This window comes from Aptenodytes patagonicus, chromosome 4 (genome assembly GCF_965638725.1).
Source record: "Aptenodytes patagonicus chromosome 4, bAptPat1.pri.cur, whole genome shotgun sequence".
Classification (NCBI taxonomy): Eukaryota; Metazoa; Chordata; class Aves; order Sphenisciformes; family Spheniscidae; genus Aptenodytes; species Aptenodytes patagonicus.
Window position 1 is genome coordinate 84,015,308 of NC_134952.1, and position 119,988 is coordinate 84,135,295.

Sequence of the window (119,988 nt, forward strand, 5' to 3'; positions counted from 1 at the left end):
CATTCCTGTAGCTCTCCCTGTTCTCTTTTGAATTTGTTTTCATCTTTCTTAAAGAAGAGTAACAAAACCTGGACACAGATGTCACCCCCAGAGGTGGTCTTACACAGACTGAGGAGTACAGAGGGTTATCTCATAATGAGAAACACCAAAAAAACGCCTTTGTTCTTCGGTGGAAGTTCTGCACGCAACAGAGTAGCAGGGTCACTATACCGTACAGGAATAGACTGAAACAATAATATGACATTATTCTGTCATCTTATTTTGCCAGTGATGGGGAGCAGCAGAGACCCCAAAGCATAAAACATAGTATAATATATTTGTCTAAATTCTGTGAAATGTTAAGTGTCTCAAGCTCGTCTCAGGGTTCACTGAAGTTGTGGTACCCGGTAGCTCTTAGAAATTGAATCAAAAATAAAATGTTCCAGCAAATTCATGCTGCTAGACTCTCATGGTTGTCTAACATCCTAGAGGCATTATGCTTTGACTTCCATCTAGATTCTTTATGCTGTCAGGCCCATAGAAAAATGCAGCATAAAAGACATCCAAATACTTATTTTTAAACAACTTTTTACACAGAAATTTATCAAAGTCCAAAGTCTGAAGAGCGCTGAGAAAACAAACACAAGCTTGAGTTTTGTAATTAAAGAAAAAGGACATCTGTGTTTGTAGCTGAGAGGTATAATCTTCTAAGCTGGAGATAGAAATCAGTTGATTCTAAGAAAATACCAGAAATGCGTTTTTAGCTCCTGGGAAGGAACGGCTTCTGAGAGGACGCTCAGCAGGGAACTGATGTAGAGTGTGGTATCATTTTACAGTCTTTCTTACAGCACGTTACCTGTGTTGGCAAGCTTTACAGGCTGGAGCATCCCATGCGTATTCTCTTAGCCTAGCTGTGATGTTTATTTACTGTGAAATGAAGCTTTTTGTCATAATTGAAGGAGGCTTTAGAGCCATGTCACCAGTGTCATCACCAGGTTCATAGAAATACGGCTTTTACACCGTCTTAAATATTCCCTTGGATTCAGGGCCAGGCATAACAATCTGCCTTTCTAAGAATTTTGTTAAGCTTTGTCTGAAGTTTATCTAAATGAAGTATCACATAAGCCAAGGACACGTAGAGGAGTGGAACAGAAATAAGTCACAGAGGGCTCTAGATGAGCTTGCTCTCTTTTGACGAGCACTTTTCTCACCCCCAGCCTGGCTATATATTCTTTTACACTTCTTCATGTATCATTGAGTGCAAGTATTTCATTCTCAGGAGGTTAAGATACTCTCAATCTTCAGCAGATGACTTAGGCCAAACCTTTACAGAATTTCTGAATATGGGTGTTCATGCCCCCTTTGTTTAGATGACGCTCTCCTGAAAACTGCAAGCAATTAGATCATTTTATACATCACATGATTTAATTCAAAATGAAGCTCCCAGTTCCCTGAATTTGCCTTTTTTTCTGTGTTGCCTGGCTGCCTACCATACGAGGACTCTTTACAACTGTCTTGGGAAAGGATTCTCCCAAGTGGTCTATAAGCTCTGGTGGTAGAGTGTTTATCTTCACAACCCGAACAGGCTTGATTATAGATCTGGTATCACAGAGTTGCATGGGGATATCTTCAGTGATGTTACGTGTTTCTCCTCCCTGAAATAAGAAGCCAGGGATATAAATAAGGCAGCAATAGGAATCTTTCATGTGTCGAAATACAGTTTTGCTGACATCAAATCTGCATGCCCTATTCTGAAACTGTTCCCGCAAGTTCCTCTTTCCTGAGTTAAATGTTTGAAGGAGGATGTCATTGGTCACTTAGTCATGTGCTGCTTTGGTCTGATGACAGGAGAAAGCATAAAGTCCTTTCCCATCTGGTCATGTTAGAGGAAAAGGCAAGACATGAGCCAGTAATTTGTGCTTAACAAGCCAGCACTTGATGCAGTGACTCCATCCTGAGACCCAGGTCACATGCTAGAACCAACCAGGGGTACGAATTTTTTTGCTTCCCCAAAGTATTCCCTGCTTTGCCCTGACTGCAGTGTCAAGGGATACAGCTAACCTATACAAGCTATTGCAGACTGCGCTGAAGGTCTAGCTTAATGGTTCCCATCCTAGGGACCAGCACTGCTTTTGGCCACAAAATATTAAATACTCAAAATTGAGGCTGGCAGGCACAACAAAGTGCGACATTGCACTGGGGCTGGTGCCCAGGGTCTGACAAGGAATGGTGACAGATGAGCTAGATTCTGCAAGATGCATGGGCCTAGAAATAGCAAAAGTGTGCTGGGTTGTTTGCCTTCCTGAGGAAGGTGGAGGTGGACAGGCAGCGCAGTAGGTTCTCGGGCAGCATTCGCCCTCCCCTTCCCCCGCAATGTTTTTTTCTCAGTGCCACTTTTGTGTTGAAAAAATGGTGCGAATAATTGAACGCAGCATTGCCTTCAACAGCTGTGAACAGTTGTACTCCTAGATGGGCGACCTGCCCATCCAAACAGTTGGTGAACTCTGTTTACTGTACTAGAATAAAATCCTGCTAAGCGCAGGTGCTCGTCACATCGTGGTGCCAAAGCTTTGCATTCGGCAGGCGGACTGAGGGGCAGTGATTCTGAGCCACTGACCTTCTGCAGCATGTCTCTGCACCTCCTCAGGTGGGGCTGGGAGATGGACTACATCGACTGGAGGGAACAGTTCCTTCCAGATCTGTGCATGTGCACAGATCCTAAGGAAGGAGATGCCATAGGCTTCCTACCAGGATTAGGCCCCTAGGAGTCCCCTCGTTCGTTTAATTCCCCGGTCTGGGCTCTTTGAACATCATTTCCTCCATCCTTCTCCTGCATTGGTCACTTAAGACCTCTGCTGGCTGGCACATTTCCAGGGAAGCTAATGCCTATCATGCCTTTAGTTAGCGTTGCCCTGCCCGGGGACAGGAGCCGAGGGCTGTCACACACACAGCCTCATTGTGTAAGCTGGTAGACACGAGCTATTTGTATCAAGGCTGACATATAAAGCTTTTGTTTACTAATGGCTGCCACTGACTAGCTGGGAGTGGGGCTGGGGAATAAGAATGACTCATTCTGGCCTTATTTCTGGGCCTACCAAGTGTGCATTTAAGTGCAATAGACATTGGGAATCAGGAAGAGGCTCCGAATGTGAGCCATTTTGGTCTCTTTCCTCATGTGTGCCAGTAAGTTTGGTGCACTTAAGGACTGAGACTGCAGGATTTGTGCATGCTAAGACTTCAGAGAGCTCAGCTGTGCTGCTCTCGCTCCACTGATACTGCCTGCTGAAAGAAACTTACATCTCAGAATTTTCATTAGAGTTAGTTGATCGCCTGAGTAAGTAATAATAATGTAATGCAGGCTAGCAAAATCATCTAATTGCAGCCTTCGATACCTATGTTTATTTCAGGAACAAAGGAAGATATCAGCCTGTGAGATAAGACAGGCTCAAAACAAAGCAGACTCTGATTGTAGGTCTGCAGTCCCGCTCAAATGCACAGGCGCAGTCAACTGCAGTTAGCAGAGACTGTAAAAATCCCTTGCTTATTATGCAAGGGATTTTCCTCAATAAAATAGTACTTTTCCTCAATAAAATAGTACGTAGAGGTAGTGTGCATCTAGGTTTTAATGCAGCAGCATACATTTTAAGCTCCAGAATCTGCTCTTGAATTCTTTCAGATCGATAAGAAGTTGAGCATAGGCTAACAAAAGAAAAAAACCGAGACTCCTAGAGCATTGCAGTGGGATTTGCAAAAGTAATGAGTCACCTGGTCCCTCAGAAGTATATAGAAAGTTTGTCTTTGACTTCAAAAGAAGAATGATGTGGAGCGCTGAGCATGCATGTAGTAACAACACATTTCAAATATGCTTCCTCAGAGTCTGTCCTATCATACTCCAGTGGAGCATCCTTCACCTTTGTAATGTCGGAGTGGCATTCATGTGGAATATGACTCACAGGTCAGGGAAATGTGTCCCATTGGTTTGCTAATTTTAAATGAGCCCTCTGTAGTACAGTTCACTTAAAACTAGGTATGGATTGTTGAAACTGTGCTCAGTCAGGCTGAATCCAAAATGAGGCAAATCAACGTAACAGGTCTCTCTCTCTGTCCCCTCCCTTCACGCCAGCAAATGCCGAAGTAAACAAATCCACTTGGCAGCACAACAGAATAAACTGACTTGTGATTTGCTTTGCACTTTGGCACTGTCTATGTACAAAGCTCCTGTCAAATCAGAGTGCTCGGGTCAGGGGCCAGAGTTTTCATCCACTGCGGTGGGATTTGGGCCCTGGAGTCCCACTGACAGTTGTAGACTGTAATCCTCACATTTTTAGGAGGCGTATGTGTCATAATACATGAAAAAGTGTATTATCACCATTTATTCTGTTTGAATGAGAGATTCTTTACCATTTCTGGCATGTTCACGATTATCACGAGATGTTTTCAAGGCTGGAGGGTAAAGCCTCTGCTCTCCAGTGTCTTACTTTGATGGGAAAGTGTGAGACCGGTTCAGTAACTGACCTGTATGACTAATCTGACCATGTTAGCAAGGTGTTTCAAAAACCTGCCAGCTCCTTATAGCTTTCCCTATAATAAGATCAGAGATATGTTTTTATGGTGATTCAGGCTTTGTCGGCTTCCTGTTTGTAAGGAATAATGAGGGGCAGGGGGTTTATAAGGCAAGCGGGAACACAATCCTGGATTGGTTTTGCATTTCAAGTGCTGGATGGATGCTCACTTCAAGGAAGAGTGGCAACAACTATTTTGTCTTTACCTCTGGAAAGATGCTGTCTTTCAAACAAGAGTGAAATAACTGAGCGTGGTGGCTTAGGTGGTGGTCCACCTCCTCCGTGAAATCCTTCCTGGCTTCCTGCTTTGACCTGAGCTTGCAGTTGGGTTTAGCAGATGTTTTACGTGCCTTTTGTTGAGCCAGGTGGGATCTACTCTGTGACAGGATGGGGGAAAGCCCCTTTGAGCTATGGATGATGATGTTACCACACAGAGGAGGGAAGCCATTTCTGAAATCATCCAGACTGCTTTTTAAGAACCGCCAGCACTGGCCATTAAGTGAATCTGAGAACCTCTGTTTGGTGCTGCGTGCTGGCAAGCATCTTGATGACAGCTTTTCCTTGTACCTGAAACCAAAAACCTCTACTTAGTGCAGGAACTACTGGCTTTATGAAGAAGTGTGTTTTAAGACTTACTTTGCTTGTATTAAGAAAGCAGGAGTAAAAGGCTCACCACATCTGGCCTGTGCTGTGACAGTTTAGCTCCACTGTTTGCCTTGTGTGAAACCAGCACATGGCAGAGGAGTTCACTGGTTGGTGTCAAAGCTGAGGACCAAACATGCAGGACCACTCAGGCTCCAAGGTCTCAGGGTGTGAGAAAGGAGCTGTGCTAGATGCTGACATTCAGAAGCCAAGCGAGGGACTAGGTCACAAGCCAGGGGCTGAGAAAAGTGGTTTGCTTGTTTTGCCTGTTTTCCCACTAACACATTTAAGAGGGAAAAACTCAAGTCCAAACCCCGCTAACTCTGATGGGTGTGGGTCTACTCCAGCTGGAGCTTCAGGAGGGAAGAGTGAACATGCCAGAAAGAGAGGCAGATGAACGAAGGAGCGCAAGGTCCTCACCAGACCTCCCTGGATCCCTTGTTCCCACTCACCACGGGGCTGCACTCATCCTGACAGCTCCACTCCACTAGGCCCTGACTGCCTGGCGTGGGAGGGCAGAGCTTGTGGACTCTGTGTTGCTAGGAGACTGCGTCCAGAACCGCCTGCAGGGCCGAGAGAGGCTCTCGGTCACATAACTCATCCCCGGGCTCTCTCTGTTTTCTCTGCCCTGTCCTTGGGAAACGTGCCCCACACGTTCCTCTTGCCTGTCCCTGTGCTCGCCAGGTCTGCCAGGAGCCCCGCCAGGTGACACACTGCCTTCACTGCTGTTGCAGATAAGAAAGCTGAGCTGTATTATGGCTAGCCTCTTCCTCTGTCAGCACAGCCAGACTCTCTTTTGCTCTACTGCTGTGAACAGCATGGGCAAATCTCATCTGTGCTCTCGGTTCCTCCCTGGGTGCTGCTGCACTTGTGCTTGTCCCTTGGCATGCAGAGGGTGTTCCCAGTAGTCCAGGGCTGTTTGCAGTGCTCATCAGCAACAGAACAAGCAAAGCTGGTTGGTTCTGGAGCTGCTTCAGGACAGTATAGAAAACTGAGGTCTTGGAGAAGTTCTGTCAGTCTCCCTGGGCTCTAGGTGTCTAACCCATAATGGCTCCTCCCATCACCTCAGGTGTCCTCGGGGTAGAAAGTGGGTGGAGAGTAGGACTTAATGCGCAAGAGTATAAGATCAGGCACTTGGTTGTTGACTGTTGCAATCTGCATTGGAGGAATATGCAGTCTAGCAGCTATAACTTGATTTAAGGTAGTAAAACTTGGACAGTAGGAGATTTACTGATTAGATGGGCTCGGCACTGCAAGCCAAGTCCTCAGCAAACTTGTTAACGCTGTTTAGGTTATCCAGACAGTGCTGCATGCCAGTCTCCCATACATTCCAGTGCATGCCCTGCAGCTTCCTCTCCTTCCTTTCCTAGCAAGATCTCCGTTTCACAGCTTAGTGCAAGTCATAGCCTATCTTACACAGCCACTAGTGACATTCTCCCACCCCACAACGTATTTCCTCCATCCCCCATCCCCTAGCGTGGTTCCTTGGCCACGTTCAGCTTGAGAGTGCCCTAGCTCAGCAGGGAGGGCTCTAGCATTGCTCTCTGGCAGTGGTGAAAACGAAATGTGCAACTGAGTAAAGAGGACATAGTGTGGGTCAGTGGTCGAATCGGTGGGGAGAAGAGGATGGGGGCTGATTAGGTTCAAGGTGACGTTTGGAAGAGAGCGGAGTTGAGTGAGGAGAGAAATCTGGGTGAAAAGAACAGTAAGGAAAAGGTGGCCTGAAGCAATGCTTTGTCCTCCTACGCAGGTGGCACAGTTTGCCACCCCTGAGTCATGAGGCTCTATGTGCAGAAGCAGCTGATGAGTCAGGGAAGCAGCAAACCAAACCAGGAGTAGCTGATGAGTGTGAGTCGCTGCAGTTGCTAATTTAGGTATAGCTCAGATTACGAGGAATATGGTTGTGTATGTGTAATTTTAAAAGGTACTACATGATCTTTATCACAATTACGACATGCATGTACAGGTATGTGTGTGTATGTGTGGCTTGCAATTCATGAGGACTGTGGTTATTTAGCTGGAGAGTGTCAAAAACATGAGAGTCAAGGAGGACCAAATTTCAGAAGGAAGAACATTTTTGCTGCTGTTCTCGTAACAGTTAAAAGTATTAATTTCCTCAGGAGCAAAAGCAAGTGCTGTAGACAAATCTCTCGTCTCCTAAAAAGTCATTGTCCCAAATCTAGAAGTCAGTGTTCTAAATGCAAATCCCAGCCTGGCCCATCCGATGCACTTACTTTGTGTGCATCCCTATGCAGCTAAACCAAGAGCAAAGGCTGCTGTTACACAAGCAGCAACTTTGTTCACACACCTTTCCGAGGTCGCTGTTGAACCTAGTAATTGCAGGGTAGCTCTGCCGTGTAGTGAACCACTTTCCTGCCAGCAGTTAATTTGTACTGTGTGGGAAGAATAAATTAAAGCTTGAGTACGGTGAAATTTGATCGCTACCCACTTACAAACCTTTCAGAAATTTCTCAATTCTCAGCTGAAATCAGTATCTTATAATTAGATTATTATTTTATTAATTATGCATACAGTACTAGAAGCATACATAGCATGTGTAAATTCATTGATGACAAGTATGTGTATTAGCTGCGCATGAAAGGCAGAAGAGCAAAGTCTCTGAAAACATTTTCCTTGTATATCACTGATGCACTTGGGTGTTTCCCAAGAGCTGCTCCTCTAAGACTGGGAGTGTACTGCATGTAAAGTTTCTTCTGCTGTCCTCCTTGGCCTGTGCTGTGAAGCATCCAGCCAGCAGAGGCTCTTTGTGGTGAGCTGTCAAGAACCTTGAAATGTTAAGGACCTGCAAGTTACCTGTAATATGTTTTATGTTCTGTTGATGAGCTGGGCTGAGTTAAATGGCAGCCAGGGGTTAAACTCCTGACAGTATGCAAAAAAGAGGGATGACCCACCTTCATAAAAGCACCATTCTTGATAACTAGAAGGTGTCAGTCTGAATTTCTTCTGTTGTATATCCCAGAGGAAAATACAGGTAGGATTCAGCAACATGGTGATGGAGGTGGAAGTAAACAGAGCACCACAGATACATAGATGAAAGCAGACTGCAAACATCATGCAGCAGAACGAGATGAGTGGACAAGTCTACCAAAATTTTAGGTAAGACAGAAACTGCTAGAGTATTTATTAAGTAAAACACTTTTCTAGTTACGATTGCATTCTCACTACACTTGCTTCTGGAAAGGCTGTTTCATGTCTCTGTATGCCTTCAGGTCACAGCTCCTAAAGGAAGCACTGCAAGACTCGGATCCAGTTAGACCTGGTGTGAACAGGTCTGTCAACAGTGACAGATGACTGTAGCACCTAAGTCAGAAGTAAGGACAAGCACGATTCCTATCTTGGGTGGCGAAGACCAGAGATCTATGAAGCGACATGGATGCACACAAAGAGACAATGAGAAGTATCCTACCCCTCCTATCTGCTGTTTCCACCCCTCTTTTGTGGCCAACATAAAACATTCGCTAAAGAAAGGTCTAATACTTACTAAATCACAGGAGTAGGATTAAAGATTTCTGGGATCTGTTCTGTTTGGCTGACACTGTGCTGTATGATTTCCTAATTCCTTCCTTGGCGAGGCTTTTCCTTCCTTACAAAGACCCCAAGGAGCCAAGTAACTGGTGTTACACAAACTGAAGAAGCCACGTTGACAACCTCAGTAAGTAATGACTTTTTATATTTCTTAAAGATTTTCCCAGTGCATGGGACAGGACTATTTCATCCATGGTTTAGTTTTTAAAAAAGGGTTCTCAAATCATTTTACCACACGGAAATCATCAGGAGAGGCCCTGAACTATTCCCCTGGGAGCATGAAGCTTGCCCATTTCATCATGAGACACTGCAAAACCTAGGGTAGCCCAGCAGTATATGTTGGTGATGGGGGCAGAAGAAGAGACAGCAGCTTTCTGTGGCAGACCCCATGACTGCTTGCTTGGTGTGTTCTCCTACAGTTGGGTTTCTCCAGACCCTAACAACTAAATGTTCTCTGATTTACCTGCCCTCCACACCCCTTGCAACTTTACATTTCCAAAGGGATCCTGCTGGCAACATGCATCCATTTTGATGAGCTTCTCTCCTACAGATCCCAACATCGTGCATGCAGGCCTGTGGCGTCTACCATTGAGCGTGTGGAGTGGCACTCAACAGGGAAGGGACAATCTGTCCCAGGTATCAATTTGCCTTTTGTTTTTTCGCTAAGCGATTGTCAGTGAGGCCCCAGCACGGGAGCTGGCACCTGGTGTTTTACACAGTAAGATTTGCTTATTATTTTCACCGTATTTATGGTGTTAGCGCAAGGCGCCCACCACGGCTGGGATCCCAGTTGTGATGCGTTCCATACAATAATAGAAAAAGAAAAAAACTGCGCCAAGAGTTTACAGTGGAGATTAAGACAACGGTGTAGCACATGAGCAGAGTAACTGTCATGAACTTCTGTAAATACTTTCATTTTAAGTGATGGAGATTCTTGGGAATGGCAAATTAAATAGTAAAAAAGGAGTGGGGAGAGGGAAGATTAATGGAAGGGGTTAAGAAAGGAAAAAGAATGAGGACGTGAAGTCTTCTTTGGGTAAGCACATTTACATGTTTTCCTGAATGTGGGCCTTATCTGCCTTTCCCCCTTGTAATATCATCGTGGTTTTGGAATGGGAAGATATGCCTCTGCTTGTTTCAGGGATTTGTAATTATGACACAGTATTGTGCCTTGAGCGAGCAGTGCACCCACTGCATTCCCATGCTGCACTTCAGAGGCGGAGTCACTCTTCACGGGAATGTTTTAAATGTATCATTGCTAGTAAGCAGTTTCTTGATTTCCAAAGGTAAAATAATTTCCCAGAAAAGAAAATAATTCACACTGAGAACCTAGAAAATCTGTATGGAGAAACGATGTGGTTCTGTGCATCACATGGGTAGATGTTTATGAAAAAATCAAAACACTGAATTAAGCAAAACAAATTCTGCAGAAATCATTGCTTGATCTATAAATATTCATGCCAGGGTTCAGCTAAAAGAATTTCAGTGGTCCCGTAGGCTGCAAGAGTCCTTTATCCGTTGCGGTAGCAAACCAAATTTAGCCTTTGAAAGAAAAATTGTATCTCCCATTTAAGATATCTCAGATTGCCGGAATTCCTTAAATATTCCTGCCTTTCTTTTGATTTTCCAGGGTTTCAGCGCTCAGATAAAACAGCATGTTCTTTAACATCTTAATGAGAAATGTTTTGTGGCTGCGAAAAGTAGCTATGATAAAAATGGCTTTGCATAACTAGAGAATTGCTATCTATTCTTGTTCTTCTGTATTTATCTCTGATTTAGAGACAACGGACCTGGTCGGCTTCTTACATTGGAGTGCATGCATCAGGATATCCGCACTAAAAAACAGAAGTCACAGAGCAGTTAAACTACTTTAGGTGAGACGAGAAGGAGGTCTCCATTCCACTGCTTCAGCAGCCATGGAAAATATGTTTAATGTGCTGCAGCAGGAGGCATCTGCTTGTAAAAATTGTCACTACAGCTGGTCCCTACTAAAGGCCAATATTTTACGGTGTAAGGGAAGGATTATGGTTTCAGAGAGACAATTCCCATGGAAGACTTCTTCCAGGGGGAGAATTCTATTGCTGTAGTTAAATTAGCCTTTAAAAACGGATTCTAATTACTTACTCTGTCGCTTGCTTTTTGGAGAGATGATGATGAAACAGAACTAAGAACACCACTTTGGAGTGGGAATCTAAATGAAAACAAGCTGCCAGAACAATCTTTTTTTTTTTTTACTGCATGGGTGGAACCACAAAAATTGTAGTTTTTCAAACAACTGTGAAATATGACCTCATAACCTTTCATAAGCAAAAGAAAAATGCACGTAGTAACATAATACTATCACTGCAATTGCTGTAATTGAATTAATTGAAGTAATATTTATAAAGGAAAATGCTTCAGTCCGTCTTAGCAGGAAATCCACCTGATGGTCTACTTGCTCTCTTCTAGGGAAGGCATTATTTGGATCAGGCTGATGATGGCAAGCTGCCAGCCTCATGATTTGGAAGGGCGAGAGGAGAGGGAACTGACTCATGATTTTCGAAACGCTAGTGCTGCTGGCAGGTTGATTATGGTTATGGGACAGGAGCCCTGTATTGCAGAGGCTTTCCTTCCTTTTGTGCAATATGAAGGCCGGGATGGAAAGCAATTAGCACAACATCCATTGCTGGGAAAGCCCCTGTAGCAAGTATCTTTCCCTCCTGCTAGCATTGCACCAGGAGGTGATTATGGGTGGGAAGGTGGAACAATAGTGCCCACTGTCTTTTAAAGGAGAAATAGGTACATCAATTTATTTCTTCGGAGTGGCTTAACTGTGTTAGTGGAAGCTGAACTGTATTGAATTATGGTAGAATCTGATCCCTGTGAAGCTTAATTCAGTCTAGAGGCAGTTCGTGTTCTGTACAAGTTTTTTCCTAATCATCTTGCTGAAGAATAGCTGGTTTTCTGCTTGTTTTCCAGAAAACCTTTTAAAGATGCCTGCTGCATCAACAGACGCGCACTAGCGGATCCATCCACAGCAGACAGGAAGACTTCGGCCGTGCCAGTGGGAGCTCGTCTTGCAAACAAAACCAAATTATTTTCGGATACATTTTTCTCTTCCCTGGTAAACAGGGTACGGCGACCAGCCTGGTGCATTGAGCAAGGGCCTGCCAGACCTGGCTCACAAAACCTCCCCCTGGGAGAGGTGCCTCCCTCCCCTCGCTGCCACCCCGCCTCCGGCCGCGGAGAAGCGGCTCCCCAGCGCCGGGACCCTCCTCGCCATGCCGGGCGGCAGGCACCGCGGTGACGGCAGCTCCTCCCGGCCCGTCGGCAGGCGGGGCGAGGCGGCCGCCCGCCCCCTGCGCCCGGCCCGGAGCCTGGCGGCGGCTGTGGCAGTGCCGGCGGCGCCTGTGTCCCTCCTCGGCAGCAGCCATGAAGTCGCTGTGCCTCGTCACCGTGGGGGTCATTGCCATGACGCTGCTCATCGCCAGTATCTCCTTGCTGGTAGCACACGTCTTCCAGACAGTGGTGGACCTGCAGGTGAAGCAGGTGAGAGCACGGCCCGATTCCCACCCCAATCCCTCCTGACCGGTTTATTCCCTCTCAGAATAACCCTGGGAGGAGAGGGAGGGAGGGAGGGGGCTGGCGGGTGGCTTTGTCTGGCTCCCTCCTTGCACCAGCTGTTGTTGGGCGAGGGCAGGAGCATCTCTGGGCAGTGAACCCCCCCTGCCCTGCACCACCCCGCTAGGCTGGGGCTCACAATGAAGCTCAGGCTGCACTGGGCCTGGGCTGGGTAAAAATCGAGTAAATACGAGTAAAAATCAGTTCTCTTGAGGCAGCTCTACTGGCTGTGGGGCAGCAGCTGTAGTGCGGAGCCTTCTTCAGAGCAGCAGCTCATGAGGTGAGCAGGGGACACCTAAAGCACCCCTCCCGTTTTCCCGTCCCTACCATAGATTTCTTGCAGCTTTCATACAGTAGCTTGTTCTGCTGCTCCATTTACTGCTGCCTCTGGAGCACAGCCAGAGGTGGTATGGGCTGAAACACGTGGTAGTTTCCCAGGCTGGGTGATGACAGCGAGGCATTTCACCCTGTTGTTAAAGGCTGCTTGTAGCACACCTCGGGGACACCCATCCTGGCATTGTTATGAATGCAGAGCCCTTCACTGTTTGTGGTCTGCCTAAGCTTTTGTTCCTCTCTCATATTGGCTCTGCATTTATCCGGTGGTCCAGTGAGAAGTGTTAACTGTGTTAGCAACTCACTTAAAATACCTGTGAAGCATGTAGATGAATATTATTTACCTACCTAGTCTGAGGAATATCATCCTCTGTTACTCTGATAGAGAAACCTAGAGTGCTAACAAATGAAGGGAATTGACCAGTGCTATTATCTAACTGGTGACCGAAGTCTGCTGATCCCCTGTGATGTCCTAACCAATGTACTGTTCTCTTCTTTGGGGTATTGACAGGGAACATTTCCTAACAAAGAAGCTGTATTGTCTTAACTTAAATCAGTTTGGTTTAGCGAGTGCAATTTTAGGTTAGCAGTCAGCTTAAGGCAAGTTGTAGCTCTTTGAAATGTGCCTGTAAACTTCAGGGGTTAGCAAAAAAAAGGCTACTATAGGGTAAGCTGTCGTGCAGCCTGCCAGTGTGTCAGCTGCTCTTCAGGAACTGCTCATACAGCTACTTCTACAGTGTTCTCAGGTACATGCCTCTGCCGTGCTGGAGTGTAGCATGGGTAATGGATGGTTTATCCTGAAGTCATTTGATCGTTAGCCCATACCTTTTCTAGGCAGTCTGAAAGCCAGGTGTGAAGCGATGTGAGTGTTAATGTATGCAAAGTTGTATGCAAACCAAGCCAAATGAGTACAGCTTTGCATAGGAATGTTCTCCCAGATCTTGGGTCTCTTTGGAAAGGAGTCTGCCATCCTCTGCATCACAGCAGAAGTTCTAGTTTCAAGTCTATTTCATGTTCTTATCAAAAGAGCAGTGGGGTAAAAAAAATGGTTTGGCGGGAGACTGTAGGACTGTCAGGAATTAGGTGTGATCCTCCTTACGCGTATTATCTCTCAGCTACATGCTCCTTACCCTTAATGGTTGATTATGTAAGAGTAAGTTGGTATTCGCACAGCAGGGCTTTCAGTAATGCGGGATAAAGTTTCCAGAGCTCAGTCTTTTCCTGCTTACCGCTCTTCAGCTCATGCTAGCGTACATCTGGATTGCACAGAGTCAAGTGTCCTGCTCCCTGTGCTAACCGCTGACTCCCTCCTGGCCTTCTCCAGGAGCCACACACATAAATTGCAGAAGTACAGCTTTCAGCCCCAAAGCAGTGTGCTCCCAATCACTCTGCTGATTCGGCTGCTTTCCATATGTGCTTTATCCCATGTGAGCTTTTTCTCATTTGTGTGTAGTCTAGAAAGTTGATGTCTCTTGTGTAACCATGTATGCAACTTAGAAAATCTTATGCAAATAGACAAATCTGAATTTGCCTTTGAAATGTGGCAAGACTTGAGCTTTTCCAGTGCTCTGCAGTCCAGGGCATTGGACATGAAATGTCATCTCTGTGCTCTGGCCTTCTTAGCCTCCTCACCCTCTCTGTTACTGGAGGAGTTGCAGAAGGGGCAAGAGGTTGCCCCTATGACAGGTAGTTCATGTTCCTTTGAGCGCTTTCCAGCAGTCCTGAAACAGAGCTGACTTGCAGTGAAGAGCTGTCTTTGCAGTCTCAGCTACAGCTGAAATGGAAGACCGCATTCTGGAGCAGCTGAAGCACCTGTGTGTCCAAACCCAGGACCTGTGAACCACTGCGGATGGGTCAGCTTTCAGTAGGGGGTTTATGTGCTGCATCCTTTCAAGCCGAAGGCAGGGTTCTTGGATACAGAGGGGGTATGGGAAGAGTGGGGAATCCAGCTGGGCGTCAGACTTCACATCCCCTTGAAAATCAGCAGGCAGATGTGTAGTAACAAGGACAATGGGAGCACTTTTCCTGGAAGGCGTTTAAATATTGTCAACTTACTCCCTTATTTGCCAGTCTTACAGGCTTTTTGTGAATTAGAGTGCCATGCCAGATCAGATGTCTAACTTGTCCCATATGTGTTCGTTGTCAGGGGCTAGCACCTGAAACTCCATCGAGTAAGGGCAAAAAAACTGTAATGAACAAGAATAAACTAGCTGCCCACAGGAGAAGGGCCTTCCTAGCTGCTAGCAGTGTTTGCCTTACGCTGTATGTTGGTTATATGGTTACGTATTTTATTGCCATAAGCATACAGTTTATGCATATAGCAACCTTTGATCTTTGCACCTAAGTCCAAACTTGGGCAATCAGTCCTCTACCTCAAGTGTTTTCGTTATGCCCCATACCTTACACTGATAATTTTAGTAAACTTTTAGTCCTCTAACCCCTTGAAATTTCACTGGACTTTTGTTGCCAGCTATCTCTAGAGCTGGATTGTCTGGAGTGTTTAGGACCCAAAAGGACGGGGAAGATACTTTGTCCCTCGATTTAGTTTATGTATTGATCTTTTTTTGTTGTAGTTGTTTAATGTGAAATACTAGAGCTCTCAGCACAGTTTAGTGTGGAGGCTTAGGTGAAGGATCAGTTGAGATGCTCCTTTTGAGCAGACCGTTCCCAAGGTGCAGGGTCAGAGAATTCTGCTCTTGTTGGTCTGAAAGCTTACCCTATCACGTGTCTTAAAAGTCGCAATTAAATTTTGTCATAGGTGAATGCATAAAACTATGTCTTGGAATTAGAATATTTTGCAGTTCCAGGGGAAAAAAAATGAAATTTAATTTTCTGTGTAGGTTCCAGAAATGTTCAGTACCATTTCCCACCTCCACTGTCACTGCCAGTAACAGTTACATTTGGGAGGGGAAGCTCACTTTTTTATTTCCTTTGTGTCAAGCATGGTCAAGACAAGGAAACACCAAAGAATGAGATAGCTGCAAATTCAGGACTGGCATGATAAAGTCAGTGGGAAGGGTGCTTTGGTACACTTGAAATGAGTGTGGACTCCACTTGGAAAGGAGAACCCCTGCTATGCTTCTGAGTGAAGCCAGGAGATCACTTAGGTTGTGATCTTGCAGTGGGTACACCCTTGCACCTCTCTGAGATGGGATCTCTGAGTCTGAGGCCTCTCTAGGCTAGTGCCTGCAGGACTAGTGTCTGTCTTGAGGTTCCTGAATACTTGAAGTTGTGTCTCTTGTTCTTGCATATAAATGTATGAAGAGGAAAAGTCTGATTCTCTGGCCTTACGCAGTACAGCAGCAATAACTACAGTGGAGCCGTACCTTTCACATATTTTAGATTAAAGAGCAGTCCTGTGATCTAATATCTCACAGCCTGCCCAATCTAGTAGTGAACAAAAGCTCTGACAAAAAACCAAGCAATCCAGTCATGAAACATCAGATCCTACTCTGGTGTGGAGCAAAGTCATCGGAGCTAAACTTGAATGCCGTTAGCTGGGGGACGTCAACATATGTTTCGCTCAAAAATATGTGCTCATATTTTTCTCTCGGGTCCAGGCTGTGTAATATCATGTGATAGACCCAAATATCCCTGGTAATATTTGGTGAAAAATAGAAGAAGAGAGCTTACTGTATTTTATTATTTGAGAGTTTCACGGGAGTCTATCTGAATCCAGCTCAGAAGTTTGTGAATCTGGGTTTACAGTTGGGGCTGTCACTGTACAGAGCTATAAATAGACACGTCATTTCTGTGGGAGATCCAAACGGTGTCATGCAGATCGAGGAAAAAAATCACCAGATGACTTACTTTGTTTCACTACCCTTTTGCTCTGTAGCCCATCTCCCAGATGATTCCAAAATCTCAAGAGCCTGTATTTAAACCAAACTGCCAGAGAAAAGCTCCTTCATTTCCTTCTTATTAATGCTCTTTGCGTGTAATCTGGTGCATATGTGTATATATAAAGAACGTGGTAGAAACCCATGTTACATTTAGCAATGCTACATTGAGTTGGGGAGCTTCTTGTTTTCAGTCTAGCTCAGGAGAGGGGGACAGGGGACGTGGCCTCCCTGCACTTCGTAAATGTCATAAAGCATAGACTGGAGCCTAAAACTGGAATGAATATGGCCAGGGTGCACTTGTTTTTTTTAAACATTGCACGTTTAGACTGAGTAATAATCTCTCACTGTAGTTGCTTCATATGAGAGACATTTGAGCAATAGATAGGTGCCCTGAATATGCTTCGTAGTTGTTGGGGAACAGTTCAAATTCCTAGATATGGATGGTTAAGGTCCAGTCAGGCAATAGTTACTCTGTTTATCAGTGTCAAGCTTATACTCATTGTGCTTCATGCACGTGAGAGATGTGAGCTTCATACAACTTAGGAAGGGAGCAGACATCAGTAGTTCGCTACACCACCACCTCTGAAATAATTGACTTTGTAATGTGGTTATTTGCATATGGAGAAAAGCTATCACGGTCATCTGTAGGTGTCTTAAGTGCATTGCTGTCTCGCTCCCAGCCCTTTATGGTGGCATCATGGAAACGGTATGCCTAATTTGTGGAGATTTTCTGTTCCTGATCCTACAAACCAACTTCAGGAGGGCACTGTCTGAATACAGGGGTGAGCCGCCTTGGCATAGATCGCAAGAAAACAGGATCAAAAGCATTGGGCTGTGTAGGAAATGGTACATATGAGGTGCTGGTAGTTCCAAAGAAATGCACAAAGCTCCTGAAGCATGTCTACAATATATTGTTTTTTGCGGTGTGCACAGAATACGTGGTTTTAAATTCTCAGCGGAAAGCAGTCTTCAACTGCGAAGTGCTACCAGCTGGGTTGGCTTTCATTGCTATTCAGTAATACTGCTGCCATTCCAAGCTCCTGCCAATAAGTTTTGCTTTGAAACAGTCTTCTCTTTATCTAATCATTCAAAATTAAATCGACATGGAGAGAAAACAGCTCCTTAAGTGGGAAGGCCAAGAATGAGTCCTGAGGCAACTGTGGCTGATAAAGTTAAGACCCCATAAACAGTAACCAAGAAATGGCAGCTGTCCAGTCTTCCCTGCTTTTGAGCTTGCACTTACAATATTTGACTTGTTTTCTCAGAAGAATAAAAAGAGCGAGTGTTGATGAGACCCATTTAATTGCAAATTATTCTCCCCCTTCTTCCGCCTACAGGTGATGTGGTTTTCAAAGATATAGTTTTCTTTGTGCTTATTCCTGAAAATTCCACTCTGCAAGCCAAATTTCTCTTTACTACCACAGTAGCAGTATCAGTATCAGTGTTACAACTATATGAAAAGCCTTGATTTTGGTGGTGTTGGTGGTGATGCTTTTATAGTTGGGGTGAATTTTATCTAAAATGGAATGGTAATAAAATGAGGGGTTGAGACCTATATTATATGTTTCTAATAGAGCTACGTATAGGTACAGTTGTGACTTTCCTTATAACATGTATATGCTGGTAGGTAAAGGAATTACCTAATTCCTAATGATTCATTACATAAGTGCTTCTGTCATAAAATAATGATGTATAGCTTTTGTTTTGTAGGTCCATGTTTTATTCATTACAAAATAGACTGACAGTCCATGGGTCTGGAGATGCATGTGCTCTCATTGCTGTAGGAAAGTAATTAAAGATAAACTGAAGAATCTTTGCCCTATTCAGAGACCTCAGAAAGTCACGAATCCCAGTATGCCTACACGAAAGAAATTTCTGTCACTTGCAGGTTTTCCTCACAGGCCACTGAAGAACAAATTCTAATTGCTTTTGAGACAGACTCACAGCTGTACTGGAATCTGACATTCTTAGGCAAAGAAATCATAAACACAAGGAATCTAAGGTTCTTTTCTGGCCTTGTTACTCCTAAGGGGTCTCTCTTAGGACCTCTTGGCCTCCCACTGTTGAGTTCCACTTTGATCTCTAATGTTGGCATGTTTCGTGGTATCTTACACCAGGTTTGGGTTTTGCTGATAGAGGAAACGCAACAGGATCATTGTGTGATAGCTGATAAGTCTTCATTCTGAAAAACGACAGGCAGAAGTGTTTGTGGGAAGAAGCGGAACAGCAAACGCAACAAATGTATACTCCTAGCCTGCAAGCCATTGTAGCATGTGTCTTATCTTGTTGATATTTAGTGAGATGCTTCAAAGTAAAACTTTTCTATAAACATTTGTAGAATTGGGTTCTCGAATCCTATTGCCTGTGCTTGTTCCGAGGGCATAGAATTCTTCTCTTTCCTATAAATATCATACAGCGTCTATCATTAACAGCTAATCTGTCTTTCTCTTGTTTCAGGGAACAGTATTGAAAAATGGCACGGAAACCTTTGAAGCCTGGGAAGATCCTCCTCCACCAGTCTACATGCAGTTCTACTTTTTTAATGTGACAAATCCTTTAGAAGTGCTTCAAGGCGATACTCCTCTTGTAGAGGAAATAGGGCCATACACCTACCGGTAGGACCATTTCGCTATTTTCACATTTCACTAAACCTGTTGTGTGTGAGGAAGCCAAAAAGTGGGATCCAGAACGCTTGGGATCCCATTCTAGGAGAAAACCTAGCTGTTAATGTGTGAGTAGAAGTTTATTCGAGGGAGCATGGTCATACACCATCCAGACAGTACAACTAGACTGACACTTGGAGAACCTGCAATCAGTTTCAGATTAAGCCAGTGACTTCTATCAGATTTTGGGCAAGATTTTGCTTGTGTGCTGCTGTTCCTCAGCTGCTGAACACAGAGGAAGTTGTTTGCATCCTGACCTACTGTCTTACGAGAGAAAAGACAGTGACTGGTTGGGTGATGTTTGAGAGTCTGGGGAGAGGAGTGTTGCATAAAAGTGTGATTCATGTGTTCACTCAGAAATTAGTTCCTAGCTGAAGTTGCACAATTCACATCAGTAAAAATGTGGCCAGAAAACCAGTCAGAGAGTGGTGCTACAGGGGATCTTCCTTAGCCAACCCTCACTATAAAACCTGCTTAGATTCAGACGTATCTACCATTTTTATGGACAGACGGACTTATGAAGGCCACGTGCAGTGTTGGAGCTTATCCAGCCTCTTGAACTCTCCTTCTGCGTGGTATGGCTACGCACTGAAATGTCTGAGTCTGCTGCACGTGGAGAGATTTTAAAGTCACCTTACAAATGAGTTTTCCTTTAAAGCTCTTTTCCTTTAGAGCTTCATTCTGCTCTGCTGCGTGCAGCAGTGTAAACCAGGAGCAGTCCTGTGGCAGGAAGCATTATGGTCTTTGAAGTCAGGTGGGAGAACCACGGCAAAAAGGTTGATTTCTCATTGTCAGTCTCGCTTTTTGTCACACACGCTCATTCAGACCGGGCACCGGCTCAGTGCAGGAAAGAGTTGTCTTTACCTAAGCTGCAAAATGATCAGAATCTGGTTGTTAGTATTTGAAAAAAAAACTGTCGAATAAAAGGCAGAGCCTTTGTGGTAGCCTTGGTCTCTGCAGCATGTCTTGCCTTTCTGTTTCTTTCCTCCCACACCTCAGCTTTGCTTCACCCTCTGCCATCAATCTTTTCCCCTACCTCCTCTGTATTTCAGTACTGTGTCTGTTTAGCCTTGGCAAACTACATGTGGTACTTTGGCAAAATAACCTTGTATTAGATAAACCAGTAGAGCTGGAGAAAAGATACATAAGCTTTCAAGTTCCCAATCTTTTCTTCAGGTCTCTGTAGTATAATGCTGATAATTAGTCAGCAGTGCATTCTCTCTGTCAGGAAGATAAATAGGGCCAGCTCTAGGTGTTATAGAGCTATATGAAACCACATAGGCCCACACTTTTCTGCACCCTGGTACTCAGTCCCCTTCGCTAGTTTCTTTTTCTCCCTTTCCTTAGCTCCAAGTGTCTTCTGGGTGTCATGCACAGCCCGGTTTGTGAAGCTGCACCTTACCCGTGAAAGAGTTCAGTGGGATGGACGGGGCTGGTGGTGTAGCTGGCTGGGTTGGTCTGTGCCCGAGGGACGCCCAGCTTGAGCTGCTGGTTTGTGGCTTGCTGGGAGAGCCTTCCCCTTCGACGCGCGCCACAGGCTGGCTGTGAGCGGGTCGGGTGACGCAGGCTCCCTGAACTGTTTATTGCGGTGCGAGGGAGGGAGGCTGCGCGTTCCAGCGCTGCGTGTTTCAGTTACTTCTGGCTTGTTTGGTTAGCCCGATTTTGACATGTCTGAACAGGATTCGATTGTGCTGTGCTCTGTCTGATAGAAGAAAGAGGAAAGTTAGAAAGTGGAGTGCTCTTTTCCAGCAGATTCTTTAATCCTTGCCTAGCTGTCACTGCCAAATGTACAAGACTGTCAGCGGTGTGTGGGGGAAGAGAGGAGGCATGTGGGAGGAGAGGGAGAAGGGAGGGATGTTGCAGACATACTGCGTGCTCAAGCCAGAGAATAAATACCAAGTTTGTCTCACAGGCCCCGTGTAGCAAAGCATTAAAGACTCATTTAGGTTTAGCATGCGGCAGAACACCTAAAATGCCCTAACATGAAGTAAGTGCATGGCTCTGTTTTATAGAAAACAGGATACTGGGGAGAAAGGCTGGAAGTGAACTGGCCCAGACAAGCAGAGGAAATTGAGTGACACAGAGGAGGTGGGATGGCTAAATAGAATCTCTTCCTGCATATTCTTCCTGCAATTCATAGTTTTGATGAACATACATTGTAAACCCAGTTAGCGCAGAGGTAGATTCTGTAACAAAAACGTAGTAGTGCTTGTGTTTTTAAATCCTGGAAGCTGAATTTGCAGCATATAAAACAATTAGTTATAAAGTACAAGCTGCTTATCTGCCCAAGCCTGCTGAGTCCCAAAGAATACTTGAATATTGTCTGGTCTTGCACACATATACAGCTCTTTGTCTTTAACATCTGAGATCCTCCTACTCATATCCCTAATCAGGGAGTATTATTTTCCTCTCCGTCCCTTTTAGAGTTGGAGAGGCTTCTCAGGTTAACTCTGGTCTATTTTAGGGAATGCACTTCACAAATGTCCGTTCCCATCCCCTCGGTTCAAGCCCTAGGGTATAAAATAGATTGCTGTACAAGAGGCTCTTGCCAAATCAAGCTGGAAGTGTTGCCAGACCAAAATGTCCCTAGGTGGTAGGGATGCTGAAAAGTGGTAGATACGCTGTTTGTGTAAGGAAGATGGGAAATGGTTGGTTTCTAACAAGAATAGTTTCACGGGCCTTTCCAGTTTGCTTTAAATTTGAAAGACTGAACCAGAGTAATACAGCCTGTCATGAAGCTGCATTGATGGATCTAGTGCAGCCAGGATAGGATCTAGGACCTGAAATGAACAGAAAACATCATAGCACAGGGTCTTGCAGAATAATTCACCTTCACATCTTAGAACTTAAAAGTTACACAGGAAGCAAAGCAATGTAAAAGTCACCAAACTCTTGAGTGAATGTAGACTGTGAATGTAGAAATACAGTGTGTTTCACTTCATGTGTACGGCAAAAGGATCATGCTGTGAGCAGACAACCTGCCATTTCCCTTTTCGGGTTTGCTGAAGACACATGTATAGTTCATTTTGAGCCTGAGCCAGCCAGTTCTGCGGTATTGTATATTTCTTTGTAAAATGGTAGTGGCAATGGACTGAATTATGGTTATGACATGTGTTGCAGGGTAATTAAGATCTGACTTCCTCATCAGGCCAGCAGGTAGCATTTGATGTTTCTTGCCAATTGCACTTGTTTGTCAGCAATCCTGAGTTTTATGCTGCTTGTCTGAGTGCTTAGACAGTAACAGAAGCAACCTCCCAGGCCATGAGTAGTTCACGGCAAAAATTCAGTTGAATTCTGTCGTATCCAGGATTCCTGCCTGAGAATTAAAGGAGAAGAGCTAAAATGAGGCTTGCTCTGTGGTCGTGTCACATGTAAGCCCAGAAGTCCTACTGCAAAGTACTTTGAAGCCAGCAGAAAGATTCTGGTAGGTTCTTAGGTCAGGTTAGTGAGACTTACATGAAGCCTACATCTTGTTCTGCCTGGGAGTGAATTTTGCCTGCAGCAAAGAGGCAAAAGTTTTGTTTTCAAATTGTACTTCAAGGGCAGTCCCATATATAGTGCCTCTAAATCCTTCTGTACTGTCTGAAATTGTTCTCTTTCCTTGGAGGTTTTTAAAGACGAGGCAAAAACATAAAGTGCAATTAACATGTGGGGTGGCATTTTTGGAAGCACCCTGTGAGGTCTGATTCAGCTTACACTGACACAAAGGGGAGTTTGTTGCTGACAGCAGCAGTAGCAAAAATGAATCTACTCCTAATGAACTGAAAATCCCACCCTTTATGTGCTTAAAGCAGTAGAATAGCCATAAGTTAATTGCAATTAATGTTACGTGTACTTGTTTAACTTGATTAGAGAACAAACTCTCTTGTTTTTCAGAGAATACAGGCCAAGAGTGCACGTTCAGTTTTTGGACAATGGTACCAAAGTATCTGCTCTGAATCCAAAGACGTATGTATTTGAACCTCAGAAGTCAGTTGGAGACCCTGAAGTGGACCTGATTAGAACAGTTAATATTCCTGCAGTGGTGAGCTGTCTTTCATTTCTGCTTGGAAATCATCCTAACACACTTTATAACTAGCAGCGTGTTGCTTCATACTGTCCCTTTGTGGTACATAAACGTGATTGAAGAACGAGAGAGGCAGCTTATGTCTGGGGCAGATACTGCATTCAGTTTTGGTTTGGACTGTTGTGGGGTTTTTTAATTATGTTCTTCCCTCACCATACGCCTCTGTAGTGTTAGTGCCTCACTCTTGCGCTGAGAGCTGACACACACTTCAGAGATGAGCAAAAATCGGGCTTGTTGGGTTTCCATGAGTAAGTGAAACTAGGGAATTAGTGATGTCAAATGCATAGGAGGAACTCTGACTTTTGAATGAGAAAGTTTGGAATGCTTGGGGTTGTTTCTGTCAAAATTGCAAAAATTGCCTCCAAGTCTGCATCTCAAACTGAAAAAAAAAAAAGTATAGCAGTTTCAGATACAGCTGAATGAAAAGGTGCTCTCAGAATAAAATTAAAGTTAAAACATGCACCCCCAAACTGTGTTAGGTCAAAGTACTCTGCAAAGAAAGTCTCATTTTGGTGATCAGAGGCAGACCATTATTTTTGGTCTCATACAGGGATAGTATGAGAACAAGCAGATCTAAAGCTGTCATACCTTCCAAAGGAAATTAGACTGTACTTGTTGGTTGTGTAACTAAGCCTTTACTCCCCATACTAGTTTAATTGACTTCAGCTGCAGGGTACAGTCATTTCTACTTTTCCCCCAGCATTTCCAAAAATGTCTTGTCTGATTTTATGACTGAATACATAAATGCACTGCATATAGTAGTAGATAGGACTCAGCTTACTAAAAGTTGTAAACAGTACAGTCACTGTATTTACAGTTCCTCCCAGGCATTTGAGTGGTGATAAGTATTATCTCTCGTTCAGATTTTTGACTGTGTACTGTAAGAGGCAGTACTAGAAGAACTACAGGTTGGTTCGACCAAGGAATATTCCCTTCTTTCGTTTTTGCCTTTTTAAAGACATGTTGTAGAATCACTTGTCAGCTGGAAAGGAAATAAATTTTGGTATTGTTTGCATTTTGCAGAAATGGCTGTCTTTTAAAAATGTAAACCTTTACTTCCTAAGGGTGAAATTCAAAGCACGTCCCCAGCTGTAATATACTTGTGAAATTCAGGCTGTTTAGAAAGTGGTTTTGCACATTTCACTTCAAATCCATTCTTAAGACTATGGCAGTTAATGGCATGGAACTGAACCGGTTGTGTGCCAGTGCCAGGCTGAACAGGAATCTGCAAGAGCACATCCCTGTGGGAGAAAAGCTGAAGAACCTGTTAGCCAGCACATTACTTGCCACGAGTGGAAATAATGAAACTGAAAATACAGTTGAAATATGTGCAATGCTGAAATGTGTCTGTGTGTCTGTGTTTGTACGCAGCTGGTATTATTTATTCTACAATAAATCTGACCATTGCTCCCTTATTCCAATCCCCTGGCAGACTGCGATGGAGTGGACCAGGTCAACCCCTCTTCAGTTTGCCACAGAGGTGCTGCTGCTTCTGTACCAAGAATCCCTGTTTACAGTTCGCACCGTTCATGAATTACTGTGGGGCTACAAAGACAGGCTCCTGTCAACCATTCACCTTTTGCATCCTGAGATCGATCCAGTATTTGGTTTCTTTAATAAGGTAACTGGTGTGCAAGACTTTCTGATGCTTTAGATGGGTAATGATGTCATTGCTACAGAGTTTGGACTGTCATCGCCAGCCAGTTGAGAAGGTCGTACTTGGACTGAGTCCAGGAGGTAGGCTGCAGGGATAGGAAAAGGGATCTTCCCTCTTCAGTTTGGCTGTATCTAGGCACTGGCTGGTAGCACAGCTGTGAGTGTTTTATCTGACTTCCTTTTATCAGGTATGGATAAGCTTTCCAAGGGTGGCTTTAAACCACTCCACTATTGCCTGTGCTTACTTGAATAACATGGGCTTTGTGGGGCCAGTTGTGCAAACTACTAGAAAAATTCCCTGACCGACTTCCTTAGTACTTGATCGAAATTGCATGTTATTTCTGCGCTGGAGCCTTTACTGGCTTCCACAGCATTTCTGGTTGCACGTCATTTTGGGCTTGTTTCTTGGAGATCATCTGCAGTGCTCAGGTTATTTTCTGTGGGTTTATTTTTTTGCTAAGGGCGTTTTTTTCAGTGGCAAATTTCAGAGGGAAAAAAGACTAATCTTACGTTATATTTCCTTCACTTGGGAGGTGTAAGAATCTAGCCCAGTCACCTACACTTCATTTATATTCAAGGTGGAGTTTAATGAATTGCACTTAACCTCAGGGGGAGTCCATCACTCCTAGGGTGGATTTGAAGTGATGACAGCCTAAACTCCTGCCACCCCGTTGCAGTTACCAGCCAGGTGTTACAGAATGAGCGGAGTGATTAAAAACTCATGTACCTGTTTGCAGATGAATGGAACTGATGATGGAGAATATGTTTTCCTAAGTGGGGAAATGAACTACCTTAACTTCTCAAGGATTGTGGAATGGAAAGGAAAAGAGTAAGTTTTTCAGTGTGGTGTGGCCTCTGTCAAAATCTGCCCCTTTTCACATTTTGGATGAACGTAAGCATTGTTTACAAAAGAAAGGGTCTTTTTATGCTGAGGATGGCGATAGCTCTTAACAGCTGTAGCTTCAGACCAGCCCTCCAGTATTCTGGTGTGTGGCATATAACTATGAAAGGAAGACAGCCCAGGCCCTTAGAGAGCAGACTGCTGTGAATACTCACCTCTGAATGCCTGACTGCCCCTTGGCAGAGGTGACCCTCTCTCCGCTCCCTCCTCTAGGACACCCATCCCAGCCACCTGTGGGGACAGTATTCGTGCATCTACACAGCCAATATTCCCAGACACCACCCTTCCTTGCTGCTCTGTACCCAGAACCAAGGCTGGGACATCTTGTGCCTGGGTTATCTAACACTTCTTCAGCAGGCAATATGTGTTACAGAGAAGCCAAAGATGAACTGCCTGAAGCATCCCTCTCCCATTAAACAAAACATCTGCCAGCAATTACATATACGGGAGGAACTCTTGCAGACGTATTCTTGCTTACCTGGCGCCAGTTTAAAGAGACTATAGATGCAATTTAAACCCGTTTTAATCACCTTTTTTGTTAGTGGAGCTGAGGCAAGAGGACTTAGCATTGTACAGCTCTGATTCTCGTTTGCTTAGACCATGAGCTGGCATCGCCTGACCACCGCTCAAAGATCTTTTAACCCTTACTCTCTTTGCTTCGTTTTCTTCAGGTCATTGAGCTGGTGGACGACAGAGACATGTAACATGATCAATGGAACAGATGGGACATCCTTTCACCCGCTGATTAGCAAAGATGAGAACATTTATATCTTTTCTTCTGATTTCTGCAGGTAAGGAGAAGAAGATGTCACTCAGACTTCAAAGCAGAGCATTTACGTCCATTCCTCTTGAGGTTTCATGTTAGGCTGGTGTTTTTCCTCCCGTGATTTTATTTAGCAGTATATGTTCTGCATTTATTCATGGTGTGAAGGATGAGAGAATTACACCAAAAAAACCCCAATCTGCATCAAGTTAAGGATGTGCTATTTCAAAATAAAGACAAAGTGAAAATTTGTAAAATGACTGGAAAGACAGACTGGACTGCCTTGCAAGACTAGTAATGAGGGGAATGGAAGGATTTATATGAACCTTGCCCAAAGCTGCTTTCCTCCAAAATCTTCCTCTGTGCCCTGCTTTTTTAGAGAATCCAGATTGCCCTTTTCAGAGATTCATGACTTGACATAATGCTATTTGAAATGCAGCAAGACGCAGAAAATCTTGATGTTTCCTTCCTTATGTTCCACCTTGTCTCCTCCCTTGCCCATTTCCCTGTCTGTGAAGAACAAAACCGATCTGAAATTCTCTGTTTAAATCAATACAGATGTGTGTGACACTAAATTCAGGACTCACCAAATTGTTCTGTCTTTCACGACTGTGTTCCTTTCCTTGTCCCTCTCAGTAGCATGTACCAGCACTGTCTCACGCAACACGCAATAGCAACATGGGGACCAGAGTGAGACCCTGAAATGCTGAAGGCAGGCATCAGTGTCCCTGCAGCAGCACAGCTGGCACAGGATCGTCTATTCTGTGCAGCAGCAGAATGACGAGATGTGTATTTGCTAATCAAAAGCCTATTAAATTTAATACAGAAGATGGTTGGAATGGGCTTAAACCAAACCTCTAGCTTACTGTAAACTTAAGTTGATACACAGGCATCAGCAAAGAGACATCTGCAGCAGGTGTCAGTGTGTGCTCAAGACTAACAAATCTGGGTCTGGCTTTTCTTCCTGGCAGATCTTTCTACCTGGTGTATGACAGCTCAGGAACTGTTGCAGGCATCCCAACCTACCGCTTTGTGCCCTCTGCTATGGTGTTTGCCAACATGACGGTTAACCCAGACAATGCTGGATTCTGCGTGCCGCCAGGAAACTGCCCTGGCACTGGTGTCCTCAATGTCAGCATCTGCAAGCAAGGTATGTTACCAGGCGGTGGAAGCAGACTGGAAGGACATCAGTGGGGAACATATTTCTCCCTTCCGTCTGAAATATATGAGGACAGTTTGGTGAGGCCTGTAGGGTTATGACTGTGCTCAGTGAAATCGGCCACCAACAAGTGATCATTTGGTTGTAAAATGCACTAGTGATCTGAGGGGATGTTCCCGTCAGATGCTGTCTGCTCCAGCAATGATTTAAATCAAGCAATCAAAAGGAAGTACCAGGATCCATACTCAACGGCTTGGGCATTTATCCTCTGCTCTTATCCAGGTAGCTGTCACATCGGAGTAGTTGAATGAAAACGGTGCAAAAGACCAGCATGCAAGCTTGAGACATGAAGGCGTGCTGATGCTGCAGAAGGGAAAATTTGCTTGCTCTGAAGATAGGGAGTCAGAGCGTTGATTCTGTAGTTCCAGAATGGACTTCCCGTTTCACTGTAAATGGCACAGTGGGAAGGTCCTCAAAGACTTCCTCGAATCCTGCTCTGCCTTTTTTAGGTGGTGACTTTCTATGTTTTCACGTTCCAGGTGTGCCAATATTTCTATCAGCTCCACATTTTTACCAAGCAGATCAAAAGTTTATAGAGGACATAGAGGGCATGCATCCAAAAAAGGAATATCATGAGACGTTTCTGGACATCAATCCTGTAAGTGCAGCCTTTTTTAAAGGGTTATATAGGTGAATCCAAGCACATGGGTTTAGGTCACCTTCTTGGATGATGTGTATCGACATAGTCCCATTGACCTCAGGGAAGCTGTACTAGTTTATGTGGAACTGATCTATTTGTATTTGCTTGTATAGAGCAAACTTTGCTGGATAGCAAGAATTAAAATACTTTTCCCATTGTGCCTGTGCAATTAGAGATGCCATCAGACTGGTAATGATGAGATGAAGGGGTTAAAATATTTCTTGGAAGCAGATGAGGCTACTTTTCCTGCTCACCCTGCCATCCCAACCATTTGGGTATTATCCTGACTATGTTTTCATCAAGTTGAAGAGGCTAGGTATGTGGACCAAGAGAGCAAATCAGTAAAGATTCGGTGGATGTCGGACTCAATTTAGATAGCATGGAGTCATGAGAGGAGAGATACAGAAGCGTGGTGATGATGTCTTTCATGGAAGTTTACGGAGTTGTTGGTATTCCCACCGTGAAATGTCAGAAATAAAGGGAGCATGCAGCTGATGGTCTGAGGTTTTACACTTGTGGTTTAACCCTGGTAGGCAGCTAAGCACCACACAGCCGCTCACTCACTCCCCCCCAAGCAGGATGGGGGAGATAATCAGAAGGGTAAAAGTGAGAAAACTCAGGTTGAGATAAAGACGCTTTAATAAGTAAAAAAAAAAAAGAAAAAGAAACAAAGAGAAACAAATCCAAGCAAAACGAGTGATGCAAAAAAAATCCCAGTTGGTCACCACCAGCCAATCCTCGAGCAACAGCAGCCCTGGCAAACTTCCCCCCCCAGTTTTTCATCGCTGAGCATAATGTCATACGGTGTTGGATATCCCTTTGGCCAGTTTGGGTCAGCTGTCCTGTCTGTGTCCTCTCCCAGCTTCTTGCCCACCCCCAGCCTACTCGCTGGCAGGGCAGTGTGAGAAACAGAAAAGGCCTTAAGGCTGTGTAACCATTGCTCAGCAATAACTAAAACATCTGTGTGTTATCAACACTGTTTTCATCACAATTCCAAAACATAGCCCGATACCAGTGACTATGAAGAAAATTAATTCTATCCCAGCTAAAACCAGTACAACACTGATCTCTACATCCACACATACGAATGTAGGTTGAAGGAAAGAGCAAAATCATGACCTGCCTAGTTTACAGAAACAGAGTACTCTGACTCATCAAGCTGTTATGTGTGGCTAAAGCAGGAGGCAATAGCATAGTTCCTCTCTTCAGATCTAGTGCAGATGCTGCTTGGTATCTGGTTTGGTGCCAGGTTCTTCCTGTTACTCTGCTCCTACTTATCCAGCTTTTTTGTACTATCATAAAATGAGCTCTGCGCTTCCCTCCTCGCACCCACTCTCCAGACTAAATTTTGCTGCTTGAATGAGGAAAATATTCCTGTGCATCCAATTGCAACTCTTACTGTATTGGTGGCATTACTATGAGAAGTGTTTCACGCTCATTATCTCTGTGGCCATACACTCCCATTGACTGGTCAGTATCTGTTTTTCACCCTTTAGACAGAAAGGTTTGTCTTGTGGCTGAGATTGTAGAGTCTCTGCAACAGTACTCAGAAAGCAGAACAAACAGCTGTAGGCGGTGGCCTTTTCCAAAACTACAGCTGGACCTGGAAGAAAAAAGGGTATTTCTCTGTAGCCCAAGTGTAAGTTTGCACAGCACGATGGCAGCCTTATCTCTGTTGCAGCCTCTTTGCATCTCCTTAATTAAGTGGCAGACTGGAATGTAGGTATATGAGTTACAAGAGTATCTTGGTGAAGGAAAACAAATAACAACACTAAGTGGGTCTTGTCTTGCCTTGTCAAGTCCACACCAGTGTAAATATTAGGTTGCATTCTCCCAGTTCCTATTATTTCACATTTACTCTTTTTTTTTTTTTTTTTTGACACTGATTTCTTTTATTCCCCAGCTGACAGGGCTTGTCCTGCAAGCAGCCAAGCGGATGCAAATCAATGTTCACGTCAGAAAATTACCTGAATTTTTGTAAGTGTTCTCTGCTGCCGGGTGGGTATCTCAGATCTGATTTGATACTCAAAATTAATTTGTCTGCAGTGTTCAGATGGAATATTGGTTGGAGAGTCCAAGTGAGAGAGAGAAAAATCCAGTCAAATCTCAATTACAAGTGGCAGTATCCTCTCTTCTCACAGATCAAGTAGATTTTGCAGTTCCATCTGCAGAGTAAAGACAGTATTCAAGAAAAGCAAGATGTTATGGACAGGTTCCACGTGGTGCTTGTGATGGCATCAGTCATATCACACAGGTTTGTTCGCTCAGTGAGGAGCTCTGCCACAGGGGAGCGCAGGTAGAACTCGGAGAGTGGCTACTCAGTGCAGTGAGGACATGCCATCCTACTCTTCACAGCCTTTAGGAGACAAAAATGTAGTAGTTACCATCGTTTCTCAGCAGCGGTCACATGAAAACCAAATGAGAAGGCATGACCCCAGACAGGACTGCCCGTGCCTTTCCCCGGCAAGCACAAAAAGTAGACCAAGTGGTATGTCTCACAACAGCAGGCAAGTCCTATCTAAAACTCAGGAGGGAGGGCTCATTTGATCAGCTGGAGGGAAGTACCTTGCCTGTGACTGCATTGGTATGATAAAGAGAAGTCTTTGTACTGCAACTTTGGCAGTCAGTACAACCCTGCAAATGGGAACAGTGTACAATCCCAAGTAACGTGTGAGTAAATTGCCCCATTTCTTCTTTGTTGCAAGTGGATTCTGCCTGGTTTTCTGGGTGTTCCAGTTTGAGGGGGATGTCCCCAAACTGCAGCTCAGTTATGCAGAAATACCGTTCCCTTCATCTTGCATCTTTCTGACGTGTTGATTTACTCATCACCAATGCTGTGTGATAGCTATTCTTCCTACTCGGTTTCTGACCTGGTGTTTATTGGCGCAGCTTTGCTGTATACTCTACCTAAAAAAGAAGTACTTTATCTGCCCGATCCTCTTGGGAGAGTCGGTGATGTTTCTTCAGAAAAGCACCACCTTGTTTTCTAGTGCCCAGGAGGTGCTACATTAACACAGCTTACGAGTAAGCTGTTATTTCATGTGTGCCAAATGTTGGGGGTTTTTGCTGCTATGCGCATGTTGCTTGGACAATAGTTTCTGTGTTTTACAAATATGAGTAACCTTCAACATCAGCTTAGCTTAGCATTCCTGCTGACTGGCACAAATCTGTCATTCAGTCGGTTATTAATCAGCCTCTTACGGATCCCTCTCTTTCTCTCTCCACCAAGTCCCAGAATATGCCATTGCTCCCAAAACAGAATTTATTATTCATTTTGGAGACGGAGATTGTTCTATTCCAGTAGGGAGGTGAAAATTGACAATAAAAAGGAACAGCCCAGAGGATTTTTAGGGACAGTTTCCTCATTCATTGTTCTATTATAATCTGTCTTCAAAACCCTCAAGTTGAAGAGTTGCAAAACCATAATTTTTAATTGTTGGTTTTTTTACACAGTGAAACAGGCAACATCCGAACGCTAATTTTCCCAGTGATGTATATAAACGAGGTAAATATTTTTGTCATTTCTTTGCAGCATTGTGGTATGTTTATGCTTGCAAAAATACTGTCTTTGAGCTAACCAGAAAAGAAAATGCTGGTTTTCTTGTTGTTTTATGCAGTGATAGGTAAGAAGCTGTTGCTGTTTATTAACTAACATCCTCCTGCTGCTTGTTGACCATAGCATTAAGTTCAGCCCTGCAAAACACTCTCAGTCAGACAGTCCTTTTAATTTCAAAGGTATTGGCCATGAGGAAAAGGGCTGCTCAGATGAGGAGGCGAGAGTTCACAAGATCACATCTTTTTTTTGAGTAGTCTTTTGTGAATGTTCCTGGGTTGTAGCTGGATCACTGAATTCGTTGGATTCAGGGAGGACTCTTAGGGGACTAGTTTCGATGACATACACCATTATTCCAGGCCTACATTATTCCATTCCTAAACTGAGAGTTAAAGATCACTACTTTCTTTTGAAATGCAGACTAGATGATCCTTCTGTGGCCACATGAGGAGAGCTAAGAATTCTTAGAGGGAAAGTATATCAAGAAGCAATGAAGCAGAGGTGGAGAGTTGTGGGAGTGTTGTTTCCCTACCCTTCACAAAAGTAAAGCAGTCTACTCAGCTCTGGTGAGACTGCCCCTGGAGTGCTGCATCCAGCTCTGGAGCCCTCAGCACAAGAAAGACACAGACCTGTTGGAGCGGGTCCAGAGGAGGGCCACAAAAATGATCAGGGGGATGGAACACCTCTGCTATGAGGAAAGACTGAGAGAGTTGCGGTTGTTCAGCCTGGAGAGGAGAAGGCTTCAGGGAGACCTTATTGCAGCCTTTCAATACTCAAAGGGGGCCTATAAGAAAGATGGGGGCAAACTTTTTAGCAGGGCCTGTTGCGACAGGACGAGGGGGAATGGCTTTAAACTAAAAGAGGGTAGATGTAGACTAGATACAAGGAAGAAATTTTTTACAGTGAGGGTGGTGAAGCACTGGCCCAGGTTGCCCGGAGAGATGGTGGATGCCCCATCCCTGGAAACATTCAAGGTCAGGTTGGACGGGGCTCTGAGCAACCTGATCTAGGTGAAGATGTCCCTGCTCACTGCAGGGGGGTTGGACTAGATGGCCTTTAGAGGTCCCTTCCAACCCAAACCGTTCTAGGATTCTATGATTCTATAATATAAAGGAAGAACAGAAAGAAATCTTTTTTGTCTCTTCACCTCTCTCTGCTCCAGAGTGTTCTGATTGATGAAGTATCTGCCAGCAAACTCAAGCACATCCTGCTGGAAGCCAGTGTTGTAACTGGAATCCCCTTCGTAATCATGGCTCTAGGAATTGTTTTTGGGATTGTTTTTATTGTGCTTGTGTGCAGGTCCCGGGGAATAAGTGAAGAGGTAAGTAGCATTTGAATTTGACCTTGCTTACTGTACATCTGCCTGTATTTGATTTTCTTTTTGTTGATTTTACCTGTTCACTGTCTTTCTGCACACAAACATTTTTATATGTTGTTTTTGTTTAAAATGACCTTTCTAGGGAGGGGAAGTTTTAATAGACTCAGAATAAATGCACCAAAGCAAAGGAATGGAGCTAATAAAAGAAACATGGTAAGGCAGGTCTTATCTTCTGTGCCTAATTCCCTTGCCAACAATAGTAAAAAAAAATCAGCCTGTCTAGAGGACCCTGAAGGATAAGATGCAAAAGTCCACCATATTTGATGGACAGATTTAGTCAGCGACAATCTGACAGTGTTCTCAGTAGAAACAATTGTGTTGTGCCAGTTGATTATTTTTCAGAATCATAATGCAAATGTATGACCAAAGAACAGATGAATTTTACATACAACAGCATGCGGAAGTTTTATCCAGACAGTACTGGTTTCTATGTCTATTTCTGGAAAGTTCTGTCACAAACTGACACGCTGGCATTACGGTTGCTAGTCACGTTGAAAGCTGATGCCAAAATTTCACCCTAATAGGCAAGGCAGTCGGGTTCAGACGAGACAAACTATGGATCCTTTGGTTAGAGAAATAGACTGGGTACTCTAGTAGGCTGTTTTCTCCTTGTAGTTGCTGTGGTCTTAGTGTGGTCTTGCTTGTGTGATGTTTCCTAAATACTTTCTAACAGTGTGAGAAAGTGCCCTCACGCCTACCCCTAGAGCACCCAGCCACACCGTGCGGATGGTTTGTCGTAGTCAGCGGGCCCCACTACCATCGCGTCTCCAGTGGGACTAGAGATGCGATGGTAGTGGCAGCAGTGGCGGCACTTTGGCGGCGAGGTCTGCAGCCTCCTTCCCTCGAGCAGTGGCTGTGAGCAGCTGATCTTTGGCTCTCTTGGCTTCATTCTTGATTTTCTCTCTGGGTACCCAGGAAGCGTTTCACGAGCAGATGCTCTCAGAACTGTGCTTCAGGTTCCTTTACAAGAGAGACTGGTACTTTTTCCTTTGAGCTTTTGAGCCTGCCTGTGTTACTGGCAGGCTCAGCTAGAGAGTCAAAAGTGTCCCATTGCCTGAGGCCCCTGTCCCAGGCATTCCTGCCCCACCCTACATGTATAGCTTCATACCAGCTCTCTTGGATGTTCTTGAGCGCTGCAGAAGGATTAAAATTACAAAGGGGCACCTAAATTCCATGTTTTCTCTACATTGCTTTTGTTGCTTTTCCTGCAAACAAAAGTAGTTCAGCTAGTTCTAGCTCTCCTTGTGATCGCCCTCCCACCAGGGTGGTTATGGCCTTCAATCATCTGTAAGGTGCTACAGTGAGCCTGAGGTCCGTGCCCGAGCTGCCATCCACCCTCTGGTGCTTTTTTAGTGCACTGCTGGTTCTCTTACAGGAAATTGTACTTAGAAGTAGGAGCCAAGAGCTTTTCCCTTTCCTGTTTGGAGTCTCGGCAATCCAGCTTCCCCACCGTGGAAGCTCTCTAATGCGCTACATTTAACTTTCCTGTGTTGCGATTTTTTTTCTTTCAGAGTACTGAAGACGAAAGGTCCCCACTCATCAGGACGTCTTAGTAGATTTTCTTTAACATGTGAGCTTGGAGAATAAACTATTAGAGCTGACCTAATACCAACTACCATTACCCAGCGTTGTCCACTGTGGAGAAACGATGTGTCACGTATAACTTTTTGTGGTATAGAGATGGAGGAGAATCTGCATTGTCGTCAAGGGAGGAGACTTTTCTTACCAGCTAAGTTACAACTTTAAAACTACATTTTAAAACTGCTTGAGATCCTGCTTTTTTCAACCCCGCACTCTCTTTGTACCTGCACTGACAGCCATAGACTACCATAACCACCATATCAGCGAAAATAAAAAGGCCTGATTCATTACAGGAACGACACGGGTAAAATTTGCAAATGGCCTTAGGAGTGTGGGCTGCGAAGTACCCTTCTAGAAACAGAGCAGGCTCCTGTATCGCCCAGGAACAACGGACAATTTTGCTGTAGGCCTAGTATTGTCTTTTCTGTAAAGTGTTGCACGCTACTTATTACCAGTATGCACTGACTGTTTATTATTAATGTCACTGGTCCTGTCACAAAACTGATTTGTACAACTAATCCAAAACACTGAGTGAAACTTTGTTAAGCATCTGTAGTTACCAGGTAAAAAGAAGCCGATGATTTGAAATGCTTTTCCGTACAGAGCTTTTAACTGTTCTAACTCTGCACAGGATCCCGTTGCATGTTAGCGATGGATTTATCCTTAAGTTTTTGGGTTTTTTCTTCAACTTAAAAAACAGAACACAACACAACATTGTTCTTGATGGTGGAGGGTAGAAAAATGGTGTTCTTTTTTCTCTGGTATTTGTGTCACAGTTATCAGCTGTGTGGTTTAATGCAAATGCAGACTTGGCAGTTACATTTACTGTTTAGGACAAAAGCGCACCTCCATATTAAGGTACGTATAGGGCCTTGAGAAGTCATAGCAGTTTTTTTACTTGTCAAGTGGAAACTTGTTTTAAAAAAATCACAAAAGTATTTTTTTCCCCAATTAAAAGTATATTCTCATTGAGAAGTATTTCCATTAGATCTAGACAGTGAAACATATTTTAAAAATGTATTATTGTCTTCTAAATAGAGGCACTGGTTTTTGCCTTGTTTTGGTTTGGGTTTTTTTTTCCTAGCCGGTGATTTGTTCAACAGTTTTGTTCATCTGGAGCCAGTTCCAACCAGGAAGTTTCATGGCGACTGCAATTATTTATTATCTGTATTAGCTAAAAGCAGCTGGCACAGCCCCGGGTCCTCACAGTATTGCAGTTGCAGCTTTGCCTCTTCCACGCATTTGCCTCAGCAGAAGGCCAGAGCTGGTATCCTAAACCTCAGCCGAGGAGCAGGACTCCGGTCGGACATTGCCTTGAGAACTGCAAGTGTACGCCCAGGGAACGAGAAACTCATCACAACTTTCTACAGCGAGTCATCTCAAAGGAGTTGTTCAGGAGAAACCTCTCCACTCGACATGGTGGGCTGAAACTGTCACCTCTTCTCCCCGCCCCCCCAAAATGTTGCTTTCTGGGCAGTTAGGCTGAAAATAACACTCTGTGAAAACACCTTGGGAACTTTCTTTGCTCTGCTTTTACCCAGATGCTGCTCTTCTTGCCACGTTCTGGATGCCAGATATGTTGTTGGAGTTACAGCCACCTCAGCGCTTTCGTGCCGTTCATGTCCTTCCCTGGCCAACTGCTGGAAAGAACCTGTCACGTAGGGAAAGTCTAGTGGATTTTCTTTCCTAGCTGCCTGCCAATTCCTACAGCGGGGAAAGCCTGACCCCAAGTCCATGGGGTGGGGAAGGGGACAAGGGAGAACTGCTGGTGCCATTGTAAGGCAGATCCCCAGTAAGAAAGGGGTCTTTCTCAGCCAGGGACCCTGCAGGTACGGAGAGACCCCAGGCTGTGTGGGTGCACGGTACAGCCGTGTAGCTCTCTTTTTTGAGTCGGTAAACCCTGATTTTTGTTGGGGTTGGTGAGTTACGGGAGCTGCGTTGCTCTCCTGCTAGAGCTCGCTCTGGTGTCCGTCCGCCACGGCTCCCTTGGCACGGGGGTGCCGTGCCCCCTTAGCCATACCTGGGACTTTGCCCTTCAGAGCTGTTCTTTTTCTGAAGCTTTTTGGCTTTTTGAGTCGGTGTTGCTGTTTGTTTATGGTACAGCACTTCAAGCTGCGCTTTTCTTTTCCTTGCTAAATCGCTGCCGTCCCTCCGTTCTTCGACCGGGGAGAATATTTTTCCCCGCGAGATTCTCTTGAGTCTCTGTTAAACCGAAAACAGGACGTTTTCTTCTGCAGGTACAAGGCGAAGATGTTTAGGCTTCTTACCCCTTCTTTTTAACTGTCCCCCGTGGCCGGGGACTCGGGGCTGGGCGTCCTCCCTTTCCCCCCCGCCGCGCGTAGTGGTACAGCCCGCGGCGGTGGCCGGGAGGCCGCGCCACCCGGAAGCGCTTGGCGGCAGCGGCCGGAAGCGGCGGCGGTTTGTTTCTGGCCGGACGCGCTGGGGCTGCGCGCGCCTCCCGCGGCCCCGCCGACGAGCAGCTCATGGCCTTCAACTTCGGGGCGACGGCGGGCGCCGGTGCCGCCAACCCGACCGGTGAGCGCGGAGGGTGCCGGGCGGCGGCAGGAGCCGAGCGTGGGCCGGGGAGGAGCCTTCTTGCCCCCCCGTGACGCGCCCGGCGTGGCGGCTGAGCCCCAACGGTCCTGGGCTCGCGTGCCCGCCGCCCCGCACGTGACACGCCGCGTGTCGGGGCGCGCGTGTCCCCCCCGTCCCGTCCCCCCACCCCACCCCCGGTGCCATCCGCAGCCCCTCGGCGGTGGCGGGGCGCGCGGTCCCCGCCGGTCCCCGTTGAGCCCGGAGCGCGGCGGGCGCGGCCGTGCGGAGCCGGTTTCGGCAAGGCCGGGCGTTAGCCGTCTCCTCTCGCCTCTCCGCGGCGGAGCCGGTGAGATGCGAGCTCCCCCGCTGCTTTCTCCCGCCCGCTCTCGGTCACCCCACCGCACCGGCCGGGTTCTGTTCGGGTCTTTCCCTCCTCCCGCACGAACGGCTCCTGCGCAGCGGCGGCGGGTCCGTCTCGGGAGGCGTCCGGGGCTTGGTCCTGCCGAGTCAGTCGTTCGTAGGGCGCTTGTGACGTGGTGACGGACGGTTAATGCTGCCAGGTCGCTGGGATCAGCGCTCTTGATGGCGGTGGTGCGCCTGTTGGGATGAGATGCTCTTGGAAGTTAACCTTCGAGCAATGTGAAAGGCAGCGTTCGGCTTGTAAAGGAAGATGGGCTTTTCCCCACTTGTTTTGCCGCTGTCAGTTGACTGTCAGGCTTGGTGAAATGTAAGCCAGAGCCTTCCTTACTCTCACTTAGTAAAATAATTCTTCGCTGGCTCTTAGAGTAGACCCTCTGAATCAGTCTTTCGGACAGGGCTCATCTTCACTGCGGTTAGCCTGGGCTCTACCGTGTGGGCTTTCGCTCCGACTCTGGCTGTCTTAGACACAGACTTTCTGGCCCCATCTTAAAGTAAAAGATCATCTTGTACTGCTTGTACGCTGTCACAAGGTTTATTGTGGTCGCAGACCAATATTAGAAGGAATTCTGGGATCGAACCCCAGGACTTCCCGTTGTCTGTCTGTCTGTCTAGCATGAACCTCTCAGCTACTTCTGGGGAGGGAATCGGGGAGCCGCTGTATTAGCCCACTTTTCTTAGCGCTGAAAAACCTGCATGCATTGGGTAAGTCAGCAGCAAGCGCTGGAGCGCACAGGTTTTGCGAATATAACTTGAATAAGTCCGCCCTGGAGTATTTGAGGCACGCACGGTGCCTCAGCTGCCGGAGTTGTATTTTGTGGTTATTCTGCTATCGCTGCTCATATGTGGGTATGGTATTAGCACGAAGATGGTTTATTCTTGCTTTCCTGATGATAGCTTATGAAATAACTATGCCACTATCGGTTACACTAGTACAGACGCAGCTGTATCGAGCCATCTTAGGCAGTTAAAAATTACTCTTAACGGGAATGCTGAATCACATGGATATTCTCATGTATAGCTTTGAAATAAGATGGGGAAAACGTTAGCTCTTTATATGCAATATAGTTGAAAAATAACATGCTTACAGCAGTGACGTAGGGAGAGTGGGTTATACAGAAAGCTTTTAACTGTCCTCCTTGTGTTCAATAAATAATGTTTAATGCCAGTCAATATCGTACTCTTGTTTTTGACTATGCCTGTCTTGTCCGTGGTGATGGAAAAATATTTTAGCTTTTCTTTCCTGAATCTACCTTTTACTTAGAACTAATGTTACCTTGCTCTTTTTCTGCTTCCCGCTTGTCAGGATTTGGTGGGCTTGAGACTACAAACTCCACTGCCAGTGGGTTTAATTTTGGGGGTTTCGGATTAACTGCTAATCCTGCAGTGAATTTTAATATTGGGAATTTCGGTGTTTCTACTACCTCAACTCCACCATTCAATTTTGGTAACAGTCTGGCAAGTGCAGGTAGATAATGCATAAATACTTATTCTGTAATAAATGTTAACAGCAGGGGTCCAAGAATTACATTCCGAACTGAGAATCTGTATTTAGTACTAATCTTAGTATCCAGTGAAGGCTGGAGATAAAAGCTCTGAAAGTGGAACGGGTTTGAGAGCCGTAGGCTTATAGGGTTTTTTGCCTATTAAATTCTCAAGAAATAGCTGTTGAGGAAAAATAACCATGTACCAAATACTCAGTCTCTGAAAAGGAAATGAATTGTGGTAACCTACCAGTCTGACCCGGTCTAAAATTGAGCCTCGATTACCTAGCAAAATTCTCCGTTCAGATCCAGGCAATCACGAACAGTTGCAGAGCTGGTCCCTAACGCCACGTTTCCTGACATGAGATTCTTGGACTACTGCAGTCATGTTTTTCATCTTCCCCTGTGTCTCCTCATTGGCCTTCCGTTGGCTGTCATGAATGCACTACACCTCGATAGTTTCTGTGGAGAAACAAATTTTATACGATCAGCACAAAATGAACAGCCCTCGCTGTGATCTCTGTTTCCTAAAGACCGTTCTGCACCCTGGCATAGCACGCGTCCCAGGCTCTCGTTAAGAGATTCTCTGTGCTTCTGGGAGGGTCTTGTGCGTGATGTGTGCGCTGGGTGTTGATTAAGAAAACGGTTCACGGCCCCATGGAGATCCATCAGTTCTGAGTCATCAGCTGATACAATTGCAAGTTAAATCTCTTCCATTTCATCTAAAAATGCTTAACTGTATGGATTTCTAATGCTTTTAACTCGTGTAGAATTAGCCCGTGGGGTCTCGTTGCCGCTGCTCGTATAGGAATTACATTCATTCCACAGTGTCATTGCTCCCTGTGTTAGCGTACTCTTACCTGTTTTGTGCACTCAAGGGGTCTGATTTTGTTTTTATTTGGTATGAACACTATTGGACTGTACTTCTTTAGCTGAATTTGAACTACTCCAGAAGAGAACTTGCATACTTAATTTTGTTTAGCAGTTTGCGCTCTTGGATCCTTTTTCAAGAAAGGAGGACTAAATTTGCTGTGAGTACAAAACCAGCTAAAAATGGTGTCATCTGATGGTACTCCCACTAGGGTTTCTCACTAGCTGGTAGGACTGAAACTTGAACATTACAAGGAACAACTTATTATATCCACTTGCATTAAGATGTTTGCTGAATGAAAATAAAATGTGATTGCATGTCAACTTTGGTTTAAGCTTTTTATTTTGTATGTATACAAGAGGACAGTAAGTGTAGTAAGTCTAAAAAGACTTTTTTTTTTTTTTTTGCTATTGACCTGTGAGTGGCAGCATCTTTTTGACAAATACTTCGTAGCAGACTGTCTTTCTTCATTTGAATACATGTAAAAACAGCTTGAAACGGGGAGACTTTGCTCTCCAGGGCTAGTCAGATGTCCACAGGCTGCACCTCGGGCCGATGGTGCTTTTGCACCACCGTAGCAAAGAGGTGGTGTGGTGGCATCCAGCACTTGTGCAGTCTCATGCGCTGGGAGGCTGTCCGGGCCGGTAGCACCGGTCTCGGCACAGCCACCCTGTATCGGGGCACCTCTTCTGAGGGGGCAAATGGGAAGATGGGGTTCTTGGGGCTTTCTCTGGCACAGTGGAGCTCAGGCCCTCCCTTAGGTCTCCTCCTGCTAGCCAGTGACTGGTTTTCCTGCAGATCTGTGGAAGGCTGATGGCTTTTGCATCCGTCTTCCTCTGATAGTGGTTGAACCTCAAAGTGAGATTTAATGGGGATGATGACAGGGAAACTAGGCTTAAAAAAAAAAAAAAAAAAAAAAAAGACCTTGTAGAATTTTACCTGTGTGTAGAAAGAAATCGTTGCTGTGACAGCATTCCCATGTCAGCACAGCAATTGTGTGCACCCTAGCCTCAAGCTTTACTTGATTTGTTTCTATTTTTGCTCTGAAGAGGTTAGGAATGTTTAAAAAGCTTACAAAACATCAGATGGTTTATTAAACACTTAGCAACGATATTGACTAGAAGTATTCCTGAGAATGAATCTAAGAAATACTATTACTAGTTGTGTCTGTCACGAAGGAAAGCACATCCTGCTGGTAAAGGAGCAGGATGTTAGTTAACTGCTGCTTTTTTATTTGCTTTCTTGACACACCATAGACGTATTGGCTTTCTGGTTCATGTTTTCTCCCCCATTTCCTCGGACAATGAACTCGATACCCATGATCAATGTGAACTACATGCTTGTAACATAATACATCCATCTGTCAACATCTTTTCTCATAACACCCCTTGAAGCGTGTGGTTTATCGTCATGTTATGCACGGCTGCCACTCACAATGTGCTGTCTGCCTTACTTGCAAACTTTGTTTGTTAGGTGCGTTTGGAGGATTTGGGACAACTACCACCACTGCGGGACCAGCATTTAGTTTCTCTGCTCCCAGCAATACAGGCACCAGCGGTAAGAGAGCACAAATCTGAAAGTATTTGCTTTAGAATGAACAGTAGGGCATCAGCCCTTCACAATAACGTTTTGCATTTCACAGGTACTAGTCTCTTGTTTTTCTCAATAGCGTTTTGCTTATTTCCCCAGGACTCTTTGGTGGTACCCAGAACAAAGGCTTTGGATTTGGTACTAGTTTTGGCACAGGAACTGGAACTGGCTTGGGTAGTGGGTTGGGAACTGGGCTAGGCTTCGGAGGCTTCGGTACGCAGCAGCAACAGACCAGTAAGTATGGCCTTCTCTTGATTTACCCCTTCCTTAGCAACGAAAGCGTAAGACTGCAACAGGCGCGCAAGTAGTAGGACAGAAGTATATTATAAAAGGAGGCTGTTACACTTATCTCCTGATTGATGGAGACTTCTCAGAAATTTGGCTTTTGAAATGCCTACGGTTGCAGCCCTTGCCTTTTTCTTAAACTAGAGCTCAAGCAAGTTTCTGAGCTTCACCCTTGAGTTCCCGACAACAATATTCACCCCTTTGGTTTGGCAATGGTAGAAACAGTAGTTACAGAATTGATGTTGGCAGTCATGGCATTACTAGAAAGGGGAGAAAAAGAGTCTTGAGTTTAGTTTAAATGCGAGTTGGATAATGACCAGCTGCAGGCTCTGAGTCCACTGAATTTATAATAACAAATCTACCCTTCAGATTTAGATATCGAAGGTGCCAGATGATGTCATGGGTGAATATAGACGTCTCATTTAAAGAAAAAAGAATAAATCTTTTCTTCTAACTCTGCATCCAGGAACTTCTGTTGCTGATGAAGATTGGGTGTAAAAAGACGCTTTTAAAAAACATTATCTGATAGTGAGTTATTTATTCTGTGCTTTATTTTGCTTCTCAAAATGTGAAAAGACGTGATACCAATGATGCGCAGATGGTATGTGTTAGCAAGCAAGTCTGTCTTGGTTGGTAAAAGGAGTTCATTTGTTTTTCTTCATCCAACACAGCATTAGGAAGCGGCTTGTTCAGCCAGCCTGCTCAGACACCTGCCCAGTCGAACCAGCTCATCAATACAGCCAGTGCCCTCTCGGCTCCGACACTCTTAGGAGATGAGAGGGATGCTATTTTGGCAAAATGGAACCAGCTTCAGGCCTTCTGGGGAACAGGCAAAGGTTACTTCAACAATAACATCGCCCCAGTGGAGTTCACGCAGGAAAACCCCTTTTGCAGGTTTAAGGTATGGAATTGTTCAACTGCCCGCAAACAGTTCTGAAGCAGTTACTCTGCTTGCCCGGAGTCTGGGTGTCTCGTGAGCGTTAAATCAGATTTTGTTACTGTTATGAGTTTTCTGAAACAGTATTTTTCCAGGTAATGTACACAACTCTGATGCATGCTAATTAAAAGGTTTGAAGATTTATAGATGCTAGAAATCTGGGTGTTGTTGAGGTACTAGATAATGAGTGCGTATGTGGATGATGAAACTAACCTTTTTCTATGATAGCGTTCAGATTGGTGCATGTGTGGTTGGAGCAGATCTCTGGAAATGAATTTTAATGTGTATTTGTTTAGGTTACAATATTAGAGAAACTATTTAAAATAACCTTCACATCTGAAAGAAACTTAGCATCTGGAATAAGAACTTCACGGTCTTTCTTCATCGCTTTGCCTACATTAGAAAACCCCTCTGTGAACCTGGCCCATGCATACCGTTTTAAATACAGCAGCCTTCAGCTTTCTTCTGCCTTTATCCTTGCCAGTGCTAAAGCTGACTCCATTCCTTGTACTAGATCATCACCAGTTCCAGATCTTGCTTCTCATGTCAACAAAGAATATGTTGCTCTTCATCCTCCGTAAATCTTGTGCCTGCTGACTTTCTTGCTAAGCTTCAGACTTGGAAGTGGATTTGGGTCAGGCATGGTGATACCCTCCTTTGCCAAGCTGATTCTTTGAAGTGCAAACTTTCTAACCTGAATGTAGGTTAATACCTAATTAAGACTAGTTTTGATTATGCACATCATGACGCTTTTATAAAATCTTTGCAGCAGCCGAGTGCCTGCATAACCAATGTTTGGTTTCTGTTGCATTACCTTTTTAGGTGTTACCTTGAATATTTTGTTGATAATGCATCTGAAAGCTTACTTTCTTGTAAGTTGTTGCCTGAAGTGGCTTTAGAGTTTTCTGGGCTTTGAAAAATTGCGAAGTATAACTTGTGTGATACAAAATTGGTTATTTTGGAGCTTCATTTACCAAAAGGAGAAGTTTTCTTTTCAAGTTAGACAGTGCCGCGTACGAGGTTTACTTTTGTCCCTATGACTTGAGTATTACTAATGCCATTATGGATTCACATACCTTAAGTGAAATAGTGAAAAGTTCGATGTATGCTAGCAATGGCAGATGCCTAAGGAAAATAGTGGAGAAGTTGGTAGCAAAGGTATCGGAGCAAAGTGGCTACTTTGGTTTATTGCCTCTGTAAGCATCAGGCATCTGATAAGAATGAAGCATTACCTGAAGGGTTTCACAGGTGTTCAGGGAATCCACTTGTACACAATTCCAGCTCTAGAACAAATGAGAAGCATGCAGCTCTTAACCAAGAAAAGTGTGCTTCAGAGGTATGTGATACAGGCCGTCATTTGAAGGACCACAACGGAGTAGAAAATCCGTTATAGTTTGAAAATACTTAATTGCATACAGAAATCGTGAAAGATTTATTTATTTTAAACAGAAATACCAGAGGAGTCATGTGCCTGTGGTCTTAGTACTACTTTGCACATAATGAGATTTAGTCGTCTGTGTACTGGCAAGTCTTTCCCCACGGTGTGGGCCTCTTTCACAACTATGAAAGTGAAAGGGGTGTGCTTAAAACCAAATTCTTCCTTAGCTGTCACCGTTGTGCTCCATGACAGGACGGCCCAACCGAAGAAGGCTGATTCCACGAGGCTTACCATCGCAGGGAATTCCTCTGCTGACAAAGACCAGGCTCTTGGGCACATCCCCAACTCATTTCTCTCTTCAGCTGAACTTGCACAAGGGGAAAGGAGCAAGTCACCCACCCACATGCAGTGTCAGGGCCTTAAAAAGCACCCGCTGTCCAACATGTCACCGGTGATATGTTGGTGTGACAGTTCATAGGCAAGATGAGATGAGAACTGCCGCTCTGCTTTTGCTTATAACGAGTTAACAGTTTAGGTCTTCCTTACAAGTCATGTGGAGTTTATGCTGGAGCTGACAGGATTGTTTTTGAAACAGGGAAAGCACGCTGGTACTTAGCACAGATGGCAACACGTGTTCCTGTATTAGATTATGATGTTGAATTAAACACCCAACCTTACTACAGCTTTATCGCAGCAACAATAAAGATAACATTAAACTTCATAAGCAATTGCACAAAGAACCCATGACACTTGCTAACACAAGGAAAATTGGCTGTCCCAAATTCTTGTGTGAGAACCTTACTTGTTGCATGTCTCAGCTGGTAGAAATATTCTGCGTCCATATTTTGACTTGTACTGCCATGCAAACTGTCCGGATCTACAGTAGGAAAACGCTAAGAAATCCATAAAGGTTTATGGTTGGCTTATCTTTCGATTGGGTTATGTCAGTAACTGTTTTTCATTCAGACATCTGGACATGTAATGTTGTAAAACTCTTCTGGAACTCTAGTAATTTTTCTGTATTCAAGTCTGGTCCTCTGGTTCCTTTTGCAACTTAGAAAAAGTGTAAATTTGTAAAATGTTCCTGATTGATATCAGCTCTGAAGTAGCATAAATACCCTGCTGAGCTGGCATCTCCCAATCCATGGCGCTTTTTTTTTTTTTTTTTTTTTTAAGATGGGGAATGGATACTGACAAACTTTTTGTAAAAATCTGAACTGTTTCCAGAGCTACTGTACTGGTGGCCTTGTGAGAGAACATTTTAAAGAGGGATTGATTTTATGTTTCTGCATCTCTGAGTGTGTCGTAACTTAAATTTTGAACCGGTTGCTCTAAAAATTGAGGGGTTTAGCCCCTCCCCTTCATGCCACACAGATATGCTTTTGCTAAGTAATATATCCCCAGTTTTTGTTTGTTTGTTTGCAGGCTGTGGGTTACAGTTTAATGCCCAACAACAAAGATGAAGATGGCCTCGTGGTCTTGGTCTTTAACAGAAAAGAAACAGATATTCGAAGCCAGCAGCAGCAGCTCGTAGAATCACTACACAAAATTCTGGGAGGAAACCAGACGCTCACTGTCAACGTAGAAGGTGTTAAGACATTGCCAGATGACCAGTATGTGAACTTCATGCAGTTTTGCCTTTTTATCCGGTATTGCATGTTATAAAGGGTTGGTGCTTAGTCTACTCTGTCTCCCTTTCTCCTTGATTTTAGATCTGTTCATCCTGAGTTTGATTTCATGTCTCTCATTCCTTTGTGTTGCTTTTTCTTAAGGCATTAAGTCCAGTATCTTTCCTGTGTATGTTCTTGCTTTTGCTGGAGTGCACAGCTGAGGGATCTCAGCTCAGGTCAGGAAATAGGCTTCTTCAGGCCCTGCTCAGCAGCAAAAATTGGAGATGAGGATGCTAACCATGAAGGTGGGATAAATACTTGGTATTTTAGGAGCTATGAGGTATATGAGAATGTAATTTTGTAGGATACTTACAGCTTTCCTCTTTCTGCCTTGCTATGTTAAACCCTAGCTTTACTGGTACTTTATATCTCAGTTAGCTAAAGGAAGTTAACAGTCAGCGGGGAGAAGTGGTAACTTAGATTTAGGGTTGTTCTTTATTGTGTTAGTTTTTATATGCTGCTGACCTTTTCCTGACAGTACACATTTTGTCTTGCTCAGGACAGAAGTGATCATTTACGTTGTTGAGCGCTCGCCCAACGGCACTTCGAGGAGAGTTCCTGCAACGACCCTCTACGCCCACTTTGAACAAGCCAACATAAAATCGTCCCTGCAGCAGCTGGGGGTCAGTCTCTCCATGGCCAGAACAGAGCTTTCCCCGGCACAAGTCAAACAGCTCTTGCAGAACCCTCCTGCCGGTACGTGGTCTGGGGCTGCGCAGGGGCACGGTTGGGCCTCTGCTGGGGCTTTTTTGGGTCTCCGGGAAAAATGCAGCTGTCGTCCCACTGGAAAACACCTTTTAAAACTCAAGAGTTTCCAAGGCATTCTGGCATACTGACGTAGTGGTTTTAATTACAGCCAGTTTTCCCACTGAAGTGCAATGTAGTCCACCAAGACAGTTATGATTTATCAGTAGTATGCCACACAACACCATACTATATGATTTAGCCATCATAAATCACTTCAACTTGTCCAACTAAAAAAAACAAAGGTAAACATCAGAATAACCATGTCCTATATTCACTTACTAGTTTTTGGGGGGCTCACTTAGCCTGTATATGTGGCCACAGATAGTAGGTATACAGCTCTGTTTTAGAGTAGTTAAGTGCTGTTCATGGAGGATGTAGTAACTTGCATCATGATTTTGATGTACATGTACAATTAGGCTGCTTTTGTTTTATGTATTTGCCCAGTGAAGAAGTTCATGGCAAAACAAGCAACTGTTCTGTCAACAGATAAAATCCTTAGACAAATCCTGTTAGGAACTGTCATAATTCCTACTGGGATTATTTTGCCAACTGGTTTAGTTCTTTGATTGCTTAATTACTGCTTTTTTAATTTTTTTTTTTTAAATACAATAAGCAACTTGAAGAGGAAAGATGACCCAAGTGTAGCATACAGTGGAAAAGATGGGAATTTTTCCCCTTGAAGTATGGATTGTCCGATTTGATCACCTGTTGGTTGTTCCTTTCAAACCAGTAGAAATGCTTGACAGCCTTTTGGACTGAACTTACTGCCACAGTTCGGGACCAAGACTTTTAAGAACTACCCTTGTTTAATTAACCTTTATTTGTAGAACAGTCAGTCAGGTTAGCGTAGCTCACAGGGTGTGTGTATTTCCTAGTATTTTTCCTGCTTAACAGCTGTAAGATGTGATATCTGTTCAGATCTATCCATACTAAAAACTTGTTTGTTTGGGTTTTTTAAGGTGTTGATCCAATTATATGGGAACAAGCCAAAGTTGATAATCCTGATCCTGACAAGTAAGTCTAATAGTCTGTCTGAGTATTACAAAAGACTTGGAAAGGGGAGAAATATATAATATTGTGTAGTACCCTTCAGGTAACTTGTAAGAAACTTCCTAGAGAATAACTTTGTCAAGTGCTGATCTCATTCGAAGCGGTGAGGATTACTAGAAATGCCTGTGTAATCCCTTTACCCATTTAGGTGCTTAAGGTTTGTCAGGATAAAGAGCCTTACTTGCATGACTTCAAGTTGTGGTGTCCTCCATTATATGGACTAGTTATTGTGACTTCTTTCTTTGTTTTGCAACCGTTACGGTTTTTTCTCTTTATGCCTGCAGCTGGAAGTGATGTACCCTTGTACCCTCCAGCGGTTACAGATAACTTAGGCTGATTTCTTCATGAAAAAGGAACAGGTTGTTAGGAATAGTGAGGACTGTAGAACTTAGCAAAACAAGATATGTTTATGTATTATATTAATTTATAATAGGCCAAGATCATATGTAACTTTAGATTATATTCGTAATTGTTAATTCATACCACGTGAAAAATGCGTTGTAAGAAATATTTGTATTTTTGTAGGCTTATTCCTGTGCCAATGGTGGGTTTCAAGGAACTGTTGAGAAGATTGAAGGTCCAAGATCAGATGACCAAACAGCATCAAACTCGATTAGATGTAAGGTTTCTCATCTTCATCATGACTGCTTGTTGTTGACAAAGGATGTGCTATTAAGTGACCCTCCCCCCCATGCCTCCTGTGTGTTGAAAACCGAAACTATGTGCATGGGTCTGTGACTCTTTATCACTATTTCTTAATATGTTCCTTAATTATATCTTTTGGCCAAAAACCAAGCGGTACGTTTTGGCTTTGGTTTTTCTCAGGTTCAAACTTGCTGTGTTGTTATAGGCTAATTCAAACCAGCTGAATTAAGTTGCACTGGCATAGACTCTAATTTGGTCACCCAGTTTTCTGATGCCTTCTGAAAATCCCAGTTGCATATGAAACTAAATAGAAACCAGAACAGTAGAGGTCTAGCGAAAAGCTTTCTGGAAGCATCTTGGGCGAGGACGCTAAGTTGCTGGACTGAGTACTGTTTTGAAACTCCTGGTTTCAAATCAGGACTAATGTGTTCTGTTATCGGAAACTGTTATGACTTCCAGCTGACCCCATCTCCTCTGCAGATAATATCAGAAGATATCAGTGAGCTGCAGAAAAACCAAACGACAACTATGGCGAAAATTGCACAGTACAAAAGGAAACTGATGGCGCTTTCTCACAGAACGTTACAGGTAACACGGATAGTCTAAATAACTCTTTCTGACACACAGTCTAGTGCCAGAAGGCAAACTGAGAGGGGGCAGGATGACCTGTGCAGTCTTGCGCATGGCCGATGTTGAAAATGAAATTCTGACTTCATCTAAACGGTATTGCTTTAAGTAACAGGCAGAGCTGTCAGGGAAAGCTTCAGGTGCGCAGCGTGTCTTACTGCTTTGGGAACCTTCTCTGTCACTTACTCGGAAGCCACGGGACTGCCCTGAGGTCTCGGAGCAGCAGACTAAACGACAGAACAAATCTGATGAGAGATGTGCTGGAGGAAGGGCAAAAAGACATGTGGATGGGCTAGTGGGGAAAGAGGTGGGCAAAGTCTTCTCTAATGAACCTCAAAGCCTTCTTTTGTAGGTGTTAATAAAGCAGGAGATCCAAAGGAAAAGCGGTTATGCCATTCAAGCAGACGAAGAGCAGCTTCGTGTACAGTTAGATACGATTCAGTGTGAACTTAATGCACCTACGCAGTTCAAGGTGAGTAGCTAATAGAACTTTGCCAACAACTCTGTTTTTTCCTCACAAAAGAATGTAAGTAAGTTTTCCAAACCATGCAAATGTATTTGTTGTGGAAAGCTTTCAGAAGAGAAGTCCAGCAGTGTTACTAGGTTGTAGCATCAAGCTCTTTGCTGTATGACTGATAGGTATTTAAGTATTTTTGAGTTCTTGGAAGTATTGGAGTTGCTTGCCCTTTGCACGTCTTCCAAAAAAAAAAATTAAAAATGGAATGAGTGGCAATGCTTCCTGCCCTGGTGACTCAAGGAGTAGTACATGCTGGAGCTCTGACAGATGTAAATGAGTTGCATTTGATTTAAGCCTGTTTCTGTTCCCAGGGCAGACTGAATGAGCTCATGTCCCAAATCAGGATGCAAAACCACTTTGGAGCAGTGCGGGCTGAAGAGCGCTATTACATAGATGCAGACCTCTTAAGGGAAATCAAGCAAGTAAGTATTACTGGGTGGAATCCTGGGATACTCTCTGAACTTCATAATTTAAGCTAGCTACGCACTAACTTGGGAGATGTATTCAGAATGTCATGTTTTTGTAATTGTTTGATGATGAAGTCCTTTTTATTGTTTTCAGTGACAGTGCATTAATTGTTTGATGATGAAGTCCTTTTTATTGTTTTCAGTGACAGTGCATCACGGTATTGTACAAAGCCACTCGATGCAGTCAGGCTATTAGTCCAGAAAATGCTGCTTTTCCTTCTTCCAAAGAAATTATGCCAGGCTTTTCAATGTGCCAAGGCCACCAGACATGGCACCTTTGAGAAATATTACTTAAAATATGAGTTGAACTATGCTCATGCTGTCTTTTAAACTATCATCTGCAGCATTTGAAGCAGCAGCAAGAAGGCCTGAGCCACCTAATTAGCATTATAAAGGATGACTTGGAAGATATCAAACTTATAGAACATGGGCTGAACGAGAGCATTCCCATCAGAGGAGGAGTCTTCAGTTGACGTGGTGGATGCTGCTGGGCTTACACAGAACACATTACTCGAGTTCATGGTTCACCTTCCAAGGCTAAAACTGTTGAGGTAAAATAAAACACGTATCTTCTAGGAACAATGGTATTTTGGCTGTTATCTTTAGAATTAGCAAAGCCTCTTCTAAGCTTTTGAACTTGACCTTTGGAAGGTTTATATTTTATAAAGCTGTATATGCTTTAATAAAAGAAGGAAAACTGAATCTGTTCAGATACCATTTTACTATAAAACTATATGTACTATTGTACATTTTTTCTTTTTTTTTTTTTCCCCCCTTTTTTTACAACAACGTTGTCCTAGAAATACAGTGCCGAGGGAATTGTTCCACTTGTGACTTGGTTTGTGGCAAGCTTAGCCCGCTTCGATGTTTTGGTCAAAACAATCAAGTAACATCATTATGTAAACAGCTAATTTAAATCATTACAGATATGTATGTTGCTGTAACGATGTCGGTCTCTGCAATACCAGTAGTTTGCTGGGGCAAGCTGCAGGAAGTTGATGTTTCCAGTTTCTGTCATTCCTTTGGACTGCAAGGATCTGAAGGTTATATTTTTATCACTTTACATATGTGGATTATACAAAGCTTTGCTGCCCCTTAAGTAACAACAGAATGTCTAGACGTTGTCTTCTGCCTTTTTTTTTAATTGCTGGAGAGTAATAAATTCAGTCTGACTTTGTAATAACTTGTGCATGGTGTTGGCTCTTTCTCAGCTACATCAGCAAAGCAGGTGAATGGCTTCACTCTCCTCCAGCCACTGCAGGTAACAGACTATCAAACCCAGTGCCACAGGGCTGCTTGGCAGCCTCAGTCCCCAAACTAAAATACAAGGTCAGGTCCCTTAGATCCTACCTGATACCAAATACTGCAGAGCAGGTGGCTACTACATGCATTGGAGAGACAGATTCCCCCACCGCCACCAAGTTGCCTTTTTTCCTGATTACAAAAGTCACTGAAAATGACTGAAACAAAACCACATTATTTTCCACAGTAGGAGTTTGTACAACAGAAACAACTCAAAAGGGGTAGAGACAGAATAATTTTGTTCATTAGCCATAAAAAAAAAAAAAAAAAAATTCCATTCATAACATTTGGAAGAGAAAAATAGAAATACAGCCTCAGCATGCTAGAGCCTGTATTGTGCATTTGAGAGAGTTTATTTTGGGAAGCATGGTTCCATTACAGTTGAAAAAAGTGTATGTGGAACTGTAATAAAAGGCGAAAAGGATTAGTTTCTTTTTGGAAGCACGGTTCCGATTCATAAAGTATCTCAAATGTGCAAGACAGGCTCTAGCAGGGACTCTTCTAAGAAATCGAATGAGGCAAGGATTCTCTTTTGCAAGGGCCAGGATAGCAGTCAAAGTGAAGTCTTCTATCATAGCACCCCTGCTAGAGTGACTATGCTGCATGTTTGAGATAAATAGGTGGGTTTTTTCTTTGCAAACACTTTATTCCCCCATACCCCCCCACCTTTTTAGACTGCAATTGTACCATGCTTTTAAAATATCTTGAACGTGCAGCATAGGCACTCTAGCAGCGGGCTACTTCATCTACTACCCTGGCCTTTGAAAAAGAATGGTCTCAATCGATTTCTTTAAAAAGCACCCCTGCAAGAGACAGTGTTGGATGTTTGAGACAGACAGACAGATAGTTTTTTCTAAGTATTGCTCCAGTGCACATATGTAGTAACTTCAAACTTACAGAACAAACTTACCACAGCGGAGAAGTAGGTAATATCACCTGTTAACAAAGTTGACAAACTAGAGAAGGCATGAACAGCTCGGAATGAGCAATCTAGAAAAAACTTTATTAAAAGGAAAGCTGTGCTCTAGTAGTTGCCACCCGGTTTAAACACTGCCTACAAGAAACGCCTTTACTTCCATTTTACTGCACTTGAATAGACCTGTAACATTTCATCACAGGCATTGACAAGATAAACTAAGTTGCATCTTCCCTTTGAGCAGGAATTTCTACTTAAAACACAGCTCCTTTTTAAAAATGGTCAGAACTGAAGTGCAGCTTATCTATTTTAGCAGTTACCTTCCCCAAATGGATCACAGCTGTGGGCTACGGTGCTCGCTGTTTTCAACCAATAAGTGCTACAGGTACCTGCCTTCCCTTGCCCTGCTTTGTGTCTGCAGTTAGGTAGGAAGCAATCCCCCAGCTTCGCAGACAGTCAAGGCGTTGGACATGGCAACCCTCACCAAGTTCTCACTACTGTGACTGTTTCACAAGACGGAAGGCTTCTAGGAACTCGTTGAAGTCGATGTTTCCATCCTTATTGAAATCAATGCTGCGAACTAAGTCATTGATCCCGTCATCCGTGAGTTCAATGTTCATGTGGGAGCTGAACAGCTTCCAGGTTTGGTGGAATTCCTCAAACGAGATGAGACCTGTGGAAAAGGAAGGCGCAGCCACCTCAGCGCAAGGTCGCCATAGGCACTGCTGCCAGTCAGTCCCCGCTCAGCATGCAAGGAGTGGCCCCTGCTCAGGTTTGATTTCTCATCCCACCCCTGCCACCTGCATACCCTAAAGGAAGGAAAGAAATCACTCATAATCTTAATTTCACATGCTGCAACTAAATTTCCTAGCGTGCAGAACACTGGCTAAAATACAACTTAAAGCAGTAAAGACACGCAATACAATTTGGGAGAACAAAAGAAGGCAAAGACTGTTGTATTTTCTCTTTCCCGAAGTAATTTGGTGGAGATGACTGCTTGAAAGCAGGTAATGCTCAAGACCCCGAGTACACTGCATTACTGTCGTTGCTCTCATCACAATTTTTCTTCCGCTGAACTCCTCCAGAAAAAATAATTAGTAATTCTCTACCTGGACTGCAGAGAGTCCTTAAAAATGTGTCACATTTGTGGAAACTTGCAATGACACTTCAGAAGCTCTTGAGGCAATAACCCCAATTAAGGGAGGAGAAAGACCCAAACTTTAAACCATTAAATAAAAATGCCTTCGTACATACTAAAGGGAGCCCAAAAGTAGAATGGAATATAATGCAGTGACCAACACCCCCTGTACACCTGCTTACCTGAATGATCTCTGTCTATGATCCTGAATATGGTCTCCAAGTTGGATCTGTTTCGATAGATGACTTCCAGCAAGCTCGACTGGATGTGCTGAAAGACAACATGGTCACACTCCTCGTATCCTTCTGACCGCTCTCTGCTTTCTCTGAGCAGTTAATGCATACCTTCCACTAAATAAAAATGTTTACTCCTCTCAAGAGTTTGCCAGCAACGCACTTTGCATCATGTGTGGCTTATGAAACAGGTTTGTGACGACTGGACCCTCTGTGCAACTCTGCATTGTAGCACATCAGCAACCTATCGCTTCCGAACAGAGCTTTTCCAGGCTAACAGAGAAGACAGTGACTTGGGCTACGTTTTTTAACCACTGCAGAGTTGGTTTCGCTGGGTGTAATTAAGAAACTGCGACTCGGAGAATGGAATGTAGTTTTTCTACTTAAAAGCCTGCATCCAAAACTACCTCTAGGTTTTGATTTCACATGCATCTATTTCTACAATGGACTGAACGCCTCTGGACTACTTAAATTCATGCAAGCTTTTCCATCGACCGGAACCATCCGCTCTCCTTTCGTACCATACTTGGTTCCACGTGCTGGGGATCTTGTGAGCTGCTTTGCATCATGCTTTGATGGAAGGGGGCGAGTCCTTACCTCTTGGCTCCGCTGCTCCATGGCCAAGTCATCAAGCCAGGACTTGTACTCCAGCATGCCGTCTGCCGTGCTGCGCACCAGCTGTGGTCTCAGCATTCGCCAAGGCAATCCCAGGTGCAAGACTGACTCCACTGCCGTTGCCCAGTTGCTCAGCGTGATCCTTCCTGGAAGGAAAAGGGAGAGCCATTGCAGTCTCTGAGAGGCAGGCAGCTGAAAGCACATGAAGGCAAAGTAAAAAGCCTAGAGCAGTACGCATACCCAGTCTACCACGCTGCTGACAGCAACAGTGTCATTTCTCCATGGCACGCTTGAGCACTTTAGTACAGGAAAAAACGCTACATGGCTGTACAGACATCAGCCGCTGCAGGCACAAGTGCACTCACTGCTCCCCCCCAGCCTCAGCAAGCTTTTGATCACTGCAAGAAATCAGGGCCGTGGGGCTGCAAACATCTGAACGACGGGAAGACACTAACTTTGGATATTTCATTATAAATTCGTGGCCTACAGCCTACTAGTACTTCCTCAGTGACCCAGAAACGTGGAAAAGCCCCTAGTTTAACAGCTGCTGTAACAGCTGAACTGGACTTTTGTGAACAATTTTGCTGCCAGGGAAGAAAGCAAGAAAGCAGCTCTACCCACAAGAAAGCAGTTCTGCCAACCGCTGTGTCCCTTTTCTCCCCCGGCCCACAAATGGACAGATCTCAGCAACAGATCTCGGTCGCAGCACCAGCAGAGCACTCCTGGCAGCCAGAGAATTATGAACTCTCAGCTCCTTCTTTAAGGCTCTGACAGAGGCAGCTGCCATGGAGGACAACCCTCGCTTTCCTCTTGCCAGTGATTTTAGACTCCAGGGATGAAGGGGCTCTAGAGACCACCCAGCCCTTCCCAAGTGACACGTGACAGACATGTTCCAGGTCATCTTTTCCAATGCTTCCTCAATACTCCTGTTCCAAAGGGTTCTCCTAGTACCACGCCTAAATTGCTACACATCAGGCTAATCACCTCTTGCTTCTCTGACACCCCCTCGTTATAATTCCACCCTGAGGCATTAACAGGTTCCCAACAGAGACACTGAATAACAGCAAATGAGACCAACGCTGTGGCAAGGTCTGACACAGCCTCCCCCGTGACAGTCACTGACAACTATCAGTGCGGAGCCTCCCAACCAGCCACACACTCAACTCAGCTGCTTCAACCCTGTCCTACCAGGGAATTGACCTGAGTGTCCCTCGGCTCAGATTTACCCGTATTGTCCTTATCGTAGGCCTTGAATGCGCTGATGAGGGCTGAGGTATGAGCAAAGAGCTTTTCCCGCAAGGCTCGAAAGGCTGACTCCTCTACTCTGCTGATTCTGGAAGATGCAGAAAAGAGAGAAGCACATTAAGGACTTGCCACGAAGCGCAAGAGAAGCTGCGCCTTCCCGGTCCTCTGGCCTGTCTGTGGATTGCCCAGACCCTCGCACAACTGCTCTGCACAGCTACAGCTGCATCTCAGTGCTCGTGACAAGGCACTGCATGCCTGCAGCACAGTTCCCCGCAGCTGATGCAGTGAATCCCTGCATCAATTTGTGAAGCAACAAAGCAGAAGGGAACCTCGGCAAGGGTCACAAGTTAAAACTTGACATTGAAAAGAGAAGCTGGAAAATCAGCAGTCTGTAAAAAAGAGTCCCCTTCTGATCTTGTAACGCTCCCTCCTCAACCCTTGAGCCTCCCTCAGTAATTTCTGCACAAAGCTTGAATCCTCCTCTAGCGCTATTAGTTAGTAAATCAAGCTGTGAAAGTTCAGCTCCAGAGCCAAACTTTCTCAAAGCTCCCAAAGTTTTCCCTTTTGGAATTTTGACTTGGTGAATACAGAACAACCAGAAAGCCTTGCCTTTGGGTCATGGTGAGAGTATGGGCCATCTTGTTCGCTTGGTACTGAACAAAATGGGGGACGAGGTCCGGTCCCAGCTTCACGTAGGCTCCCCTGTTGCTGCCAATCTCATAGTAGTTTGAGGCTGAAAATATGGTCAGCACCTAACCCCCAAAAAATAGAGGCATTTACAGTCAGTACACACATCCTCTATTATATATACGTGTATCAGTGAAAACAACACAACCGATCCCATCTAGAGTTAACAGACCGTGAAAGCACCATGTTTTATGTGGAAAGGGAATAGCGAGGTGGCGGCTGGCCTGGAAGCCTTATGGGTGCGAGTTCCTCGAGGGCAGCACTGGTCTCCTGTGGATCTGGCCACACGCTGGGCTTCTGCGATTTCACTGTACTCTCCCGACAAACTTCCACTCTCCGCTGCAGTGAGCGGAGTCAGAAGTGCCCCTGTTGAAGTCACTGAAGTGACCCTGAATCTTCTGAGGGCAAAACTTTGCTGCAGCCCCTTAGTAACACCCTTTTGTACGTCATCTTCAGGAACAGCTGCATTAAGTGGGGGCAACGGCCCAAATGGGTTCAGATCTTTTCTCGGCTACCACACACAAGGACGTGCTTTGCCTGCACAACAGATGACCCCGACAGAGTAGGTGGTTCCAGACTGTCCTGACATAAAACCTCAGCTGGGAACACACTTCAGTAACTCTCAATAAGGCTGTTCAACGATTTTGTATGTACTTAACAAAGCCCCATTGGAAGAAATACAGAGCTGAGACAAGCCACCACAGAAATCCCACCCTGGCCAGATGGAAACCCAAGTATCCTTCACACCGTCCTCCTCACCGACCTTCCGGTTGTGACAGAACTCGTAGCCCTCTTGCTTGCACTCGTGGGAGCGGATGAGGAACTGCAAGTTGTACTTCTCAAGGATCTTCCCTGTCACGTCAGGCCCAAAGTAGCAGCCACCACCTCGCACTGTATTTACTATGCAGCCCTCCTGAGGCATGGGGTCACTCCAGAGAATGTCTAAAATCTGAAAGTATTGGAAAAGTTCACTGAATAAAGTGTACCCAGCAGATATCACCCGTCAGAGTTTATTAAGCAAATACAGCTCTGTCTCTGAATCCCTCCCTGGACTGCTGCTATTACATAGTGCAGGGAAACAGAGATGTTTTCCTGCATCCCAGCTGAACCACCATACTGCTCCGCAGGACTGTCACAGACTGGTCCACCACAGAGGTGACAATATTGTTGGCCTGGAGCTACAGGCACACCCAAAGTGCCTGGGCAGAGAGGGGTGTCCACAAATCAGGCCTGATACAAGCTTACCCTTTGCTGCCTCTAAGATTTCAAAGAGCCTTGCCTGTCCTCCATCCCGAAACACGGGTCCCGGGGCAAGAACACCCAGCAGATCCTGAGGCCATGAGCAGGCTTAGTATTAAACTCCTTTGCTCTCTAGCCAGGACATTCCGCAGCCTCCAGAAATGTAAGTGCTGACTCAATAACCACTATTTGGATTAAAGTTTAATCTCTTTAACCCTGACCTCGACATATAGCTTTATGCTGATAAGGCGTGCAATGCTGGGATGTCATGTAACGTGAAGTGAGTAACGATGGTTTCAGAGCACACAGAAGGGTATACAGACAGTCTGGTCTAACACAAACAGGAAACCAAGTTCCCAGGCTCTGACCTGCCTAGCAATCTACTCACAGTGCAGCCCAGCTAAAATCACAAATTCAGTCTGCTCTTAGTACCCAAGATCACGACTTGCTCATCAGCAAATGACGTGCTCGTTCATTACCTACAGAGCTGATTTCAGATACCCCAGTACACAGTAAGCGATATAACCACTGGGCTCTGCAATCAGTCTTGTCTATTATTTCTCTCCCCTGCAGTGAATCAAGAAAACCTGTTGCCCCACTCCATGCCTGAGCAGCAGGTTTTTTTATACAACAACAGATGAGTGCTGTGCTAGGGGCAAACGCTGGGACAGAGCCTTGAGCACAGAAAGCCGAAAGCCCGGTGAAGAGGCTGACTCGCAAGGGTAGGAGAAAGGCGCCAGCAGAACGGCAGCTAGCACCAGTCTTGCACACAGCCTACGTTCTCCTACGTGACTCTCGTGCACAGCTCTTCAACTGCCAGGGAACCATGCCACAGGATGGGCTGGATGTAGCGCAGGTATCTAACGAAACATCCCCAAGCAGCAGAGATCACATGCTTACAGTACAGCCCTTCCTGACCACCTACCACTGAATGATCAACGCCAGGCTGTCTCGGGGTACAGAGCAGTAGGTACAAAATAGCACAAACCCCATTAGCCTGCCCACCGGCACTTCAACACTGACTGCTCTTTAACTCATAATATATGAGTTATTCATATAGTGAATAACTCCACTATTCAAAGCAGCAAGAATCTTTCTGCAGAGAGGTCTGTGCACTGACCCACATATTTTGTACTGAGATTCTTCATAACAGAGAACAAACCTGCAGGAGGCACCCACAGCCCATCGAGCTCGGGGCCCCGCTTGGACTACTCACCTGCTTCCACTCCTCCTGGCGAGTCCAGCGTGGCCCATCCAAATCCGTCAAGGAGACCACGCTGGAAGAGGTGAGCTCCTCCTCCTCCGACTCGCTGATGTCCGCCAGCCGGCGGCACCACTCGATTTGCTCCTGCACCGTCTGCCGGACCCACTTGGAGAACTCCAGCCTGTTGGCCATGCTAGGAGCCTGGGCCGGCTGGGGCTGCGAAGATAAACTGGGGGCTGCCTCGTTCCCTGCTGGGTCAGCCTCTACTTTGCTCTCCCCGTTTATTTCCTGTATTTCCACATTTCTATTCGACTCCTTTCTTTTCTTCCCTCTTAATACAGAAATAAACTGAAAGAAGTAAGAGAGAAAAGAGAGGTGGTCACACTGCTTGGAAACCTACATCTCCAGCTCTAACATCTTCCATTGGCAGACTCAGGTGACCCAAACCTCCGAGCCTCAATTCCCTTTGCTGCCGTCAAACGCTGATTAATTGTGGGAGATTACTAGTGCCTCTCGGATGTGCCATTCTTGGTTTACAGCTGGGGCCCCACATCCATCCTGACTACAGATCTCTCTCTTCTTCATTGACTTTATGCTGCTCAGACATTTCACAAAAGGTAGAGTACGTGGATTTAATCTGCAATGGGAACTAGGCGGCAGAATGAGGGGAGGACTAATGACTAATGCAAGTGCTTGTCATTACATTTGGAGAAGGGAAGTAGTATTTCTCAAGTAGAGAGTGAGGCAGAGAGAAGTTAAACGACTTATTATAATCATTCTGGAAATCTAGGAGGAAAAACAGGCTAAGAAACTGTAGGACAAAGTCTCATCATCACTCTGTTTTTACAGTCAGCATCAGCACACCTATTTATGCATGCCATTACCCACCACTTCCCTGGCTACAATCCTTACATCTTCGGGAAGCCAAGAATGCTTCTTCCGTTCACACCTCCTGCACACACACTATTAAACCAAAGTGATCCACTCCAAGCCTGTACCTAAACAGTTTGTCTAGGAAGACCATCCTTTAGATTTGTCTCATCAGCAGCCAAGCTGACATGTAGAAATAAGCTCCTCACCACAAATCAGCAACACTGTTGGCCTCTTGCAATATCTAGGAAATAAAACCTACTTTGTTCCTATGAATTTTCTCAAGCATGTCCAGGTCAGTGGTGTCAGAGATGCCCCCGTGTATAATGAGGACTTTCTGATCAATCAGGGTGGCCAGAGGCAGCCAGCAGAAGACATTCTGAATCATCTTCAAGATTTTTTTCCCATGCACCTAGGAGGACAGGTCAGAAAGGAAAAGATGAAGCATCAAGCCTTCAAGGTCCACGTCTTGCATGGTAAAGGAGACACAAACGTATGCCTACCTTGTATTTCTGCATTACTTCCTTGGTGAAACCGTAGCTAAAGGAATAGGAGAAAGGAAGTTCAGTGGGATTTCGCAGTGACACCCTTGACATCGTGATCAGCCCCACACAGAACCCGTACCGTAAGTTGACCATGTGGTCCTCATGGTTCCCACGGTTGAGATGAACCTCCTTTGGATAGATCAAGAGGAAGGTAAAGAGGACGATGAGGATCTCAAGGGACTGTTTGCCTCTGTCTACAAAGTCCCCGTTGAACACGTACGACTTGGAAGGGGAAGGAAGGCCGTTCTGTAAAAGCAAGGAACAGACTCATGTTACAAGAGAGGCCTCCCCATGATCTCCATATACCTGCCCCCCGAGCTGCACATTCTCTCACTCCTGCCCCAGGTTAACTTATACAATAGATCCTGACTCTTATTTTTATCCTGTAGGCTCCTAGTGGCAAATGCACTGCAAAGTGAAAGCTGGCAGGAAGGGTCGCCATTGGTATCAACACTTAGAAGAATGTCCACTGGCACTTCCCAAGTGTACATGTTTATCAGATTTCAAAGTCAGCAAGGGAGAAGACATTTAAAACCGATAAAATTGACCTGGAGGATCACATGCGAAGGGCCCAATTTTGCAAACACGTCTCAGCACGACCCATGCGATACCTCTCACAATGCCTGGCCAGCCTCCCTCTCCAAATACGGTGCCTACCTTATAAAATATGAGGAACAAGTCATCCAGCTGGCCGTGCAAGTCTCCTAACAGGCACAAAAAGACGAGTCACAGTATGTTTACCTTTAACTTAAAAAGACACCAATAAATAACTTCTATGAAGTATCTCTATAAATTAATGACCACTGAAATATTTTGGGAAGTTCAAGGTACAAGTTTCCTTACACTGAGGCAATGTGCCCGAGGAAAAGGGCATGATGTAAAGGCTTGAACTGAAGCCTGAGAAGGACAGCAAAAAACCTACACCAGCTTCAGAAGACTCTGATTCAGAAGCTTTGTTCATTTATCTCTTAGATGACACAACGTGGCACAAGAAACCGTTTAACGTTGATCATTACATGGGAGAAAGCTTTGCATACAAAATAATAATCAAACTAAATTCTCATTTAACGTGATATTGGAGAGAGAGGTTTGTTTTCCAGAAGCTGACTGCACGCAAAAGTCTGTGCTAAGTACGTATTTTTCTGAAATACCTCAAAGTTTAAACATTAGTCCTAGAGTAGGAAAATCATGGTGAAAAGCTTTGTCTCTTTCAAATTTACTTGATAGGACGCAAAGATGTGTTAGTATTCTGGATCTGAATGCATACGCTGCTGCTAACGAAGACTCAGCCAGAACAGCTCCAGGACTTTGTTGCTTAAATAATCCCAGGCCCCAGAACAGGACAGAAGATGACTGAGTTTTGAGGCCGGTCCTCGACTGGGTGCAGTTTCTGTGGTTTAGTAAAAGGACTCCAAGCTTAGAACAAAGACAAATTTGAATCCAGCTGAAAAATTCTTTAAATCTTTGCTGTAATATATAACAATTTTAAGAGCCACAGGCCATCATTATCACCCTTCGTCTTCCCTTAGACACACATTCATACCTCCTCCTCTCTGTGCATTTTTATAATCACTGTGACCGCGCCACTGCTACAGCAGGCTATGCCAAGCTGAACGCTACCATCTAGGGGCAGGGTTTGTTAATGATGTATCCCAAAATCTCTCACGGAAGCCAAACGCAGACTACAAATAGACAAACCACCTTCCCTCAGCACCCCCATCCCGTTCCAGACCAAGCAGAAATAGGGCCATGATGCAGACTTGCTCCCTTCAGACTTCAGGCTAGTCTTCGCAGCAGCTCAAATACAGGATCAGAGGGTAAACCCAGATATTTTAGACAGCCCCAGTTGCCTCTCAATGCAACACGCATTTTGCTTACGGACTGCATTTGTGTTCCATACTCGGTACAGAGGAGGGCATCATGCTCACGCTACCATTTTATATCTTTCCCACCCCTTCCACGTGAGCATTCTGCCCCAGAGACTGCGCAGTGCCCTCCCACCCAGACGTACCACACACAGTGACCTCCTCGCTATAGCAGGTGGAGACATGACTGATGTTTGGCAACTGCTTGAGGTGCTTCCTGGTCTCATGCAGAAGGTTTAAGACATAGCGAGCGTGGAGCTGCTACTAGGAGAAAGCGAAGGGATTAAAGCAGGAAATCAGTGACCGCTGAGCAGCAACGCAGCTCTGTCTCCAAAGGCCCCAAGGACCCACCACGATAGCCTGGATGGCAGAAACTTTCACTGGGACGACACTCGTTGCTGACCTACGGGCTTACAAACAAGACGGGGCAAATACTAGACAACAGCAGGACAGAAGAGACTCACCCCAAAGCAGCCCAGCCTCGGCACTGGCAGGGCTGGCAAGAGAACCCAAAAGCCCTAGCACCCTGTGGTCAAGGCTATATCCGCTAGGCAACACCACCTCCTAGAGCAGCAGAAATTCCAGCCCGGTATCACAGGTAAGAAGCTGCTCCTCTAGATCTTTCTTAGCCTTTTCCACATTAAACCAGGCCGCGAGCTGCCGTGTCTCCTGCAGAAATATGTTCACTCAAAGCCAGGGTGTAGGCATTTAATATTAGTCAAGACACTAGAGACCTTGGTTTTAGAAATCATTTTGTTTGGAGAAGGGATGTTTTGGCCTATTTTGCAGTTCAGCACCTTGACTGAGGGATGGCAGCAGAACACTGCAATTGTACGAGGACTTGTCTTGTTAGTGCTGCTCATCAAAAAACTCACATTTTACATTTTAAATATGAGTCAAAGTTGCATGGCACAAAACATAATTTCAGTCAGCTGTTTCCATCTGGGCCATCCTATACTTTTTTACAAATTGAGGATTTGCAACAAAAAATGACAGAATGTTTCAACATGGACATGGGGTTTTTTCCTTTTAAAATGAAATTCAGGTTAATATTGGCACACACCTATGAAAAGTTTTCAGTTTTGTCAGAACTGCGTTTTCAGAAAGGAAGAAAGTTCCTATGGCAGGGGGAAATACCGTATCATTTCCATCCCCCTTTGCTTAACAGCCTGCCAGCTCGTTATACTCCAATCAGCTTAGCTTGTTAGGAAGGCTAAAACCAAATTCTCTATCCTACACCCCTGCATAGAGAAAAGCGTGGTTCCTTTTGGGATCCTTACTTGTTTCTGTTTGAAAGCTTCCAGCAAGGCAGTCGCATGGTCAGGAAGGAGTGGGAAAGAGAGACGGGGTCCAGTGTAGGAGTCTGGCACCTCCATGGATTCATAGTCACAGTATTTTTCCAGCTCTGCCTCTTTGAAGCTTTCCCCACTTACGAACATGCGACTGATAAAATCCCCTGGATGGCAGATTGGTCAGTTTGATTGTTTTTTTAAAAAGAGAAAGAGACAAGAAAAAGTTAAGTTGGCTCAATACACCATCCTAGTAATTTGCTAAAGAAAAGCTGTTTGATTAGGCTAGAGCTCATGAGCAATGGCAGCGGCAGAGACTAGCTCCTAGTTTGACATCGCTACAGAATTTGCAGTGGGGAAAAGGCCGCAGGGACGAGTTTCCGTGTGCTATGTGTTGGGCAGTGCTGGCAGCTACGCTAGTTTCTGCAAAACGCTGGTAGAGCCAGATGGACATTGCTTGCCATGGCTAATTGAAATCTTATTTTCAATGACACGCAAAAGCAAACTGTATAATAAGGAACCGTCTCCCACATCCCACTGTTTTTTCTAAGCTTGCACCTACATTCTCAGTGCTGCACAAAATTTGAATAAATAAGCATTGGTTTTTTACTGCTGTAACATCTCAGAGCCCAAGTCAAGGAACAGGACGTTATTGTCCTGTTTTATACAGACACTGAAAAAAAATCTTCCTCAACAGAGCTTTGCTGTAAAATATGTGGGGTGGTTGTGAGAAAAAGGGTGGCGGTTTGAAAGGAAGGAGCGAGGACTTCAGCACGCTATGGTCAGCAAAGTAAATAGTTAATTTTGACTTACTACCATCAGATTTCAGAGCTAAGCTCATTAGCAAGTTCCCAGCACTAAGAAATAACGTAATAGTCTCTGTAGATTCAGGAAGATACTGTATTGGTTCCCACAGCACTTCTCCCCCCGCCCCACCCCAATTATAAGTGAGAGACTAAATATGAATAAAGTAGATACCCTAGAGCACAGTTCCCTAAAGATGGATTCTCTCGCTTCAGAAATGGACTCTGCAAAGCCCTGGTTACCAGGGATCACTGGAAAAAGGCAGATTTCTAATACTGCTCTTAGAAAACATACTGAGCTTTTATTCCCCCTTCCAGCTCCTAAGGAGCAGGAATTGCCCCACATCCCTCGCACAGCTCTGACAGTCTCCAGACAATTCACTCCCTATCCAAATTCCTGATGCCATCGCTCTTTAGACTCTCTTGGCCCCCTTTGCCATCCTGAAGGGCCAGCATTGGGCAACGAATCAATACAGGGTGCAACCTTCCGAGCTGCTGGTGCCACATCTACAAACGGCAGATAGAAACTTACTCTCTTTACTGCTGCTTGGTGTGAAGTGCTCAATTAGGTAACTGAAGAAGTTGTGAAGCTGCAAGAAGAGAGAGAGCCCATCATCATTCACCCTGGAATGAAATTCTGCAGAGTGGCAACTTAACATGATCTTCTTTCTGGAAGTATTATCTATGCCCTTCTCATGTTGTCGGGTATGTACAACAAATCATACTATACTAATTCTAGTTTTGAGTATCTTGCGATGAAGTCAAAAAAGTAGCTTTACCTTCAGCCATACAGACAGCAGTACACCTATAAGCCCTCCCTCTCCCTCCCTGACAGCAAGGCAACCATATAAGAGAATATTAATCAAAGTTAAAGTATAACAAACCAACTAGGCTTGCCTATTGTGTTCAGACTCAGGAAAAACAATGTTAAATGGTCCTTATGGCTTTCTTTCAAGACTCATTACTTAGGGTTTCATCAGACATAAGCAGGCAGGAAATCAATAGGCTAAGAAGGGGCAGGAAACCCAGTCCTTGGCCCACTGAGGCACTTGCAGGGTTACCAGCCAGTAGGTGGAAACAAGTGAGTCTGTGGCACAGAAACCACCCTCCTATGTATTCTCCTACATATTCTTTTCCTTGGCACCTTACCTTGATCTGATCCTGCTCGCAAGCGTACTCAATGGATTGAAAGATTCTCCAGGTGCAACGTCGGCGCATTTCCAGCCGAGCAACGTAGCGCCGGTACCACTGTTGGATCAAGATGGCTGCCTTGAAAGCTAGGGGACAAAACCAGAACCAACCTGCTGAGCTGCAGTGGCTGCAGCTGAGGTACCCTGCTACCGCTCCTTTCCTCACCCTGAAAATTGAAGAGGGACCTTTCTTTTTCAGGAGCAAGTTTTCAGGAAAGGTGTTCTGATGCCTAAATATTAAGGATAACAAAACACCCACTTCCTTTCACCATATTTCAAGAGGGTGATCTGACCCTGCCTGACCTCTGAAGCAATTCTAACCATCGCTGCTGGCTCCTCAACACCAGCGTTAACAATGACTTACTAGGGCCTAAAGATCCAAACATGTTCTTCAGTATTAATAGACAATTTCCTCCCTTTCTATCTGCCTCGATCATTTTCACGTCTGTCTTACAGTCTAGGTACTGGGGCTTCAGGAAACCAGAGCTTTGACTGAGACCACACAAGGAGTTGGGGGAAAACAAGACACCAAATCCCCTTCCAGAGCCTTAAAAATACGGGGTTTGTCTACCTTCCTTTAAGCCAAATAAATACCTCAGATTTGCAGTTCTGGACAAACTTCAGAAGGCATCTATTCTAGCATAAAAGTTAACATACCATTACCTTGGAATAAAATAAAGACAAAATTAACACCCACAGTGAAAAGAGGGAGACAGATCTTTGGCCACTTAATGACACAGAAGGAATGAAATGCCAGGAATTTCCAGGTGCCTGGTCGTGGTTCAATCCACAGCCAGCGCTGGCACCAGGCTCTTCCCTCCAAATGATGGCTGTTTGCCCTGATCTTTAAAACATAACCATTCCTCTGCATTTTCCCAATTCCAGTGTTTTTCATTAAAAGATTATTTCAGATGGCGTATATGTGTATTTAAAGTGAAGTACATTGGTGCAGTTTCCCATTTCCTTTTTCAAGTTCTGCCACAGAACTTTTACATAACTCTAGAAACTCTTCCATCCTCCTTAGCTGGTCTTGACCACATTTGGACCTCCTGCTTGCTTTACAGCACCTTGCCAACCAGCTCTGCTACTTGGCATCTCTCTTTTGATTACACTCTTGTGTCCCGTCCTGTTTATTTCTGGAGCCCTACGCTAGAACGCTACATTTCAAACATTTTCTAACAATGCTTCTCTGTGTCGTCTTTAGCTGGGGGGGGGGGGGATGACTGTTCTATCTACAGGCTGGCCCCAAAATCAAATGGAGACGACAGAGTTACAGTTAGCCCTGCTGCAGAAGCTTGTATTCCCTTGGCATCTGGTTTGTGAGAGAGCACTGGCGTGTTCACCAAAGCAGGGAGAGCAATGGGGTAGAAAAACTTTATTGAAAAGAAGGACACCCCCCACCCCTACCCCAAAGGCTGCTAAGTGCTGGCAAGAGACAAAGACATCACATTAATTCAATTAGCTTGCATTAATTATGTAACATAAACCACCCCCCATGTACTTCAGCAGGAAACACTGACCTTTACCTAAAGAAGATATCCTGATGGCTTATGTATTGAAAATACTAATCCTTCTAAATTACGTTACTGTTACAGCACTAGGAGCTGCAGAGCACAAAAAGGGAAGAAGCTATTGCTGTTGTGCAGCTGGGAAACTGAGTCATGGTGAAGTCATGGGCAAGAAGGTAAGACTTGGCTAGCTTTAATTCAAGAATAACTTATGTATTCTTTGCCTGAGCCTTGTATCTTGTGGAGAAAATGCTTACTGATCTGTTGGGCTATGAAAAAATAAAAAAGGCTGACTTTTTTTTCTGCAGTTTGGTGCTCCTGAAGCCTCCTTTATAACAGACCCACCACTAGCTGCTTTAATCCCTGTACAGTAATTCAGCTGGCATGTAACCAGATCACAGTCATAATCACTCTCTAAAATAAACAACTTCTAAATATCTTGCATTCCCCTAATAGTGGATAAATGTCCAATTACTGCGGTAGGAGTCAGGTGTATTTCAGCTGAATCCCGAGCAGAAATTCACAGTTACGACTCCGCATATACCAATGAAAACTAGATCCTTTGGAACATTAAGAATAAAATCTGTGAAAGACTCGTTATCGAGTCCATGGCACTTTAAGCTCCAGATAGGCAAGGCATTGGGTTTTTTACACTACTTTTACAGAGACTGACTCTGCAACTGAAAAGCCAGGTATTCTAATTTACCAGCTTACCTGGGTGAGTTTCATCTGGCAGTGTTTGTACTAGTTCAGAAAAAAATAATAAAAAAGGAAGAGAAAGAGATTTATCCACATTTTATGAGGATCCAAGCAGTAAACTGAATCATACATCATCATATAACCTACTGAAAACATGCCAAAGTGGCAGCACTCAAACTAAAATTTGCCTGTTCATGCTAGCAGTATAGTTCACAAATCAGCTTACAGGAGGGAGTCTGCACCCTCTCTCGGGTTCCCCATCCCCTTCTTCGCTCAAGTGCAGGGCCGGTTTAACAGAGCTCTGCTGGCTACACTTCCCATTGGGAACAGCCTCTGGGCCTCGTGCGAGGGGGACAGGACACCGCCTGGCACGTCGTGCTTGGGTGGAAAGTCCTAAGCAGCTCCACATCTGCAGATCAGCAGATCTGAAGGATTTTGAGAACCAGATGCAAGAAATTCAGAGAGGTTTTACTGTCATGGGAAACGGTTGATGAGGTATCGGATCTAATGCAGAGTTTCAAATAAGTAACTAGTTTTATATTACACTTTGTTTGTTATAGACAAGCCATTATCATAAAACAGCCCTGAAGTTTTTGGGAAAGTCCACGGCTCTCTGGTGCTATAGGCAATAGACAAGTCTAACTTACTTAAAAAAAAGGTGGAGTTTTTCAACAAAGAAAAATTACAAACAAAAAAGGCTGAGTCACAACGGTATCCCTGCTTTCTTCATTTCTAAATGCAATCACTATTCTTCCTTTAAAAGAACTTGCAAACAGTTTGCACCATGCTGCTGTTCTGCCAATGCTGATGACTGAATGATTCAAACAACAAAGCAGTTTACTTTTTTACACTTCTTATGTGTAAAGTCTCACTCATAAACTCCCTTTGTTCCATAGCAGACCTAAGCACACACCCAGAAATTTGATACTATCATACAGAGGGTTTCATAAAAATAAATCATTACAGCTTCAAGAGCCATAAAAAAGTCTAGATTATTAGCAGAGATTAAGAGCATTGCACTGACATAATGAGAAAAAAGCACACTTTTTGCTTTTCTTAGCCACACCATCTTACCTTCTTTAGAACCAGATTTATTTTGGCTTTGCTAATGCTTCTGCTTTATCAGTCCTGCGCTGCTAACACAGTCTTTAAAAATGAAGTCTACCAGAAGCAGCAGGGTGATACCATCTATCTCGCTGTCAGCACGTGACAACACACACATTAGCCAGCAACTGGTTAATCCATCGGATGTTAGTTCTAATAGAATTGCTTTTTGCTGCTTCATTTCTGGTCAGGTTTTCGTTGATTTTAATCTAATCCTGGTCTAAATAGCTGTTATTTTCTCAAGCCTGTTGGCCTTCTGCCTGACAGCCAAGACTCCTTTGTCGCAGGATAACGAAAGACATAACCTTGCTTCAATACTATCAAGAAAACCAGGTAACTCAGAAAAGAAACACATCCACTGCAACCTCCCAACGGCACGTGCAGGAGCAGACCGGAAAAGATTACTTTTCAAAGAATCACTCACCATTTTCAGACTTCTGCAGGGAGTACTTGTAGTTGGTATTTACAGAACTACCAGATCCCATGTTCTCCAACCAATGCTCCTAGAACGTTGCAGACTGGATCAGTGTCACCAAAACCACAAAACAGATGCAGGAAAAACCATTCGGTCAAATCAAAACAGTTGCAACATGTCCCACAGTGCCGAGAATCTATAATTAAATATATTAACACTTAAGATGAACGAGCAGATGGCCTGCCTTGTGCCCAAGTACATCTTCCACTACCAGGTTTTTCCAGCCACTTCGTTGCCTTCTAGACAATCTCAGATGAGGATTTCTGTCTCACTGTTTCAAATTTCGAGTCAGCTATATAAATAGGAATCATTTCAGCACCTTTCCTAATTGTATAAAAATAGCAGAGATTACATATCTAGGTACTGTAATTGTACGGTTGATGTATAAATGCGGCATTCATGTACCCTCACAATGCTTCGCATGCCTAGTTTTAGGCTCCTATCTCTTAGCAATATGGCAGTCTTTGACCTGAGCCTTCATTTCAGATGCTACAATAAAATAATCTTGATTGAGCTCTGAGAGCAGACTACATCTCCGAATCCTCATGCTACTTCCCCCTTCCTCATGCGCAGCTGAAGCACCTGGATGAAGGTGCTAAAATACTACGCATGACTGCACGTGGGAGGCAGTCATACGCTGCATAGGGAAAAAAAAGTTTTTCAATACTGATCAGGAACTATAAAAGTCATTAAGTTGATTCATTAACAATCAGTATATGCAGACAAATATTCACGCATATAGCCATGTGTGAAGGATAACTCTCATTATGAGGGATGAACACACCGATGGTATTTAAATGCATTTGCAGTACCACAGCTAGAGGGGAGATAAGTCTAAAATAACAATTAGCGATCATAAGAAAATAATCAGCTTTGTTAAACACTGCTTTCCTTCACCTCGTGGATCTGCTTGAGTGTGGGAGCATATTATCCCATCAGTTGCTCAGATCCTGGCCAGTATAAAAGGACAGGACAGCCAGACTTTTGTAACCTCACTGCTGCGGAAAGCTCTGGTCAGAGCAAACGGATCCTATTTCAAGATTAGGTGAAATTCTGAAATCTCTCACTTTGAGGATAACCAGAATGTCGTTCACAGTCAGATGTGTTTCCTCTGAAAAAAAAAACCCAACAGTCATGTAGGAAAAACAAAACTCCACGTACTACTGCCAAAGCGGTCCCAGGCTGTATCGCATAAGAATTATACAGGTTTTTATTCTAACCCAGAACTGGGGGAGGAGAAAGCTGAGAAATGGAGGGAAGGAAATAAACACCTGTAAAAATGTTAAGCCTGCTGCTGGCAGGAGACCACCGCTCAAAGGATTTTGAAGGGTCAGGACGGTGTGACTACAGAGGCACTTCTCCCCAGCAGAGGGAAAAGTCCGTCTCCTTTTCTCACTTCCCGCAATCCTTTTGCCTCCTTCAATCTCTTTCCACCTAACCCACATCTTTCCTCTCAAAATAGCTACAGATCTGCACAAACGCTAATTGAAGGAACACGTCTGGTGTTGTATAAGGTGCATGTGTGCAGCGTTTGCTCAGGAAGATGAGCCGTGCTAAGCAACATTTCAGCATGGAAAGTTTCTAAGGCAGATGAAGTGCAGAAATTCTCTGCCTTGCCCAGGATGCCGAATTGCACAATGGCATCTTCACAATAACTGGGTGACGCAACAGGAGGATACGTAGCAATGCTCTCAACAAAATACCAGTCACTCTAGTTTTATTCTAACGACATTATTTCGTATCAGTGTCAAAAATGGCCTGAAATCACTGCTGAATTATGCCCAATTACATCCGGTGCTTTATGGCCTTTGTGCTTAAATAATGCAGGTACTCTGACAACTTTTCAGATTATGAACTACTCAAACGGACAATTGCACACAAAAATCAGAATCCCTAGCATTAAAGGCTCTTATTTGTAACCTCCTGTACAAGGCAAATCCCATTTCAGGAAAAACAAATTTTCAAGCTCGGAATTTCTCAGTGTAGACTTATAACTCCCATCTGGCTATCCAAACAAAAATTTCTATTCAAAGACACAGATCTGAAGATTTCAGCAAATATTAGCTATCCAGAGAAGCAACGATTCGCTCTGTATTGGGAGCTTGCTTTAGAAACAATCATCCCCAAGCACCTCCACGTAACTGCATTCTGGTATAACCTGGCAGGGCAGCCTGAAACAGCGTGACACGGGTTCCTTTCAGATGAAACGACACCAGAAGACACGCTCCAGCCTACTAACGGGAGTTCAGTCCACAGGACCAGATTCAAGCCAGTCCCAAGAAAAACCCCTGAAACGTGGTTAGTGTAGACAACTGTTCCTCCACACTGGAGGTCAACACAGCCTGCGTGCCTAGCTGTATCTTCAGCGCTGCTTAGGAACCTGACAGTACCAGCTTCAAAGGAAGACGGACGCTTCAGCTTTTCGGAAGAGGTGAGTGCCTTTAAAGATACCTTTGAAAATGCAAACATGAGGAAAAAAATCCTTTTTCAGCAACTAAACCACTTCCAGATCACTTCTAAAAAATGGAGAACAAATTTGAAGCAAGGGCTCAGGTACAGAGTTAGGTACTTTGCTTGCTTAGGCTGCGTTCAGGGGTACCGCCTATCTGTTTTGATAGAATGTGACCTTGGATTTGAGGAGCGAATCCTTTGTGACCTTGGATTTGAGGAGTGAATCCTCCCTATCCTGTGCCCTTTGGAGACACAGAATAAAGCTTTTCCTCATTGCCCTCCTTCCCTGCAAAACAAACAAGCATTTGTTATTTGGACAGCCCTACTTTAAATATAAATTTTGGCCATCCATACCGAGGGATGGTCTAGTATTAGTGTGCCCTAGGAGCACCTGCAGAGAGCAAGCACGGGCAACACCACCTACCTATTTGTCTTATCGCAAACGGTCTTGTCAACAGGTCTCTCCCAAGCAATTCCTGGAGCTGCGAACTTTTTCACTTCGTTACCCTCAGATTTTTCTGAGGGCCACAGCCTGAGCAAAGGAGTGCACAGCAGTAAACCAGAGACTCCAATGGAATCAAACCTGCTTCAAGGGTGGGAGGAGCGAGGGAGAAACAGAGCCAGTCCAACTGCTCAGCAGCTCTGATCCTTCCTCATCCACCCAACAGTGACATGCTCCCCTCCCCTTCCTAAAATCCAGTACCCAAGAAAAACAGGAGGAACAGGGGCCCATAAAGACACAGCCTGGAAGACTTGAAGAAGTTGAACAGTGGCATCATCTGAAATACAGGCTGTATTAAACAACCAGGTGAGACAAAATGATGCAGCTAGGAAACGGCCGGCTAGAGACCGCTCCTTTCTCATCTTGCTTTTGGCCACCATTCCCCTCCTGCAGAGATGTTTACATGTTCTCTGGTGCAGCTAGAAGGCCTCTAAAACAGGTTTTCCCCACGCCTTCTGAGAAGCTGCAATACATTCCTATGAGGCTCTCCCCTGGTATACGCTGCTGCATAGAGCATCTGCTAGCAAGCATGCATGCTGAGTAAAGCAAGGTGATAAAACCCGCTGTATGCACTTACACCGGGGCAGAACTAAACCACCACCAAAAAAAGCATGGACTCAAGAGCCACACGTGGACATAGACAACTAACAGAACAACAAAGTCCAGTGCCTCAGTAGAAGACCGCAGACGTGTAGAAAAGATGCGCGTTCCCTGTTCACCAGAGTTAGCGTTCTAAAGACAGGAGAAACACCTAACAGCCAGACTCCACATACACATCCCAAGCCAACGGATAATATATTCATTTTTGCAACTCTTAAACACCAGCTGCTGACTCGTTTAATAATACCGTATAATACCACATAAAACTCACTAAAGGAAAACTTGCACAAATCCATTCGTGTCAACCACCCCAAAACAAGAACAACAAAAGCCTAGGTAAATTTCCTGGCTTACCGTAAATATTATTTTAAGTCCTTCAAAACCAAAGCAAGCGACAGCATTTTGAATCAAATCCTACACACTCTGTCACATCACTGAGCTTGCCCACGTTACAGATCTGTGCAGAATTTGGTGTTCCACCCGCGTGAATCGAAGGCTTCCTGTGAGGAACACAGAAGCTTAACGCGAAGCTAACTCCAAAACAACAGGGCTCCTAGGAAAGATGACACGCTTCACGTATCACGTGCACAACTGAATCCCCACTAACTTGACAATTTTATAGGCATTTGGACAACTGAGGGAAGAGATGAGCAGAACCTGGAAGGCAGTGAGAGGATACAACAGATTTACTGGAAGCTTACTAGGAAAAAACCTGAAAAAACAGGGAAACAGAAATTTTAAGTTCTGCTAAAAGAAAAACAGCAACAATTTGTTTAAGAGCTACAGATGAATTAAAAAAAAATTCAAATATTTCTCCCAAGAATAAAAATGCTAGCTAGCACTAGGGAAAGTGATCATCCTGCCTTGCCCTCCTAGAGTAAATACCTATGTATGTCCCCACGTGTACATCAGACTCGGCACGTCTCATAGCTGGAAATGAGACGGTGAAGCTTGTTTTATTTTACACATGCACTGACCTCTGCACCTGCACAGCTACTGCAGTGCCAAAAAGGAGAATTTCAGATAGAAAACGCCCAACTGCAGTTTTATACAGCTTGACCTATAAAAAGGATATTTCGCCTCAAACTATGGGTGCCGAGTAACTACTTCTGAACACAAAACATTGTTACAGAGAAATAAAAAGAAAAATGCAACTTACCTCGCCACCAATTTCTAACTTACGGATTTATTAAGATAAACACAACAGAAGCTCTCCACTTTTTAAATTTTTCTTTCTATTCAGTACCCAAAGCGATCAATAATCTCTGAAGTGATCTGCTTGATTACAAATTCAGAAACTCCTCCTCAGAATCTAAATAATCAAGTAAGCTGTCCCCTTGGGCATGCAGTGGAAAGCGCCATGTCTTTCAGCACCTGCAGTATAGAATGCGTGTGCTGTTCTGCAACAAGTGCAGACCCTTTGATTTATTTACTGCACAGTTGTTTTGAGCAGCCTTAAGAATCCTCTCCCATGTGATCCTTAAGAACAGCTACAGATCTGAAATGGATTAGGATTACTGAAGAGGATTATGAATGAGAAATACAGTATGTTAGCCTCTCTCATCTTAAGAGTCAGCTCTTACACACTTTCAAGTTGCCTTTTGCTAAATGCAGACTTCTGGAGGAAAAAGAATTAAAGGTTTCACCCATTCCTTATGTTGGGCTGAAAAATCTTTTGGGCTTTGTAGCTAGGGAATCTGTACTGCAGAAACGAAAGGATGGAAGAAGCAAGGATAATGTATTTAACTTAGTTCTAATTAATTACTTAACAATTCTAAGTCATGAATCTGACTGGGCTTGAGAAAGCAGAAAAGTTATTTTACTTCCTAGTCTCTAAAAAGTGGACACACAAAGCAGATGAAATCTCAAACGGAAGGACGATCAGCAAGCAATTCAAACAACTACAAAATATCCTCCTTTTTTAAAAAACAAACAAGATCCCACAAGACACCCAAACCCTCCAAAACCAATCAGCGCTACATTTTAATGTTTCCAGCAGTAAGATGGTTTTATTTCAAGTATTAACAATCCTGTGTCTCTGTATTTTTACCAAAATTCAATTCTTATGCAAAAGCAGCTCAACACATTTCACAGGTTGAATCATCTAGTTTGTAAGACGTGTCATTCACCACTTTTCTCAGTGTTTATATTTTTAGCATGTCATTAAACTAAGACCAGAAAGTTATATATCCTTCCAGTTAGCAAAAAAAAAAAAGTATTCAAGTTGGCATATAGGCTTTATTTTGTTGGCAGTCAGGATGTCTGAATGTTTACAAACAGATTAAATGCAAGGCTTTTTTAAGAAAATAATTTAAAAGAGCAAAGCAAAACAAAAGAAAATTCGACTTCTTCAAATCTAGTTTCCTTTCTTGTTTAAAACACAGAAAAAACCCACATTTCAACAATCTGCTTTGTGGCTAGGGCTGAGCAAGTTCTGAACAACTGGTGAGACATGAACAGGACAGGAACAGACAATTGTTTCCTGAATATTCACGGATACCAAAGAATCATACACTTCAGATCTGTTTGTACACATTGAAACAAATACATTTGATTAAATTTATATGCCACTGAGAATCCGGGCACGCCACTGCCAGAATATAATCAGCCTAACACTGCTGAGGTCAAAAAGACTATGCAAAATTACACCCGTAAGGATCCTTTTGTCTTTACTTGTGAGTGGTTGTTACATAAAGAAAACCTGCTGGGACCAGGAGCCGATGCCTGCTCTGTGAATTAAAGCAACGTCGTTCTGAAATCTCAAAGACATCGTGACTGCTGTTATTTACATCTTCCTCCAGGAACTCTCTGTTTTCCAAATTTATCATTCTGGCATATGACTGCTAACATCATTGTACAAACTGGGTCAAGGCAAAGCTCGCAGCGCATTTATCCAGGCAGAAGTAGAGGATGCAAGTAAGTAGGTTATGACACTTAGCCAGACTCAGCGCAAGGAGATAAAGGGCCCGCATCTCCAGAAAGCTCTCTCAGGAACAGTTTGCATAACCGGGGCTCAAATACTGCAGGTGACATTGCACGTATCTGGAAATGGTGCTCTGACCCAACACTGATCATACCTTCTTCTCCCACATAAAATTCTCACTGGCATTAGCAGGAATTTTGTCCAGTGAAGAATGGGACCTCTAAGCTTTATGTGAAGGTATCCACTGGTCTTGACTCTTTAAATCCTTCTGTATTTCTGGGGTGCTCCCAAGAAGTGCCTGAATTCAATATGCGGTCACAGCACAACCCAACAAACAAACAAACAAACCTCTCTGCACTATAGAAATCAGTTGTAAACTTTCTATTGAAGGCAACTTTCAAATATATAAAAGGAAAACCATCCCTTTTCTAACCTCACTGCTATCCCATCACAAGCTTCTCCCATCTACTGGGGGGAAAAGCGTCTGTTATCACACCTCCTAAAACAGCTCCTGATTTCTGATGAATAAAGCACCATAGTCTACAGCTATGGTGGTCATACAGTGGTCAAACCCTGGAACAGGCTTCCTAGAGGGGTGGTTGGTGCCCCAAGCCCGTCAGTGTTCAAGAGGCATTTGGACAATGCCCTTAACAACGTGCTGTAACTTCTGGCCAGCCCTGAAGTGGTCAGGCAGTTGGAATAGATGATCGTTTTAGGTCCCTTCCGACTGAAATAGTCTTTTCTATACTCTGTCGCCTTTCATAAGCCTGCTAAAAACAGCTTGAGCCTGTGCACCAGAGAACCACAGCTGAAGGGGAGAGAGAGACTGCCTGCGCTGGAATTCACACTATGGAAAGTCACATTCCTTTGCACTGACGCAATAATTTTTGTGTTGAGGAAGGTCCCACAGAGCATGTCAGGACAGGATGGCCAAACTCATGCGGTTCAACAAAGGCATAAACTGTACCAGGACCTGCGACGATCCTGTTCTGCAATTATAACAGGGTTCTGCAGAGCTCTGTTTGGCCTGCCCGTTCCCCAGTCCAGCTCTCTCTGGGCATAGCATCTGACCCTGTTAGGCTCATGATCACAAGCCCCTCACAGATCAGGGAAAGCCACGATGACATTAGGAGTACCACCGCAGGTCTTCATGAATCAAGGGATCAGCTGCATATTTTTATTTAATTATATTCAGACCTACAGGCCACACAAAATATATAATTTTTTTTTTATTAGTCAGCACGTAAGTACATTCAAGTTGTGCAAGTCTTTCCAAAAATAGTAAAAGCAGTTTTTAGCCATCAACATCTGCTAGAACATCAATGTAATTACAATAAAATCAATCAAACTTCCATTACAGTTAATTAACAGTATCATCTGCAACACTTCAAAGAATTAACAAGTCATTATTTCCTGAATGGTTCACATAATTAATAAGCCAAAACAACTGTACTGCTTGTGAGAGTGATTTTAAAAGCATATGCCAGTCTTGGAAAGCTTCAGCTTTTCACTCATTTTGTCTGTTGAAATAAAAAGATAGATAAATAAGACAGCACAGGTTTGTATAGAGCTAAGAAAGAAACAAACTTCAGAATCTCTAAAATCAAATGTCCAATATAACCGCTACAAATATAATACAAGTAAGAGTTTAAAAACCTATTCAAACTGGAATGCAGCTTCTTGTGCCTCTGGCAAGACCAGGCAACCAGAGTTTCTTGGAATACAAATAAACGTAACTTGGTATCTTTCTCTGAACACATTAAAGCTACCACGTGAGGCACCTTGTGAGTTCAAGCACTTTGACTTTTTCTGCAAGTTCACAAGACAAAACCCTCAAAAGATGCTAAGGCTCAGTCGCCTGCAAACAGCTGTCACAAATTCAGCTTGATCTTTCTTGGTCCCAAGTGCACCAACCCCTCCTGCTGGGACTCCGTTCACTCTGGCGGGGCGTCATGTCATTGTCAACCACCCGGAGACATGTTAAACGTATCGTGCTAGTGGGACCGGTAAAAATAATAGCTCAAACGTTCACAGAGGGAACCTCTACCTTTTGGTCTCAACAACACCCACCCCTTCCTCTCTGATAAAGCACTTTTCCGAAGATAATCTCCAAGGGTTTTGCAAAGAAAGTCAATACTTAACTCTTATCTCTGAAACAACAAGGGAAGGTATTTACCCAAGGTCGATAAGCAAACCAAGGGGAGAAGCAGGAATTCAGACTAGGTCACTTGAGTGCCACCGCAGTGCTTTGTCCCTCAGTGACTCTTCAGCTGAAATTTTTATTTAAGTACAAGTAGCTAGGAGTACCAGCATGCTACTTACACCTCTTCACTTCACAGGTCTGATCCGTGTCTGGTACTTATCTGGAAGTGCCGCACTCATTACTGTGGTATAGACTGTGTTACTGGTAGGGAAAGAGGAAAAGAGTGAGTGACATTCCAAAGGCAAGAAGATTAGTTTATAAAACTAGCAAAGCAGCAGAACAAATCTTAGCGGAAACAAACGCTCTGCTTAGGTACAGAAGGGTTAGAAAAAGTCGGAAAGAGACTGATAAAAATTAAGGCTGCTGGCACAAATTTTTAGTATTTTTTTTGCACTTAGTACAGCAAAGGAACTGTATTTCACCATCCATTTGATCACTGTATTAAAAAATCAGTATTGCTAATCTCAGCAGTCACGCAGAAATAATCTTCTCCTTTCCAAATTTCCTCACATTTGTAAGACGGAGGAGAGGAAGTCCTGGTATTAACTTTGAAGAAGCCATTGCCAAGCTCAAACACGAATGACTGATCCAGAGAATATACCGAGTTCCATATAAAAGTAAAACAAAACAGGATAACCTGCAAAGGTGCAGTTTGTGGAACAATGCAGAACAATAATGGTATACTGAAATAAAGCTCTCTTAAAAAGCCAGTGAATGGTACCTAAAAGCTATGTCCCCATTGACTGCTTTTTCCCTTTTTACACATCAAGCAGAGCTACATCAGAAACTCCAGAGAAAGCCATTCGCAGTGTTAACACAAATCAAAGGTTCCAAAAGCGAAAAGCACAAATGACTCGGCAGAAAGTCCAGCTGTTCCTCTAAGCAGTCATTTGTTTCACTACTACAAAGGAACTTCCCATCACCAGACTGAGGCTAACAAACTGCAGTTTCTTGGCTAGAGTGGCAGATGGAAGAGGAAGAGTGCTGTGGAAGTGTAAACAGAGTGTCACGTGCACGAGCAGAAATCTAAGCTGGGAAACGGCAAGAAATTCAGACAGATGCATAGGAAAATCCTAAGGAAGCTTGTGATTGACACTTAAGTGGCCTGAGGCACGGCGGGAGGCGCTGATTAACATCTCTGAATCTAATACTTACTTGTTTAAGACTGGCTTCACTGACAACACCTGTACAGAAAGTTTGAAGAGTTGTCATTTTGGTAAATGAAGAGGGAATTAAAAGGCTATTTAGAAACAGCAGTAGGATGAAGTTATGCAAAGGAATAATGCAAAGTCAAGCATTTCTCTTGCTGGGGTTTTTGGGTTTTTTTTTTTGAACATCAGACCATTTTAAAACAGTATTTTTAAAAAGCCCTCTGAAATATGCAACATTTAAGTTCCCAAAACTAACTGGTAAATATCACTCATGTCTAACACTTCATCTGCCTGCTATAATATTTATAATTCTGCTTGAAATAAGGAACTGCACAAAGACGACGGTGATGGGATTCACCTCTTGCACTTTCCACTTGGATTGGCAGACTATTACAAAATGCCTATGCAAGGGAGTTCAGAAACATTTTAACAACCAAACTTATCGGTCTTCAACTCTCCAGACATGGTTGTGCAGTACACCTTCTTCACCATGCCTTCCTTGCACAGGCTTTAAATCCCTGACAAATCCCTGCAGCTGCACTTCTGCTTTGAAAAAGAATTTTAAGTCAAAGTCACAATGCAGAATTTAAAAGAAATACCTTAAAGAGCGTATCAAAATTGATGTTCTGCTGTCCAGTAGCATTGAGAGCTTTGATGGCTGGAGTTCTGCAGGAAAAAAATGCAGTATCATTAAATACACTTTACTGTTCCAAAGGCTACAAAGCACCAGTGTGAAAAATTTCTCACTAAATGCCTTTACATTGAAATGCTTGCTTTGGCCTAAAATAATCCAGAGTTCTGTGTGAGTGAATCTAGTCTCACATTGCTGAAGCTACTCTATTACTACACCATTGAGTACAGACCGACAGGAATCTGCCAACAGCTTTTTGCATACTATACAGCCTAAAGATTGTATGATGTCTGCCAGCGCCTTCCTAGTGCCATCAAATACTTTTTCACTGTGAATCTAAATCCTTTAACTTCTACTAAACTTTGCTTTATAAAGAAATTTTTGGTACATGCCTTATCCTTGCAATTTCGCATGTTTTATGCCATTCAATGCCACACGGACTTTCCTCTGGCACATGTGAATATCGCTCCTTACCGTATCTGTTCCCTTTTGAGTGGCATTACAGAAACTGAACAAGCTGCCTGCTCAACGAGCTAACACCTGCTCAGGGAAGAAAACACCCAAGTCTCTAAGCTTTGTCAAAATGAAAGTGTTATCTCACCACAGAGTTCCAAACTAAATTTACCTTCGATCGTCAAAAGGAGGAGGGGTAGTCCAATGGTCATAGTTTGTCTCCACACGAAACCACCTATAACACAACACACAAACATAAAAGCAAACAAAAGGCGAATCAGTAGGTAATTAATAAAAGCCAAGAATCAGTATCTCTGTATTGCCAAAAGGAAAAAAAACCCCTCCCTCGAAAGCCTCTTTCCTGTGTCTCTTGCAAGCCCAAGGGATCCTACGTTGAGACACATGGCAGCCTTTACCATAAACTACTGAACACAAATGAAAAAGGAGCGACCTCTGAGCTCCTGATGGCGTCAGTGACAAAACTACTACCGACTACAATAAAAGCAAGATCAGACCTTTAAAGAGATGATCAGAGACACGGGGGTATGCGTACGATGCAGCCTGCAGCATTCAGTTTGGAGTACACGGAACCAACAGGCCATCTGGCTGTTGCCAAGCCAGTATTTACTGTCTGACCGTAGTCATTAAGTGCCGTTTTTCACCGCACGGCAACTATTTAGGATCTCCTTCATATATTAAGCTGCTGATTTCACAAGATTGATAGGAACAGTTATTTTTGAGCCTTCAACCTTTCTACCGCATTGGGTCAAAACTAATTTGGAAGTGCTGAATTTACTGGTGCAATACTTGGCAGACAGACAGGAAAAGCCCTCAAGTCTTGTCTCCTTTGGAATCTGGCTAAAAAATAAACACATACAGATGCTTTTTCCACCCTTGACCCTCTGGACTGCCCCAGCCTGACAAGGTGGTGTGATTCCTTCTCAAAGAGAAGGGACTGGGGCTCCCTTCAGAGGCTTTCAAGCTCTCCCTGTCCAGCTGTAAGCATTAGTAAGAGATGAGCCTGGCTCTCTCAAGAACGTTCTGTCACTAACCCTGCCTATCATTCAGGAGGAAATATGAAAAAAAGAGAATAAACCGTTTTTTTCTACTTACGCTCCACCTAAAGGATCAAGAGGCCAGAGATCTGCTGGCCCTCTTCGATTCCTCGTTATGACCATGCCTTCTTTGGGCAATACGCCTCCTACAATATAGTAAACTTCAGCAATGATGGGAATGCCCGCTAGTCTGAGAACAGCTGACTGAAAGTCCTCTGCTCTGCTCAGGGTCTAATGCAAAAAGGAGACCACAGTGAAATAAAGATCACAGAGCACGGTCAAGCACAAAAACGAGCACTGGGACATCTTAAAAAGAAGAAAAGGCCCAGTATTTTTGAAAATGGCAATTGACTGTAAAGTGCTACTTGAAAATATTTCTCTGAAACTAGTTTTCCAAATGGACTAGCGCAGGAACATGAAATGCATATGACTAGTAAATGAACTAATTAATCCCAGATTTGCAAATACTCAAAGAAAACAGTAAATATACACACACATATATGTACACATAGGTATATGGTGAGAAGTGAAAAAAGCTGAAAAATCTGCCATTCAAAAGACAGAGGCATGTCCATACTCTGCAAATTCACTCCTCAGCAAAGTCTTTCAATGTGAACAATGGGATAGATGAAAGTGGATGAAAGGGGGAAAAAAACCCACTCCACGTCTTTGTCTTGCCAGTGGTGTGTGAGGACTTAGGTAACAATGGTGAATAAGGCAGAGGCATTGCTTACAGCAAGCCTGGCTTCTCCTGCCATAACCAGGTGACTAACTCGGCATAAACTGACAGTTCCACCGCAGCCAATGAACCTACTATTTTCAGGCATAGGGCCACAACCTACTGAAGTACATCTTTAAAAATTAGTGTTGTGCAGGAACTAAAAACAGATATGGAGAACATGCATCTAACAAAATTGTTCAGAAAGATGGGGAAAGCCCTGGAGAACAATTAATTATTTCTGACAGCAACACTGCAGCTAGTAGTTTCGAGTCACAGCCTCAAGTCACATCTCAAACTCAAAAAGTATGAACAATAAAGTCTCCGGTAGACATTCCAGTTCTGCAGGGAGTTTACCTACAAACCGTGTCATTCATGTTTACTGTAATTCATGAATCTGAGAAGCAGCAGACCTGTTTTATCTTAGTAGTACGCTAACACAATATTCATAAAATGTGCTATACAAAATACCAGTCTCAACTCTGGCTGCTCACCAGTGAGCTCTGCATTTTTAGTATGTTAACGTATCAAACGTAGCGTAAAATAACCCTAGGAAGGAAGTCTTTACACAGCTTCTCAAAGACTTTGGGCATTGATTAGAGATTGCCCCCCTGAAGGACTGGAATTGCCTCTCTCATATACATTGCTGACGGTTTGGGGACAATACCTATCCCCTCTTATGAAATGCATTTACTTAACAATTTATTGAATTTTCTGTGAAACTAAAAGTTGGAACATCAAATTTACCAGGAGTTTGTAAGTACAAATGACATCACTGTGAAATACGAGAAAATAACGCAGCGCACTTACGTCTCGGACAAGCCAGCTGACAGGGTAATTCCGATTCAGAAAAGCAGCTATTGCATTTTCCCACCAGCGACCACCCGCTGGAAAAAAAAGAAAAATTACTATACATGCAGGTTACGTACACCCTGTGAGATCTATCCTCCCACCTTTCTTTCTTCTCCGTGTCCCATCTCTAGCTCTGCAATCTTTCCCTCTACTGCATTACAAAAGATCGGCGCAATAAATTCTTTAATTCTCTAACTATACTGCTATCATAAAAACATCAAAGTCAGGCAGCTTACACCGAACTGACAAAGCACACACACATGTGCCTCTGTACCATCTAGAGCTTATCAATGCCGTTTAAAACACTGGATGCTGACAGCACTCCTTTTCTTTTGTATTACTTTACTGATACCTATACATAAAATATGCAGGATGTGCTGCATAACCAGGCTAACATACCCTGGCAAGCCCTCATTTTACAAAATTTGTCTTTCAAATGCTCAGTTTTCTATATCATTAGATTTGGATATTGAAGTACCACAGAAAGCTAAATCCTCAGTGAAACAGGGCAGCTACCTATCAGCATAAAAGGTCAACGTTTCAGAAGAGGGGCTAACAAAGAGCATAACATCTAGCTGAAACTACAGGTGAAATATAAATAGACTACATAATCCCAACTGAAGTTCAACCAGGGCAGCTGGATTAACACCCCTGCTTTCCAGAAAGCATCTCAGACCTGTAATGACAGGACTGATCATTATCTTAGGTTTTTGGTGTCTTCTGAGGTACAATATTCCTGTGACAGTGCCGTAAGAGGATGCCATAAAATGGTACGGAGTCTGGAGTTCAGTGGACAATAAAGAAGACAGTGTTCAGCACTGCACAGAGAACACACGGTATCTCTCAGAACTTGCCAGTGCTAGCAATTTCAATCAAAAACTGTCACATTCCTTTCAGTATTGATAACTTGCTGGCTGCTCAGTTTTTAAACCTTTTTTATTCATAGCTGATTGATGAGCAATGAAGTGTCAAAGGTAACCGTAACAGGGACTAGCACTTTGTAACACATATTTCCAAAAGGACTGCAGGTCTATTCATACGATATAATAGTCTACATCTGTCAGCTCAAACATTAGCATTAATCACCTCATTATTCATCTTACTGAAATATTACAACAACAGGAAGAATTACACAGAAATCATGAAACAGCTAAAAAAGAGGTAGTGATGGTATTTCTGTGTTACTGGAGAAAATTAGGAGAACTAAGAAAAACAGAAGGCCAAGTTTATAATTATTCACATGCCAAAACCAGAAAAAGCCAGCAGAAACAATATGCTTGTCACTTGATAGACCTTCACCCTAATTTAAAGTCATCCCCCTTTCCAGCTATAGTTCACATGCTGGTTTCCCTAAATTTTTAGTTCCATTGTACAGTGACAGATGAAGCAGCAAGCAGTCAGCAACAACCGATTTACAGGAGCACAGCACGCGTTGAGTGAATTACTATTGTCTGTAGTTGAAAAGTGACTGAAGTCGAGGCACACAGGTGGATGACCAGCACATCAGCTCCTGACCGACAAGAGGGGCCCATCACACACAAAAGTTTGCAGTACTTGATTCCTCTATCAGAATCGGGAGGACAGAATGGGTTCGTGCAGGGACCAAACCACCTCACTGTTGTCTCACATGATCCTTATATTGAGGCTTGAAGCACACTGCTGAGAAACAGCAGGGAGAACAGGACGGCACTGGTTTTGTCCCCAAATTGTGCCTGTTCACAGACAGGACTTAGGTCTGCAAGATTTTCTAAATCAAGCCTTTTGCAAAGACTCGATACACTTAAGACTTTATTTGCAAGCTGATGTTAGTATGAACTAAAAGCAGTTTGCATCTCTCAGTATCAGCCCAGGACGCTCCAGTTTTGAAAGGATTAAATAACTACACTAGCATCAGAAGCAGGCTCTTAAAAAAATATGAGTGTAAACTATGGAAAGAATCTAGCGAATGCAACAGGGCAGTATTAACAAAGGAGACAGGAATCAAAAGGTGCATGTGCTCCATAGCAGAATCCCTACTCATAATGAACATGTATATAACGTATACAGTCAACAGTGTTTGCATAACATCTAAAAAAATTTTTCAAAAACAAAAGATTGTCTAATTAAAAGATTAAAAAGAAAAGAAAAATTGCTTACCGCAATCACAAATGAAAAATAAACGTTTATTTTAGATGTTGGTTCCAACTCGGACTACATTGTTTCCAGTTCTAACAAACAGCTAATAAAGAACAGCAAAAAATGTCTGCTTCTTAAAAAGAAAAGAAAAAAGAAAAGAAAAGAAAAAAGAGAGGGGAAGGGATCAAAGAGGCAAACCCAAGCTCTGAGTTGGACATAATTATCAATATCTGTGAAACTGAAGCGCTGATGGAAAAGGCAGTGACCCTTCCCCTGCCTTCCAGACTGTTACAAACCCTTCTGTTGTCAAGTTTTAGTTCTCAGTAGTGACATCTCTCAACTTTCCTCTACTACCAGATCTTTCCTCAGCCCGCTTTCCAGTATCTCCATGCATTCTCTCAAGCCCTGCTGCCTTTGCCCTAGATCTCGCCGTCTTAGCTTCTCTTCCCATCCGCTCTTTCAAGCTGCCTTATGGGAACAGAGAAACATGGAATACAAAGGAAGGGACAGAGAACTAGGAAAGCAGCCGTTAATTTGCTATACACAATTGTATCTTTTTCTCTCGACCCCTACTCTGCCATCTCCAGTCATGTGTCTTGACCAGACCATATTAATTCGTCTCTTAAGGCTTTCCCCAAGGTTCTCTGTCTCCTTTGACACTTTTCAAGCTCAGATGACACTGTGCTGACAAAAAAAGGCCTTTCTCCTATGCAGCAGCCAAAAACTGGCAGCCTATGTGCTTTCACCCCCTGAGGGCCAGAGAAGTCATTCAATTTCAGCTCCTTCCTGGCAACCTTAATCGTATTTTTCCCTCTGGGAGAATGTGAGAGAAGGGCCAGAGCAGGCAGCAATCAACTGAAATAGTGTACATAACGTCAAGCGTGGAAGACAGATTTATTTTACCTCGTTCATCACCGGAGATCGTGAACTTGTGTGGACTTTGTCCAGTCCATAAGCCTACGTAACCAAGAAATGTGGTGCCTTGATATGCGATCTGAAATCAGGAAACATGCAGTATTTTAGCATTCTGGAACAGAACTACTTACAATATAGGCAACATTCTGAAGCAGCATCCTGTACTTTTTCCTGTGACTTTCATACATACGTTGCTATAAAACACTTTGCCTTAAATTACAGTAAAACTTGCAAAGTAAATTATAAAAAGACTCCCGAGGACCAAAATTCACTGCATTTAATTTGTTAATGATCACAGACGGCTACAAAAGTTTTGCTCAAGTTAGCGAGTACCCAAGCAAGAAACAAAGAATTCTCCATTTTCAAAATGGACCAATGAATATTAACAAATATTAAGAAAATCACACGAACGAGGACTGCACTAGCAACTAGTTCATTTTTGGAAATTTTCATCTAAAACACACACGTTGGTCACAAAAATTAACAAGGCCTTAGAAAAAAGCCTTAGAATTGGTCCCTGCCAAAACTGATCTCTTTTCTATATTCTCTAGTATTTCTTTTCTAATATCTTGACGTTTCCTTCTTTCAACATCTCCTTCCAAATAATGATCTCGAGATGCTAGATTATGCTGTTCTATTTGTTCCAGTTTATCACCACAAACTGGATGTCCAGAAAGCAAAGAAAACCAGCATTCATCCCGCATTCCTAAAGGGAGCGACTGTGGTGCTCTAATAATCCAGTAAACGTGGGATGGGAACCACATTCCTACACTAAATCCCACTGCCTACGCAGCTGTACGACCATACCTTGTTCCTTCACGGAATACCACCCAGCCACGTCAACCACGGATCATACCTGCCCACTTTTTATAAACCGCACATCAATTGTAATCTTGCTTAATATATCAACAAAATCGTAATCCAGGTTCCGACCGTGGTAAATGTTTCCTTTGTCATCCTGAGCAACAATACTAGTACAGAACCTTCAAAAACAAAAAGGAGAAAGAACGATTTAAGAAAAAGCTGTGACAACGCTTTCAATATTATAGTTGAACTAGCTCAACATTTCAGAAGGAGTAACCGAGTTTATCTTCTGCAAAGCATTTTACTAATGTAAGCATACAAATAGGAGTTTGCATTATATCATTAACGCTTATGCTTCCCAACCTGAGAGAATAGTCTCATCCTATACTTTATGATAAAATTTCTTACAGGTTTTAATTTCAAATTGGAAAAAAAAAAAAAAGGGGACAGAATGGTTTCACTGAAGCCCTGCATAACTACACAACACTACAACGTCCTGTATGACTTATGCACAACATCTGTTAGGGAAAGACCTTTCCCACAGAGTCTAACATACAAAACTGTACAATACTCACAGGTCCTACCTGGCTCAGAAATTCAAAAGCCACACTACTGTCCACATCAGCACAGATATTACAGACCAGGTAGGAAGCAGCACTTCCACTTGGGAAAAATTTCATTACTTCATTTTACTTCTTTTCTAAATCCAGATGAAAAGCTGACATCTAAAAATGTCCACAAAGTATCAGTCTGAAACTGTCTAGATGTCCTTTTCACAATTATAGACTATTTCATTTCACTTTGGACCCCGTTTATATTTTTAATCACAACTAGATAAAAAGTTCAAAGTCCTTTCAAACTGAAAACATCAGTTGTTGTTAAAGTATCAGCCATTTCAATAATAGTCTGACTTCTTTAGAACAGGAAGTGTGCTGAAATTCCTTTTTTGATAACAGTTTCAGTTTCATTGAAACAGGCTTTTTTATGAAGTGTATTGAATTAGCAGGGAATTAAAAATTTATTTGCTCTGGAGTTACGAGTTTGTCATGCCAGTGATGCATAGCACTGTCTTTCAAAACTATAAAGGTAAAAAATTTTGCAGACAAGTAATTTGTTCCTGGTTGATGTTTTTTCTTAAGTATCATTAGAGCTGAGAAACTTAAAATTTCATGGGCCTTACCAGGGCTAAGAATGATAAGTGTCCTCTGTGAAACACTGAGAAAGCTAGCATTTGAATGACTATCTTATCCGATATTAATCCTTATTAAAAAGATCACTTTAACCCAAGACCACACGTTAAGAAAAATAATAATCAAAATGCATACAAGTGGCTGTATGCACCTGTTTTTTATTAAAACCTACACAGAGAAATATTTTTAGGATCCTCACAGGTAACACCAAGTGTTTATTCTCCTGCACATGCTTCTAGGTCAAAAAAAAGACAATGAAACTGAGTATTTTTTCCACTGAGGTTTTGTTTGCCGTCATAAAGATACTACATCCATTTTCCATTGTGCAAATCAAAAAATTACATTACACAGTCATTGTGAACATTCATCCAGAAAACAGTTCGGAAGCAACTTCATCTCAGATGAATGATCAAAATAATTAGATTGCAACTAATTCTTCTAGTTTCCTTTTTGGTGAAAAATGACAATTTAAACAACAAAAGAATACATTACATGATCTTCGAAGATAAATGAACCCAAATACTTTGAACAGATGGTCTTTCCTTACTAGCAGAAATTATTTTCATACTTTTATACATTTATACAGACATACATACACGAAAACGTTACAGCTACACGTTACCTTTATTAACAAATAAAAAAACTGCTCTGTGTTTCTCGTTCAATTCAGGATACAAACTGCCCAGTGAGAACAAAACCTCCCAGCTGAATGTATGAAATGGTAAGAGAATGAACGGTGCAAATCATCTGCCACGCATCTTCACCTGCCTTTTTGTGTGTTCTCCCCTGCTGAACTAAAAATAATCTCTACATCCATTTCTACCAGATTCTGTAAGTACCAGACACTTACGCAGTAGATTCATAGGCGAAATTAAGCAGAACTCCATCTCCAAGACTTATTCCCAGCGCTTTGCACAGTCCCAGAATTTCCCCTGCGAAGGGCTGCGGCATAAAGAACTCCAATTCTGCTGCTATCGGCCGAATAACTTCGTGGACCCATTTTGGTACGCTTTCACTGCAAAATACGCTCAAGGCATTAACTGAGAAAGAGACAAAAAGGTTTGCAACTTAGGCCTGGCAGTCAGACACTCAAGGAGTCTGCCAGTTCTCTGATCAACCTGTCCCAGTGGACGCTGACCATCCATCGGCAGCCTCTCCTGCGCTATTGGACATCCCTGCATCCCATCCCTCACCGAATCTCATTGCCTTCAGCACGTCCCTGAAGAAGCCTGCACGACCCAAGCAAAACATTCCACACAGGCTTCCTACTTAGGAGATTTTTTATTCCTACCAGGAATCTCCCCAGTCTGTCCTCCGACAGGTTCCTAAGTGTACGCATAACACAGCAGTACTGGGTTAACACTCAAAAAATGCTCTGAATTTTTGAGTTTAGAGAAGTTCAGCAGCCGTGCAGCATCACTTCGCCCTCCTCGTTCAGGCCCCGCAGCAGCGGGTCTGGCGGGGGGACAAGGGCTCCACGGCGCTGGGGGGAAAGGAAAAGCGGGCCCTGGCCCGGTCCCGCTCCCGGCACGGCCGCGGGAGGGGCGGCGGGGACCGGGGCTGCCCCTCACGCCGCTCTACCGAGGAGGAAGGGCTGTCTGACGGACCGGCGGGCAGGACGCTACCCGCTCGGCCCCAGCCGCGGCCGTTTCACACCCCCCAGGGCTGCCCCGTCCCGAGGAGGGGGCTGCCAGGCCCCGCCGCCCCACTCACTCGATGACCCGTGCGACAGCGGCGCGCAGGAAGGCGGGATCGAAGTGCCGCAGCACCGGCAGCCACCGCTCCTCGGCGGGGCTGTCCAGGCTCACGTTACACAGCAGCGGGGCCGCCGCGGGGGGAGCCGGGGCCGCCGCCGCTACCGCCCCGCACAGCAGCACCAGCAGCCCCCACAGCCGGGACCCCCGCGCCGCTGCCCGTCCCATGGCGCCAGACACAGCCGCCGGCGGGCACCCCGGCCCCAGGCCTCCCCGCAGCGGTAGGGGCCATCCCCGCCCGCCGGGGGCGGCCCAAGGGGAAGGGCCAGGACGCGGCGGCGGCGGCCCGGAGCGCTGCGGGCGGGGACCGCCCTCCTCGCGCGCCCGCCCCGAGGCGTAACGGCCGTCCGCGCGCGGCGCCCGCCGGGTCTAACGGTCGTCCTCGACCCTGCCCCGCGGCAGGGTCGTCGCATCGCCTCAGAGAAAGCGACTGAGCCTCTGTCCGTGGGGACGGTCCGCTCGGGCCCCGCGATGCCGAACGGCGGGCATCCCCTCACGGCCCCCATCCCTCGGTGACAGCAGGGGAGCACACCTACAGCATCCCACGACCGGCCGACCCTGTCTGCTGCCAGTTCAGTAGTGACTCGAGGTAGGACATGATGGACAGAGTAATGAAAATACCAAAAAAAAAAGAAAAAAAAGAGGGAAAAGGTGGGGGTTAACCTGTGTGTTTCATTGTGGCTGTGTCTTGGCAAGTAGATGAGAAAAGGCAGCTCAATACTCTCATTTTCGATAGTAAGGTAGAGAAGACAGCCACACCCTTCACAGAAATCAGGCATAAATCTCAGTTTGCTGAACCCCTGTGCAAGGCTATAAACAAGGGGGAAAAGGAAAGAGAGGAGACTAGGCATTAGTCCTAAACTCAAAGACTTCAAAAATTTAATTGCCTCTCGCTTTCCGCCTCATAAGTCATTAGTTTTTGGACACAGGGGAAAAAAGTAAACAGTGAAAGGGGGTTTTATATAAGTGCATATTGTACTCCCCCTCTCCTCCCCTTACTGTGGTCTCTTCAGCCCCTGCTCTACACTCCATCTGCCCCTAACTACAGCTCATCCACATCCATTTGCCTCTCCAACTCCCAGCTACGTATCCTCCACCTAGCCCGCTCGTTGCTGTCATTCCACATCACAATCCCTACCCTTCCCTCAGCACGAGCACTGAAGTTGAACGTAACATTCAAAGTTGTAGAAAGTTTCTACTTTGTTCTTCTATCTCCCCAAAGCCTATGAGCTTTGTTTTGCTTTAGGAAGCAAGGTGTGACAACAAAACAAAAAATACACAAACAAGACAAATAATAGGATTTAAAGTGAATACAATTTGTTCCATTGAATACACCACATACCTAAGCAGAGTGAATTTGCATGTGGGATATAAACATTAACCTGGTTTCCTAAGAAGAAAGGAAAAAAACACCTCACCAAATGCTTTTCCATTATACTGTGCATGTGGCACCTGTTTCTGCCCCACAAGGAAATCCATTTCAAACAGAATTTGACAAAGGGTGATATAAATAACCCCCTCAAGTTTCCATTAAAACAGGTGGCAGGGTAAGGTACAAAGAACCCCTTAATGGTCCCAGCAGGGGTCAAGGCTGAAGCCAGAGTTCAACCTTTGACAAAGAATCCACAGATCTATGTTACTCTCATGTATACTTCAGAAATCAGACACCAGCAAGTCCCACCACAAGATGCACTGATATAGGAAAATAAGATTCCTTAGTTCTCCTGCATGTGATGCTACCTTTGTATTTAAATGGCAACATAAAAACCATCGCTCATATACTAATTTTATTCTTTTTTTCTTCATAAACCACAATGAAACTGTCCTGTCCCCTAACCATTCACTTGAACTTACTTGGACTACAAGAATTTGGTTTTATTATTATTAAACGCGTAAAATACAGCCGCTTAGAAAATGGCTTAATCTGTAAAATCACATCCCTAAGACAGGCACAGACAGTATACACACACTTTATAGACTGAGCCAGAATATTCTTTTTCCTTCCCATTACCTATTCATGAATTGCTTCAAGTAAAGTATTTTTACAGTAAAGTTGTATGTTTTAATACATACACATACAAAACCAGCTGTAAGTAAATTATATTCAATAAAAGATAATTGCCTTCTTCCTTAGAGTGCTTTCAAAAAAATCAAAATCCTGCAAGGATTAAGGCCTCTTCCGTCTGTCCTACAGATGCGGTATCCAACAGCTTAGAAGTGTTCAATTTGTAATTCTGAACAGAATAGAGAGAAATCCGTAAGGCATTTCAGCCCCTTTTTTCCTTTGGGGTGGTGGTGGGTGGTAATTAGCATTTCTAGGGCTATTTCTTCAAGGGTGATTAAATACTCCTCTCCATTACTGTTTTGTTATTTCAGCAGCCGTTTTCTCTTTTTCAGAAGTGCATCTCGAAGAGCCAGCTAAATATGAAACAAGAGTGGAATATTCAGGTAAGGAGAATATTAAGTAAGGAGACAACACTATCATGTCAACAACCCTCTTTCAATAGTGAGAAAAACACGAATAGCTTATCAGCTCAAACTGGGAGCAGTAACTGGCAAATGCTAATGACTACAGTGGCAGAAGCACTGTGGTTGTTTAGCTAAACTCAATAGTACAATTAAAGAAAGAGTTGGGCTTCAAAAAACTTTCAGTACATCATTAGCAGATCCTATATAATGAAAAAGATTACAGTAACATAAACTGTTCTTCCACTGACTCACATTCAACTAGAAGAGATCAAGAAAAAACTTCTGTCCACCTGAGAGGTAAGTAGGATTAAATGGCATTTTTTGAAAGAGTATTACAAAGCTGCTTTTCAAGGGGGGAAGGAGGGATGCTAGAACTTTTACAAGTGCCATATCACTCTAAAGAGATTTTGTTGGGAAGGGGATTTAGCTCTGCACTACAGACAACAGTCCATTTTATTCTACCACCAAAGAGGGCAGCAGAACACAGTATCCTACAAGTACAGTACCCTCAACCCACTTCCAACAAGTGTTTCCAAATCACGGTCAACAGAACTGATGCTGTGGCTTAACTTTAGTGGAAAAAGGTATGAAAAAATTCTTCTTTCACTGTCTAGCTGCTGCATTTACATTCAAAACATTAATCGGGAGTAAGGGCTGAAACCTTTCAAGATGGCTTTTTAGAAAAAGTAAGCCAAGTGTAAGAATCATTGTAAACAGCAGTTTCCTAAAAGTGCCTGGATTGTTCGTTTGCAACGTTTTTTTCTGTGCTTTGAGAGCTGGGTTAATGTGGTCAGCCCTACTTGGGGTGAGGCAGAATGAGTGCAAATAAAAAGACTACAGAGAATATTAGTCCAAGTCTTCTTGTTTAACAGAAACACTTAACACATGTTCTCTCTATTGAGTCTATAAACAGTTTCAGTCTCACTGCTCTTAAGGCAACAAATTGCAGACAAATATACATTATCCTAATGATAGGATCCTGGAAACAACTCACAAAGCAGGGTTTGTAAAAGAAGCATCTGAATGCACTCTAGCACAAGACAGAGCCTAGCAAGAAAAGACAAAAATTAACACCACACAGAAACAAGACACCTGCATAACTGGATTAGTCTAGAAGTTTTTCTTGGAACATGTTCAAAGGAGTTCAATTTTATAACACCCTGCAAAACCCTAAACTGGCCATCTGCCAGGTCAGATAAAAGGATTTTAAGGCAGATTGTTGTTGTTAGCACAGACTTACCCTGCCAAGGTGAAACACAGCAGGGCAAGGCCATGTGCCTACACCCATTCTCTGGCAACAGCTGCCACAGTTCAGGCGTTATCCCCAGCTGAGGTGCATCACAGGAGCAGGGGGCTCCCTGTCCACACGCCATTCTTGCCAGCTCATCTAACCCCAGACACCTGGGGGACCTATGTGGGCTCCCTGCCCAATGCCTTCAGGAGCAAAGTCATGCCCCAAAGTTTCTGCCTTGCCTTTTAGATATCCCTTCAGCTACCCTTGGCACAGCTGCCTGCGGGAACACACAGTAACTGGACTGCCAAATACATGTTCGTAGCTTGTATATCCTTTCACAAGGGCTGTCTTGAATCCTGTATCAGCCCTGTGGCCAGGCTTATAGCTGAGGAAGCAGCAGTGTAGGGGCTTCACCACTGAGAGCAGCATATTGTGAAACTACTGGGGCAGGCTTAACTGAAGCGATTTATTTTTTTCTGAACAGTTTCAAATAGCTAATAAATAGCACTTATGTCTGTGCTTTAAGTACATTTGTGACAAGCTATTAGGTGACGCCAAGGCCAGGACAGACGAGTCCATAATATGACGGTAACAGGAGAAGGGTCACAGGAAGAATATGGACAGTGAAGAAACACACTAAAAGCTTGTCCTGAAAAACAACAACTCCGTATCAGGGCAACATTTCTTCTATCACAGGATTATTATAGTCAGGATCCTAGTATGATCTTCTTTAATTTATATAAAGGAAAACAAACCCCATTATCATTGCCTTCCTAACCTACACATGACTTTGCAACAGGGTTTGGTCCTCGATGCATATTGAAGAGAACAGACTGACAAAAGCATTCTTCACCACTGCAATCTCCAATATACCTCCTCTGGGGCAGGATTCAAGGGAAGCCACCTAGCCCACAGTCCTTTCCAACAATTAAACAAGCAAAGGAAACAGCAATGACTTAGGGCACAAGATAGACAGCACTTCACCTGCATTGCAAGTTCAGTGCTCAGACTGCCCCATCTATTTTCAACATTAAATATTACCTGTTTTTCCCTGAAAGAACGCTTATTTTTTGTCCGGACGCTGTGGCTGTATCTCATCATCATGAAGTTCTTGTGCTTTTTCTTTTCTTTGTTGGAAGAGCTGGCAAATGGGTTAATTCTTGTTTTCTTTTTCACAAATTCTTTTCTGTCTGTTTTCCCAGCCTAGAATAGACAACGTAATATAATAACAGGGTGTCATTTTCCTTTCCCTACAGTTAACATCAGCTGCTAAGGCAACAGGTTCTATGGCAGTAACAATAAATCCAGGTTCAGTGTGACTTTCTGTATGCATTATATGCATTCTTCCATGCTGGCCCTATTAAGTCACAGTGAAAATTGGATGTGTCTGTATTTTCATTGTCACCTGTGACCAGCAAGAGGCTGTTTATCTGTTACAGCCCTAATGCAACAGCAAAACACTACACGGAACATTTCTTAAAATGCAGACAGCAGCTAGGCACCTGTCTTACAGATGCAACCCCACCGCCTCCTCCTTCTGCAGGAGACAAAACCACAAACCCAAAACTAGAAAGACAGAGGATAGCCAAGTTCCTCACCATTGCAGTTGCCAATCTGGTCTCCTTGTCTGATTTAGGCTTCTTATGCAGATGTTCAATATCTCTGAGTGAAAGCAACTCCCCCCTACACACACAAAAATCCGACAAAAGGCCATCACACACAAAACTTCATTTGGCAAGAAAAACAAAATGCCCTCCAGACCCTTTGTCTCTCACACCATTGTCTTCCTATAAACTTTCACACAAGCACTACTTATTCTTTCACTCAGGCTAATCCTCGTGCTTGGGACAACCCATACAAAAGGCTCTCATTACTGTTTTTCAAGTCCTGCATTAACCACAAAGTTTAAGAAACTCTGGAGATATAACCATGCAACTACTGCTACAAAAACCGTGCCTATTGGTCTGAACAAGCAAAACAGTCCCATAGTTCCCATCGGCCCCTCACATCTTTTCTCCCAGGTATAAACAAATCCCCGGGGCCAGGAGCCCTTCTAGGCTGTGTGGCTGTTTGCCACCTGTCACCAGGGGATACTGACCAACAGCAGAGCTCTGTGCCCTTCTGCAATTAAAAGCTGTATCACCAGGTTGTAGGGAAGAGAAAGCACTCATCAACATTTCATATCCTACCTGCCCTCCTCCTCTTCATCATCTATTTCAATATTTTTCCTCTTGGCAGCTTTGCCAGGTGCAGAATTAAGTTCTTTGGAGAGCTGGGCAAGGCGTATCTTGTGGAATTCTTCTTGGGTTAGCAGCCTGCTTGTACTGACTGCTGCAGCTTTGGCTTTTCGTTCCTCTATGGGCATGCTTTTCACCTTCTCTGCCTTTTGAAAAAAGTGCAAAACAATCATCTGGAGCTTTGCAAATTATTTCTGTGCCATAATCCATGACCCTTGCCTCCCAAATACCTACATAGGGGCAATATTGTTGGGAAATGCTATAACCAGCTGTTCGGATTCTTCATAGTCTTATATTCAACGTGTATTATCAGAAGAAAGAAGTACTTCCACTCCTTCATATTTCAGAGTGAATAAAAGCACTCATCATGTAAATATCATAGCTTTGAAGGAATTTAGCACTGGGACAGAATTCCCCCATTTCTCCCCCTCACCCTAAGAACATGCATACTTCCGCACAGGTGCTAAATAGTACTTGAACCTCACTGATTCTGGTCATGTTACTCCGCAGCCCTGCGTAGTCAGTTATGAGCAGCCACATGAAGGTACAGAGCAACGGCATCTGGTCTGCTATTAACGAGACTTATTTGTATTTGGGGTAGAAGACACTTAGAACTCACTACTTCTTGCTGCTCCTCATCTGAGGAGTGGTGCACATCAATCCATTCTCCATCTTCATTATCTTCTTCTTCACTCAGACTGGCACTTTCCCATCCATCTGCTCAGGGGAAGAAGCGCACAGTGTTGTTAATACAGATTCGGTTTAACCGCTTCAGTTTGAAACAATGTCACATTGGATCGGAAGCTCTCACCACCTTTGATTACCTATCGGCTAACTGCAAGTAGCCCAGGGACATGCTTACCAAACAGGCAAGCTGTAGGGTCTCAGCACGCCAGCCTTAGAACTACATAGACATTACAAAGACATAAGATACTTCACACATCTGATCGGTATTTCTTCATGATTTTTAGAAGACATCCACAGTTGAACAGACCAGCAGCTCCCATGCTTTCCCACTGGCAAGTTCAGCTACCAAATTCCGTCTGGCTTGCAACTGATTCAGGGCTGTGCAAAAAACCTCAGCTTCAATTTCTTAACGGACCCACATCACATGCACATTCAGTTACGTACACCAATTTTTATAGTGATAACTGCATATGGCAGCGTGAGATCTTTGAAAACACACACAGGCACCCCTACAACAGACTGCTGGTGTATTTTGTCATTATTGTGAGCTGCAGTAGCCTTAATACATTTATTTAATATGAGCTTTCAATAAACCTGGAACAACGGTGATCAGAGCCTTTACAGGAAATGCATTTACGTACACCTCATTCACTCAAAACCAAGCCAACCATAGAAAATACCCAAAGCAGCTTGCAACAAGTCAGTGTCGCAGCAAGCCGTACCATAATGCTATGCTTTGCAAAGCTTAACTCTCATCTGAAGTTAAAGATCCTCAAAACAAAGTGCATTTGGGACAGTCTCTGAAGAAACACAGTAGTTAACAGATGCTAATCCTTATTACACTGTTCAGTAATGGTGTTCCCCAGCTCCCTGCCATCTAAACCAAGGAGGGAAGCAATGCATTTTATAGCTAAGTTACTTTCTACAGTATATGCATCGCTTTTCTTCGCTGTCGTTCAAACTGACTGATGTGCTAAAGTTATCAGCTTCAGAAACTGAAGCAAAGGAGATTGTTATACTAATCGCTGCATTCACACGCGTTAAGAAACATCACCTACCAGGGTGTTTATTCCTCCAGTACACCTCCACTGCACTATCTCCAATGCCCTCAGGCTTGATTTGCCAAACTCTTCGGGCTTGATTTTCAAGTCCCTCCCCATCTTTTTTTTTTCCCCGATTCGGGCAAGGGGTTCCAGGTTGTGTGGAGCATTTACACAGAAAGTGAATTAAAGAAGCCAAATACTATTTCAAAGTACTATTTCAGTGTTTTATAATACGCAACAAAAACTTTTCTTTAGGAAGAGCTAAACATATGAAGTTTCATAGCTGTACGGTGTCCGTCCCTTTGCTTTTCCATCCCTCAGTGTCTATCATACAAAGCAACATGCAGTAACAAACTTCATGGGATAAATTGCACTTACTCAAGGATAGTATCAGTGCTTCTTCCTGGACAAATACAGACATGTGCAAGCCATGCAGCATGTGACAGCAGCAAATGAAATGCACGAACACCAAGTTTTATGTCCAAATAAAGTCTTAGTGACAAAGATGCTCAAAATAGAAGTGTTAAAGAAAAAAAGGCCAACCTTCCTCTTGGGTTCCTCCCTTTTCCTTTTGACTCTCAACATCCAGTACTTCTGCTCCTGGAATATAATCTTTGGCATCCAGTTCTCCATATTCATGAATCCTGGCTTCCAACGAGGCCTCAGTAGGCTTACCCTGTAAGTTAACAAAATACATGTTAACCAGGCTGCTATTTTAATGCCCACAAATCCATGAAAAGATCTGGGGGAGAGGAGGGTGCAGGTGGAAAAGAAATTCTGCCTGATGAAATCAGAGAAGATCTTGAATTACTAAAAAGTTGAACGAACTCTAGGAAGATAGTCAAGCTTCTGCAGCACGATCCTTCTGTCAATCAGTTTGATAAATTTGAACTAAGGAAGTCTTGAAGTAAGAGCACGTCACATCAAAATGCAGCAAGGAAGCAGGTAGGGGAAGAACACAGGCGTGATTCCACCTCATTCTCAAGAGGCTATGAGACCAGTTATCATCATCGTTTTTGAGCACGTGAGCCTGTATTTGTGGTATATGCAATGCACATAAAACAACACTTACCCTGAATTTCTTCTGCAGCATCTCTGGATTCAGAGAACGGAAGAGGTGTATCAGAGTTCTTGCAGACATCATCACATCTACCCAGAAATAAAAAGAGAGTCAGGAGTAAGTACTGAAAAGCAGAACTCAGAGCAAACTGAAAGCCCACTCACATAATCAGTATTTACAGCCTGCTCGTGCCTTTTCTGAAGTTCTAGCTCCCTCCAATTTCTCCAATGCAGGATCCAGCTCTTCCTTAGGGCTAAATCTTTATTAGCAAGCAGTTTCCCTTCTTCGGTTTTGTCAGTTAGTTCCCCTGCCATAACTACCTTTGACTGTTTTGTCTCCTATGTATATACGCTCAAAATACAGAGAAATGCAACAGACATATTGAAAATTATACCTCTCAGCCCACATAAAAACAATTAAGACATCACTATTATGAAGGCTATAACAATGGAGGACCAGACAATACAGGAGATGAAAAGATCTAAAAGTCATATCTGTATAATACACTTACTTTTATTTTTATGAGTCTTGTACTGAACGAGGTCTTGGAGCAGATCTTCGGTCATGGCTAATGGACATCTCGCAGTGATTTCTTTTATCGCATTGATTCTAAAAGATTGGAAGTGAATTATTTCCTGAACACCACAGTTGGGAGAGAGACTCACTGGCCCAGTAATAGACTGAATTATCTGGAGCTTGAAGAACCTTATACGGCATTTATACAACGTTTAGTGTAACAGAGGAGAACATCACAATGAGCCCTCTGTGCCATGGTTCCTCAAAACCCTCCATCTTTGGCCCATACTCTACTCTCCAGCTATTACTTTGTCTGATCCTAGGCCTCAGGATTCTGCAAGTGAAGTCTGGGTCCAGGCAGACAGGAAAAGCAGTCAAACAATCACCAGCCCAAGAAAGAAAAAAAAAAAAAAAAATCAAGAAACAGTTCTGGAGTCAACCATGAGCAGGCTAAGGACAGTATAACAGAAGTCCATGGGCTCACACAAGTTCCCTTTCAAACCATCTTCATGCACACACTTAGTACGCTAAATACCTGGATTAAAACCACACCAAGAGGAAAATGAATAGCTCATAAAATATTCAAAACGTCTACACACAAGTCTGCCCCTGTTGAGTGCTTCATCTTCTTCAAGGACAGTTCAGCTTTCTCCTACATTTACTGATCATTCTCTACTCCACTTATACCAGAGCTTTCACAAATACCTCTCTTGACTAGTCAAATAAAGTACATTACAGTTTCACTAACAGCAATAGTTAAATTTGTTGTCAGTAGCGAAATTTCATCCACAAAACATCCAAGTTGAGTCCTGAGCTACGACACTAGCCACTCACTGAGTATATGAAAATATATTAATTCACAGACAAGAGCCCTCAAAGTAGAAATAACAACATCCAGGAAGGACGAAAAATACAAGACCAAACAAGAAAGCAAAAAAAAAAAAAAAACCCAAAAACCAGCACCATCATGAAATCCAGAAAAGTTAAGTCACAGCACTAAGCACAGAAACCCATCATTCTGGGGAATTTAAAACACTGCCAACAAAAATAAGGGAATTTTATGCTGAGATACTGTCCTAACTTGTTTTTATTCAAGCAGATGCTTGAAAGCATAGTACAAATGACAGGAATAAGTTGCAGGTGGTTTAAAAAAGAAAAAAATTTTTCCACATTCAGAGAGAGTTTTACAGTTTTTATAAGATTCTGTACCCACCCTACGGTCATGACCTCCCCAGAATTCTTGTCCGTGACAAAGTTGTTGGCAATGGTCATTAACACTGACTGGATAATCTGAAAATAAGAAAAAAGGTTAAATAAACTTAATGCATATTTGATAAAATTGTGAAAATGATTACATATTATTAACTAACAGACAACAGAGCCCTTTTCACAGGAAGATAGAGCTCAGACTTGTCACTATAGCCTGCAAATATTTTCTAGACACAAATTCTCTTACAGAAATGAAGACGTCAGACATGGGCGGTTTTTTCCCCTTTATACAAAACAGTCCCTTGGAACTTGCAGAAGTAGCCAAAATTACCATAAGCTTTGCAAGACCAAGGGTCTGACCAGATTCCCTTCTCCCCCTCCCCATGAATTCACTCAGCTGTATTTCCATGCTGGCCTGCTGTCCATTTTTAACATCACCAAAGACAGGTGAAGAACTGACCTCGGGTGGTACTAGCTGATGTGAAGCTTGTGCAGCAAACAGAAGAATCTTTGTCACTTCTGGAAGAAAAGAAAAGTGGGAAGAAGATGTCAAAGTATATTGGTGCAGCTTAGTCTGGCCAATAAACGCATCCACCAAAAGAGCTAACTCAACAAGCTGCTCAGTCTAACTCTCAAAGCCATTTCAGTCTAAAGTTATTTGGGACAACCATTTCTCCTCTCCCACCAAGCATTAGGAACTCATCTGGTCTCCACCCCAGCAGCAGTGCGGGCCCTTAACAGCCAGCTAAAATGAAAAGAAATGCTCTAGAACTAGAGTGAAACACCAGTAAAACAAAGCAGCAAAAAGCAGTCACTCTTTGCTCAACTGGTCAGGATTTGCAAGGAACTAGGGAATCAGTAGATTAATTTTATTCCATTACTGGAGTTTCTCAAATGCTCAGGTACGGCACGTTGAGTGCACACAGCTTCTGTAAAAGTCCAAAGCGCTTTGCACTTCTGGCCATCAGGGCCTTCTAATTCCTTCATCTACACTCTCTGGACTACTACTTCCTACTAAGCTACTGCTGCCTATTCATTTACAGCACCACTTCTAAGAACTGACTGTACATGTGACACGATGGACCAGCAGTGTTAGCTACTAGTAGCTACTTACCTCTCTGATGGGGCTGTAGGAATCTCTGAACGAAGGGGTAGAAATTAAAAAGAAAAAGCTGCAAGAAAGAAATAAGTTGTAACAGATTAGCTTCTTGTCTTTTAACTTGAGATCACCTTCATAGGCTGATACGCTGTAAAACAAGCAATGATTCTATACAGCTTGCTCTCCAAATACCTAGGATTTTATTACATGATGCCTTCTCCTGTCTTGAGCTTGATATATGTGGAAATGACTTGAAGAAAGGAAATACAAGGCTCAATCCCAAGCTCAGCAAAATCCAGAGTGGTTCTTGTTAGACTGCACAGAATTCAAATTAGGGCACCCTGCTGCAAGATCCTACAATGTGCCACTCCCCTTTGCCTCGGGGACACAATCTTCTCTCCCAAAACAGAGACTCCAGTAGTTTTGATCACGCTTTGGCTGTACCTCAGAGGGTGCTGTTCATGCACAATTGCTGGACTCCTTTGAAAAGCCTTTCTCCTTTGAAGAACCTCCCAGGAGCATGCAGGTCTTGAAAAAGACATGTTCTCCCCTATTTGTTAGAGACAGCTCAGCTATTCCAGACCAACAGCTTTCTCTAGCAGAGCTCGCTTAGTACCACACAAGTCTACGCCACTGCACCATTCCATGAGGCCCGCTGGCAACTACCTGACCATACATCTGCACTTTTCAACATACAGCAAAATTAAACCTCATTTTCCAGAGGCCCAGGGCATGCCACCACCCAAACCAGGCTGGCTACCATCAGACCATTATGAAATTATCCGAGTATGTACCTCGTGTATTCCAACTAGCCTAGATATTAGGTCCATGAGCATCATCTTCACTTCAAATCGTTCCTTACAGTTCTCCAGCTGCTTCAGCAGTTTCTCTGCAAAGTCTAAAAGAAGCAATAAGAGATTTGTGGTAGACTTAAAGAGCACAAAGCAGAACTCATCTGGGATTAGGTTAAAAAAGGCAGTCAGTTTGTTAAGCCCCAGTGCCCTTGCACAGAAGAAATTAAAGGTGGCCAGAGCACTTCTCCCAGGAGGTTATTTTTCTTCTCACATGCCTAGAAGGTCTAAAGCTGTACACAGGTTCAGCAGAAAGGAAAACTAGCAGAAGTTCCACAACATCATAAGCACAGGGTCAGTATTTAAAGCTAGATTTTTTTAGATACCTTTTGGGTTCATCTGAAAAACAAAATCCCCAGAGGTTCACTAGATCAGACTAAGACCAAGTCAAGCGATATTAGACAAACATCAGACCAGTAGTGGAAATGCATTTTTGAAGGAGTAAGCCAAAGAAGCTATAAACTACTCCCCGTTCACACAAACTATGGCCTTCACACATACAAGAAAGAGGTAGAGCGCCACGTCCTGATCTGTAGCAACCTGAAGCGGATGATGTAATATTGCTCCTTCCTTGTCTGACTACAAGTGTTCCACTACTACAAGCATAACAGGATTGATCTCACTTTTTTGAAGTGCTGTGAAACTCTAGGATAAAGCACACTACAAGTATCACATTGTCACACTTATATCTACTTGTCACTTTCATTCTCCTTGCAGAGTTGTGTCTAAGCTTCAGCTGTCTGGGATTAACACGTAACTGGAAAAAAGACAAAATACAATGCATTCTTACCTTGGGGATCATGGATCAAGTGAATGGCAGAAAAGTTGAACACCTCTGGCTTACTCTTCTTCTTCTGCTTCTGCACGGCAAAAAGAGTGAGAGACACATTTTTTTCTTTCCATGAAAGACCTGCAAGTGCTTCAGTTTCAGGCTGCTGTTAAAAGCTGCTATTTACCATTCACCTCTTCAAAAAGAGGCGCTTTAACAAGTAAACTATCACTCTTTTCAACTGCAGAGGGTTTTCTGCCACCTGACCTAAGAGGCAACAGGAGCTGCATTCAAAAGTTGCTTATCAAGACACCACATACTTTAAAGTAGGGACCACACAAAGGGTACCCAGAGCAGAACTGATCCACAACTTAGACTCTAAGCCTGTTTCAAAACAGCTCTTTTCCAGGCAAACACGGCATATGCCCGGCCAATGGATGTGAGAACACTTCAGGACTTTTACCTAGAAAAGATGAAAAAAGGTAGCTAAGATGACAGGGGCGACAAAAAGATTTCTGCACTTGAAGGATTAAGCTAAAATGCTGGCAAGTCAGACGCCACTCTCCTCACCTTGAGAACCTTCATCGCTTTTTCCAGTTTCTTCTTGCGCTTGGTGGTTTTCTTGTTAGTTGCATACCGCATCATCAGATCTCTAGCCGTGGGAACATCATCCTTGAGAAAGAATGCAAGGAAAACAAGACTCAGGTGACATGAGGCTTCAAATGGGAATCAGAGAAACAAAAAGTATCCATACTTTTCAGGATCACGTACTGCATTTGAAAACTCTCCCTCTTCCTAAATTTCATCATACAGAAATACTAGCATTTAAAATCTCGACTCCATAAAACTAGCCACCTACCTACATGCAAGAGAGATCACGAACACTTAACAGCACATCAACACGGAAGTTTTTACAGCTGGTTAATTAGAGTATTGTTCAGTCACAGACAAATAATGATATCCTGTATTAGGAGCCTCTAGACTGAAATTCTGTTAGGTTATGAGCCTTCTCAAGGTAACTGAACTGTTTGTTTGTACATAAACAGGAGGTGGAGCACAAAAGGAAAAAATGAAGACAAAATGGACAGCTAAAAAATTGAACCAGCTTCCAATACACCAGGTGAAAGCCTCTTCCCACAACTCTACATTACACATCTGGCAATTCATGTCTTCATGAACCAGACTGACCAGCCCCTGCTTAGGTCTTCAAAGTGAATTGCTTCCTTCACAACGAGAAGAGGAAAGCAAAGGAGCTCTTAGCATTAGACTTTAGACAGACAGCAAAGGCATCCTGCTATCAGTTGGGGCCAGCTGTCAAGAACACTGAACTTTTTTGCGAAGCGTAGAAACATCTGGAGGAAACAACATCTGGAGAACTAACACAGAAGCAGACAGATTGGCAGAGCGAGGGTCACTAGGATGACAGACCTCTTAGAGTTTGAAGAACGGAGGATGAGATTTAATCACAACACCTACCTCAGATTCTGAGTCACTGTCTTGTTTCTCATCTTCATCTCTCCCAAGGAAGAACTTCAAGCTAGCAACTAATACCTGGAAAGCAAAGTAAGTTTATGTCGGACAGGACAAACTGACAAGACTATTTGCAACAGCCCTACATCCACATCTTTGGTTATGCAAAGACTCTCCCAATTTTTTATAAGCATGGATATGAACAGAAAGCAGGACAAATCACAGACTGAAAGCCACAGGTGTTTTACAGACACACAATTTTCGCTGCCCATCCTCAACAGTCAGAGGCACACAAACAGTCAAAAAGCAGCTAGGCTTCCAGAATGCCTCAAGCAAGTTTAAAGATGCAAATTCTCTTCCTATCATTCTGCAAAGCAATTTCAATCTAATTGCACCATGCCAACATTATCAGGAACTCCTGCACAGCTGATACCTGAGACAGTGCTCAGAACTACAAACTTTTATTACTTTATATGGGTTTGTTGGTGGGGCTTTTTTGTTAGTTTTGGTTTGTTGTTTTTTATTGAATGGAACAACTTTTGGACCGTCATAGTGGAAGAACTTGTCTCAAACCATAATACAAGTTTTTAAAACCTCCAGTACTGCAGAACTGACACAGATGACAGAAGGCCTAAGATTCACTCAAGCCCCAGGCAGGATAGCAGCTCTCTTTACATTTAACACATGAAAGCCTTACAGCGCTGATGATAAGGAGGTGATATTCTGACAATCTCTTCTGAGCAGCAGTGGAACGTACACGTACCCTCCCCACACCAAGCCTGCACTTGCTGTAAGACAAGCTTCCAGTTCTGCTGCTCTGTACTTAAGAACCAAATGCCGCCTCCGCCCAGAACACAAGCGGCATTTTGAAAATAAAACAAGCAGAAGACAAATCATCAGTGAAGCTTGCTAGCAATTACAGTACCGAAATAAAAAGTTGTATCTGCAGAAAAAACATAGCTTAGGTAACATCCAGTTTCATCAAGTGATTTCTGTTCTCACCTTTGTCACTTTGGAAAAGCAGGCAGTTGTGATGACATTTACCGTTTTGGCATCATTCCTGGAATAAAGCAAAACATTATCTTTTACTTCAAGTGTGGCAATTTCAAGTCATTCTCAGTAAATTAAGTGTCATGAAATGTGACTCCTAACAATCAGGAATCATTAGATTTAAGTCTCTCCATGCTCGAAGTAGATTTGCAAACAAGTAAGTTAAGCTTCTGTCATTTTCTTTTATTCTTCCAACATAGCAGCAGCTCCATCTAAATAAACAGCCACACTGACATTCCATCTAGTTCACGCTGTGCGTGAAGGGACAGAAAGAAGAATCTCCAGTAAAATAACTGAAGACAGATTACCGCTTTTTCGACTGATAAAAAGAAAATAAATCCCCTGCCAGGTAAAAAACAAAAATCAGTGCAGAACTCTAACTTTTATTAGAAAATCAACTGGATAGTTGAGATAAACTATGCTCTAAAAATAAAGATTTACAAGAAATAAAGCTGCGGGAATTAACTTGATTTTACACCAAGTCTCACACGCTTACAAAACCTACTTACTAAAACTGCAGAAGTCTTTAGCTTTCACCAACACTATTTTTCAGCAGTCTGTTTTCTCTCCCTTGTAATGAACTATTCTATTTTGGAGACATATAAGCAGCAAACACACTGCTCACCGGCGGTATCACTTGTTGCATTTGTATCTCTATATACAGTTCATTTCTGTGCAAGAACCAGTAAGAGCAACGGAGTTTTAAGCCGTTCAGTTTGTAAGTCTTTAACATGCTTTTACAGTCAAGAAGCAAGCAGGAGTGAACAGACTACCGTCTTCTCATGCAATTTACTGCTGGGTAACATCTGCTCTGGCATTTTGCAACACAACAAAAGAATTCAGCAACTTATTAGGTACAAGACAGCAACTGACAGTACTCAGTGTGCTTCTACTCCTTCCAATACTTATCTAGGCAACAATTTTTCAGGCTGCTACTAAAAATAGAAGCTATATTATAGCTTCACAAAAAAACTCCCAAAACTCAAAGCAACCATTAGATCAGTCTTCTAGAATGAACTTACAGACTTAAGAGAACGAGGAAAAAAAAAACAAAACCAAAATTCCTTTCCGCTGTACACGACAAGCTGTATACCAACATTAGCAGCTTTTAAGTGCAAAAGCTCAAAAAAAGCGAGCTGCACACAGCTTCTGTTTCGAATGCAATACATACAATTTACATACCGTTTTCAACTAAAACGCCAAAGATTCAACCTAAATAACTCTGAGACCTCATGCAAGACAGTATTTCTTCCCAACTAAATTACATTCCACAAAATACAGCCCCACTGGAGCAGAAAGAAGATAAATATATTTAAGTCTCAGTCCCTCAAGCGTTACATTTTGCACTACATGCCACGAGTGATGTCAGGACAGCTGCCCCACGATAAATGGGGAATCAATACCAGCCTGCCAGACCTACCAAATATTCCTTCTGTAAAGCTCAATCATCACGTCCAGAGATATCTTCGCAGCAGTGGGATTGCTGTCTCTCAACATAGTATACATGAAGTTCTGCAGCGTCTGAGAAAAAAGTTTGGAAACATTTATTATAAGTCTTTCACAATATCAAGAGGTTAAATGGAAGTATATCTGAAAGCTAAAATACTCACTGTGTTTACTTTATTGTTTTTGTGTTTAGCATTGACATTCTTGATGTCCGACACGATGTGAGTATACAAAGTCTGTAAATGGAGAGATTATAGGGATTAACCTACACAAGTCATGCAGAGAGCAACGCAGATACATTACTATTCCCCCAAAGTCTCCAAGGACTAAAATGAGAGACCAAACTGAACACCACCGAGAGTATTATTTTTCCCTTTTAAATTGCAGTTGGAAAAACAAAAAGTTATCCTGTAAAGTCTCATGTATGCTTAATTTTTATGTATTCGAAAAGCATCCTTAATTTACAGTATAAACAGGGAGGCAGGAAAACAAACAGCATGAAGTACGGCTTAAAAAAATCGCACCCTGTTTCATTCAGGCACATTCTGATGGCCAGTTCAGTAGTTCTGGTGGCAGAAAACCTGAAACACGGCTTTAACTAGCAGCTGGTTCTGTTTTGGTTTTTTTCTCACAAGTTCTCACAAAGAATTCAGTAAGACCTGCTTTGACAGCAGCGTGTTTATGGTTTTCTTGTGCAGACACATCCAAGCTGCTCAATTCCAAATGCAGGACAGGCCTGCAGCCTGCAATAGCATGGCGAAGATGTTTACAGCAGCATGCTTTATTACTAATCAAACAAATAGATCGAGTCTTGCCTCTGGCGCTGTCAAGTGCTGAAAAAGCAGAGCTATTTTAAACTTTCCTATTTTGTTACCAAGGAAAGGAGAACAGCTGCCTGCCAGCGCTGCATTACTTCTGGCAAGTTGGTCAAAACCCACTGGAAATCAAGACCAGTTTTTGTAAGCACAGCTTACTTTTCGTAGAAGCTTATCATGACACCGCAGCAGTTGAAAGAAGAGCTCCAGCAAACTCGTTGGATTTATTAGATTCTTGTTTCTTAACAAGATCAAAGCCTTACAGAACGTCTGTAAGAGAAAAACGGGGAGTCAGAACCAAAATTTCATGGTACCCCCCACTTTCCATCTTCATTAAAGAATTAAAAAGCAAACCGTAAGCTCTGATCTCACACCTAAAGGGTGTATTTTAACCACAGGACGCGGTCTGCCCAAAAGACCTTTCGGTGTGGGTCTTACCATGCGCAGGTCTGCGTCCAGGACGGTATGGTGGTAGGAGAGCAGCTCCTTCAGCTGCTGGGGAAAGTTGGCCATGTGTTCTGGGTAGCAGTGGGCAACCTGGGTAGAGACAGACCCAGCTGAAACCGCTAGTGAAAACCGTGGGTCACCTCATGACCCTGGGAAGGTGTGAAATGGTGTAAGCAACCAATGAAATTATAACCATTTGTATAACAACAATTTAATATACACAACGAAAAGTAAGTTGTTATCAATGCCCAGATGTGAGAGGTATGGTGCGATGAAAAACTCCTTTTAAAAAATTGTACCAAACACGCAAAAGAAAAACTTGTGTTCCTGGAAACGGACAATACTGCCGCAGAACGCTTGGTCGAGGCACGGTTTTACGGCAACTCCGTCAGGGCTATAGCAGCAAAAGGAGGTGAAACACCATCCGCGCTCAGGGCAAAGCCACTGCGGCTGGTGAAGGGCTCAAGACCAACGCCAAAGTCATCCTTCGGAAGGGCGGCGGCTTACCTGCGCCAGGAACATCACCAGTTCAGCCAGCTCCTTACTGGGCTTGTCCGGTTGGAAGGTGAAAATCTCCACGTGGGACTGGTAGTGGTGGTACTGCTGGAGGAACTGAGCACACACAGGGGAGGGAGGCTGCTGAGCGGGACAATAACACCCGCCGCCCCAGGCCCACAACCCACCTCAGCTTCCCTAAGGGCCCCCACCGCGGTACAACCCCCTGCCGCCGCCGCCGCCCCGCTGGGGGAACCCGGGCCCGGCCGCTCGGCTTCGTACCTCTTCGGTGTAGGAGGCTGGGTCCCGCTTGACGAGGTTCTGCAGCTGGGGCAGGTTGCTGGGCAGCTTGTTTCCCTGGCGGCCCGACATGGCGGCCGCCAGCCGGGCCCGGCACCGCCGCACCCGCCCCGGCGAACCTCCAACCGGCCACGGAGCTCCCGGACACGCGAGCTACCAGCTGGGCGCCGCCATCTTGGCCCGCCCCCCGCCCCGACCAGCGCCGCCAAGGGACAAACTTCTGCGAGAGGCGCGTCCTCCCCACGGCGCCCCCTGCGGTGTGCTGGCAGCTGCTCACGCGGCTGCTCTCTTAAAGCAGCCCGAAAAGCGGCTTCTTGCTAGCACCTCTTCCCTCTTACCGACAGAGGCTCTGGGCAACCCTGTCAAAGTTACACACAACATGAGTCCAATTTAGCGAACGTAGCTTCTCCCTCTGCAGTCTTCCGATTGAAATCAACCCTCCCTTGCATCATGTCGCTCCAGTGCAGTGACCCTGCGCTCGCCCTGGCTGGATCACATATCCTAATTTGGTGGGAAAAAGTCAGCTTTCAAACACTAAGTGCTGCCAGCAGTGCAGCAACACTGCTGAGGAATTGGATCTGGCCCTTAACAGTTGTGTTGCTCATGACAGGTGCCGCAAATACACATTATTGACAAGCTGCCAAGACCTAAGCATGCAAGGCAAAGAACACCATCAGCACTGGCTCCCCACTCCAGCACATTAGAAGAGTGCAGTGTTTTGACGCACACAGCCATGAACAGCATGCACGAGGACCACGAAGCACGGTCTATCCACTGCACCCAGTGCTACGTCCAGGGCAATGGGTACATCCGCAGCCTGGGTAGGTTTGTGCTCATACTGTGATCTCCAGGTGCAGTGCCCAAGGCTCTTGCAGCCCAGAGTAGATCTTCGGGACATAAAGATGAAGTGAACTCTTCAACTGAGCCCAAGACTCATAAGAAGAGAATTTTAAAAAGCCTTACCTGTTTATGAAGAAAGCCTTCAGTAGGGCTTTTACCTGCCTAGAATTGGTGTTCAAAAGCATCTTCTCTTTCCTGTTCACTTCATTGTTGCACTAAAATGATCAAACTAAAGAAAAGTCCTATGCTAGGTATTGGCAGGTCATATTCAGCATATCAATGATTTGATATGGAGCCTTGGGGCTGCAACTCTGTAACAAGTTCCCTGACTAAAGAATAACTATTTAATGACAAAACATGAAGTTCTGTTAATGTTTTATCTGTTCTAACACAGCTAAATCCCAGTAGCTTTCAAAGCCCAGCCTTTGGGTTTTTTTTCTAAATGAAATACCATGTTCAACACTTCTTATGCAATTTATGCGGTTGAAGAGGTAATGTCCGTAGCCCCATCATGTGAATATGTTCACAGGTAGTGCTGCTGAGAAACAGGCCAATTTTTTATAAAAGCTTCAGCTGGACAAAGTTGGAACCTTTCCAGACACAGAGGCACTATCTTCCCCAGAAATACAAGTTCCCTAGGGAAAATAAAAAAAACCAACAGAGACCTTACCTCATTGCAGAGAACATAGGTAGTTCAAAAGCATACCTTGCTCTGTATTCATGACTGATGAAGCAAGCGCCCTGCCTTTTCACCAGGTGCCTAGATGCGTGCAGGAAATAACATGACAAATACAATACTGTTTTTAAACATGTTATGCTTCAAAATTATAGCTCCTTTGTCAGACAAACCAGTTTTAAAACAAACTCATCCGATCATCATCTCTGCATTCCTACTTCTTCTTACAGAAGCAACTGCTCCTATTTACACTCACAGGCTGGCCAAGCAATCAAGCTATATATGGGGGGGAACTAATAACAGCCAATAAATGGGGGTGAGGTGGTAAGCACCTCGTTAACCTGATTTCTTGCCCTAGGAATTGTTACATGAAACCACAGCTTTAGACCCAGTAGTGAATTGTTAATTCTTCATTCATGTGTCTTTCTTCAACCAAACTTTACCGCTCTATAAAGCGTCATAAGTACAAATCAGCCTTGATCGGTGCTACAAATATATTAAATTCTCTTCTCTTACCTTGAATTGCACTGCAAATGCCATGCAAGCAGAAAGTGTTGCTAGCTCTCTAAAAAAGCTGCCTTTTAAAGGCTTTTCTATGAATACACTTACTCCACTTTACTGACAGTAGGCTAAATAAAACTTAACATGTCATGTGCATGCCAGGAATATGAATAAAATGATGCCTGACACTGGTATTACTATTCCTACTTCTGAGCAGTGATAAGTTATCAAGAGAAGGCTTCTTGATCCTGGTAAAACTTATCACACTTACGATGGAAATTATTTCATTGATACAAAATACTTCGCATCAAGCTCCAATAAGCTACTTCAGTACACACCTGTTTCAAGGCAATGAACAGTTGTACTGACCATATCTCTGCCACAGGGGAAGCAACAGAGGTGCTCTTGCTAACCCCTTGATAGGAGGAGGCAACTCTCCTCCTACATGAACCCCCTTGATAGGAAAAAAATCCAACAGAGGCTGCTAACAGATCAGTGCTGCACAGCCTCCACAACACAATGAGGGATTTAGCTTGTTTCACAAAAGCACCATGAAACTCGCATGCTGGTCTTCCTTCCCATCAGGAGGGGTCAGATATCATTCACCCTGATGCAGTAACTGATGAGGGCATTGACAAACCTGGTTGCACAGACAGCCTGAAACAACAGGTGAGGTATATCAAATCTTTTCATTGAAGACAAAACATCCTTGCTGTCCCCATCTTCAGGCTAGACACACGCAGAAGGAGCTGACAGCAGATGCTTCTGGTAGTTACAAGGGAAGGGTTTGGCAGAAGCATGCAGCAACACACGAGAGATCAGGATGTTTCTCCACACGCAGCATGTTCCCCAGGAAAAGATGGGAGGATTGGGCAAGGGACTAACACACAGGGCCATCTCTGATGGACCAGATGTGAGTCAAGTCAGTGCCAGTTTAAGTAGAGCAAGGATGACTATTCTTCTGTGTGAAGAACACTCAGCCACTGGTAGGGCTCAGGACACCTGATGAGAGCTACACTCCCTGATTAATTTAATCAAACAGAGCAGCAGGAGAGTTAAAAATGCATTTGTGTTACCAAGTGCTGCTTATCCCCCACAGACCTTGCCTTTTCCTCTTGACCTGCCTGACCCATTATACATGGGCAATAACACTCAGCCACCCTTGCTCTAACAAAGAGAGCAGTTGAATACCAATAGCTCACACTTGCACTCTTCCTCCCTCCCCAGCTGTTCACCATCTCATTGGCAGCTGGGGGTTATTTTCTTCAGGCCCTTATGTTGCAGGGTAAGGGAGGGCAGATTCTGGCTTGAGTAGTGCAGCAGGACAGTGTCTAAAGCTCCTTAGAAGTGATACTCCCTCCCATTTTCAGGGAAATGATTTCACAATACATCTCAAACAGTGCGTGTATAGAAATGGTCAGCATTAAATGTGAAACCTCAACAAGGACAAAAAAAATTTCTAGCTCAGTGTCTTTTATTAGTTTACCTTTAAAACAAGGCAATAGAAAGCTTACCTCTTAAATTGTATAGCTTATTATATTTCCTTTAGGTAACTGCTTATTTACATTGTAGAACAAAGATATACATTATTATTTTATACAGTATACTTATCGATTATTGCTAAATGACTTCTAACCAATAATTATTCTTATATACAGGCACATATTGACTATGAAAATAAAATTAAGGATTAAACATGGCATTGTTAGGGGTCCGAAATTATTAACATTACTTCTCATTCCAAGACTTTCCTCAATAAAAGGTTTTTCATTATGATGGTAAGAATATCACAGCCTGCCATAACCACCTAAGCACACATATGCTAACAGGTTGCCAGTGGCAACCTGAAGCTACTGCTTCAGGTTAGTTCTGGCTTTCCTGAAACCCTTAAAACAGTTGGGTTTCTGTGTAGGAAGCACATCCATGCATAGTGCCTGCCGAGACACACTCCGGCTGTTAGGCACCACTGATGTTGCAGGTACCAGGACAGCCTTAGTACTGAAAATAAAGCACAGCCTCAGCATTTGGTCAGAAAGCTGTATAGAGCTGATAGGGAAATACGTGCTCACTTGCTGCTGGCAGGGATGCTGTAGACCTGTAATGGTAGCCTAACATCTCTTCTGGTCACTGACTCAAAATCCTAGCGCAAAAAAAAAATACATAACAGAAATTGAATCCTTTCTTTTCAGCATCCATTTACAGGAGAGTTCACACATTTTCACTTACATCAAGCACAGACGCTTGCTAGAGCATAGCCTAAGCCTGAAGGGCTGGATGCTGCCACTGGCAGCAGTCAATATGAACTTAACTACCAAGTTGCCAGCAAGCCCTCCACGAATACCTTCCTTTTCATGACTGCCTTCTGTTGCCACATATGGAGGTCCTTATCTGGCAACATCCAGAACCTGAGGATTAAGGAGCTTAATCCTCTAGAGGATAAGGGAAAATAATCTGTTTTCTGTCACCTGCTCTTCTTCCCAAACACTTTGATGGAGCTGACTTCAGAAGGGACAGTCTAAGCCAGGACAGTAGGTTATGCTGTACCTCAATTACGCCCGTTAGAGCATAAAGAGTACATCACCCCTTATATGCTTGCACAGCTGCCAAGAAATTGGGTTTTGCCTCAGTTTGAGTCTGAAATGACTGTAAAGATAAGAGCAGAACCTGTATGTGGGCTGTTATCAACTCACTAGGACACAAACAAGCCTTCTGCTATCCAAAAAGATACTTCAATATTTCATATACTCATCTTACTATTTATTAATTAGCTTCTTCATTAGCATCTTGACATGCTTAGCTTCTGCTTTCAGGCATGTTTACACTATTGAAGACTTCAGCATAGCACTGAAGTGAACAGACCAAGTAATTCATTTGATCCTGCCCTTTCACTGGTAAATCCTCATCTCAGCACCCTTATGTGCTATCTCATCATGGATCAGGTTTCATAAAAGCAAAGGAGAACTACACAGCTCTTCTTTCAACTAATAATCAGGGAAAAAGGTAAATTTAAGACTAAACCGCTCTAACACAGGAATAAGTCACTAACTGAAGTATAACACTTTCAGTAAAGTTGAGGAGCAACCATGCAATAAGTTATCTTTACTTACATCATCTTAAAACAGTCACAGGATAAACTATTAATTTTTTTCTAATATCTCTGTAGAAACAGCCTTATAGCTTTTGTTTCTACCAAGGCAATGGCTCCTGTATAGAGCTAAAAAAGCCTGTAATATTTTAGTTGAAAACCAATACATAAACTTACAATAACTATAAAGCAGTTTACTTGAAAAGTTATTATTTATACCTCAACTGCTTTTCGTATTTCAAAACATTTATGCTTAAGCAGCTAACACAGAAAACTTTTTATAGTATCTTCAATGAAAAATAACTCTACATGCCTTTTATAAAAATTTTTACTGTTTAAATAAATACAAAAGTTAAATTGCTATAAAATTTAATATTTCATTCCTTTTCAGTTATTTCACAACAACAGAAAACATCTAAAATCCATTCCATAAGCTTACCCTGACTTTTAGTCAGCATAAACTTAAAAAGCTTGTTCATATTGAAGAAAAACCAAAAGTTTTCCCACTATTTCCTCAATTGCTTCACAGAAAAAGAAAACATTTATATAGCATGTTGCCCAGTGTGAGCATTTATAACCTAAGGCCTTTCCCTCCTGCACACTCATTGGTCTGATTCCCATGAGCTAATCAAGCCAGGAATGCTTAAATTCACAGGGGACAGTCCTATTTCCTTTTGTTTGTTTGTGGGGGGTTTTTTTGGTGAAGCTAATTATTTCTTATAAAGAAAAAAGTATGCATTGTATTTTGTTTTTTTGAGAGGAAGCTATGGAATCAGTTATACATTTCTTAGTGAGTAGGATTGCTTAATTAACATGGGAACAAATTATTCTGAAGAAACCACTTGATAGTATTAGAGAGTAAAAAGTTACATTGTTTTCTTAATTTTGGGTTATTTTTCTGAGCTGTATATGTATTAAGCTTTAGCTTTTCTTTCTGAGGATTATGAGCTAAAGCTTTTTGTGGTTTATATTTAGTACAAATTGAAGAAAAGGTTTTTGAAAAAATACTGTATTTTTATACAAAGCTGCTAAACATGAGTGTAGCTGTTGCTGGGATTGTAGAGAACAAGCTTGGGTTTTCTTTCCTTTCTTTTAACTCTTTTTAAGTATGGAAAAAATATCTAGAAAGCTTCTTGTAGAAACTTTTTCTATAATATTTTTTTAAACAGTTTTCCTTTTTGTGCATAGTTGATGGATGGGCTAACTATGCCCTTAAAAAAAACCAAAACACTTTAACTTCAGACAGTATTTTCTGTTCTTATGGTAAGTCAGGAAATTAGATTCCATTAGAAACTAAAGCAAAGAAGGAAAGATGTTACCTAGGTCACTCTTAGGGCACTAAGATGTTTCTCTGCAGATTACTTTTTACTAATATCTTTAATCATTGAAGCAGTGTTCGGTGTTGCAGTGTTCATGGATGGAGTAAAATGTCATGTGATTATAGGTTGGGAATTTGGAGATGAGCAGCTATTGGTTCTGTGCTGCCAGCCCTCGATTCCTTTCAGTCTTACCAGGTTACCTGGGTCAGTGGTTATCTATAATGAATGCTTGTCCTGGCACTTTTGCTTCAAACAAGCCTTTAAGCTGTGTGGCTCCTTTTGCAAGGAGCAGAGCCTGCGAGCCCTTAGATGGATTTGGGAAAAGCACTTCTATACTGGACTGCAACAACTGGAAAAGCAGAAAAAGACAGCTTACCTTGCTGCAGTCAGGCCCCATCATCTTCTATCCCATCAAGAGCTGTAGAATTTGAGTAGAGTTGTCAGAATGTCTGGGTGGTTTTACTTAAATTCACTGAGTGTATTTGATGGCTCACATCTCTTTTAAAGTGTATGTAAATTCCTGGCCTTTGGTTGTTGCAGGGAATTTGTGTTTGTGGACTTAATTCTTGCATTTTTGTAACTGAGTAGAAGGTCAGTGCTCTTTTCCTTTAAGAAAAAGAAACAAGTCTCAAAGCCCAACGCAAATATTTATTTCTGGATTATGTTACAGACTCATAAATTATTTGCAGACTGACACCTAGTAACTGTGTCTTGTTCAAAAAAGTAGGGTGATGTTAGAGTAATAGCCTTGCTAAATGCTCAGTCATTTGCAGCTCTAGTGGGAGAACAACAATCCCAGCTGATTCTACTAATGTAAAGCAATCTATATGGCACTAGAGGATTTTCAGTCTTAGTTTTGCATGCAGTGGCATTTCTTTGCTTGCAGCACAAATGTGTCACTGTATGGAATCATCTCAAGGAAGTTTTTTGCAAATCACTTTTTAAAGGTCAAAAACGGTATGTCCTGAATAGTAACCAAATAGCAAAGACTTGTTTGAAATGACAAAATGGTTTTTTAAAGGTTGATTAAATACCCCAAAAGTATTGTCTTTGAACGAATACCTTTTAATGTCTTATGAGGATTACAGAGTAGAAGTAGAAAACAACTCTAACTCTTCCTTCTCAGACTATACATTATAGCTGAGTTTTAAGTCTTTGATTTACAAAAACATTGACAAAAACTAGCCTATGGCAATGTAAATAGTGATGAAGTTACAGGTTTCTAAATTGTAGTCAAGCAATTGCAAATCCTTCCTGTTTTTGGTGGTGTTCCACACCTCTCAAGCCCTTGTTGTGTGATATAAATGTGAGAGCTATAAAGAAAGTACATTCAGTGTTGCAGCAAGGGTTGGAAAAGCTTGCTAAGCTTCCGTCCTGAGTGCTATGTCTGGTTATGCCTTGAGCAGTTTTGTTCAGTCTTGGATCCATGGTGTTAATTTAGATTCATTAATTGCTGAAAGAGTAAAAGAGAGCCTCTTAGGTTTTTGTTCCATTGCAGCCCCAGGGTATCAAAGCTTGCCCCAAAACATGGGGAATAAAATTTCCATACTTGCTTTGCGGAGATTAGAAATGCTCACCAGATAGAAAAGCTATTTTACACAGGACCAAAGCTAACTAACAGCGCTCTCTACAAGGAGGCCACTGAATACGGACTTGCTCTGTTGAAAACGCTGAGAATTCAGCTCAAGAAACATTAGCGGGGTGGTGAGAGCACAGGGGAGCCATGGTAAACATCCCCCCCACCCCTCCCAATTAAATTAGAGCTGCCCCTTTTAAAGTGTTTTCTTGGTGTGAAAAGTGTTATATGTGATAAAAGCCACAGATTCTTAACTGAGTGGCAAGCTAGCTGTGCAGACAAACACTTCAGATATATTTGTGATTTAATTTTTTTCTTTTTTAAAAAAAGCTATTAGTGACCAGGAGTGACAGCTGTCTTAAACTTGTGCTGTATATTATTCCTAAGCTCTGCTATCAGCTTGATGCTTAAGAGAATCCCCGGGTGTCTTGTGCCTAATGGAAACCACTTCAGTGTGCCTTTTTGGATTGCACTTTCTATTTACTGAGTCTATATACTTGATTATAAATCTACTTTCTGGTCTGGCTGCTGCTGACTAGAGTGATAATACTTCAGTAGGAAAAGAATCCAATGCCTAATTCCATCTAATCTAAAAATATAATGCAAGTTAGTGTGATTTGTTAGCACGAGGGGTAGTAAGAACACATGTTGTAATTCAGATTCAGGATGAGAAACAAGCTCATACTTACCATTAGACTTAGTTTTCAGGTTTTGAGATGGGTTTGAGATTTAACATTTTAAATATTTGAACCCAGTGTATTCAGGTCCTACATGTGCTTAATTAAACCAAGATCTTATTGTCTAGAACTGTCTTGTTACTAGATTTCAGTTGTCAGTCAAGGTTTGGAGGTCTACGATGTACCAAGGTTTTGATACACTTATGGGTGTCTTAACAATTACAAGGATCTGGAGAATCTGAGGAGCAAAGCAATGCTTTTTAACCTTGAGTTTACAATCCTTTGAAGTTGTATTGCACACTTGCCTCTTCTGGCTGTAAAAGCATGAAAGGAATTCTTGTTACCTACTTCTATAATACTCAACCCTTCTTTAGATTTCTTGCTCAGGCATGTTTGCCAGATTTTTTCAGTGGTCATGCTGTCAGAAGAAAAAGGAAATAAGAATCTTGGTTCTGTTAGGAGCAAGACTTTACCTGTCAGTGCTGTGCTCTGTAAATTGCTTTGGCTATTTACTTACATCAGTTCAATTCCACTGCATTTGCTTCCTGGTCCGTATACTTCAACTTCCTAGTAAGTGTGGGATTGATAATTAATGTGCCAGATCCTATGCAAAGGCAGCACCTTTTGGAAAAGATTGACAAATACGCACAGTTGGGGTAAATCTGTACCTGTGTTGCCACCCTGTGTACAATGTGGAGTGTGTTCTTTCACCAAAGAAAGGGGAGAAAGGCTAATTAGTCTTTTCTATTAAGACACAACAGGGTTTCCAAGGCCATTTCCTTGTAGTTCTGCACTGTGCAGAAATGAAGGACTTAACAGGACAGGCAGAGAAATGGCAAAAAGGAAAATGACTTTGTGTTCCTTTGAGGGGAAGCACACATTAAATAAATGTATACTTTCAGGCATTGTTATGTCTGGGTGGTTTGCTTTGGTACAGCCTTCCTGTTAGTAGTTTGTTTGACAGAGATATTGTAGGAATGTGTTTTTCAGAGTGTTTAGTCATCTGCTGTGATGTGCCAGTCCCTGGAAATACATGGATCTGTCTTCAGTGCAAGCACTGCAAATCTGACCTGTAGATGAGAGAAGTAAGAGTCAAGACAACAACCTGGCTGAATTTAAAAAATAATTTTAAAAAAATCCACCTCCAGACCCATGTGTTTTCCACCAGGTACTTTGATAGACCTCACTGCAATTGATTAATAAAGAAAGCTTTACACTACAGCAAGGGGTTTTCTAGGCAGATCCCCACTGTCTGTGAGGAAGTCCCACTCCCTTGCACATCTGGAACAGCTTCCCTGGGAGCGGCAGCACCAGCTGGGAGGTTCCACCATTCCTTGTAAGGCTGCTGCATCTGCCTGGCAAGGCCACTCGCGCTGGAGATGCTGTTTCCACAAACCAGGCTGCACACTTGTGCTCCTTCTTTTGGGTGATGATCCAGAATTACTATTCCTGAATGAAGTCAGGAAAAGCACAAGCAAGAAAGCAAGAATATTTCCCAACTCTACAGTGAATCTTTCTTGATCGGTTTCCTTTGTGAACATGAGCCAAAATTGGTACAATCTTACCTTAAAGATTGATAGCTTCTTCTAAGGGAGACGAGTCTGAGAGAGTCCCTACGACAGGCTAGCTGAAATCTGCGGTTGGCTTGTGCCCATGACAGGAAAGACACCCCACAGACAAAAACTTAGTGAGTGGTAGCGCAGGACGGCCTGACAGGGACAACAGAGCTGCAGTCCTGGAAAGCTGCAGTCAGCAAAACCCCTCATTATTCTAACTCAGAAGTAACCTGGCTTAGAGTAACCATGTTCTGGATTAAAATGTAGATACCTCTGGTAGGATTTATGCTCCTCAGTCAACTGTGGATGTGTTCACACCTGGTTTTGTTGGGTCAGATTGTAAACCATGGCTGAGAGTAGGCTTTGGTGCTACAAGCCCCGATACTGGGGGGGTTTTGCTGCTTGCAAGACTTACGTTTGGCGTTGTTCTCATACCTCTATAAACTTTCCACAAAGCAAAAATTTCCTGTCCTAATCAAGAAAGGAGTGGCAGGACAGGAGCTGAAAATTGGGGCTTAATTGTTAGACAAGCTTAGGTATCTCTGGGTATCCCACCTGGCTTACAGCAGCCAAGGCAGGGTGGCACAGATCTCTCCTGGTCCATGTTATGTGTCTGCTGGCTCTGTGAAGCATCTTTGTGAGCATTAGATTGCCACGTTTAGGCAAATGAAGTGAGACCCCAGTATCTCAGCAATGGGGTTCTGGTATATTTTAAGGTAACTCTCTTCCTGCCTTTTCCAGGGTAACTGTCCTGCTCTGCATGAGATAATCCAGTATTAACTGAGTAGGCGAGAGAAATATTTAAGTATATCTAACTACGTATATATAGCTATATATAAAGTATATGAAATACTCATTTAACTAGGACCTGGCACGCTGGGATTTCACTAATGAGAATTGAGAGTCATTGTTTCTCTCACCTACTCAGTAAATACATATATTAACTCTGTGTGTGTGTCTATACATAATGTGCCAAACAATCTCAGCTTTGTTTATCTAGTCTCTTTCTTCCTGTGTGTTTTCTTGAGGCCAAACTGTTCACTTGCTTATGTAAGTGTTAACCATTCACCCCTTCTCATGGACTTGCTTTTCAGACTTGTAAGTTTTTATGCCCTTCACCCTTGCAACTTTGGGGAAAAGTCATTTCGGTTACACTCGGGCTTTGCCTTCCCT

General features: G+C 43.5%; 5 protein-coding genes across 7 annotated transcripts; 2 read left to right on the forward strand and 3 right to left on the reverse strand.

The window, feature by feature from the left end:
* The first annotated feature begins 12,085 nt into the window (after positions 1-12,085).
* On the forward strand, positions 12,086-35,984 carry SCARB2 (scavenger receptor class B member 2). 2 transcript variants are annotated; one of them, XM_076337440.1, is made up of 13 exons: positions 12,086-12,257; positions 18,962-19,119; positions 23,044-23,191; positions 24,666-24,854; positions 25,627-25,718; positions 26,462-26,581; positions 27,525-27,703; positions 28,252-28,370; positions 30,316-30,389; positions 31,866-31,917; positions 33,128-33,286; positions 33,426-33,496; positions 34,855-35,984. In XM_076337440.1, the coding sequence occupies exons 1-12, from the start codon at positions 12,141-12,143 to the stop codon at positions 33,453-33,455; spliced, it is 1,437 nt and encodes a 478-aa protein (XP_076193555.1). In that variant the 5' UTR covers positions 12,086-12,140; the 3' UTR covers positions 33,456-33,496; positions 34,855-35,984. The 2 variants fall into 2 exon arrangements, with proteins under 2 accessions (XP_076193555.1, XP_076193554.1); XM_076337439.1 differs by lacking the exon at positions 33,426-33,496.
* Positions 35,985-36,505: 521 nt separating this feature from the next.
* Positions 36,506-50,842, forward strand: NUP54 (nucleoporin 54). Of its 2 annotated transcripts, XM_076337437.1 has the most exons (13): positions 36,506-37,459; positions 39,183-39,344; positions 41,705-41,788; positions 41,921-42,055; positions 42,778-43,007; positions 45,847-46,034; positions 46,591-46,787; positions 47,798-47,852; positions 48,414-48,507; positions 49,014-49,121; positions 49,513-49,632; positions 49,989-50,099; positions 50,489-50,842. In XM_076337437.1, the coding sequence occupies exons 1-13, from the start codon at positions 37,408-37,410 to the stop codon at positions 50,615-50,617; spliced, it is 1,665 nt and encodes a 554-aa protein (XP_076193552.1). In that variant the 5' UTR covers positions 36,506-37,407; the 3' UTR covers positions 50,618-50,842. The 2 variants fall into 2 exon arrangements, with proteins under 2 accessions (XP_076193552.1, XP_076193553.1); XM_076337438.1 differs by lacking the exon at positions 39,183-39,344.
* Positions 50,843-52,445: 1,603 nt separating this feature from the next.
* Positions 52,446-69,081, reverse strand: PPEF2 (protein phosphatase with EF-hand domain 2). The gene is made up of 16 exons (XM_076337441.1): positions 69,021-69,081; positions 65,245-65,372; positions 64,628-64,685; positions 63,284-63,459; positions 62,150-62,264; positions 60,796-60,842; positions 60,218-60,384; positions 60,097-60,133; positions 59,856-60,005; positions 58,736-59,071; positions 57,044-57,229; positions 56,203-56,345; positions 55,575-55,681; positions 54,331-54,494; positions 53,683-53,770; positions 52,446-53,035 (listed from the first exon to the last, which is right to left on the reverse strand). The coding sequence occupies exons 1-16, from the start codon at positions 69,079-69,081 to the stop codon at positions 52,857-52,859; spliced, it is 2,142 nt and encodes a 713-aa protein (XP_076193556.1). The 3' UTR covers positions 52,446-52,856.
* A 5,761-nt stretch (positions 69,082-74,842) lies between these two features.
* NAAA (N-acylethanolamine acid amidase) lies at positions 74,843-89,604 on the reverse strand. The gene is made up of 11 exons (XM_076337443.1): positions 89,348-89,604; positions 88,485-88,649; positions 86,497-86,623; positions 85,629-85,719; positions 82,569-82,645; positions 81,099-81,271; positions 80,158-80,220; positions 79,501-79,567; positions 78,906-78,934; positions 77,870-77,951; positions 74,843-77,067 (listed from the first exon to the last, which is right to left on the reverse strand). Exons 1-10 carry the CDS (start codon positions 89,554-89,556, stop codon positions 77,876-77,878), a joined length of 1,077 nt encoding a protein of 358 aa, XP_076193558.1. The 5' UTR covers positions 89,557-89,604; the 3' UTR covers positions 74,843-77,067; positions 77,870-77,875.
* Positions 89,605-90,675: 1,071 nt separating this feature from the next.
* On the reverse strand, positions 90,676-108,752 carry SDAD1 (SDA1 domain containing 1). Its single transcript, XM_076337444.1, has 22 exons — positions 108,568-108,752; positions 108,298-108,402; positions 107,782-107,880; positions 107,503-107,613; positions 106,693-106,764; positions 106,503-106,603; positions 105,035-105,092; positions 104,039-104,113; positions 103,133-103,234; positions 102,584-102,653; positions 101,737-101,840; positions 100,958-101,015; positions 100,304-100,362; positions 99,848-99,924; positions 98,630-98,727; positions 98,131-98,207; positions 97,602-97,734; positions 95,948-96,045; positions 95,281-95,474; positions 94,690-94,774; positions 94,133-94,294; positions 90,676-91,806 (listed from the first exon to the last, which is right to left on the reverse strand). The coding sequence occupies exons 1-22, from the start codon at positions 108,655-108,657 to the stop codon at positions 91,756-91,758; spliced, it is 2,079 nt and encodes a 692-aa protein (XP_076193559.1). The 5' UTR covers positions 108,658-108,752; the 3' UTR covers positions 90,676-91,755.
* Between the last annotated feature and the right edge of the window lie 11,236 nt (positions 108,753-119,988).

Bases quoted from the DNA above. Each gene is read 5' to 3' on its own strand.
- SDAD1 (XM_076337444.1), bottom strand. From the start codon at position 108,657: ATGTCGGGCCGCCAGGGAAACAAGCTGCCCAGCAACCTGCCCCAGCTG. The intron at 98,208-98,629 runs GTAAGTGTATTA...ATTTCTGGGTAG, and splicing joins CAAGACTCATAAAAATAAAA to ATGTGATGATGTCTGCAAGA. The intron at 97,735-98,130 runs GTAAGTGTTGTT...GTTAACTTACAG, and splicing joins TGCTGCAGAAGAAATTCAGG to GGTAAGCCTACTGAGGCCTC.
- SCARB2 (XM_076337439.1), top strand. From the start codon at position 12,141: ATGAAGTCGCTGTGCCTCGTCACCGTGGGGGTCATTGCCATGACGCTG. The intron at 24,855-25,626 runs GTAACTGGTGTG...ACCTGTTTGCAG, and splicing joins TATTTGGTTTCTTTAATAAG to ATGAATGGAACTGATGATGG. The intron at 28,371-30,315 runs GTAAGTGCAGCC...TTTATTCCCCAG, and splicing joins CGTTTCTGGACATCAATCCT to CTGACAGGGCTTGTCCTGCA.
- NUP54 (XM_076337437.1), top strand. From the start codon at position 37,408: ATGGCCTTCAACTTCGGGGCGACGGCGGGCGCCGGTGCCGCCAACCCG. The intron at 37,460-39,182 runs GTGAGCGCGGAG...CCCGCTTGTCAG, and splicing joins CGGTGCCGCCAACCCGACCG to GATTTGGTGGGCTTGAGACT. The intron at 41,789-41,920 runs GTAAGAGAGCAC...TTATTTCCCCAG, and splicing joins CAGCAATACAGGCACCAGCG to GACTCTTTGGTGGTACCCAG.
- NAAA (XM_076337443.1), bottom strand. From the start codon at position 89,556: ATGGGACGGGCAGCGGCGCGGGGGTCCCGGCTGTGGGGGCTGCTGGTG. The intron at 79,568-80,157 runs GTAAATTTAGTT...TTTTTCCTGCAG, and splicing joins CCTCCTTTTGACGATCGAAG to AACTCCAGCCATCAAAGCTC. The intron at 77,952-78,905 runs GTAAGTATTAGA...TTTCCCTACCAG, and splicing joins GTGAAGCCAGTCTTAAACAA to TAACACAGTCTATACCACAG.
- PPEF2 (XM_076337441.1), bottom strand. From the start codon at position 69,081: ATGGGATCTGGTAGTTCTGTAAATACCAACTACAAGTACTCCCTGCAG. The intron at 64,686-65,244 runs GTAAGGTGCCAA...CTCTTCTTGCAG, and splicing joins GCGAGCAGGATCAGATCAAG to CTTCACAACTTCTTCAGTTA. The intron at 53,771-54,330 runs GTAAGGACTCGC...GTTGTCTTTCAG, and splicing joins TGGAGCAGCGGAGCCAAGAG to CACATCCAGTCGAGCTTGCT.